Source organism: Gopherus evgoodei, unplaced genomic scaffold (genome assembly GCF_007399415.2).
Source record: "Gopherus evgoodei ecotype Sinaloan lineage unplaced genomic scaffold, rGopEvg1_v1.p scaffold_38_arrow_ctg1, whole genome shotgun sequence".
NCBI classification, from domain to species: domain Eukaryota; kingdom Metazoa; phylum Chordata; order Testudines; family Testudinidae; genus Gopherus; species Gopherus evgoodei.
This window is the reverse complement of record NW_022060059.1, coordinates 2649540-2783235: the sequence shown is the minus strand read 5'-3', so window position 1 is coordinate 2783235 and position 133696 is coordinate 2649540. Positions and strand designations below refer to the sequence as shown.

General features: G+C 45.6%; 3 protein-coding genes across 12 annotated transcripts; all 3 read left to right on the top strand.

The window, feature by feature from the left end:
* Positions 1-12191: 12191 nt before the first annotated feature.
* On the top strand, positions 12192-41036 carry ATP6V0C (ATPase H+ transporting V0 subunit c). 2 transcript variants are annotated; one of them, XM_030545576.1, is made up of 4 exons: positions 12429-12495; positions 20866-20992; positions 37260-37443; positions 40220-41036. In XM_030545576.1, exons 2-4 carry the CDS (start codon positions 20959-20961, stop codon positions 40422-40424), a joined length of 423 nt encoding a protein of 140 aa, XP_030401436.1. In that variant the 5' UTR covers positions 12429-12495; positions 20866-20958; the 3' UTR covers positions 40425-41036. The 2 variants fall into 2 exon arrangements, with proteins under 2 accessions (XP_030401435.1, XP_030401436.1); XM_030545575.1 differs by lacking the exon at positions 20866-20992 and having other exon boundaries at positions 12192-12495.
* Positions 41037-54050: 13014 nt separating this feature from the next.
* AMDHD2 (amidohydrolase domain containing 2) lies at positions 54051-79959 on the top strand. Of its 6 annotated transcripts, XM_030545581.1 has the most exons (13): positions 54053-54186; positions 55017-55135; positions 56786-56890; positions 57586-57722; positions 62179-62318; positions 62992-63046; positions 64096-64308; positions 69225-69313; positions 69811-69955; positions 71067-71174; positions 71914-71982; positions 75467-75568; positions 75986-77111. In XM_030545581.1, the coding sequence occupies exons 3-13, from the start codon at positions 56805-56807 to the stop codon at positions 76072-76074; spliced, it is 1233 nt and encodes a 410-aa protein (XP_030401441.1). In that variant the 5' UTR covers positions 54053-54186; positions 55017-55135; positions 56786-56804; the 3' UTR covers positions 76075-77111. The 6 variants fall into 6 exon arrangements, with proteins under 6 accessions (XP_030401444.1, XP_030401446.1, XP_030401442.1 ...); XM_030545584.1 differs by lacking the exons at positions 75467-75568; positions 75986-77111 and adding an exon at positions 79825-79959 and having other exon boundaries at positions 54051-54186; XM_030545586.1 differs by lacking the exon at positions 64096-64308 and having other exon boundaries at positions 54052-54186.
* A 16453-nt stretch (positions 79960-96412) lies between these two features.
* LOC115642166 (UPF0488 protein C8orf33-like) lies at positions 96413-111113 on the top strand. 4 transcript variants are annotated; one of them, XM_030545613.1, is made up of 8 exons: positions 96413-96535; positions 98700-98767; positions 100171-100261; positions 102270-102407; positions 103057-103745; positions 105474-105564; positions 105686-105832; positions 110095-111113. In XM_030545613.1, exons 2-8 carry the CDS (start codon positions 98759-98761, stop codon positions 110220-110222), a joined length of 1293 nt encoding a protein of 430 aa, XP_030401473.1. In that variant the 5' UTR covers positions 96413-96535; positions 98700-98758; the 3' UTR covers positions 110223-111113. The 4 variants fall into 4 exon arrangements, with proteins under 4 accessions (XP_030401473.1, XP_030401472.1, XP_030401471.1 ...); XM_030545612.1 differs by lacking the exon at positions 110095-111113 and adding an exon at positions 106000-108069 and having other exon boundaries at positions 96414-96535; positions 102273-102407; XM_030545611.1 differs by lacking the exon at positions 110095-111113 and adding an exon at positions 106000-108069 and having other exon boundaries at positions 96414-96535; positions 105477-105564.
* The last annotated feature ends 22583 nt before the right edge of the window (positions 111114-133696 follow it).

The window sequence follows — 133696 nt, the reverse complement described above, 5'->3', positions numbered from 1 at the left end:
ACATAGCCTATGTCCTCCTGCCATGCACCATGCCCACTGTAGCCTGGGAAGAAGCCATAAATGAGTAGCACTTCAATGGTGGGGAGGGATAGCTCAGTGGTTTGAGTATTGGCCTGCTAAACCCAGGGTTATGAGTTCAATCCTTGAGGGGGCCACTTAGGGAACTGGGGTAAAAAACTGTCTGGGGATTGGTCTTGCTTTGAGCAGGGCATTGGACAAGATAACCTCCTTAGGTCCCTTCTAACCCTGATAGTCTATGATACTTTCCCATTGGCCCCTGGAGCAGGAGTGCTTACCATATGCACTGCAGCCTGCACACCATGTTGTGTGTGAATGATACGGTACAGTTAGCATTACTCTCCTGCACTGCATGTTTGTATGTCTCTTCTCTTACCCCATGACAATCATGGCCCATTTGGTACAAGAGGAATAGAGGTATATGATATCCTGCATGGGTAACAGTTGAACTAGTCTTCAGATTGAGAACTGCCATGGTAGAGGAAAACCTAGCTGTGGATACTGGTGAGTGGAGAGTCCATACCACTAGAGCAAAATGGCCCATGGTATCACCATCCTCCTCCCTGGTCTCCATTCTGAAGAAAACTCACTTCTGGATTCTTACTATTTATTAGTATTACAACAGCACCTAGAGCCCTTCCCCACCCCCAACTGATATCAGGGCCCCCTTGTGCTAAGCATGATAGAAGCGTAGAGTGAGAAGCAGCCCTTGCCCCAAAGAGATTACAATCTAAATAGACAAAACAGACAAAAGGTGGGATGGGAAAGAGACTTGGCCCAAGGTCACACAGAAGATCAGTGGCAGAGCAAAGAGAACTGAGTCCTAATCCAATCTGCTTTCTATTAGACCAGACTGTCTCCAGGTGCTGTCTATCCTGCACACATCTGGTGCTGGGTTTTTCCCATGTGTATGAACATAGTCAAAGCCCAGAACGACATAGCCAGATCTGTAATATAAGAAATATTCTGTGCTTTTCATTTCACACACATGCCCCAGAGCTTCCTTCCTCATTCTTTCCAGTCTCATTCCCTCTTCCCCTTGGGTTGCTTACAGAATCTTTGCAAAGGCCATTATCTCCAGCAGGATGAAAGATCAGCCAGGGAATGTAATTACACACTCACTACAAGTTCCAAGAGTGGCCTGTGTTACTAGGAATATTAAATGCAGGATAGTGACAGCAGCTGAAAATAAAGAGAATTTCTCAGGCTCAATGCAGGTCTTATAACAGAGTGTCTTATTATTGTGCTAGCAACCATGACTGCTGTAGCTAAGGTTGCATAAGCATTTTCATTCTAGTCCCCTCTTTTATTGGACTAAATTTTCAGAAACTTTTGCCTCTAAGGCTGAAGTTAGCCAGACTTGGTCTCTGCTTGAGGATGAAGCTTTTGGAAAGTAGTTAAACTATTATTTGTATTTATTTATTTATTCATTCCAGTATTGCCTAGAGGCACCTCAGGGTCCCATTGGACTGGGCACTGTTCATACACATAGCGAAGGACAGAGTACACGATCTGAATGGACAAGACAGATAAAGGGTGAAAGAAGAAAATATTACTATTACAGCTGAGCAGGAAATGGTTTTCCTGTCACATGAAAATTTTCAAGATTTCAATGGATTTTCTGTCCCAAATTGGGACAAAAATTACAAATCTCAAAATTTTACTGAACCAAAAATCCTAAAACATTTGATTTAGGGCAATCAAAACATTTATTTTATTTTTACTATAAATAGCTTAAATGTCCAAATGAAAAGTCATTTCAAATGGAAAAACAGAATGTTTTCATTCTGAAAATGTCAAAATGTTTCATTTTGCGATTTTGGGGCAGAAAAAATAAAAAATTGTTCATAAAAAAATGTGTCTGAACCAACCTTTTCCCACACAACATTTCTCTTTCAACAAATCTGCATTTTTCTGATGAAGAAAACATTTAGTCTGTACATTCCTGACTGGCTCTAACTATTATCCCCATTTTACAGCAGGGGAAATGAAACCCAGAGATATGAAGTGACTAGGACAAAGTCACAGAGAGAGTGTATGGTAGAGCCAGGAACTCAGCCCAACTCTCCGAAGTCCCTGTGAAAAAAACAGAGTAGTTTTCCCATTATAAAAGTGTAAATTGTGACCTGTAAAAACAGCTCATGCACCAGATCAGCTGTGGCGGAAAGCTAAAATTTGGTAGGAAAATAGCCTCAGTGAGAAGTGCCTTGAGTGCTGGTTTGGATTTGATATTGACTGTGGAGGCTTTGAAAATCACACTGTAGCATTGGTACAATATATGAACACTTTGTAGTTAAATTTGTTCTGGCTAACTAAGGCCTCAAGGCAACAAGGCACTTTAACTTTAAGCACGTCCCACTGGACTTAAGCACATATTGGCATGCTTTGCTGAATTCGGGCCTGAGCTGAAAAATGTTGTAAATATGTAGGGCACAGGGCAGTAACTGTGCAGTAGAGAACCTGTTCCAGCATCAATCCACACCCATGCCACGCCGCAATGGTAACAGGGGCCTTCATTAATGGTGTGGCTGGAATTTGTTCTTGCCTCATAATCCAAGAATTGAAATGGCAGAATCACCGCTTACATTACTGCCTCCCAAGTGGCCTCTTCCCCTTCAGGTTAATCCCTAGAAAAATGAGTTCAGAATGGACACCTCCCATTTGCTTTTATTACAGTTTGACTACAGTTAGGAAGTGGTTTTCAGGAGTTTAAAAAAGGGCACATCCTGCCCATGCTGAGCCCCTAACCTCTCCACCTGCAAGCTCTGTTTTGGGATGACTCTAAATGAGCCCCCAGGGCCCATTCCCTTCTACTCCCCCATCTGCCTCCCTGCAGGTTTCTCTCATGACCACTGCAGTTCTGAGGAGACCCTACCTCCCATGTACTCCATGAAGCTTGCTCTGTGTTACCTCTTTCTGGCGCAGCAAGAGCTTGTCAATGCCTTGATGGGACAGAACCATGCTGATGTCCATGCTGTGAGAATTTGCAGTAATAATTTCTCAGCTTTTCTAGAAAGCAGTGGAGGAGCAGCCAGTGGATTAGCCACCACTCATATCCAGAGGGCTAAGACACCAGGCAGGAACCCCAATCCCTTATCATTTCTCTGACCTCCTAAGTGCTGGCCGTGGGCCAAACACGGCCTTTTGGGGCCCAAACAGCCAAACTTTCTGTTTCCTTCTCCTCACAGCACGAACACACTCTGGCCTCTCTATCCTCACTAAACCCACCCTTGATCCCATCTACCTGTCCAAGTACCACCCTATCTTCCTCTTCCCCTTCACCTCGGAACGCGCTACATGCACCCACTGCCTTCCTCACTCCATTAAAATTGCTCTTTCCAAGGTCTCTGGAGACTTGCTCATCGCCAAATCTCAGCCTCTATGCCATACTCCTAGACTCCTCAGGTGCTTTTGACATGATCCACATACTCTCCTCGAAATCTTGCCTTCACTCGGCTTTTGTGATGCTTCCGTTTTGGTTCTCCTTCTACCTCTGTGGCTGTTCCCTCTGCATCTTTGTGGGACCACTCCTCTCCCATGCTCTGCGTAGACCACAGGGCTTCATCCCTGGCAGACTGCTCTTTTTGCTTTACATCCTCTCTTTGGAGATCTCATCCGCTCACACAGATTTATATGCTGTTTTTATGCTGATGACTTGGAAATTCACCTTTCCACTCCTGACCTATCTTCTGCCATCCAACTCCATATCTTAGCCTGTTTCTCTGACACCTCCTGGATGCCTCATCAACAATTTAAACTTATCATGGCCAGAGCTGAACTCTTTATCTGTTCTCCTGAAGCCCCCTCTCCCTGCATATTTTCTTCACCTTTGACAACACTTCCTGGTCACTCAGGCTCTTAACCTACGGAGTCATGTCTGATGAGGCTTCCCTCTCTCTTGGCCCACACTTCCCATCCATGTCCAAAGCTTTCTGCAGCTTCCTACACAAATTTTAAAAATATAGCCTCTTCTTTCTGTCCACAGCACAAAAACTCTAGTTCATATCCTCAGTGTCTCCCATCTTGACTATTGCAACCTCATCCTCCCTTACACACACATTGTCCCATCTGCCATCCATTCAAAATGTAACTGCTAAGGTCATCTTCACAGTCTTTTGCTCCAGTGTGACCCCATCTGTCAGGGTTCCCTCCACACTCTGAACTCTGAGGTACAGATGTGGGGACCCGCATGAAAGATCCCGTAAGCGTATATCCCACCAGCTTAAGTTAAAAACTTCCCCAAGGCACATATTCTTCCTTGCCCTTGGACGGTATCGCTGCCACCACCAAGTGAGTTAGACAAAGATTCAGGAAAAGGACCACTTGGAGTTCCTGTTTCCCCAAAATATCCCTCCAAACCCCTTTAACCCCTTTCCTAGGGAGGTTGGAGAATAATATACCAACCAAATAGGTAACCAAAGTGAGCACAGACCAGACCCTTGGGTTTTTAGGACACTAAAAACCCAATCAGATTATTCAAAACAGAACTTTATTATAAAGAAAAAAGCAAAAGAAACACCTCTGTAAAATCAGGATGGAAGGTAATTTTACAAGGTAATAAGATTTACAACACAGAGGATTCCCCTCTAGGCAAAACTTTTAAGTTACGAAAAAAAACCCCAGGAATAAACCTCCCTCTTACCATAGGGAAAATTCACAAGCTAAAATAAAAGATAATCTAACGCATTTCCATCCTATTACTTACAATTTGTAATCTTAGCTGCTTAGTTCAGGTATGGCTTTAGGACATGTATTTTCCCTGCCCTGGTTCCTTGCTGACCTGGAGAGAACAACAAAGAGAGACAAAACAAAAACCTTCCCCCACAGATTTAGAAGAGTCTTCTCCCTTCATTGGTCCTTTTGGTCAGGTGCCAACCAGGTTATTTGAGCTTCTTAACCCTTTACAGGTAAAGGAGGGATTTTATGCTACCCTTAGCTGTATGTTTATGACACCATCTTTGATACTTTCCATTGGTTTCCCATCTGCATCAAACTGAAGACCCTTCACAATTCTGTTGTTCCCTACTCAAGAAGCATGGCAGTTCAAATCACTCAAAGGTACTACCTCTCCTATACACCCCTACAATGTAATTAACACACACACATACTCTCAGCCAGGTTGCGGAGTAATTTACGCATGATTTAACAACAATCCTGAATCCTTTCAAAATTATACAGCAATACAGCACAGCCTGAAATATAATTTTATTTCATTGAATCAAAATGTGTGAATAAAGTTTTAAAATTACTCTAATTCTGGTCAGCTTATAGCTGTTTATCATCATTCATTTCATTTATTAACATTGCACAGTCCATCATATCTCCAATCCAACCCTTAAATAACAGTAAGCCAGCTTTGTACATACATTTGCCTGCTTATCCCTCAACTGCCTTTGTGCTTTCTTCCAAAATGCTCATTATATATGAAACACACTTCCTGAATTAATTTGTAAGGCCTCTCTCCTCCCGCCCTTCACATTGCTCCTACAGAAGTACCCTCTCCATGATGCCTACATGAGATCAGCTGTTAGGATATAGATATTCAGGTCTGTCTGCAAAGGCCTATACTTTAAGAATTTAGGTATATTCTTATCACTTAGCTAGTTACAGAGGTATAAAAGAAAGAATCAAAATCACTGTCTGTGTAATGGCCTTCTCTTACTGTGACAGGCTAAGGCCTTCAGCTAAGATGTAGTTAGGCAGCCATAAGCTGGGAAGTGTATGGTCACATCCTCACATTCCAAACTAGTCACATTGAAATAAGGTGCTATTGGGCTGTTAGGAATACAATCCTGTCCTGATATTCCTATCACCTCCAGAGAAAGGGATGAGCCTAGAAGATGTAAAAGGAAACTTAGTTTGATCGCATCCTGTCTGGCAAGAACTCACTTATCAATAGACACAGCTGGAGAACCCTTATGTCTGTATAGATGTAGTTGTGAAATCCTCACTTCTGTATTGTTTTGTATGTTTATTTGCATGGTCTCTGTCTGGTTCTGTAATTGTTTCTGTCTACTGCATAATTAATTTTGTTGGGTGTAAACCAATTAAAGTGATGGGGTATAATTGGTTAAATAACCATGTTACAATATGTTAGGATTGGTTAGTTAAATTTCAGTAAAATGATTGGTTAAGGAATAGCTAAGCAAAACTCAGGTTTTGCTATATAGTCTGAAGTCAACCAGGAAGTGGGGGGGGAATAGGAACAGGGACTGGGACTGGGACTGGGGGAATTGGGATCATGTTTTGCTAAAGGGGGAAATGGGAACAGGGGATGGGAACAGGAACGGGGACACAGGCAAGGCTCTGTGGTGTCAGAGCTGGGAAGGGGGACACTAAGAAAGGAAACTGGAATTGTGCTTGCTGGAAGTTCACCCCAATAAACATCGAATTGTTTGCGCCTTTGGACTTCGGGTATTGTTGCTCTCTGTTCATGCGAGAAGGACCAGGGAAGTAGGAGGGTGAAGGAATAAGCCCCCTAACATCAGCCAATGAAGGATGTTCAAGTAATGCAGCAGTCTGGGAGAGACAATTTTATTGATATCTTTTCAACTTTCAGATGATTGGGAAATATGGAGTTGTGCACATAGCCAACCTTTGTGATTGCATTTTCCTATCTTCACCACCCGCAACCTGCCCTTCTTTTGCTTGCCACACTCACTTATTGTGCCTCATTTCTAATTAGACTATAAGATTCATAGATTTTAAGTCCAGGGGGACTGCTTTGATCATCTAGCCTGACCTCCTGCAAACACAGGCCAGAGAACCTCACCCAGCAATTCCTGCATCAAGACCACAAACTCTGTTTGAGTTGGGGCATATGTTTTAGAAAGACACCGAGTCTTGATTTTAAAGACTCCAAGTGATGGAAAATCTACCACTTCCCTAGATAAATTATTCTACAGGTTAATTATCCTTAAGCTCTGCTTGTCTACGTAAGAGTTTGCTGCCTAGCACAATGGAGTCCTGATCGCAATTGAGACCTTTGGGAACAATAATAACAAACTACAGGTCCCAGCATACAATGCTACACCTAGATCTGAGAGAAAGGATGATTGAATTAAGATGCAGGACTGCATGCTGGAACCCATAGTCTCTGTGGCTGCATGTGCATAATTGAAGCTGGCTGCAACATCTTCCATATCATACATGTTAAGTGTGGTTCTCTGGCAGAGCACCATGTAGCCCTTGGTTATGTGTCCTTATATAGTCTCTTTCCCCTTACTGTATATTTTTCAACTATTTTGTTGCATGGTTGTTAGTTGAGAGAGAGAATATGATGGGGCCTGATCCAATGTCCACTGTTTTGATTGATCTAAATAGATTTTAGATGAGGCCCAGAAGGAACTGGCTAGCATGAGTGCATATCACAGCCCTCTACTGAACAGAATCAGAGCTACTCAGCTGTGTGCTATCAGCCCCACACTGTTAATAGATATGAGCGATTCCTCATGAAGCCTGGATTTTTGGAGCAGGAGGATCTGAGTTCTGTCTCCCTTCACTGTGAGGTTCAAAAAGGTGTGCAGCAGAGGCACGACAACTGGTAGATGACCATGGATTTCTTATAGTACTATTATTTAAGAGTTGGAGTGGAGATATGATGGACTGTGAAATGTTAATAAATGAAATGAATGATGATAAACAGCTACAAGCTGACCAGAATTAGAGTAATTTTAAAACTTTATTCACGCATTTTGATTCAATGAAATAAAATTATATTTCAGGCTGTGCTGTATTGCTGTATAATTTTGAAAGGATTCAGGATTGTTGTTAAATCATGCGTAAATTACTCTGCAATCTGGCTGAGAGTATGTGTGTGTTAATTACACTGTAGGGGTGTATGGGAGAGGTAATACCTTTGAGTGATTTGAACTGCTGCACTCCTTGAGAGGTTCTTTTCCTCTGTGGTCCTCTCTGTACACCCAGCTTTCACCTGTGGCTCCAAGTACCTGTAAGTATGCAACAATGTCACACCCTGTTAAACTGACTTAGCAGGAGGGCTAAACCAGGTGAGGGTAACCGGAAGTGTGGAAACTGACGGTGATTTAGGGATTGTCCTCCCAAACATATGAAGACTGTTCTGGTAGCCAAGGCAAAATATATTGGTCCAACGGCCTGAAAAGCTGTGCAGCAACATAAAGGCAAAAGGCATGATGAGGCACTACAGAAGGCTATCCACTGCAGCTAAAGAAGCCTCCAGCTGTAACAGCCTTTGTGTTACTGGGCCAAGCTTCAGCAGCCAAGAAAATGGGATTGTCCCAGTGCAACGACTCTCCCATTTTAATCAACTTCACGCACATGTCATTCATGCACATCTCTCTTCAAAAGTCCTGTGGCAATGAGGGAGTGGTAAAGCGACAGGTGAAGATGATTCCTGGCAGTCATAGCCCCAAGCCTGAACAAAGGTGGCCTGGGTCATTGGTCACCCATCCCTGACCCAAGGGCAGCAAGGAAGCTCAGCAACACCCCAGGTGACAGAGCAGCCCTTTTTAGGATTGCACTGCTCTCCCTTTGTAAGGAAAGGGGATAGAAAAGGTGCCTCAAACACTGCCTGCCCAAATTAAATCTGGCTAGCTTACTGCAGCTGGTGGATCTTCCTCAGTGTGGTCAAAAACCAAAGAAAACTGAAAAAGCACTAAAGATTGCTGCTTGGAACATCAGGAGTATGACAAAGACGATACCTCTCGATTTGAAAGAAGAGCAGCTCTCCTTTCAAAAGAGCTAACCTGATATGGGTCCTACCACATTTCAGTGATGTGATAATAAAATGTTTAAAACCCAACAGACTCCATCTTGGCTAAAATCTGAATGGAAAACACTGAGAGACAAATATGTAGGACACTGGAAGATAGGTGTCAGGGCAGAGGTAAAGGGAATCAAAGATGGCTGCTTTGTAGTAGTGCTAACATAGCAGTGGAGAATACAGGCTGAAAACAGTGGTAGCATTGGGAAGATCATGGCACAGATTCAGAAAAAGGAATATACCCACCAAGAGACAGTTGAGAGCACCTCAGAAGTTCTGTGGGGGTAAGGGTATCTTTTGTGCAGAAATGCCAGATGACTATTATTATCCCTATTTCATGGATATGGAAACTGAAGCTAAGGCTATGTTTACACTAGAGACCTTACAGCTGTACTGCCGCAGCTGCATTGCTGTAAGGTCTCCTGTGTAGCTGCTCTATGCCGAAGGGGCGGGAGGGAAGCTCTCCTGCTGGCATAATTAAACCACTCTCAACAAACAACAGTAGCTATGTTGGCAGGAGACACTCTCCCACTGACAGCGCTGTCCACACATGCACTTTTGTCAATGAAACTTTTCTTGGTCAGGGTTTTTTTTTTACACCCTTAATTGACAAAAGTTTTGCCAGCAAAAGTGCTAGTGTAGACATAGCTTAAGTGACATAGCCAAAGTTGCACACAAAGTTAGTGGCAGAGCTAAGACTACAACCCAGAATGCGTGATTCCCAGTCAGGAGTGAAGAGAAGTGTTTCTTGGGGAGAAGAAACTCCCATTTCCTTCCCACATCAATGGTGGCCCCATCAGCCTGATTTCCTCCCTACTCCACTAGCAGGATGGGAATAGGGGACAACGTTATAGCTATGAGGGAAGTATAAGATCCTGAATAGAATAGAACAAAGCCCTCCAACCAATTCCTTCCTTGGACCACTCTTGCTTGGAGTCCCACAACAGAGTCAGTCCCTGGTTCTGAGGGATGTATGAACAGTTTTATTTGCCCATCCAGATCCCTGTTCGGATGGACTTTCCCTTGTGGCCACTTTCTGTCAACTGGACCTTAGTTCGTTGGGGGTTGGAGAGCGTGGCAAGATACCATCCAGCCTCAGTAGTAAAGGTGGAGGAAATGGGGGTGGTGTGTTATCTAGTCTCACTAGTAGGGGTGAAAAGAGCAGAGGCTCCTGGAGAGGGAGTATCGGGGTGTCCCAGTTTAAGCAAAAGAAATAAAGTCAGCAAAGCCTTGTATTGCACACCCACCCTCATCCATCCTTTGTCTGCATGCTCCTTATGGGTACTGTAATATCATCAGGCTTCCCACTGGACCCACTGGGTGGCTGGGCAACAAAATGGCAGATGAAATTCAGTGTTGATAAATGCAAAGTAATACATATTGTAAAACATAATCTCAACTATACATATAAAATGATGGGGTCTAAAACAGGTGTTACCACTCTAGGAAGAGAGCTGGGAGTCCTTGTGGATAGTTCTTTGAAAACATCCACTCAATGTGGAGCAGCAGTCAAGAAAGTGAATAGAATGTTGGGAATCATTAGGAAAGGGATAGATAATTATACAGAAAATATCATATTGCCTCTATATAAATCCATGGTATGCACATCTGAAAGAAGATATATTGGAATTGGAAAAGGTACAGAAAAGGGCAATAAAAATGGTTATGGGTATGAAACAGCTTCCATATGAGGACAGATTAATAAAACTGGTATGGGTGGCATGCAAACTGCCCCTACCCCTACCCCTTCTGCCCGAGGCCATGCTCCTTCCACCCCCCGCTGGATCCCCGAGCCCCTCCCTTCTGTCCCCCCTTCTCCCCTACCGCAGCCACTGGCCTAGTCCCACTAGCCCCCTAGCCCCAAAGGAGCACCAGGAGGATAGGCAGCACACAGCCCCAGCCTCGAGCATGGGAGGGTGGGCAGCACATGGCCTTAGCCTCCCCAGCGCCGGGAAGGTGGGCAGCCCAGACTCCACAGCTCCGGAGTGCAGGAGGGAGGGTGGCGCATGGCCCCAGCTTTCCCAGCCCTGGAGCGTGGGTGGTGCTTGGCTCCAGCCACCAGAGCACCAGGAAGGTGGACGAGGCAAGGCCCCGACCTCCCCAACCCCATCTGGAGCACTGGGGGCTGGAGTTGGAGGACCAGAGCCACACACACGGAGTGGTCACAGCAGGGGATGGGGCCACGCCTGGCTGTTTGGGGAAGAAGAGCCTCCCCCAGCCTATGCAACCCACCGACCATGAAGACTGGGATTATTCAACTTGGAAAAGAGACAACTAAGGGGGGTTATGATAGAGGTCTATAAAATCATGACTGATGTGGAGACAGTAAATAAGGAAGTTATTTACTCCTTCTCATAACACAAAAACTAGTGGTCGCCAAATGAAATTAATAGGCAGAAGGTTTAAAACAAACAAAAGGAAGTATTTCTTCACACAATGCACAGTCAACCTGTGGAACTCTTTGCCAGAGGATGTTGTAAAGCCCAAGACTATAACAGGATTCAAAGAAGAACTAGATAAATTCATGCAGAATAGATCCATCAATTTAGCCAGCATGGGCAGGGATGTAATGCCATGCTCTGAGTGTCCCCAGCCTGTTTGCCAGAAGCTGGGACTGGGTGACAAGGGATGGATCACTTGATAATTATCTGTTCTGGTCATTCCCTCTGGGGCACCTGGCATTGGCCACGATCAGCAGATAGCATACTGAGCTAGATGGACCATTGGTCTGACCCAGTGTGGCCGGTCTTATGACTATAAGGTGCCCAGCAGGCTGTCACCTATACATGTAATAATGAAAGCGTTTCCTCCACTTTTCTACATGCTCAGCAGCCCAGCATCTCTAACCCCCTCCCCACACAGGCCTCTGCAGCATTCTGCTGGCCAGGAAAGAGCTGGGGATCCTGGCCACTGGCCTAGGCAATTGCCCCCTGCGCTGCACTTGCTCTGACGTAGATCATTACCCTTCCCCTACTTCCTGAACCCCAAGAAAAACGCCCCCACCCCCCAGTCCTTATTTCTTCGCAGCTCGAAGAGGGGAGGGGCCTACTGTGATAGACACGCCCCATATGCTAATGTGAGCTGAATCACGCTCAGCTGTAGCCGACGCGGCGGACCCATCGCCGGGAGGAAGTGAAGTAAGAGTGGACTAAACCATCTGCGCAAGGGAGAAGGGGGAAGATGATATTAAGATCCCCTCTCACGCCGCTTGGAGACCGATGGATGGGACCATGTTTGGTTTGTAAAGCGGGATAATGTGCTTGATGGTGTTGTAGGCTGGGGAATGGCGTCTGCATGTCCATGAGTGAGGCGTGAAACCCACCTGGCTGTTTGTGGTCTGATCCCCGAGGGGCGGGGGAAGAAGAGAACGCCAGCGGGCGGGTCACGTGACCGGTAGGCGGCCGCCATTTTGTCCTGCGGTGGTTGGGTATTTAGAGCGCAGCGTCGGCAAGCAGCGCACGTCAGTAGGCACCCAGCCGAGCGCCAGGGCTGCCATCGCTCCCCGCGTCCGACCCCTCCAGCTCGGCTTGTGCCCCGTCCCCGCGCGGCCTCCGCGGTTTCCTCGCTGAGCATTGTCTGAGGAGGAGCCGGAGCCGCGAGGCAGAGGGAGATCGTCCGCAGCGCGCAAGCAGCGACCCCGGCCCAGCACCGCCCAGCCATGTCCGAAAGCAGCGCTCCCGAGTACGCCTCCTTCTTCGCCGTGATGGGCGCCTCTGCCGCCATGGTCTTCAGCGGTGAGACCCCCGTTCCTTCCCCTCCCGAGCTCGGCGGTCCGGGGGCGGTAGCTGCTTTCCCTCGCCGCGGGGGGGTGCGTGGTGCCGGCGGAGCCTGCGCCCTTATGGAGGAGTGGGAGGCGATGACTGCATTAGCCCCGCGATGGGGTGTAGGGGAGGCTCGCGGTTCAGGGACCTGGGGAGTGACAGCTGCCGGGCGGGGGGTGGGTGGCAGAGGGCTTGCTGTTCGGCAGTGCTGCAGGGGTGGAGGTCGGGCTCGCCCCCGGCTGCCCCTTTTGCCGCACTCTGCGGGCGCCTCGGGGCAGCGCCGCCCGCCGGGGTGCTGACACTTCGGGCTGTCTGGGAGGCAGGAGCGACTCCCCCGGAAGGCAGCTGGGACGCCACTGTCCGCTCCATGGGCATGGTATGGGCGGGGGTGGCCCATACTCTAGGCTTTCGGATTGTTACGACGGGGGCGGACCCCTCCGAGCCTGCAGTTCCCGTCGCTTGCTGCGGCTCCCCTCTGCCGAAGCTCTTCGGCTCTCTCCGCCTTCTGCCGCCAACCCTTCCCAGCTGCTCCATCCGGGCTACCGGGGGCGCTCGAAAGCTTCCGGAGGGAGGGGGCTCCAGGGTGAGATGCAGAGGGTCTGAGGCTGACGTCACTGGGGAGTCTCAACCGGTGGAGAAGCCCCCGGCTGGTCATCTTACTGCAGGGAGGGTGTAGGGGCTGGTAGGCTCTTTGCCACGCACAATTCTTTCCTAATGCGGATGGCCTGAACTAGCTAGAAGCATCTTGCTAGGACACTTGGTGCAGGTGCCCTCTTGAGAAGGCTTTTCCTCGCAAATATATTGTAAGGACAATGCTGCTGTAATGGCAGGGGGGAGGCTGTCTCCATATGACTGAATAGATGTCCACATTTCTGACCAATGGAAGCCTTGCAAAGAGGGGCATGTAAGTGTTTGATATATAATAGCTGGTATCCTCAATTCAGGAGACCAGGGCAAAAATTTACCACTTACTGTAAATCTGAGTAATGAGTGAGTTTCTAACTTAGTGAGTGACCCCAGAGCTGTTGGTGGATACAGGGGTCATATGACTACTAGTAAGTGTTCTCAGGCTTATGAAGCAATAGTCACCTTTAAAACTAGTAACTAAATTCCATCCAACCTAAATTATTTAAATTTAGATCACTTAAAGATATGGATTAACTTTGGCTGTTAGTACTTGACAGACTAGACTTCAACAAATTGTAAATGTCAGTATAAATGTAAACCTTGGTTAACCAGCTAGCTCTTCTGAGGTATGTGTTCTTCAGTCCAATGAGTTAATGCGTTAATCAAAGCATTGAGCAAATCTGTCACTGTGACCTTCTAGGAACTTCCTTCTTTTTGTAGAATAAAAAGCCATGGGGAACAGTCTTTCACTTCATATATGGGAAAATCTAAAGGAAACCACTCCCATCACCTTCAGCCAGTAAACTCAAAGCAGTGAATTCTTCACTGGCTTTGCACAATCACCCAGTCCTTCATTCTACTGTATAGACAGAGGACTACATTGGTGTGATACTAACTTGTTTGAAAAGTCTAGATTTAGTTCTGTTAAGTAAAACTGTAAATATGGCAAAGGCCACTGACCAAATAGTATGTAAACCATTGCATTATACTACAACTTTTCCAAGCTATGAATAGCCATTTTTACTCCAGTGTCTGACTCTTACAAGTCATCCTTGCTTAGTTCAAAATATGTGCAGATATTCCTTAAGTAGGCAGGTGAATTAACAACATCTTTTAAAATGATCATTACACAAGCAGAAACTAGCAAGCCTCTTCATACTTCCATTTGTAGATTGCCTCCAAAAATCTTCAGATAAAAATGTTGGAAGGATTACATTTTTATTTTTTAGATGTCAAACATCAGTTTCACTGCGTACACAAATGGGCAAAATTCCACTGAAACTTAGGCAAAGTGGGAGATGCTTCTTGAAAATGTCTCTCCAATTTAAAGAGTGACTGTATAATTTGACATTTGTTAATAGTTATAAAGCTTTAACTTTGGCATTTCACATGCTGCCATTTAATTCTGAGCCCCAACTTTGTACAACTGAATTTTAAATCAGTCAATAAAAAAATGCTTAAGTATCTGTTACTGCTCTTCTGCAATGTACATTGCAGATGGGGCAACTCATTCGGTCACCAACACAACATGATCTGGATGCTAAACACCTAGGTCTCTGCTGTACCATAGGCTTGTGGAAGATCTGCCTTGCTGGATGGGAGATAATTTTTGGTATAAAGTAGTCCAAAATGTCATACCTGCATTTGCAAGCAGTAGACAGAAAAATCCTTAGTCATTGGTGGGGTCCTTCGAGTGCTCATGGGTATAATTACCTCCCTTGAATTAAGACAAAGCCTTCCTTTAGTTTCCTCTTTTGGCTACTTTCTTTGGATTCTGCATGTAGATGCTATTCTTTGCAGTAGTGTTGTGATGTAGATCAGGGGTCACCAACTGGTCAGTCAAGATCTCCAGCAGCACAGTGGGGCTGCTGCTAAGACAGGCTCCCTGTCTGCCCTGGACCCACACTGTTCCTGAAAGTGGCCAGTGTGGCCCTGGTGGGAGGAGGTAGAGATCTCCCTTTGCGTGCTGTCCCTGCCTGCAAGCACTGACCCCTATCTCATAGAGCTGGAAGGTACCCAAAAGGTCATTGAGTCCAGCCTCCTGCCCTCACTAGCAGGATCAAGTACTGATTTTGCCCCAGATCCCTAAGTGGTCTGCTCAAGGGTTGAACTCTCAACCCTGGGTTTAGCAGGCCCATGCTCAAACCACTGAGCTATCCTTCTCCTGCTCCTATGGCCCAGGAACAGGGAGTTGTGCCCAATGGGAGCTTTGGGGTTGGTGCTTGCAGAGGGGAGGTACATGGAGTCAGTGCTGGCCTGCCTGCCCCCAGGGCTGCAGTGGCTCCCTTCTGGGGGCAGCATGGGCCTGGATAGGCAGGAAGCCTGCCTTGGCAACAGCCACACTGCACCACTGACCAGGAGCCCCAGGAGAGAAGTGCTGCCCAGCAGGAAGCCACATCCCAGAACCTCTGCCTGCACGCCAGCCCTAAGTCCCCTCTCAGAGCCAGCACCCTAAAACAGTCCCAAGCCCTCTCCTGCATTCAAACTAGAGCCCTCCCAGAGCTTGCATCACTCACCCCTTCCTGCCCCATACTCAGTCCAGAGCCATTCCCACACTGAACCTCTCAGCTCCAGTCCAGAGCTCATACCCCCTCCTGAATCTCACCCCCTGCCCCAGTCCAGTGGAAGTGAGTGGGGTGAGGCCTTGGGGAAGGGATGGGGTAGATCCTGGGTTGCCCTTAAATTCAAAAAGCAATCTTGGGTGTAAAAAGGTTGGAGACCACTGATGCAGATGGTTAGTATTGCTCTTCAGTCATTGCTGAGAAAGTGCTGGAGCACAGACTTAAGTTGCCTGCAGGACAGGGAGGGATAGCTTAGTGATTTGAGCATTGGCCCACTAATCCCAGGGTTATGAGTTCAGTCCTTGAGGGGGCCATTTAGGGATATGGGGCAAAAATCTTTCTGGGGATTGGTCCTGCTTTGACCAGCAGGTTGGACTAGATGACCTCCTGAGGTCCCTTCCAACTGTCGCATTCTATGATCTCCAAGTCTTGAACACTGTTGGGATCAGCCATGGTAGTCATGTCAAGGCACTGTACTGCAGTCTTGGGTGTATAGAAGCAACTCTGCCCACAGTCAGACTCCTGCATAATGTAGCTCTAGATGGCTGTCCAAGCCTCATCTGCCAGAGGATGGCTTATAAGGCTGGAGAAAGAAAATGGTGGGCATGTGGTCTTTCCTTGAGAGAGAAGCTGAATTGGGGTGAGGAGGATTTCACAGAAGTTGAATAAACAGAAGGTGGTGGTCTTAACAGCTTGGATAGTCACACCCTGCCAAGTGTTCTGAGTAATTTGAAAACCCAATGACACCTTTAAACCATTGCCACCCATTTTGGAAGAGTAGGTTCTGTTGAGTTGGAAGGAATTGAGCCCCTAAAACTACTCAACCTGTGCTTGTTGTGGTTCAGCAGCATAATGATGGAAGGCTTTGTTCTCTCTATAGCAAATCCACTCCCTCAAGTGGTGGTACAGTAGAACCTGTTACAAACTGACCTGTCAACCCCACACCTCATTTGGAACCTGATGTATGCCAATGAGGCAGCAGCAGAGGCCAGAAAAAGCAAATATAGTACAGTAAGGTGTTTAACATAAACAATTTAAATTTTTTTTGACAAGGTAAGGAAACTTTGTTTCACTTAAATTGACAGTGTTGTGCAGAAGAAAAATGCCATTTAAAAGTTTCAAAGCTCTAAGTCCATGTTCATTTGTAAACGCTTGAAAGAACCATAAGGTGGTGGTCAGAGTTACGAATAACCTCCATTCCCAAGAGGTTTGTAACTCTGAGGTTCTAGTGTCGTTAGATAGAAATCTTACTTTGACCTGGGTATGGGCTTGGGTGGTGAGAAACTTTTGAGCTTACGCAGAGCTTTTTCAGGTCATTCTGTGTAAGCTCAAACTTCTCTATTGGACCAACTTCTGTTGGCAAGAAAGATATTACCTCACCCACCCTGTTTCTCTAAGGGGTGGGCAAACTTTTTGGCCTGAGCGCCACATCTGGAAATAGAAATTGTATGGCAGGCCACAAATGCTCCCAAAATTGGGGTTGGGGTGCAGGAGGGGGTGAGGGCTCCAGGGTGGGGTTGGGGATAAGGGGTTTGGAGTTCTTCCCTCCAAACCCCTTGATCCCAGTCAGGAGGAGTATCAAGGTTGGGGCATGGAGGGGGAGGCTTGGGTGCAGGCTCCCTGTATGCTGCCCCTTGAAGTAAGTGCTGCTGAGTCACATCAGCAGGCACTGCCCCTGCAGTGCTCATTGGCTGGGAACTGCAGCCAATGGGAGCTGCAGGGGCATTGCTTGGGGCAGAGGCCCCTGGCTGCCCATTCATGTAGGAGCCAACTGTGGTGTTCTTATAGAAAGCATGCAGGATGGTTTTCAGGGAAAAGGGCAATACGCTGCATTTATTGAGAATACAGCAGCTTTTCAGTCTCTTGCTCATGCACACAGTCCTGCCAGTTGATTTTTATAGTTACCAGGCCAGTGTCTGGCTCAATCTAGTGGCCAGCCAGATTGGTCACAGAGGGGAGCTGGGCTCTGTTGGTCGCAGTCCAGTGCTCCTGGAGTTGTGGCAAGACAAAGCCAAAGTTCCATGGCAAAGTACCCTGTTCTTGCAGTCATTTTTCTCTGAAGTCAATGGATTTTGCTCTGTCATTTATGACCAGTTACTTCTTAATTGGTGTTATCATTTGATAACAAGTCAAAGCACCTCCCAGAGGGTCATCCTGTCCTGATTTTGATTTAATCAATTACCTTGTCTTTAGGTGTGCCAGCCTCCTCCACAGGGTTGTCAATCTGCCCTTCCTCAATTATGGATGTGCATTGATGGTTCTCTTCAGTCCTTTCTTGACCATCTGACTTTAACAATGGCCTTCACACCTTCTTTTCTTGATGCATATGCTCCTCATTCACAGTCTCTTACAGAGACCTTCAACAGTATACAAACAGTGTTTTATGTTGAGCAAAAACACTGTAAATTAAAGGTTACTAAATCTTGTGACCAGAACCATTCACATGGGGGCCCAGGCTTTCAACATGTGTCTGTTAATGAGATTAGAGGCAAGACAAGATCCTGTCTTACTAACTAAACATTAAAACAAAGAAATGTATATTTAACTAAAGGGCCTAATACAACTTATCCTAAAACAGGGTGACCATAAGGATTGTTCTGGTCTGTCCGTGCCTTAACATCTGAGCAGACACTGGCAGTCTGTCAGATGCATTTCTACCAATGTCCTGGAGGGTCATTCCTTTCCTTTCTGCCATTCAAAAAGGGTGTCTTTAAGGCTATGGCTACACTTGAAATTTCAAGATGCTGCTGCGGGAGTGCTGCTGCGGCAGCTCTTTGAAGTGAGTGTGGTCGGAGCACCAGCACTGGGAGAGAGCTCTTCCAGCGCTGCACGTAAACCACATCCCTTACGGGTGCAGCTTGCAGCGCTGGGAGCTCTCCCAGCGCTGCAGCACTGATTACACTGAGGCTTTACAGCGCTGTATCTTGCAGCGCTCAGGGGTGTGTGTTTTCACACCCCTGAGCGCGAAAGTTGCAGCGCTGTAAAGTGCCAGTGTAGCCATGGCCTCTAACTTGTTAATGCCTAATGTTAGTATCGTGAATGCTGGATACCTACTGCAGGAAGAGGATTTAGAAGCATTGAGCGCTTCACTTTTACATAATGACTGGGTCTTGCAACCTCCTCTTGATGTGTGAGCATATACAACTGAAGCAAAGGAGAGTACTTGGTACTATCTGGCTGTGAACTAGTCCTTTCAACAGATTAAAGGGATTAGTCTTCACAACAAGTAATATTTTATTACATCTGATGAATATGAATAAGTCCTAAAACTAACAAATTCATGCTACTGTTAGGAGTTTACCAATCTCTTAAAGAAGGGAACTATCCTAAACTAGGCTCTGGAAAGCTGCAATCATTTATACAGACTTAGACTAGGTATAGATATTTTTCTAGTTCCATGTTTGCTTCTGAACTTGCTGACATTCCTATCATTCAGGGTACACAGATGCTCCCCAACTTATGTAAACCCAACATATGCAAATCCAAGTTAGAAATAGGGGGCTTTTTAGCATAATGGTCAGATACATTTCAGACTTGTGCAAAATTTGAGTTACGCAAAGTGTTCTAGAATGAACGCTTGTGTAAGTCAAGGAGCATCTGTACTAAACGAGGCAATATCTTGATCATATGTGATCTGTTACTGAACATGCAGACTTAGAAGTGCTACATGACTATCAATTTTAATGCTACTTTAACTGGGATGTCACACTACAGTATGTTCCAGTGCTTCTTGCCTAAGCATTAATTGTTTCAAAATAAACTGATTTTTAGAGGTGAGAAGCTACCAGGTCTCTCTGGGGAGGGAGGCAGTGGCTTTAACTCTGCATGAATGCCTGAGCTCAGTGTCAATGTAGTAGGCTCTTGCACAACTCTTTAAGTCATACATTTCTAACTTGAAAAGGTCTTGAGGCTTGTATTACAGAGGCTTCTGTCTTTTTTTTTTTTTTAATAAACATGTTCAAGGCTTGTTCTGTCCTGGCAGGCTTGATGTGGAAACAGTATTGCATATAGTCTTGTTTTGGGTTTGAACACTGATTTCTGATTATAGTAAATAGCTAGCAGAACTTGTTTTGGTCAGCTAGTACTGTGGTGGCCACTAGCAGCATCTGACAGGCTACTGTGACCTTGATGTATTTGGATATCTTTAGATCTGATCATCTAATAAGCAGTGTGATTTTCTTGTGATTTAAGTAGCCTTTTTCCCCCATTTCCAGTCTGTAAAATGTGTGGGTGGCTAAATGTCAGATGCTGTTGAGTGGTCAAATTATATAATCTTTCCATGCTCTGACTCCTACAGCACATCCTTACCCATCAGAAGAGGAAATAGAGGCATGGTATCAGACCAAATGGTGTGCTTCTGCATTGAAGGGTTGCTGTTAAGTAATTGGGAGTCTCAAACACTTTCAACCCTGATCATAATCCTACATGCAGTTTCACTTAATCTCCTGAATTTGTCCTAGAAACAGGATCATGCTTTTGCTAGACTGCAAGCAGATTGACTATTTCTGATGGAGAAAATACTGCTTTGCTAGATCTCAGAAATAGCAGATGGCTAGCTTTTGTGCACGTTAGTTCCTTTTTATCATTGCTGCAAGACTTGTATCAAACAAGGGCCCATTTACAGAATTTCTCTACCTGCTGGGTTCTTTCACTACCATAAATTCATAGCATCTATGGACTGCTTGGAATTATTTTATATCACTAGATAGGCAGATTCATTGAAATTTAGCTGGCAAAGGGGGTGTGGTTCTTCTCTCCCCCCATTAGAACTTACCTTAGTATTGCCACCAACACAGAATCATAGAAATGTAGGGCTGGAAGAGACCTCAAGAGGGTCATTCAGTTCTGTCCCCTGCACTAAAGTAGGACCAAGTAAACCTAGACCATACCCAACATTTTGCTTAACTTTTTAAAAACCTCCAGTGATAGGGATTCCACAACTAAGGTGTTTTGTTTTTTTTCCTGACATTTAACCTAAAGCTCCCTTGCTGTGTACTAAGCTAATCACTGCTTCTGCCTTCAGTGAATATGGGAAACAATTGATCACTATCATCTTTGATCATTCTCTTCTCTACTCCCCAACCCCATATTTCTTGGGACTAACCATACCTTTCCTCATGGGTTAGGTTTTCTAAATCTTCTCTCATTTTTGTAGTTCTTTTCTAGGATGTCTCCAGTTTGTTGCACTTCAAGGAAGATCTGGACACCATATTCTGCTCAGCACCAGAAAGGCCTCAGCTAGAACAGGATGGTTACTTTCCATGTCTTAATATGCCACTCAGGTTAATAAATCCTAGAATAATATAGCCTCTTACACAAGTGCATCACATTACTGATCACAAGTTGCATGAGTCCACCATAACCCCCAGATTTGAGTTCAGCAGTATTTCGTGCGACTCCCAGTTATCCCCCATGTTGTATTTGTCCAGTCTTCCTCTTATCATTTTGACTGCTGCTCCATTTAGACAACCAGAGTCCCTTGTTTTAACTCGCCCTCAGTCTCTCTATGCTGAACCTTCCTCTGAGTTGCTGCAGCAGCAATTCATGGTGCTGCAGCTCCAGGGCTCTGATGCCCCACTGACCCAGCTGGGGCTCAATCTGTCCCACAGCAATATGACCCATTTATACAGCCTCCCCTCTTACTTTTCTCCCTCCATTTCATGTTTTCTACTACTGTCCATTGTCCTCATCAGTCAAGTGAAACTGATCATGGGTTTTCACTCTGATCATTTTGAAGAGTGATACTCATATGGACCCATCACTGTAGTATCTGAGCAACTGAAAGTATCAGTCTCTTCCTCCCTTGTCTGTACAGATGAACTTGATTAGTTTGTGGAAGTACTGCAAGTGGGTGTCACTTGTAGAATATTGTTTCTATGTGGTGGAGCCTCTAGAGCAGACAAACCTGGGGAAAGCTGAATCAACTCAAAGTTAAGATGACTTTGCACTGAACATAGACATTGGTTCATACCAGTTAGAAGTGAATTTACAGTACAGAAATGTATAGCTACTGTAGGAAAGCTAAGATTGAAGGAATGGGTCTGTCTAGTTCTGAAGAAGCTATGGCTGGCAAGGTTCATAGTCCCCACCGGGGTGGGCAAACTTCAGCCCACCAATTTTTAAGTTGGCCCTCAAGCTCCTGCTGGGGAGCAGGGCCTAGGGCTTGCTGCACTCCAGCCAGAAGCAGCAACATGGCCCCCCTCCAGCTCTTATGCACACCAGTGGCCCCTTCTGGCACCCCAATGGGAGCTGTAGATAGGGCAGCCTGCAGAGCTGCCTGGCTGCTCCCCCGCATGGGAGCTGGAGAATGGACATGCCACTACTTCCAGGAGCCACTTGAGGTAAGCGCTGCCTGGAGCCTGCACCCCTGAGCCTCTCCTCCAGCCCTGATACCCTTCCCATCCTCTGAATTCCTTGATCCCAGCCCAGAGCACACTCCTGCACCCCACACCCTGATCTCCTTATTTCTGGCCCATTCCCAGAGTCTGCACCCCAACCAGAGGCCTCACTCCAACCCCAATTTTGTGAGCATTCACTGCCCACCATACAATTTCTAATCTCAGATGTGGCCATCAGTCCAAAAAGTTTGCCTACCTCTGGTCTCCAAGTCTAGATGAAAGAGCTCCTACACTTGGCTCTTCCCTGAGGGGGAGCAGAATGCTAGACAAATGGCTTCATGATGGCCTGTGGTACTTAGTAGATGGGCTGTTGTCCTGTACCAGGTACAAGCTGTGAGTCTGCAGGATTGTCAAGGGAAATTTCCAAAGAAGGAAACGGCAATAGGATCCAGCACCTGACTTAACACATTTCATGGTAGCATATGAAAGTTTAAACTTTGCGGGGGCCAGTCTAATTGGGGCAGCCCCTTTCTGAGACTTGGCTTTAGTTTCTCCTTACCTAACCTGTTATGTTCAAGCTTGCTTCTATGGTGTAACCCTTAAAGCTCTTACCATACTCTGTCTCAGCACTTTCAAGCAGGGCCTTGGAGCAGAGCCTGGAAGAGTGGAGCTGCAGGTTTTTGCCTGGAGCCAGAGCAGAGCCAGGTCACACTCCAAAGCCCTGCTTTCAAGCTTATGGTAAATCACATGATCCACCTAGTGGGGCTGGCATTTTACAGCTTACTTGAGTTTGCTTTCTTACTGGTTGTCCTATCCAACATGCACACCATACAGCAGCTATTCCTAAAATGGGAGAGAACCTTTTTTTAAAACACTAACTGGAGCAAGCCATGGTTGCTAGTGTAACATCTCTAGGTTGTAAGATGTGTTAATTTGTTACTAATGGCATTTATTTAAAGTGTGCACTGAATCTGAATGATCTGTTATGATTTTGAATAACTTAATTTAGATCCCAGAACAGGGACTGAGGATCTAAACTAACCAATTTTGGAAACTGAGTTTCATATGGAGATTCTTCCTTGAACCTAGTAAGACTATATTTAAGATACCATATCTGCAGGATTCTCACTCTGGTCTCTTCTCCTGGGCAGAAATCCAAAGTTCTAAGCAGTACCTCTTCAGACACAACACTCTGGCCTTCAGAGGTGAGGGGTCCTTGGGATTGCTACTCAGAGGCAGACTAAGGCCCTCTCCTGGTCCATCCAACTCAGGCTTTTTTTAGATGTTTGTGTCCTTGGCAAACTTACTAGAGAACCCTGTTGAGAACCCTGTTTAGAACTCTGAGCAGCCTAGGACTTAAGTCAGTCTGTCTTTTCCTTTTTTAACTAAAGGATGTTTGGTTTTTTCACACTTGCCTCTCCAGCTTAACTTCCTTTGAGACAAGTTACTTGTTCTCCATGAGTGAGTATCGTGTATAAATGGCTTTCAACTGAGTAGGGAGGGGAACATAATGTCTTGTCTTTCTGAAAAGACACAAGTTCTTGCCCCGTGTCAGTATCTGGAACTGTCTTGTTTGGATGCCTTCAGGATTAAGCTAAAGCAAAAAGATTGGCTTTAATTTTACAATATTCACTTTCTGGCCAGAATTGGAGCCCTCTTGCACAACTTGCTCAGGTCGACAAGGCCTGAGTCTTGTATTCAACAGATGGCAGGTAACTTCCCTCCTCCTAAGAGGCTGGTTTGTTCTTACTGCCATTAAGGATTCAGTACACCTCCTGGTGGCATTGGATAGGCTCTGTCACAATTGGTACTCAAGCTGTCTGCTCATATAACTGTCTGGCATTTGCTGCTAAGCATAAAAGTTTCTCCCTGATCTAAAACTTGTAAAGGGAATTCACCACTGCAGTATGGAAGTAAATCTTAACTCGGGCTGAGGCGTTTTCTACTCCTAACGGATCATGTTTGTGAACCTGTCAGCTTAACCTCTTTGGCCCTAAGTCAGCAAGGGTACATCTACACTACGGGATAATTCCAATTTTACATAAACCGGTTTTATAAAACAGATTGTATAAAGTTGAGTGCACACGGCCACACTAAGCACATTAATTTGGCGGTGTATCCATGGTCCGAGGCTAGCGTTGATTTCCGGAGCGTTGCACTGTGGGTAGCTATTCTGTAGCTATCCCATAGTTCCTGCAGTCTCACCCGCCCCTTAGAATTCTGGGTTGAGAGCCCAGTGGCTGATGGGGCAAAAATCATTGTCGCGGGTGGTTCTGGGTAAATGTCGTCACTCATTCCTTCCTCTGGGAAAGCAACAGCAGACAATCATTTTGCGCCATTTTTCCCTGGATTGCCCTGGCAGACGCCATAGCACGGCAACCATGGAGCCCGTTCAGCTTTTTTTTATGGTCACCGTATGTGTACTGGATGCTGCTAACAGAGGAGATACTTCAGCGCTACACAGCAGTATTCATTTGCTTTTGCATGATAGCAGAGATGGTTACCGGTCATTCTGTACCGTCTGCTGCCAGTGTAATGTGGCAATGAGATGATGGTTCTGTCCTTCTGTGCTGTCTGCTGCTATCATGGGTGCCCCAGCTGAGATCAGCTGAGGGGGAGTCATTCCCAGTTTTGACTTTGCACCAAGTCAATCCCTCCTTTATGGCTTCTAAAAATAGTCAGTCCTGCCTAGATTATGGGGCAAATGTACTAGAGAACCAGTGTATCAGAGAGCACAACTGCTCCATGTCAGATCCCACAGTAATGATGAGCTACATGCCATTCATGGGGGGTGCCCCTGCAACAACCCCACTCGTTGCTTCCCTCCTCCCCCAACCTTCCTAGGCTACCGTGGCAGTGTCCCCCTCATTTGTGTCATGAAGTTATAAAGAATGCAGGAATAAGGAACAGTGACCTTGTGAGATAAAATGAGAGGGAGGCAGCCTCCCTGTGTTATGACAGTCCAGGCAGGACATTAAGCGGTGCGGGGGAGAGGAGCCCAGCATGCCGCTGCTATGATAGTCCAGGCAGGACAGAATCTTTTCTTTACACAGGAAAGGAGGGGGCTGATGGAGCTCAGCCCCCAGCGTCTATGATGAAGACGGTTACCAGCCGTTCTGTCCCATCTATTGGGAATGACCAGGAATCATTCCTATTTTCACCCAGGCGCCCCTGAGGCCAGCCAGGGGTATTCAGCAGTTATCAAGTATGTTGTACTGTCTGCCACCAAGGAGGGAAGAGGAGCGAATGCTGCTCTTTACATCGTGTCTACCAGCAGCATTCAGTAGACATAGGGTGACGTTAAAAAAAAGTCAAACAGGTTTTTTCCCTTTTCTTTCACGTGGGTGGGAGGGGGTACATTGACGAGAGATTCCCTGAATCACACCAGACAATGTATTTGAACCTACAGGCACTGGGAGCTCAGCCAAGAATGCAAATACTTTTTGGGGACTGTGGGATAGCTGGAATCCTCAGTACCCCCTCCCTCCCTTCATGAGCATCCATTTGAGTTTCTGGCTTCCTGTTACGCTTGTCACGCAGCACTGTGTAGCCTGGAGATTTTTTTTCAAACGCTTTGGCATTTCATCTTCTGTAACGGAGTTCTGATAGAACAGATTTGTTTCCCCATACAGCGATCAGATCCAGTATCTCCCGTACGGTCCATGCTGGAGCTCTTTTTGGATTGGGGACTGCATTGCCACCTGTGCTGATCAGAGCTCCACGCTGGGCAAACAGGAAATGAAAATCAAAATTTCGCAGGGCTTTTCCTGTTTACCTGGCCACTGCATCAGAGTTCAGATCGCTGTCCAGAGCGGTCACAGTGGTGCACTGTGGGATACCGCCCAGAGGCCAATACTGTCTATTTGCAGCCACACTAACCCTAATCCGATACGCTAATACCAATTTTAGCGCTACTCCTCTTGTCGGGAAGGAGTACAGAAGCAGATTTAAAGAGCCCTTTATATCAATATAAAGGGCCTCATAGTGTGGACGGGTACAGCATTTACTCGGTTTAACGCTGCTAAAATCGGTTTAAACACATAGCGTAAACCAGGCCTAAGTCTTTTAAACAAAAAGCAAGGTCCAAAAGTCCAGTAGAAAAGTGGCTTAACACCTCAGCTAACAAGGTAAATATCCTTACTGTAGAATAGGGCCTCCTTTATACTTGGCATATCTAAGAATGGTGCAGTTTGCTATGAGAGCAGAGAACTATTGGGTGCCTGCCTGGTATTTCCTGAAATATTTCTGCAAAGAAGCTTGTAAAATCTTCCAGGAGCGCATCCTTTACATTGGCAGAACTGTCAAGGATATCTATAAAGATAACTCAACTATACATACTCAGTTGCTGGAAAGAGTCCCATGTGCATAGCATAGTTCAAGCCCTTATTAAACATTACTTAAGCACTCTAAATGCAGACCCAAGATGACTTGTCTGCCTTTTGTCCACTTCAGTGCCAGGGAATGTAACTAGAATGTGTAATCACAAATATTAAACTTGATCCCTGGCAATCAGCCATATTCCTGATCTCCTGCAAGATCACAAGTTGTCTTGCTTTAACACTTACTGAAACCAGTCAGCTAGAGAACAACTTGGCATTGTGGCTCACCACACCAGCATATATTCTGGCTTTGGAACAGAACTGCTGCTATCTTCTTGCTTCTCCACTAAATGGAGTGGATAATGGTGACAGCCAGAGCAATGCAAGGATATACCCAAGCACTTCTCTGTAGGACTGTCTGGCACATGCTTGATTAAACTACAGATGGGGAAAAGCATCTACAGAGGATGTGAAAAGCTAATGTACTCAAGAATTAGGTGGCTGGAACACATGACTTATAAGGAGAGGCTGAGGGAAATGGGATTATTTTAGTCTGCAGAAGAGAAGAATGAGAGGGGGATTTGATAGCTGCTTTCAACTGCCTGAAAGGGAGTTCCAATGAGGATGGGTCTAGATTGTACTCTGGTTTTTAAGGTCAGGCTTGACAAAGCCCTGGCTGGGATGATTTAGTTGAGGATTGGTCCAGCTTTGAGCAGGGGGTTGGACTAGATCTCCTGAGGTCTCTTCCAACCCGGATGGTCTGATTCTGTTCTTTAAAAGCCACATAGTAAAGACCCCAGTAACTCTATCCTAAGAACAAACATCTTAGAAATAGCAGATGAAATACTAGATAGAGGGGTGTCTGAGAGTGGAGGCTTGCTTGTTTGCTTAGTGTGTGGTGAGTGAGGGCCTCTCCCATACTATTGCTCACACATCATACTTCATCTGGTAAGTCTGAAACTAAGTGGTCACTGACTTGAGTTTAGAAGTAAGCCTGCAAGTTTGTCACAGATGCCATGACTTCTGCACCATCCACTGCTGGGACAGTCTTGGGGGCAGGGGGGCCCACACATGCCACCACCCTCTCTCCCACCCAGCAGCAGAGTGTGGGGGTGTGAGGGGGTAGGGGATTGGAGCACAGGACAGGATGAGGCAGGCTATGGGTTGTGCTTACCTGGGGGACTCCCCAGAAGCAGCTGTTAGACTCCAATGGCCCCCTTTTTTAGGAGGCAAATTAGCATGGTATGTTGACACTGTTGCAGGAATTGCAAAGTATTTTGGGAAGGTTTAAAGGTGTGAGTGTGGAGTGAAATTTTTTTGCAGGTTGCAAGAGGCTGAAGCAGGAGGAAGAGAGCAGAAAACAGGTTAACTTAATGCTTTAGCTAGCTTAGTTTAATAAGACATGGCCCCAGTTTAAGGTTACAGTGCTCCCCAGAAGCAGCAGCAGTGACCTCCCCTCATTGTTAGCTGGAGGCATGGCCAGGCAACTCTGCATGCTGCCTTTGTCCAGGACACTGCCCCTGCAGCTCCCATTGGCCAGGAGCTACAGCCAATGGGAGTAGGGTGGTGCCTGTAGGCAGGCTAGTGTGCAGAGCTGCCTGTCAACACCTCTGCCTAGGAGTTGAGTGAGGGGGGATGTTGCTGCTACAGGGGAGCCCCCAGGTAAGCACTGACCAGAGACCACCTTGCCTCCCACCCAATCTCTGCTGCTGCAAGAAGGGAAGAAACAGGGCCAGGTAGGGAGCCTGCCAGCCAGTGGGGGTCCTAGGCCATGCACTGACACCTGCATGCCCCAGCACAAGTGGGGGTCCCAGTCCCCCTCCCCAGCACCTGCAGGGCCCCCAGGCAGCCCCCAAGTTTTAATCACAGGTTTTTTAGTAAAAGACTAGTTGGGCCATGAAATTGTTTACTGCCCATTACCTGTCTGACTTTCCTAAAAATACCCATGACTAAAGTGTAGCCTTAATTACAAGCAACTGGCTTCCACCCCGCTTCAGTACTTCAGCGGGGAACTAGTATGTTGCACTCATACTACATTTGAGAAACTTTTTTTAACCAAAAAGTAAATGCAGCAATCTGATTTCATGTAACCCTTGAGAGCAAAGGTTGTGATAAATGAGACATCAGGTTTCCAGCATCTTGTGGAAACAAGTCTTCACTTTACTTGTAGACTAACTTGCCTACTTCCAGGCAGACTACATACTGTCCTAAGCATCCAGGTCTTGGCAGCCAAATCCTTTCCTAGACCCACTTATGATATAAAACAACCCAAATGTGAAGTAGGATCCCTTCCCTCTAAGTCTCAATATGTAAACTGTAATCCTGGTTTGCCTCAGTTGAGTTGCATATGTAGCTTTCATTCCAGAGTTGTGATGAAAATCCTTCATCAAAGAACATAAGTGTGCTCTTGCCCTCCAACAAGCTATTTTGGGGAAAATCTTACAAACACTCAAGATTGCTTTAGAATGTGTAAAGAAATGCGGCTTCTTCTAGTCTGATTAAATGAGGAACTTGAGATTTGACTAGTGGTGAGCAGAAGTAAACTGCATAGTATTGTAATGGGTATTAATGTAGCCAAGTCTGATCACATTTTTATAGATTAGCAACTCAGCTTGCATCCATATTCCCTCCAAGAGGAGTCTGTAAGCCTGATGAGAGAAACTTCAGCTCTGAGAATTATGGTATTGCTACTGTAGCTCTGTACAGTTTGTAGCCTATTTAACCATTAGCCTGGACTTCAACTCTTAAGATAATTTTAAAATAACTTTTCAATGGCTGCGTGGGATTGAATTGGTCTTCAATTCACCTCAGACTTAGAGCATTTTGGGGTCTGAGTCCTGAAATCTTGAGTTAAGTATCTTTTGATCTCTGTACCTAAACTCTCAAAATGGTTGCTTGATTCTACAAGTGAGTGAATGTGTTTGGGATGACTGGTTTGGCTATGTAATTGGAATTTGTGGTGACTGGCTCCTGATCTTCACACCTTGAAGTTCAGCAAGGATGTTCAGACTTTGAAGTCTTTTATGCTTCCAGGTGGCCTGTACTGACCACCTCAACTCTGCAGAATTGAACCTCTTCAACAGATCGATAGAAGCTACCTGTATAAATTCACTGAAGTCTTCAGCAGATGAGGTGAAAAGACTAAGTCTCAGGCTAGATTCAAACTTCATGTAGCATTAACACAGGATGCAATTAACATTATGGTGATTTAACGTGCAAAGTTGAAGAGTCAATGTCTTCTGACCACTTCCCAGAACTGCAAAGTTCTGCAATTCAGACTTAAACTAGTTAAGGTTGTTTATCTCTACATTAAGGTTGTACAATCATTCCACTTCATACTACTTATGCTTTCAGTATGGTCTTGCTGTGAATACTTAAACAAGTCACACAATGGCCATCTGCAGTCTGATCCTCAGCCAACTACCTAGTTGAATATATCGTCCACCCAAGAGTATACAGCACTTGTAATAGCCACAATGAGGTCCCTTAATCAGTTGAAATAGCTTCACAGTCAAGATGTAATCCAATGTTTAAGACTAAGTCAGGACTTTCCTGGCCATAAATATGGATTCAGACTTGAGATTTCTTTGCAAGTCACTTTAAGCCCTTCCTATATAACAAGGGCTGATGGGTCTTCTTTTTTTTTAAATCACTTTACTAAGTGCAACTTTCCCTGGTGTTGAAGATGCAGAGGGATTTGTGTGATCTCCAGTGGCAATGGATCAGAAGTTTTGAAAAGCTTCCTTTTCTTAACTAGTCACTGAAGTTCTAAAGTTGAACTAAAAATACTGTCTTCCCCACCCCTCCCCCCAATTGCTGAAGTCATTCCAAGTTCAGTTCATCTTCCCATATAGCCAGGATCTGAATTTCTAATCTGAAACTCTCAATACCCGTCTTGCATATGCATCAAAAAGCAAATGGCACAGACCACTCCCCTGGCCATGAATCATAAAAGGTGATATGCAGATTAAGGTAATCTGGCCCTAGGCCTGCTACAGCATGCAGGGAGATGAGGTAAGGCTCTCTCATGGGATAGCATGCCCATTTGGAGTGGCAGAGGCTCCTTCCAAAGATGCAAGGACAGCAGTATTTCATCAGGAGCAGCATGGATGGCAACAGGGAGTGCCTCCACCAAAAGTAGGGATAGCAGCAGGGGTGTCCCAGATAACCACTCTAAAGCTAAGGTGCTGAGGTAGGCCGAACCTTCTGCACTTCAACTGCTACATAGTCCTGCCAGGATGGCATTGACAGGGTCAGAGGTTCCAGTCCATCTCAATGGAAGGGAAGTATTGGTCTCCCCCACTCCCTCAGTGCTATCTCCATCAATCTGCAAATCTTGGCAAACACTGCTGCATCAATTAGGTCTCACTGCAAAGACTGGAAGACATTAGAAATTAGCTAAAACTGAAATTTGAGTGACTTCAGGGCCATGCCTAGGGCCCCAGATCTTGAAGTACCTCTAACCTTTACCCTAACATCTTTTTGTACCTCAGCATTCCTCTGACCAGTGTCCACACTGTGGATAACGCAGTGTGGTTTCTTACCTTATTCTGCTTTAGAACTCTGACTTTGCCCAACCCATCCCTGAAGTCTTAAACAGCCCTGTAAAAAGGTCTGTAGCAACAGAAGTTAGCTATGAGAACTGAACAAAGCAGTTGACAAAGTTGTATTGCAAAACTGGCTTCCAGGAGAAACAATGCCAATCTGTTCAAATAAGGAAATGTTCTAAATAGATCCTCAGACATGAAGGAACAGAAAAGCATATTTGGCTGTCCACTGTGAATTCTTCCTCATTCCCAGAAGCTACAGTACTGCTTTCCTGCAGAAGATGCAAAGTCTTTTCAGGCCAGACTGACTTTTTCTAAAATGGTACCTTCTACTTAATGCTGTCATAAAGACAGAAAAATCTTTCAAGCTTTTATATAGTTCTTGCTTTCCCCTATGTGTGGACTTATACAGCAATAGGAGGAACTCTTTTTCAGTTTTTTAGGAAGAGTTCCTACTTCAATCTGCCTGGAAAGACTGGAGGAGGAAGGTGTAGAAAAAAACTAAACTGACAGCTCCTCTAAACTTAATCCTAGTCATGTGCCTGTTGGACTTGGTACAGTTTACAGTAATTACTTTCACTTCTAGATTCAATACTCTGGGGTTGCAAACAGCTATCTGATTATTTCAAAATGCAGACTCTGTCATGGCTCACACCAAGCTGTGAAATATCTAGTGTAGACAGAACTTATTCCATCTCAAATGTAGGAGGGGAAAAACTTGAATATTGAATCTCACAGTAGGTGCAGACTCCATAGGTGATCTGGGGCTGGAGCACCCACAGGGGGAAAAAATGATGGGTGCTGAGCACCCGCTGTCAGGCCCTGCAGATCAGCATTTACCCCTTCAGCCCCATACCACCTGCCTGTCACGATCAGCTGTTTTGTGGCATGCAGGAGGCTTTGAGGGTGAGGGGGGCAGAGCAGGATGTGGAAGGGTGGGGCCTTGGGGGGGGGGGGGAATAGTTGAAGTTGGGGCAGGGCCTGGGGTAGAGCCAGGGGTCACACACCCCCAGCACACTAGAAAGTCAGCACCTGTGCAGCTCACTTCTAAAATCTTTGCTACCAGTTGACTCTCAGTAGGTCTAAGGCCCAAAATTCCATTTATCTGTCCCAGTGAAGGCCTGGTGGTCAGTCTGCTTGCAAAAAGCACTTTAAGCAGATGTAAGTCAATTATCTAATCAACCTGAAACAACTGCTGTAAACTGAGTGATATTTAGGCAACTTGTGTCCTGCATTAAAGCACAGGCTTGCAAGTGACTGGTACAGTTTTACCACCAGTGGTAATACATTACAGAAGTTTCTTGTGCGGGGTCTGGTTTACATACTAAATCTGGTCACTTGTGTTCCCTATTCTGGATTAGCTTTGATGCACTCCAGAATCTTTGAGTAACTTGAATGGTTAGACAAACCTTGGCCCCAGCTTGCAGTCCAAGCATTTGTTGGGGGGGCCCCCCAAGAAAATTAATTGGCCTAACTGTTGCTGAATCAGTTGAACCAATGCTGAGTGACATGCATTCAGATTCTTTCAGTAGACAGAAAGATGGACCAGTCTTTTACAATTTGAGTATCATTCCAAAGTAAACTTGGCTGATTTGTCATCAGTTCCCTGACTTCTCCAGAATAAGCTGTAATTTTGCCTTCCTGCTGGAATTGTGCACTGCATTGCAGAAAACATAATTGGACTTCTGCAAGATCAGCACATTCTTAAGCCACACAATGGCTGAGAAGCTCAGTGGGAAGTCTTGACTGGCAAGCTAGTGAGTGGATCTGTATAACTAGTACTCCTTTTTCTGCCATCCCATATAAAGCGGTGTTAGGACCGGGTGGAATTCACCCAAGAGTTCTGAAGGAACTCAAATATTCTGCAGTTTCATAACTCTGGTATGTAACCTGTCACTTAAACCAGCTTCTGTACTAGATGACTGGAGGATAGCAATTTCTGTTTCTAAAAAAAGGCTCCAGAGGCAAGCCTGGCAATTAGACTGGTAAGTCTAACTTCAGTACCAGGGAGATGGTTGAAACTATAGTAAGAAACAAAATAATCAGACATAGATCAACACATGTTGGTGAGTCCATGTGGCTTTGTAAAAGGAAATCATGCCTCAGTCTACTAGAATTCTTTGAGGATCTCAGCAAGCTTTGATCCAGTTGATATAGTACTTGGATTTTGAGAAATCCTTTGGCAAGGTCCCGCATCAAAGGCTCTTAAGCAAAGTAAGCTGTCATGGAATAAGAAGGAAGGGTTCATAGCTCACTAATAGCTAACTGGTTGAGGCAGGAAACAAAGAGTAGGAATAAATGGTCCACTCACAATAGAGAGCAAAATAGGGTCCCCCAAGGAGCTGTAACAAGACCTGTACTTCAACATATTCCTAGAGCTGGACAAAGAGTAAACAGTGATCTTAGGGGTACACAAAGCTTGCAGGTGATGTGTCTGCTCAGTGTGTTAGCTTTGACTGCTACTACAATCCTAGGAAAGGGATAGATAAGACAATCATCATGCTAGTATATAAATCCACAGTACACCCACACTATATGAATAGAGCATGCCATTCTGGGTGCCATATCTCAAAATATATTAGAATTGCAAAAGATGCGGAGAAGAGCAACAAATGATTAGGGGTATTGAAGCCATTTTGTACAAAGATTAAAAAGACTGGACTGCTCCCCTTAAAACATTGACTAAGGGGGGGAATATGATGTCTGTCAGTGGGGGGGAACAAATCAGGAAACATTTACCCTTTCACACAATACAAAAATCAGCTCACTCAATGAGTTTAATAAACAGCAGACTTAAAACAAATGTAAGTTTTTCCTTACACCAGTGCACAGTCAACTTGTGGAACTCATTGCCAGGGCATGTTGTGAGGATCAAAAACATAGCTAGGTTTTTTATAAACCCAAGTCTATGAAGAATATGTCCATCAGTGGCTATTAGCCAAGATGCTCAGGGACACAACCCTATGATCTGTCTCAACCTCTGATGTCCAGAAGCTAAGACTAGGGGATGGGTCACTGGATAACTACCTTGTTCTGTTCACTCCCTCGGAAGCACGTGGCACTGGCCACTGTCGGATACTGGGGCTAGCTGGACCATTGGTCTGGCCCAGTATAGCTGTTCTTATGTTCTCAGTCTCAGCAGAAAGTTGTACCATTTCCTAAGGTGTGCCAAAATCAGAATCCAGTTTTGAATACACTAAACTAAATACTCTAGCTTACTACATCCTACCAATGTAGAATTTTTCATCAGCTGAGGGCTAATTAAATCTAAACCCCTTATCCACCTATAACTACAGTAGCAAGAATCTGACTAGTTCCTGTCCATATAACTAAAACATGCTTTTCAAAAGCACAACTTCAAACCATAGTATGCTTCAGTACTCACATGAGAGGATTCTTTAGTGCTTCTGTCATTATAAGACTATGGCATGTGGGAAACTGATCTTGTTAGCAGGTTGAAACTACAGAAACCTTTGACTCACTGTCAGTGCTTCTCTTCTCCATGCTCCTGCAAAATAGCTACAAAGTATTTTCATGGGGGGGGGAGAGAAATGTATCCAAAATCATAACACAGCATGGTTCTAGAAATGCCTTAATTTTGAGGCTCTCAGAGTGCATCCTAAGGCAACTAAAACCTAGTAGTGTAACTCAGATTTGAAGTCTGAAGCAAAAATCTATTACAACTGTGCCTGGGTAGGGGATAGTCAGTAATTACAATATTGCTGACTTCCTATGTAAAATGCAAATATTAAGTGGTGGTATAGCTGTCTGGGTCTATCAGGAACCAACTGTCATAGATTCAAAGGTCAGACTTTAGGATCAAATGGTCCCAAGCTCTATAATGCAGGCCATAGAATGTCCCCAAAATTACTAGAGCATAGATTTTTTAGGACAGTATCTAAATCTTGGACTCAGTGCCCAGCAAGACTCAAGGCTCATCTTAGAGCCTGCCTAGAATACTTCTAGGAGTACTGATGCTTGCTAAACCAAGAATGTCAAATGCAGTGATGAGGAATTTGGAAGCAAAGGCTGAAAAGTTCATAATGTCTAGTTGCCTGGTGTTTTCCTAATCAGACTTCAGCTTGGTATCCAGCCCTTATGGACTATAGCAGGGGTCAGCAACCTTTCAGAAGTGGTATGCCAAGTCTTCATTTATTCACTCAAGTTTCGTGTGCCAGTAATACATTAACATTTTTAGAAGGTCTTTCTACAAGCCTATAATATAACTAAACTGTTTAAAGTAAATAAGGTTTCTAAATGTTTAAGACACATCATTTTAAAATTTAAATTAAAATGCAGTGCCCCCTGGACTGGTGGCCAGGACCTAGGCAGTGCAAGTGCCACTGAAAATCAGCTTGCATGCCACTTATGCATGCCATAGGTTGCCTACCCCTGGAATACAGTATCTTTCTGAGTTTGCTGGTAGAAGGCACAAACTTAGTCAGTTGAGACTGGGAGCCAATTCCTTTTGGATATTACATAATTAATTAAACTTAGCATTGTTTTGAAGTTGTAGGTTATGCCTTACAGACTAAAAGATAGTATGAACTAAATTACTGTAGACTACATAGACTCTTCAAAACTAGATCTTTAACAAGACCACTCCTCTGTCAATTTATAACTGAAGCCTTGGGCTGAATTTGACATTTCTGTAACTTGTAAGAAATTTTATTACAAAGAATAAAGAACTTTCGTCTAATGACAAATGTGAAAGATGTCCTGTAACAACTTGCTGGCCTTCTTGAAGTATTGAACCACTCTACAGCATAGCTGTGGCCTAAACCTGCCTCTATACTGAAGCATGAAGAATTTCACTGAAGTACCAGCCCTCTGAAAGTAGAAAAGTGCTTTAAATAAAGTCCTTTATTCAGACACTCTGTAGTACTGAGATCATGTCCTGAGAAGCTCCTAGGTTGAGTCAACAAAAGAAACTGGAGTGTGGGGAGGCCTAACCCAGAATCATGGACTTACCAAGGCACTAAGTGAATACCAGGATGATGTCCCACATTTGCATCTTATTACCCCATGGGTTTTTTTGCATCACTAGTTGCACTTTACAGAACAGCAGTAAAAAGACCCAACAGCTGTCAGCACCTGACAGGGGAGATATAAGGCAACCTGAATCAGGGAATTTAAATAGTGAATAGTTACTTAGACAGCAACTGTTTCTTGTCTGTAAACAGCATGGGATTCCTACAAACCTCTGTACAAATAGCCTGCTGTTGCAGACACTTGCTCTATAGCAGTTTCTCACTTCAAGAGGAAACCATAAAAATCCTTGCACTTCTAAGCGCAATAGTGCTTCAGTTGCATCATCCTGAGTAAAATCTTCTAGTGCAGTTTCACTTCTCTAAACAGGTGTCTGGGGCAATGCAGATAACACCCTGACTTGCAGTAAGCTTCCCCTTGGCAGAGATCCAGATCATCATATTTGGGCAACCTTTAAAATTGAGTGTAATAGTCTAATGTGAATTAGCTAAGTTAACTTTCCTGCAGCTTGATTTCCTGCTGTGTGGGTTAGACTCTTCAATTGTATGCACAGTTGAAACAGCTGAAGACTACCCCTCTGTAAAGGGGAAATATGTTATGGCAGTAGGAAAATCCTGAAGAAGGGTGTCTACAAAGTTTTCAAGCTGCAAATGATACTTTTTTAATATACCTCTAAGTGCCTTCCTAGACACACTTAAGTAATTATAGATGTGTTGCACCCTGTAACTGCTTCCTAATGCCCTTCTACTGAAACCTCATCCAAACCTGTTTAACCAACAGGTTGCAATGACCATACAGTGAGGTCTGACCATTTACTGCTGCTTGTTAACACAAGCTCAATTGTAGTTGCTGGGAGACTTAATTCACTGTCATTGCTTGGGGTGAAGGCTGGTAGCCTGACTAAATGCAGTGTGGAGGAGACACTGATTCAAACCTTACGCATGGTGATGTCCTAATTCTAGAGGTGCTAAGTTAAACAGTAAATCAAAAGGAACAGAACACTGTTTGAGCCCATGCCCTGTAACTAGACTATCTTAAATGTAGGAAATAGCAGTTTCCAGATAACACAGCATATGCTTGGGACATCAGGCTAACCTAGCCTCATAGCCTAGCTACAGTGTGATGGGTGGAACAGGCTAAATTTGGAAGAAGTCTAATCTTGTTACCTTGGGCAAGTCATTCCTACTTCAGCATTACCCACCAAATTGGAGATCAGGGAAATATTTGAAGCTGGTGCCAGTTTACCTACCTACTAGCAAAGCCCTGTGCAACTTAGGGTACAATAGCATGGAAAACCATGGTCTCATATATGCATATGATCTATGGATACCACTAACATGTTTTCCTCTCTTCCAGCCTTGGGAGCTGCTTATGGAACAGCAAAGAGTGGCACAGGTATTGCAGCCATGTCTGTCATGAGGCCTGAACTGATTATGAAGTCAATCATCCCTGTTGTCATGGCGGGTATTATAGCTATCTATGGCCTGGTAGTGGCAGTCCTTATTGCCAACTCCCTTGCACCTGGCATCACACTATTCAAGTAAGTTTTGCTACATCTGTCAATAGCAGTGTTTGGGAGTGTTAACCTGAAACTCTTGACCCTTGTCAAATGACTAGGTACCACTTAAGTGCAGGGAAGCCACTTGTTATGGAGTACTTGGAATCTGTGGTGATAAGGGCAATGAAGTACCTAGAGCATTTTATAGCTATAGAATATCTTGTAATCATGTAACAATCAGTAGAAAGTAGATCTGAACTTTGGACCTGTCCTATTAGGAACTCAGTGTATGATGCACAATGGAGAGCTTCAATACCTGGTGTGACAGATTGGATCACAAAACCCCCCTGGGAGCTTCCACCTGGTGTGCCAAGACTACTTCTGCTCCTGCTTTCCCTGCCAGCTCAGGACTCCAGCACCCTGTCTTGCTGAGCCAGACTCTCCCATCTGCTCCAACAAACACCCAGGGTCTGAATTACTTGCCCTATAACTGCTGGTTTACCTGAAAGCAGCTCACAGAAGTGTGCTTGTCTTTAAAACTCAAATACCCAACTCCCAATGGGGTCTAAACTCAAATCCATTATATCCTGTATAAAGCTTATGCAGGGTAAACTCAAAGTTGTTCACCCTCTAACACTCAGTCACAGCTGTTTGCTTCCCCAGGTATTCAGACATACTGACTGAAAGTGATTTTATTAAATACAGAAAGTAGGATTTAAGTGGTTCCAAGTAGTAACAGACAGAACAAAGTAAGTCACCAAGCAAAATTAAATCATGCAACTTTCTCTAATCAAACTGAATACAGATATCACCCTTAGATGCTTCAGTAAGTTTTTTTCCTCAGACTGGACACCTTCTAGGCCTGGGCATAATTTTTTTTCCCCTGGTACAGCTCTTGTTCCATCTCAGGTGGTAGCTAGGGGATTCTTCATGATGGCTCCTCTCTTCCCTTTGTTCTGTTCCTTCCCTTTATATATCTTTTGCATAAGGCAGGAATCCTTGTTTTCCCTCTCTGGGTTCCCACCCCCTCCTTCTCCATAGAAAGATGCCAGTTTAAAAATGAATTCCAGTTCAGGTGACATGATCACATGTCACTGCAAGATTTCAAGCCTTCATTTCTCCCAGCCTGACTCACAGGAAAGCCTGCCTGCAAATAGTCATCCAGTGAATTGCCCTGGTTAATGGGAGTCATCAAGATTCCAAACCACCACTAATGGCCCACACTTCGCATAATTACAGTAGGCCCTCAGTTACATGAAATATATCTGAAACTAGATATATGAAATAGAAGTGTTGCACTCATACAAATAGGATGATCACAGTAGATTTGTAAGCTATCATTACAAAGCTTAGAGACCTTTTGCATGACATTCCCGTTACATTATATTCACTCATTAGCATTTTTATAAAATCATAGGCTGTAGTGTCACATGATCATACAACCTTGCGATTCTGTTTCTCTTCGTATATTACTGGCATTTAAAGCTGTCTCACTATGGCCCATAAGGAGTTCAAGAAAGGGATCCTCAGCCAGTGAGACAAACTTAGTCTCTATGGTACAGCTCCTGATTAAACAAAGGACTGTTTAAAATCCATACCCTTTACAAGCTGTGCTAACTTAATTAGGCTGGTCAAATAAGCAAAATTTGAGCTTTGGTATGCATCAGTTACCCAGGAGATATTTGTAAATAATGAAAGTTGCTGCTCCTTTCAGAGCATGCCAGCATGTTGGTAAATTAATCCTTTAGCTATGCTAACCTGTCAACAGTTGCCTGTTTGCACCTGGAAGAGTGAATTTTAGACTGCTCCAAGCTTCCCAAGAAGGGCTGGAACTAGCCTGACACAGCAGCCTGTAACAATAACTGACAGTCCAACAGACTGGCTTAATATGGCAGTAAAACCTGTAATGCTGTAACTTCCTAAAATGTCTGTCCACTAAAATGTCTTAATCCTAACTCGGTAACAAGCATACTGAAATGAAGGCAGGTCCCCTGTGAAGTGGCGACTCTCCTGCCCTAACAAATTAGGAATCTGTTTAAGCACTCTTAGTTTGGGAAACCATCTCTATGCAAGTTAATGAGGGACTGGCAGTCCTCAACTGTCCAGTGTGATAGTGTTAAACCCCTTGATTCTAGAAATGACTGCATCACAATGCAGGAGTTACTGTGCTATGCTGTCCATCAGCAGTAGAAAGTGAAATTATGCTCTACCTTTATTCTTGGGAGTTGGCCATGCCAGGTGTCCTGACTAACAGGATTAGAACAACTCAGTTGTAGCTGTGCAGCATCGTATGGCAAATATTTATATTGGAATAGAACTTAATACCAAAATGACTCCTTACTGTACACTAACTACCTAAAAAACACATGCACAGCCATAGTTGCCAGAGCCTCAAACGTGTAATGGACAGTTTGATTCTTGCATAGCTTCATGTGCTGCCAGTATTTGGAACTGCCTCTGACTAAATTACTAATGTACTTTCAGAAGCATGCTTCCAGATAGTATATGGGCTTGATGTCCTGTTAGGTTCTGCATTTGCAGACCCTGAGAACAGGAGATTCCCAACTATGTTCAACATCAGTCTTCCAAGACTATACCTGCATGTGTAGTGGGAGATAAAGCTAGGTGTGCAGTTGGGAACTTCCCAACGGAGGTTGTGATGGAATATCTATCCCTTTAGGAGGGTGTGGTTCCCTCTTCAGAAGTGGTGATGGAAGTCTTGTTTCTGCAGAGAAATGGCAGTTATCTTTTTTTGACCCAGCCCTTGAACTTGAGATCTGTCATTCACCACTAAACTTGTCTCATTCTTTATCTGCAGGAGTTTCCTTCAGCTGGGTGCAGGGTTGAGTGTGGGCCTCAGTGGTCTGGCTGCTGGCTTTGCCATTGGCATTGTGGGTGATGCAGGCGTACGGGGGACAGCACAACAGCCCAGGTTATTCGTGGGAATGATCCTGATCTTGATCTTCGCTGAAGTCTTGGGTCTCTATGGCCTCATTGTTGCCCTGATCCTTTCCACAAAGTAAATACCACAGAGAATTAAACAAACAAACCCACATTTAAAACAAGCTCCAGAATGAAAATGGTCTCAACAATGTGTACAGTTGTCTTAATTTGGTAGTGGATCTCTTGTAAATGCGCAATGAATGTTAGTGACTTGTCTGTCCTGTGTATACTTCAATATTAAACTGGATGGGCTGCCCAAAACCTGCTTCAGGGCTTGGTGTGGCCTATGTGCAACTTTCCACCCATTTGCCATTTAGAGTACTTTATGTATAAATAGGAACTAGAAATGTAATTTTTTCTCTTCACTGGATGTTTATTTATAAAAGACTTGACATGTTCATACATTATGGAGCAAGAATTTTCAATTTCCCATGCTATATATATTAATCATATGTAGACTGTTGCACTGTGGGGTTAATTGTAAGTGCAGAGAATTCCTTGGATGTAACTCGATTCTAAAGATTGCTGTAGTGTCCTGGTATTGGAGTGTGAGAATTGTCTCTTACTTAGACAGCAAATGTCCAACACTCCCATCTTTCCAGTAGTAAAATTTATGCTCCAGCATCAATTGTGCACCCAGTGTTGGGGTTTGCAGTTATACAATGTTTCCAAATAAAACTTCCTCCACTACACTACTGTAGCAGATCTTGTGGTTTATTTTAAATTGTGTGAAACAGGCCTGCATTCCACCTCCTAATCATCTCTCATCCCCTCCAACACACTGTCTGAATCATGGGTGCAGGCAGGATTCCAATACAGTTGAGCCTATAGTAATGGAAGAGTTAATGCTGCAGTGCATCAAATAACATTGTACATGAAAGGAGCAATATCCTCTTACCAAGGATAACAAGCTCTTACCTAACGGCTGGGCATTCTGAAAGCATTGGGCTAGAGCAATGCTGCATGCACTCAGTTCTTCCAACCTGCTGCATATTAGTCAGAGCTAACAGGATGTTGAGTGTGCTGAAGGCCCAGTTATCAGTCCCATTGTTAGGTCATGGCTGTGGCTTACTTGGTCCAGGTGCAATGGGAAGGGTGCAGGACTAGCCCTACTTAGCAATTGATGCATCATCCCTCTACTTTCCCAGTGTGCAAGTTACTTAAATGTAGTTTTTCTGCTGTAAACCTGAGCCTAAAAATGGATAATAAAACACAATACATGCCAAGAGAAGAATTGTCTGTGCTTGAGGTCTCTCAAAACAGAGGGCAGCAATAGCCCTTAAACAGACTATCCATGGTTCACTCCTTGCTATGTAGAAATATCACCAGGTAGCTTACTGATTATTCTGCATGCTTCTGTAGGGATGGCAGGAATGGCTTCCCCATTCATACTGGGAATGGGCAGGATGGATCCCTTGATTGCTTGTTCTGTTCATTCCCTGGGGGGTGCTGGCTGTCTGCAGACAGGATACTGGGCTAGATGGACCTTTTCTGACCCAGTATGGCTGCACTTATGTTCTTATGCTGTGGAGCATACACCTGAGACTTCTTCAAACTGAGCCAAAGTCTTCAGCTACTTCCTTACTGTGTCTTGCCCTAAGACAAGCTCTTGTAATTGCTTCTACTGGTGAAGAATGTAGATCAGTGATCCTCAAACAGGCTCATGAGCTGCAAGTGGCTCTTTAATGTTTTTGCAGCACCTAGTAAAACACTTAACTATCATAACCAGCTGTAACTGATAAAGATACTTATCAGTTATAGTCTCACAGCAAAATATATAAAAAGCTAAATATGTCCCTGTCCTTTTCTGAATAAGGCTACAGCACTACACTAAATGAACCAATGAAGTCTCACAACTGTGGCTTTTTAGGACAATGTTAATAATGTGACACCTGAACCACTGAGGTCTGAGTATCACTAGTAACTCCTATCCTGAGTTACATCACTTGAGGCACCTTCCTCATGTAAAGGTGCAGGCAGCCCTGGGCACCCCCATGTGGCCCAGTGTGGTGCTGCAGGTACCCCACCACCTAGAGCAGGGATCCACAACCTTCAGCATGCAGCCCATCAAGGTAAGCCCCCTGGCAGGCCAGCCCAGGCTAGTTTGTTTACTTGCCACAGCTGCAGGTTCAGCTGATCACAGCTCCCACTGGCTGTGGTTTGCTGTTCCAGGCCAATGGGGACTGCGAGAAGCCGTGGCCAGCACCACTTCCTGCAGCCCTGGAATGGTGAACCGTAGCCAGTGGGAGCTATGACTGGCCAAACATGCAGATGCAGCAGGTAAACAAAAGGGCCTGCCCTACTGGGGGCTTACCCTGGTGGGCCATATGCCAAAGGTTGCTGATCCCTGACCTAGAGTAATCTCTTCACTTTACTTGCCCTGTGGTAGAAAGTGTGCTGGCTTCCCAAGGGGGAAAAAAAAAACATCCCTTTTGAATGGGGTTTGGTACAGGTCAGAAGTCACTACCAAACTGTTCAGTAGGAGCCTGGTTCAGGGCACCCATATGTGCAACCCACACCAAATTGCTGATTATCTACATGCTGCACGTTCCAGCCTGCTCCTCCAAGGAGTAGGATATTTTCCCATGTACTCTTTTACACCTGGACCACTTTAATGTTTTAACCAAGGTATCCTAAAATAAGTGTCTGCAGTGATGGCTCTGAAGTAAACCTTGCAGGAATTTTGGCAAACCCAAGCCTTTTCTATCCTGTCAATTTAGAAAAGGCTGTCACTTGCATGTGTTTCTTATGAAACTTCTACAAGCTTTCTAAAATCAAACTTGCAGAAAGTTCATCTGGAAAACATCTCACCCTCCAACAAAGATGACAACCCAGATTAGCAAACCTAGAGCTGAAATCACTGCAGGAGGGGGCTATATTTCAAGTGTTAGCCTTAAATTATTCCAAATTCACCAATTTTCAAAAGGTAGAACTTGAGCTAATTTTTGGTCAAAACTTCAACCAAATCTGTCCCTAAACTTCATTTAGACCCAACCTGGGAGTAGAAGCAGTTACACTGACTACTAGTGACTCACTAGTATGATCCACTTTTAAAAACCAGAACAGTGGTATCGCCTCCATTTTTACCTTGGCTATCAACTGAATCTCTTAGCTAGCCTGGCAGAACCTCTGCCACTTGAGGGCTTGTCTGTAGTGGGTGTTGTGCACCTATGGTAGCTGTGCTGCATTAGTACAAACCAGATTATGTTGCACTGGTTCAAACCCTGCTTTTATATGCATGCAGCTAGTGTGTCAAACGTTTCCCAGGGTTGACAATCCCTGAGGGTCTGTACATTCTGAATCCAATATACAGAATACCTCTCTAAGGATGGCTTCAGCTTCTCAACTGGCTTGCTCAGGAAGCAGCAGCTATCTGAGGTATTTATCTGGACCCATCTGTATAGTATCTGAACACCGCACAGTCAGTGTATTTATCCTTACAACACACTTGTGAGATAAGGCAAGGCAGTGCTGCTATCCACATTGTGGAGAAAGAGAATTGAGGCAGAGAGGCAAAGTAATTTGCACACAGTCACACGGAAATCTGTGGCACAGCAGGGAATTGAACCCCCGTTTCCCAAGTCCCAGGTTAGAATCCTAACCACTGGCCCTGCCTTCAGCCAAGACGCAGAAACACTTACTGCATTTAAAATTTGTAATTCCTTGTACTGAAGGTGACTGGATTACAAGAAGTAATAGAATTGCCATCCTAACTAGAGGTCTTAAAACCAAGCTCTGCTTCATCTAAAGAGTGACACAGCCTCATCACAAAGGCATGTTTGAGATTGTTACCAACTGCTCCTGAGTTGAAATCAAGTGTGTGTAGATTGTTACCAGTTAGTTAAATCAGTTCTTTGCTAAAAGCTGACTTGTGTCTGGATTCATTGAACTGACCACATACCCTATAACCACAGATTAGCAGTGACTGCCTTCCAGTTGCTTACATTTCAATGTCTTTGTTGATTTTAAGACATGGAATGGACAAGTTTTCCATTACCAGCACAAGCTTTGTGTGCCTTTCTTGGGGGTGAAGCGTGTGCTTTGGCTACATCTACACTGCACCCAGAAGAGTAATGTGCAATGTGTGTAGGTATACCTGCACTAGCTGTAAGAGAGTGAGCTTGCTAAAAATGGCAAGGAGGACACAGTGCAGGTGAGTAATGAGGGTTATGAATTCAGGGGATCAGGTGCAGTCCTTGCTGCCATATCCTGTTACTTTCAGAAAGGTAGCGAGATAGTATCTGGCATAGGTGCAACTACACAAGCTGCAAATTACACCTCCGGTTGCAGCGTACATTTAGGCCAAGTCTATATTAGGATGGCTTTGCAAGCAAAGCACCCCTAGCATGGAGGCAGCACTGTTGCTAACATAGTTTATTCCAGCCCCATGCTCCAGAGCAAAATAAGCTATACTGGCACAACTGCAGTTTGGCTGATATGTCTACGCTAGGGGCTTTTGCTGACACAGCTGTGTTGGTCAGAGATCAAATCTCACACCCTGGCTGTTAGGATATAGATATTCAAGCCTGTCTATAAAGGCCTATACTTTAAGAATTTAGGTATATGTTTATTATTTAGCTAGTTATAGAGATATAAAACAAAGAATCTGTGTAAGGGCCTTCTCTCACTGTGACAGTCTGAGGCCCTGTTTAGTCATACTGAAATAAGGCAATCGGGCTGTTAGGAAGGTGATCCGATCTATCACCTCCAGAGAAAGGGAAGAGCCTAGAAGATGTAAAAGAAAATTTAGTTTGATAGTTTTCTGTCTGGTAAGAACTCACCAATAGACACAGCTGGGAAACCCTTACGTCTTTATAGATATAGTTGTGAACCCCTCGCTTCTGTATTGTTTTCTATGTTTATTTGCATGGTCTGTGTCTGGTTTTGTGATTGCTTCTGTCTGCTGTATTATTAATTTTTCTTGGTGTAAACTAATTAAGGTGGTGGGATATAATTGGTTAGCTAATCATGTTACAATATGTTAGAATTGGTTATGTAAATTTCAGTAGAATGATTGGTTAAGATATAGCTGTGAATATTATTGTATAAATTAGGGGCAAACAGGAAGTAAGTTAGGATTCAAAAATAAGGAAAAAGGAACTTGGATTTAAGCTTGTTGGAAGTTCACCCCAATAAACATCGAATTGTTTGCACCTTCGGACTTTGGGTATTGCTGCTCTCTATTCATGCGAGAAGGACCAGGGAAGTGGGAGAGTGAAGGAATAAGCTCTCTAACATTGACCAACATAGTTGTGCTGGCAAAATTCTCTAGTGTGGGGCGGGGGGGAAGAGGGTGTGGGTGTGTGGAGTAGGGGCAAAGCGAAATGTGGAAGATGCCACAATTCTACCAGAAGCACCAAATTACATGAGGAAAATTATTTCTCTGACATTTCTGAAGCCTTCTGAACAGACCAAGTGAGAACAGCAAGACAGAGTCCTAATCTCCAAACTGCTGCTGGACAGTGGTTTTAAAATTGCACAGGACCTATATTACACATTTCCAGCAGCAAAACTGCATCACTTATCACCCTTCTGCACAGAACATCAGAGCTGTGACCAAGCTGAATTTTTTTTCAACATTTTCTCATCTCAAGCCATTTAAGTTTTGTCTTCCAAATATTAAAATCCTGCAGCCATCAGAGAGAGATTTATACAGGTCGTATGGCAGAATTAGAGGAGGGCCTAAAAGTAGTTGGGGATATGCATGCAAAATCCACCACATGTACACTCTTCAGGGAATACTCACAGTCAGGTTGCTATCTAGGCAATTGGAAAGCATATTAGCAAATTGCATAGAAAATAGCAACAGAAAATGCTGAGAGTAACTTTAATCTGTAATGGTTGCATATGAAATAACCCCACAGCAAACTGAAGGCTCTGGTCTAGAGAAGTCCTAAAACTTAACCACCCCGACTCAGTTGCACCTTCTTATAAGAGCTTATAAAGGTTACAAGGACGACGTATAATAAGTCTCTAATATCAGAAGGGTAGCGGTGTTAATCTGGATCTGTAAAAGCAGCAAAGAGTCCTGTGGCACCTTATAGACTAACAGACGTTTTGGAGCATGAGCTTTTGTGGGTGAATACCCACTTCGTCAGATGCATGTAGTGGAAATCTCCAGGGGCAGGTATATATATGCAGGCAAGCTAAAGATAATGAGGTAGTTCAATCAGGGAGGATGAGGCCCTGTTCTAGCAGTTGAGGTGTGAAAACCAAGGGAGGAGAAACTGGTTCTGTAATTGGCAAGCCATTCACAGTCTTTGTTTAATCCTGAGCTCATGGTGTCAAATTTGCAGATGAACTCAAGCTCAGCAGTTTCTCTTTGAAGTCTGGTCCTGAAGTTTTTTTGCTGCAGGATGGCCACCTTAAGGTCTGCTATAGTGTGGCCAGGGAGGTTGAAGTGTTCTCCTACAGGTTTTTGTATATTGCCATTCCTAATATCTGCTACATTGATGACATCTTCATCATCTGGACCCATGGGAAGGAGTCTCTGGAAAAATTCCACCACGATTTCAACAGCTTCCACCCCATCATCAACCTCAGCCTGGACCAATCTACACGGGAGGTCTACTTCCTAGACACTACGGTGCAAATAAGTCATGGTTACATTACCACCACCCTATACCGAAAACCTACTGACCGCTATGCCTACCTTCATGCCTCCAGCTTCCACCCTGGGCACATCACACGATCCATTGTCTACAGCCAAGCACTGAGGTACAACCGCATCTGCTCTAACCCCACAGACAGAGACCAACACCTACAAAATCTCCACCAAGCATTCTCAAAACTACAATTCCCGCATGAGGAAATAAGGAAACAGATCAACAGAGCCAGACATGTACCCAGAAGCCTCCTACTGCAAGACAAACCCAAGAGAGAAACCAACAGGACTCCACTGGCCATCACATACAGTCCCCAGCTGAAACCCCTCCAACGCATCACCAGGGACCTACAACCCATCGTGGACAATGATCCCACACTTTCACAGGTCTTGGGTGGCGGGTCAGTCCTCGCCCACAGGCAACCTGCCAACCTGAAACACATTCTCACCAGTAACTGCACACAGCACCACAGGAACTCTAGCTCAGGAACCAATCCATGCAACAAACCTCGATGCCAACTCTGCCCACATATCTACACCAGTGACACCATCACAGGACCTAACCAGATCAGCCACACCATCACCGGTTCATTCACCTGCACGTCCACCAATGTAATATATCCCGTCATATACCAGCAATGCCCCTCAGCTATGTACATCGGCCAAACTGGACAGTCGCTATGGAAAAGGATAAACGGACACAAATCAGATATTAGGAATGGCAATATACAAAAACCTGTAGGAGAACACTTCAACCTCTCTGGCCACACTATAGCAGACCTTAAGGTGGCCATCCTGCAGCAAAAAAACTTCAGGACCAGACTTCAAAGAGAAACTGCTGAGCTTGAGTTCATCTGCAAATTATTTTGCTCTGGAGCATGGGGCTGGAATAAACTATGTTAGCAACAGTGCTGCCTGCATGCTAGGGGTGCTTTGCTTGCAAAGCCATCCTAATATAGACTTGGCCTAAATGTACGCTGCAACCGGAGGTGTAATTTGCAGCTTGTGTAGCTGCACCTATGCCAGATACTATCTCGCTACCTTTCTGAAAGTAACAGGATATAGCAGCAAGGACTGCTCCTGATCCCCTGAATTCATAACCCTCATTACTCACCTGCACTGTGTCCTCCTTGCCATTTTTAGCAAGCTCGCTCTCTTACAGCTAGTGCAGGTATACCTACACACATTGCACATTACTCTTCTGGGTGCAGTGTAGATGTAGCCAAAGCACACACTGCACCCCCAAGAAAGGCACACAAAGTTTGTGCTGGTAGTGGAAAACTTGTCCATTCCATGTCTTAAAATCAACAAAGACATTGAAATGTAAGCAACTGGAAGGCAGTCACCGCTAATCTGTGGTTATAGGGTATGTGCTCAGTTCAATGAATCCAGACACAAGTCAGCTTTTAGCAAAGAACTGATTTAACTAACTGGTAACAATCTACACACACTTGATTTCAACTCAGGAGCAGTTGGTAACAATCTCAAACATGCCTTTGTGATGAGGCTGTGTTACTCTTTAGATGAAGTACAGCTTGGTTTTAAGACCTCTAGTTAGGATGGCAATTCTATTACTTCTTGTAATCCAGTTACAAATTTTAAATGCAGTAAGTGTTTCTGCGTCTTGGCTGAAGGCAGGGCCAGTGGTTAGGATTCTAACCTGGGACTTGGGAAACGGGGGTTCAATTCCCTGCTGTGCCACAGATTTCCGTGTGACTGTGTGCAAATTACTTTGCCTCTCTGCCTCAATTCTCTTTCTCCACAATGTGGATAGCAGCACTGCCTTGCCTTACCTCACAAGTGTGTTGTAAGGATAAATACACTGACTGTGCGGTGTTCAGATACTATACAGATGGGTCCAGATAAATACCTCAGATAGCTGCTGCTTCCTGAGCAAGCCAGTTGAGAAGCTGAAGCCATCCTTAGAGAGGTATTCTGTATATTGGATTCAGAATGTACAGACCCTCAGGGATTGTCAACCCTGGGAAATGTTTGACACACTGTTAGTCTATAAGGTGCCACAGGACTCTTTGCTGCTTTTAAGTCTCTAATATGACTCCTGCATAACCAAACATAGCTGTGATCCTAGGACTAACATTTTGGTCTAATGGGTTAGAAAGCCAGGCATCTCCTATGGTAGGTAATTGATATTTAACTATGCATGCATGAATAGGACTGGAAAGCAGAGGACACCAGGTGAGGGTAATTTATTTTGAGTATCTACAAATTGTTAAACAGCAGTAAGAAAAACAAGTTCAGAGGAGTGCCTCTGAATTTATATTTTGGCCAGTGCAGTTCCCCTGACTGCCCAGCTGTGGTGCTTCTCACTGACCATTCCCAAGCAGGAATAAGCTTATTCAAGTCCTTCATGTGTTGCACCAGCAGATGTCTCTAGTGATTCAGACCACTGAGAACTACGGGGACCATTCAGTCCCTGTTCTTCCTTTACCCCCAACAGGCTCCAGCAATGTACTCCATCAGCATGCCGACCTACCTGCCAGGCATGGGCCTTGTAGACTCAGGGTTTGGATGAGGTGTTGAGGAGTCGGAGTATAGTTAGATTCATAGATTCCCAGGCCAGAAGGGACCATTGTGATCATCTAGGCTGACCTCCTGCATAACACAGGCCAGAGACTGCCCCAAAATAATTCCTAGAGCAGAGGTTTTAGCAAAACATCAATCTTGATTTAACAATTGTCTGACAGAGACTCGCCCCCCGCCCCAACCCTTGGTAAAGAATCTACAGGCAGCATCTGACACCCACTATCTACCCACTATCTCTCAACTTGGCCTAGCACTCAATGCTGCCTACATACACAATAGTCTTGTTTAGCTGACTATCCCTCCTCTCTCTCACCTCTTTCAGGATGTCTGATGGGTCCCTCCCAGAGTGCTGCCTGAAACTGGGGTACCACTGAGCCCCCTGACCCACCAGCCTGGGCTCCCTCTCACACTGTATTGCTGTGATAAGTTGCTAAGCTCTCCAATCTTGCTCTTTCAATCAGTATACACATATACAGCCCACTGTTGTAAGTGCACACAGGCTTTCTGACCAGCCCCAACATGGGAAGGCTATACAGCTAGAGCACTTACCAGCTTCTTAGGCACACACCCCCTCTGGAGGGTAAACCCAAATCATTCCATCTTGTGCTGCACGGAGAACTGTACAGGGTAAGCTCATGAAATTCACTCCCTCCCTCAGTGTGCAGAGAGATATGCAACAGCTTCTGCCCCAAGTTATAATAGCCACACTGGTTTTAGAAAAAACAAAAACAAGTTTATTAAATACAAAAGATAGATTTTAAGTGACTATAAGGGATAGCAAACAGATCAAAGCAGATTACCTAGCAAATAAACAAAACGAAAGAACTAAATAAATTAATTTAATAAACTAAAGCAATTGGATATGAGTAGCAAATTCCTACCCTAAAGGATGATTTAAGCAGTTTGCAGTGATTCTTGGGGCCAACTGCCCTTGTGTGCAGCTTAAAACCCCAAGTATTCCTTTCACGGGCTAAAATTTTATTTTTTTGGTGCAGAATTTTTAATTCTTTGGTGCAGAATGCCCTCAGGAGTAAAAAGCCTGGTTTGAAAGACTAAGAAGTGCATAGGACTAACTAACTAATTTACCTAATATAAATAATTGTGCATTGCAGAATCCCAGAATTTTCTTTGATACATTTATCCCAAGTTTAAAAAATTTTCAGATAAGAAATCATTAAGATGAAAGTCAGGTAATTTACTTAAGGAAAAAATCATTAGAACATTTTAATTTGTACAAATCAGTGTCTGCACACAATATTTTAAAATTCTGCCAATTTTACTTGTCAAATAAATGTGGAGGCTCCAGCAAGGCACTGGTGAGCACAGGCCACTGGCTGCACAGAGGTAGGAGATCACTGTGCAGCCCCCCGGGACACAGACTCAGCAGTGAGACTGCACACAACTGACACGCAGTGAAAGGACCAGGCCTGCCCCAGAAACACCCCAGGGACCTGCCCCTGCTTGCCAGGTGCACCAGGTGTGAACAGGCAGGCTCAGCAAGTTAAGATCCAAGTGTGGAGGGGCTTAGTGTGGGGGGAGCCAGTTGTGGGTTGAGAGAGTTCTGTGTAGGGCAATCTGGGTACAGGCGGCTCAGTGGAGGATCCAGGTGTGGAGGGGATCTGAATACACAGGGCCTTGTTGGGGGGTTCTGCAACATTAATGGGATTCTGCAGGTTAAGGTGGTCCAGGTGAAGGTGGCTGGAGCTCAGGGGACGAGGTCTGGACGTGGAAGGGGACAGAGCTTGGCAGGGGGGTCTGGGTGTGGGGATCCAGGTAGAGCTGGTTAGGGATCAGTGAGGTGGGGATCCAGGTGTGGGTGGCTCTTCAGGGTGGTCCAGGCATAGGGGAAGTGAGGCTCATCGTAGGGGGTTCTGAGTGCAGGGGGGTGAGGCTCGGTGGCAAGGTCTGGGGATGAAGGTGTCTGGGTGCATGGGGGTTGGGTGGATGGGAGAGCAGCTTCCTGTGCAGGGATCCCTCCTCCTGAAGCTGAGGAGTGATGGGTGCAGGAAACGGGGGACGGGAGCGAAGGGGGGAATTTGTTGAGCTTCCTGCAGCTGGGGGAGAAACCTGGGGGTGGGTCTGACCCAGCCCTGGAAGCTATGCAGGGGAAGAGGAAATCCCGTCCTCCCCTGCCTGGCTGGGACTAGCAGCTGAACCTGGCACAGGGTAGGAGCCACCAGCTAGGTCTTCCCCAGTCCCGCCCTCTACCCTACAGTGATTTACCTCTCTGCCAGCTGCCCTGGGCACCCAAGACATACTGCTGGGGAGGGTTGCATGACTATTCTTGTGGCTTCCTTTTGCTTCCCTATCAGAAAGTCATTTTTCTGCAGGGAAGCAAAGAAATCTGTGGAGGACATAAATTCTGCACAGCCACAGTGGCACAGAATTCCCCCAGGAGTAGAGCCTCTTTGGCTAAAGATGTTGAGTCCTTAAAATTTTTGAATGAGTCTGGTTTCTAGGTCAAGCTGGTTTTGGTATTGATGTTCCAAATCCAAGACTGTCCGCTCTCTGGAGCAGGGACTGGCTTTGCTGTGTTTTCACAGCACCTATCACAACAGGCAGCAGCAGGAGCTCCAGGCCCTTTAAATCCCAGCCCCAGCCTGGCAAAGCTCAGAGTTCCCCGTGGCAGCCGGAGCCCCGGGCCCTTTAATTTGCCCCAGAGCCCTGGGCGTCTCCCAGTCACCTCTTCAGCTGGGAGCCCCTGGTTGATTTAAAGGCCCTGGGGCTCCCAGCCACAGCCAGTGCCCCAGGGTCTTTAAATCTTGAGCCTTTAAATCCTCTTTGGCTTGAGGCCACGCCTCTTCTGGATGAGGCCACGCCCCCCTCAGGACTCTGGCCGTACCGGTAAGTCCTGTAAGTTACTTTCACCCTTGGATGTAAAGGAGGCTTCATTCCTTCCTCCATCTGAGTGTGCTGCCTCCCCCCAAGCCTACTCCATAGTAGGGGAGGCAAAGAGAAAGAGAGATGGCACCAACCATCTGCCCGTCCCTTCCAATCCACAGGGAAAGAAAGGTATAAAAGAGACACACACCCCTGGCACATAGGAGGTGGAGAGTGGGGGACCCTGTATGTGGAGAGGAAGGACTGGGGAACACACCAACCCCCTGGCATGGTAAAGAGCAGGGGAGTCAAAGACAATGGTATGGGGAAAGGAAATGGAGGTGGTTCCCTGAAATAGAGGGGAATGAGAGGGCGCCAGAAGGGGCTGGTGGGGTGGGATGGAGGCACAGCCTACAGAAGTAATGAAGTGTGCAACGCCCTCGTAATCCTCTATCAAAAAAGCTTTTAAAAATAAATTTCTCCAAACAGTCCATGCAGCCTCAGGCGAAATCCCCTCCTGATAGCCACCCTACATAGCCCCGGCTCTCTGGCAATACAAAATTACTAAACAAATTCAAGGCTCCCCACATCCGTGGCCTGATCTCCACAGAAGCTGAGCAGCCATAGATGGGTCGGTAGAGGAGAGTTTTCATGGAACTGACTGCAGCCATTCCAAATAGGGTGACCAGATGTCCCGATTTTATAGGGACAGTCCTGATTTTTGCAGCTTTTTCTTACATAGGTACCTATTACCCCCACCCCCACCCCGATTTTTACACTTGCTATCTGGTCAACCTAATTCCAAATAATTTATTTACATTTGTGAACTGACAGGCGAAGTGGCACTGATTTCTGAGGAGGTATAAAATTAATGCCTACTGACTTGTCATGTGACTTTTGGCCAATCATTATATTGATGGAACAAAAATACCTACCTCACCAGAGACTGCTTGCAAAGGGCATTGAGATGAGGGCAGGGGACCATTCCAGATCCTGGTAACATGACTGCATTTGTAAAGGCAAAGGTAGCTTGCCCCTATTCTAGTCTACTGAGCTGAGAAAAGTGAATCAAGATGCTTTTAAAAGCAGAGCATTGCATTACAACATGCTGGCAGCTTGATTTCAGTTATGTGATTCTGATGCCTGTCATCACATTGCATTATTGTGACCGGTGACCCAGCCTCCTCTCATGGCAGCAGAGCTCACCCCAGCTCACAAACTCAGAAAAGGGTCAAATGCACCCAACTTCCCTCCCCCACATCCCCTGTAACCTCTGAGCCCAGCCCCCTGAGGAGCTCTGGCTCTGCCTGGTGTCAGCCCATCGCCCCCAGCGATACGCCCACAGCTCACCCGCTAAGGTGCCCTCAAACCTGCCTCCAGCTACCCATCCTGCAAGCTACCCGCCCCCAGTGACCCACCTGCCTCCAGCAACCCACCCTCCCGACTCGCCCCCCAAACATACCCCGGCAACCCCGCCGTCAAACCTGCTCTCAGGGCCGAGCAACCCGTTACGACCCACCCTACCGGCTCCCTTCGGCTTTAGGCGCGAGCGACCTCCCTAAGATGGCGGCAGCAGCTGACTATCCTGCTGTTCTTCGCCCTTCCCATCATGGCAGCCCCTCGCTGCCGATCACGTGCTCAGGGGAACCGCGCCTTCCTACCCCTACCCAATCAGCTGAGCAGACTCACGTGACCGTGCGCTGCGGCAGCAGGAGCGGGCAAAGCCGTAGGGGTAAGGTGGGGACCTTGCCCCCGCGTCGGGGGCAGTGTGGCTGGGCGCGGACTGAGCTGCCTCACACCCCGTGCACCCGCCCGCCGCCCAGTTAGAGCCCGGAGAACCGGGCCCGGGCTGAGCTGCCCGCGCCCCCGGCCCGGTAAGAACCCACGGAAGCGGGGCCCGGGCTAAGCTGTTTTAAGAACCTCCATTCTTCTCCTCCTCCAGCTTCCTGCCCCCTCTGGCGGGGCCTTAGGGAGCCGGGAGATAGATATGAGCTCAGCTGAGCTGTACCTCCCAGCCACACCAGTTTTCTGCCAGTGCTGCTCCTGGCTACGCTACCAGAGCGATGGGGTGCCAGCGAGGAAGCATGGACTGAGCTCCTTCCACAGTACCCTCTCTGTGCCTGTCCCCAGCTCTGTCTGCTGCTGGCTTCTCACTATGCTGGCTCTTTGCAGAGACACTGTCTACCTCTCAGTGCCTGGTTACAGAGGGGGTGGTATCCCCCCATAGGACAACAGTAATGAGACTTGCGCTAGACTGCATAATCTCTCTCATCTGCCTAGCTGCATATCTCTGAAAAGAAGAGCTGCTGCAATGCCACTGAAAGTACCTGGGGGACCCAAAAATATGGAGAGTGGCAAAAGAGAATAAAGGGGCAAGGATTATCTTTTCATTCTTTGTTGTCAGTGCTAGCCCAATGTGGCCCTGATGTCTTCTAGGGCCTCTAGACTGTACTGTAATACAATAGTAAGTAATAATGGCATTAGCCTGAAAGTATCAAATTCTATTAATAAGTAGTCTCTGACAGGTGTAAAGTTTGTGGTAGGCTAGCTGATTTCTTTGATTCTTTCCCCAGTGCAGTGTAGTGCTATCATGTATTCAGTTACTACAATAGGAGTGTGGTCTAACCCACTGCCAAGGAGTGGGATATGCAGAGACTCTCTGCTTTCATTTCCACTGTGTTATACTTAACAATTTCTTCCACAGGTACCAGCAGCCTGTCAGTGCAGTCCTTCTCCAAAGTAAGTATGGGATGCTGAGTGAAAGGTGCAGTTTCACAAGCTGAAAAGGTTGAAGAGCTCAGATTGATCTTCCCAGGAACTGAGGTTAGTTGAAAAGAAATCCAGTGATTTCTATTCATTGTCCTCACTCTCTGTGCTTGACTTTCCTATGGTATCATGTTGTGTTTCAAAATCATAGCATTTGGGGCAGTTGGGTTGCATTGTCAGCTTCTACGTCCAATCCTAAATTGGAGCATCTTACTTCATTATTTCTAGCAGCCCTTAGGGGTATTAATATGTTAGTAAAAGGTCTGTTGTGGTCTTATCTGAAGCTCATTGAAGCCTGTGAAAAGTCCCCCATTGATTTCAGTGGACTTGCATCAGGCCCGTAGCACTTCCATTTAGTATGACCAGATAGCAAGTGTAAAAAATCAGGACAGAAGGTGGAGGGTAATAGGCACCCATGTAAGAAAAAGCCCCAAATATCAGGACTGTCTCTATAAAATTGGGACATCTGGGAACATCTACTTCCATTAGACTCAATTTCAAGGACATCTAGACTGGCCATTTTAAATCTTGCCTGGTTGAAATTACTCATGATTTGCCCACAAAAGTGTGTATTTAACCAAAGAAACCACTCTAATTTGGTGTAACTATTGAAGGGTGTTTTAAGACATGCCTGGATCAATTGTTTGTCAGCAGAGCTTTAGGATTTGGGTGCTTCTAAACAGAGACTCATTTGAAACAAAACGTGTGTTAGTGACTTAAAGATTCCTCTTCTTATTGCCTCCCCTTTCCCCATCTCCATCCTCCTATGCTGCTGGACAAGTGGAGTCAAGCTGCAACTGTGAAGGTCCTGGTGGAGTTGCAGACACCTGAAACCTTTCAGTGGGGAAATGCTCTAAATAAATAAGGAGCCCTGAAGCAATTAGACCCCCCACCTATCAGGGCATTTTGTGTGCAGTTTGACAGAGATCAGGTTATTTTCTGTCTTTCTCCAAATATTTATCTCTAGAATCCAGCATGGTGAGCAACTGCAGCCTAAGGGCTCTGAGTAACTGTCCCATCCGCTGTTCCATATGGATGAGCCACTGCTTGGAGCCTCATTCTTCTTAGCATATGCACAGTGTGCCTCAGATGGCATATAACCAGGATTTATCAGTGAATTTGGGCCACTGGTTGAATCTTTAGCTTCCCTGGCCTGGGCTTGGTACTGATGGGGAGCATGACATGAATACTGATCCATGCCCTCCAGAGCCTCATTAACTTCATAAGAGCTCCATGCAGGTTTACGAATCTGTGGAGCAGCTTGGAAAATCATGGTCCTGGAAGTACAGTAAAACGAAAGAGCACAAATATTCACTAAATTAAGTTGTCTCTCCTTGCTTTTCCCACCCCCCTTTTTTTCCTACTTCCATCTCCATCACATTATCTCCACTTTTGCCCCACAGTTATTTATTTGTCATAGTAACTCTCACAGGCCCCAATCAAGATTAGAATCCCATTGCGCTAGGCATTATCCGAACTCTCTGATGATTGTTGCCCCATCTGGCTGACCTCTGTCTACTGTATTCTCACTGGTTTTTTTGTGTTTTTGCAAAGCAGCACCTCCTTGCTCTCATTCTGCACCAACCCGCCCCTGAGTCTCAGCCCTGCGTGCTAACCACCTTTCATTTCTCATTCTTCTGTCTATGCCTCTGTGAGGGTTACTGGAAGTATCCCATCCTCTGCATTCATTCCCCTTCCCTGTTTCAGGTGTTTTCTCAAAGTCCCGATGATGCCGTCTAATAAGTCTGTCTCAGATGCTCCAATCTTCCAGTTCACTAACTGCAGGATTCTGAGGAGTCACCAGCTGCAAAGGTGAGCAGATGCATTTGTTTGCCCTGGGATGGCTGCCTGCATACCAAAATGTGCTCCTCCGATGCCGTGGAATGCTAGGTATAGAAAATATTGGACCTCTGAGTGCTCTTCTTTGAAAAAACCAGGCCTGGGAGTTGAACCTATGCAGATCTCTTGCATGGCAGCAAAGAGCACCAACCACAGGGCTGCTGGTTCTAACAATACCCCAACTTCCCTCTGTTTTGTAAAGCTGCAGTTGTTCCCTGTAGCAGACACCAAGAGGCCTCAACTATGTGTTAGGCTGCCACCTAGGTAACAATCAGAACCGGTGTAAACTCTTACCAGGCTCATTTGATCCATACTATCCTCTTCCCACATCTGTTCTCTGCAGGGAGAGAGGAAGGACCCAGAGGATGCCAGCCCTCCCAAGGAGACTGTATAGGCATTGTTCATGTTGGGGTGGCATATGGGAAACATCCTAGAGGTGACACATGCAGTTCCCTGGGGCGGGAGTGCCTGGTGCTGATTTGGTTCTTGCCCGTGCTTGCCATAACAGCACATGGTGGGTTAGCTGCCAGTCCCCGTGTTGGGGTGGTCTATGTGCTGGGTTTCCTAATAGGTAAAGGGGGACTGAATAGTGTGGAAAGCAGTCCGGGCCCCTCCCCTGCTGCTGGGAGGAATGGTTGATCTTTTATTCTGCGTGGTTCTTCTGTCAGGGAGGATTTGTGGGTGCGAGAGGGGAAGATCCTCAACCCAGAGAAGCTGTTCTTTGATGAGAAGGGATCTGCTGATATTCAGCTGGATTGTAAGGACAGCATCATCGCCCCTGGATTCATTGATGTGCAGATTAATGGTAAGGCATTCCAGCTGATCTAGGGCAGATCTGAGTGAGAACCAGGCTCCATGTGTGCCACTTAGAAACAGACTGATGAGTTCCAGCACAAACATGTCCCCCCACCCCCCGCCCTTTGAACTCTGACTCTGAAAACGGACTTTGTTGAGAGATCAGCTGCATCAGCAGATAAGATTTCCATATCTTCTAGTTTAGCAGTCTGTGGCTGGCTCTCTGTTTTAAGGCCTTGTCTACACTGTACAGTTTTGTTGGCAAAAGGCAGCTTTTGCCAACAAAACAATGGAGGTGTACACACTGCAAAGCTACTTTTGGTGCAAAACTCTGCTGTTTTGCCAATAAAATATAACCATCTCAACAAGAGGCATAAAGCTTTTTGTAGCAAAGTTAAAGTGGCAAAGACCCAGTGTAGATGATGCCGTTCATTATGTCGACATAATTGACCACCTCCTGTATCCCACAATGCCCATCATGACCACTCTGCTCACTGTTTTGAACTTGGCTGCCCTACAGGCATGTCTCTCCCCTTTCAAAGCTCCGGGAGGCTTTGATATTCCTCAGCCTGGAGAGCTCACAGAGCTGCTGTAGGAGAATGTGGAAGGGATCCCAGAACCATAGGCATGCAGACAGAGCGGCTGCTGCTGTGGGGAGGGGGGAGAGAGACAGCTGTGCTGTGCAGAGCCAGGAGGGAGGGGATGCCCCCTCCCAGAGCAGGGGGCTGTTATGGGGTGTGTGTCTCCTCTTCTGGGATTGGTTGCTCAGGTTGCTATCTAAACTTAAAGGGACAGCATGCAGACACACTCTCTACCAACACACACACACTTCCCTAACACACATGCTGTCTCTCCTGCCCCCCCACCACACACTCTGTCTCTCACACTCTCCCTCCTCTCCCATATATACACTGTCAGTCACTTTTCAACTGAAATCTAGTAGGATGCCCATGGAACATAGGATTGAGAAACCTGCATCATGTGACGCTGTACTTGTCCCATGAGGCATTGCAAACCTTTCCCAAAGCACCCTGTGGCCAGTTACACAGTGGGATAGCTACCCTCAATGCACTACTCTCTGTGTTGATGCAAGAGCTGCTAGTGTGGATGTGCTCTGCGGACACAGGGAGCATAGTCTGGGCAGGCAGCAGCAGTTTAATTAAAGCAGCATAACTTTTGTTCACAGTCCGTGTCTATACTAGAGTTTTAAGTTAGGAGGTAGCAAAGCCATGTGGGTTGCCATTGGGAGAATTGTGGAGATGAACTGGGTTTTGAGGAGGATCTGAAGGACAAAGTGTGGCATAAAGGATCAGAGAGGAAGGATGGTCCAGTGGTTAGGGCACTAGCCAAGGACCTGGGAGACTTGAGTTAAGTCCCTGCTCCACCACAGATTTCTTGCATTGTCTTGGGCCTCTGTGTGCCTCCGTTCAGTGGGATCAGAGCCTTAACCTGCTTCACAGGTGTGTATAAGATTAAATGAATAACAGCTCATGAGGTGCTCATATAATGTGGGAGTGGGGGCCAGGTAAGTACCTAAGAAAGAGTATGGGGCAGTGTGGGGGAATGAAATAGAGGGGTCAGGCTCCTTCTGATGAGTTTGCCTGTTTGCCCTTGGGGATTAGTTCCCAGGACTGCTAGTGCAATCAGGTACACCACATCTCATAGACTCATAGACTCATAGGTCAGAAGGGACCAATCTGATCATCTAGTCTGACCTCCTGCACAAGGCAGGCCACAGAACCCCACCCATCCAATTTTATAACAACCCCTATCCCAGGATCGAGTTATTGAAATCTTCAAAATTGGTTTGAAGACCTCAAGCTGCAGAGAAACCACCAGCAAGCGACCCGTGCCCCACGCTGCAGGGGAAGGCGAAAAACCTCCAGGGCCCCTGCCAATCCGCCCTGGAGGAAAATTCCTTCCCGACCCCAAATATAGCGATCAGCTAAACCCTGAGCATGTGGGCAAGAGTCACCAGCCAGCACCCAAGAAGGAATTCTCTGCAGTAACTCAGTTCCCATGCCATCCAACATCTCCCCGCAGATCATTGAGCAGACCTATCTGGTGGTAATCCAAGATCAATTGCCCAAATTAACAATCCTATCATAACATCCCCTCCATATACTTATCAAGCTTTGTCTTAAAGCCAGGAAAGTCTTTTGCCCCCACTACTTCCCTCGGAAGGCTGTTCCAGAACTTCACTCCCCTAATGGTTAGAAACCTTCGTCTAATTTCAAGTCTAAACTTCCTAATATCCAGTTTATACCCATTCGTCCTCGTGCCTACATTAGTACTAAACTTAAATAATTCCTCTCCCTCCCTAACGTTAACCCCCCTGATATATTTATATAGAGCAAGCATATCCCCCCGCAGCCTTCTTTTGGCCAGGCTAAACAAGCCAAGCTCTTTGAGTCTCCTTTCATAAGGCAGTTTTTCCATTCCTCGGATCATCCTTGTAGCCCGTCTCTGAACCTGTTCCAGTTTGAATTCATCCTTCTTGAACATGGGACACCAGAACTGCACACAGTATTCCAGATGGGGTCTCACCAACGCCTTGTATAACGGTACTAACACCTCCTTATCCTTGCAGGAAATACCCCGCCTGATGCATCCCAAAATCGCATTTGCTTTTTTAACAGCCGTATCACATTGGCGACTCATAGTCATCCTGCTATCAACCAGCACCCCAAGGTCCTTCTCCTCCTCCGTCGCTTCCAACTGATGCGCCCCCAACGTATATCCAAAATTCTTATTATTAATTCCTAAATGCATAACCTTGCACTTTTCACTATTGTATTTCATCCTATTTCTATTACTCCAGTTTACAAGGTGGTTCAGATCTTCCTGAATAGTATCCCTGTCCTTCTCTGTGTTAGCAATACCCCCCAGCTTCGTGTCATCCGCAAACTTTATTAGCACATTCCCGCTCTTTGTGCCAAGGTCAGTAATAAAAAGGTTAAATAAGATCGGTCCCAAAACAGATCCTTGAGGGACTCCACTAGTGACCTCCTTCCAGCCTGACAATTCACCTTTCAATACGACCCTCTGGAGTCTCCCCTTTAACCAGTTCCTTATCCAATTTACAACTTTCATATTCATTCCCATCTTTTCCAATTTGACTAACAGTTCCCCGTGCGGAACCGTGTCGAACGCCTTACTGAAATCTAGGTAAATTATATCTACCGCATTTCCTTTATCTAAGTAATCCGTCACCTTCTCAAAGAAGGAGATCAGATTGGTTTGGCACGATCTACTTTTACTAAATCCGTGTTGCAATTCGTCCCAATTACCATTGACCTCTATGTCCTTGACTACTTTCTCCCTTAAAATTTTTTCCAAGACCTTGCATACTACAGATGTCAAGCTAACAGGCCTATAATTACCCGGATCACTTTTATTCCCTTTCTTAAAAATAGGAACTACATTAGCAATCCTCCAATCATACGGCACAGCCCCCGAGTTTACCGATTGCTTCAAAATTTTCGCTAACGGGCTCGCAATTTCACGCGCCAGTTCCTTTAATATCCTCGGATGGAGATTGTCCGGGCCCTCCGACTTCGTCCCATCGAGCTGTTCAAGTACGGCCTCTACCTCAGTTGCGGTAATATCCACTTACATATCCACATTCTCGTTTATCATCCCTCCATCATCCCACGGTTCACCAGTCTTATTAAAAACTGAAGCAAAGTACTTGTTTAGATGTTGGGCCATGCCTAGGTTATCCTTAATCTCCATTCCATCCTCAGTGTATAGCGGCCCCACTTCTTCTTTCTTTGTTTTCTTCTTATTTATGTGGCTGTAGAACCTTTTACTATTGGTTTTGATTCCCTTTGCAAGGTCCAGTTCAATGCGGCTTTTAGCCTTCCTCACTTTATGCCTACATGTTCTGACCTCACCAAGGTAGCTTTCCTTACTGATCCTGCCTTTCTTCCACTCCCTGTAAGCTGTCTGCTTTTGTCTAATCCCCTCTCTGAGTTGTTTGGCCTATGACTCCTGCCCATGGTTTTTTTCCCCTTTCTCGGGATGCAGGCTTCCGACAGTCTCCGCAGCTGCGACTTAAAGTAATTCCAGGCCTCCTCCGCATTCAAATCCACTAATTCCTCCGTCCAATCCACTTCCCTAACTAATTTCCTTAACTCTTTAAAATTAGCCCTCGAGAAGTCAAAAACCCTAATCCCAGATCTACATTTGTTTATCCTTCCATCTAGTTTGAACTGAATCAGCTCATGATCACTCGAACCAAGGTTGTCCCCTACCACCATTTCTTCTACGAGGTCCTCACTGTGCAACCCAAAATCCTCCCTCACCCCACTTGCTTGTAGCGCTCCCCTTATTCTCAAAGCTAATCTTCAGTTGCACATTATATTAGGTATCATTTACAGTCCTGCCTCCAGAGCTGGCCTCCCTGGTTTCTAGACCCAATTGCCGTGTCACCACTTGCTGTCCTTTTTTCCTTTATGGTGCAGGGGGCTTTGGGGTGGATTTCTCCTTAGCCGTGGATGACGTCCAATCAGGGATCTCTCTGGTGAGTCAGAAGATTCTCTCCCATGGCGTGACCTCCTTCTGCCCTACCCTGGTGACCTCCCCGCCATCCGTCTATCACAAGGTAAGGGGAGCCCCACAGGGCACCAAAACACTCACGGCAATGGAGATGGCACCTTTGGATCAGGTGGCTAAGACTTGGGGGCTGCACTACAGAAGTGAAGTGTATGGGCTCTGTGATGGCAGCGGCCTGTTGGGAAGGGGAGGGAGTGTGAGGAGCTGGGTTCTAAACCCAGATGGCTTCTCTGCACATTTAGGCAGCTGATGCTGCAGTATTCCCAGGGTCCCATGAGACAACTAATATAGGGCTTGGGACCTGCTTTTTCTCAGAGCGCAGTGTATTGCAAGTCATGCACAGTGTATCGCAAGTCATACACAGTGATCTGTTTTGGGTTCTTTTGAGAACCGGGAGCTGGGGTACATGGGACCACAAGAGAGTGGGTTCTGAAGTAGTGTCCCCCTCCAACAGAGATTAACCCTTTCTGCTAAAAACCAACACATCAGTCTGCCCTGCCACTACGAGAGCTGCACAGGCCATGCCCAGCAGGAAAGCACATCTAACCCTGGGGCCAGTTTTTAACATTCCAGTAGGGATAGTTACCTCTCTCTCGCTGCCCTGGGGTCAAGCGGGTGAAATAGTTCCCTTTGGCACTCATAGGCATTATGCTAGGGGCCCTAATAAGAGGCAGGCTGGGTACCGTGTCTGTGAGGCTTCTAACACGTCCCCATCCTTCTAGGTTCTTCCTCAGATCAGCATAAGAAATGGAGGGCCTCATGGAGCTGGTATCCTGGGTAAGTGAACAGCAAGGTCCTGTCCTCTTGTCCCCTCTCCTCTCTGCTGTGAGGGGACTCGCTCCTCTGTGGAGGATGGAGAAGCAGCTGCTGTGGAAAGCATTCACTGTGGCTGGGAGTGTTGTCCCATAGGGAAGTGGGGGTGGGGTTGAGATTTGTACTTTGTGCAAGGCCAGGTACAACCTGGCCATGACTCCCAGAGATCTCTGTATGCTGGCTGCCATGTTCCTTCTGCAGCTCCACCCCATGGCACTTGCTACTGCACTCCTCTCTGCTGGGCTCTGCATCCAACATGTCAGCCCTGCTGGAATTGGGCAGTGTGTGACAGTGGGTCACTGAGTGGGCAGACTGCCCATGCTGGCAATGATGCCATCTCTCATGCCATGCTGAGGAGAGCAGCCCAAGGGCCTCCATCATTCTGAGGAGTAGGGAGATCTCTGCCTGAAAATTGGGGGTGAGGCACTTCGGGGTAGGCCGCACCTTAGGAACCTTGCTTTGGTCTTTAAAACTGAGCTGCTGGCATTTGGGGCAAGCTCGTTGAGGTGAGGAGAGTGGGAAACAGGCAGTAGGAAGGGGCTGTGGGGAGGTGTGGGCTAGGGCAATAAAGATTATAGGTGCCAGCAGCTGGTGAGGTTAAGTAAAGCCAGGCAAGAGTGGGATGGTGAGGGGAAGGGTCTGGGGCAGGGGATAGAGCAGGATAACAGTTACAGGGCAATAGGGTGACCAGATGTCCCGATTTAATGGGACAGTCCCGATTTTGGGATCTTTTTCTTATATAGGCTCCTATTACCCTCCCAGCCCCATCCCAATTTTTCACACTTGCTGTCTAGTCAACCTACAAGGAGATACGAAGAAACCTTGACTTTCTCTGCAGCCACCTGTTTTTTCATTCTTGGAGCCAGCTTGACAGGGAGGGGGATTGGCAAATTGCAGGGTGGGGCTGGCCAGGAGAGGGGATTGGCTGGGCTGAGGTGGGGTGGCCGGTGTCCTCACCATTGGGGTAAGAAAGGGAAACAGTTGTGGGTATTTTTTCTCTCCCTGGTGGGCAGGGGCCCATCTGGAGGGGCCTTTCATAAGCAAGGAGAAGAAGGGGGCGCACCCAGAGCACTACCTCAGCACCTTTGAATCAGGAGCTTTCCAGGACCTGCTTGCCACCTACAGGCACCTGGACTGTGTCCGGATTGTCACCCTGGCCCCTGAGATGAAGAGGAGCAGTGAGGTGATCCAGGAACTCACCAGACAGGGCATCTGTGTCTCGCTGGGTAAGGGTGTCTGCTGGCTAGGGCCTGGTAGGCTATGTGGGTGGGTCTGGGTAATCCCTTAAAGGCCCAATCTGTTTGCTCACATTGCTCACCCTGGGCCTAATGGTCTGTTCTGTCACACTGGTCTCGTGCCAGTGCTGGTGCATTGAGGTTAATGGAGTTACTCTAGCAAATCAGGCCACTGTCTGTAGTGCATATTGCATGCAGTGTGTTCAAGCCAACATGGCTATGAGAACCCTAACAGCTGATTGTCCTTCATGTGGGAACGAATGATACGGCTAGATTCTCGCTGGAACGTATCAAGGGAGACTATGCCAAACTGGGGAAGATACTTAAGGAAATCGAGGCTTAGATGATCTTCAGTGGGATTCTGCCTGTTCCTAGAGAAGGACAACAAAGGTGTGACAAGATTATGGCGATCAACAGATGTCTCATGCAGTGGTGCTATAAGGAGGGCTTTGGGATGTATGGCCATTGGGAAGCATTCATGAACAGAGGACTGTTCTCTCGGGATGGACTTCACCTGAGGAAGGAGGGAAATAGATTTCTAGGATGGAGGCTGGCATAACTGATTTAGAGAGCTTTAAACTAGGAATCTGGGGGACATGGTTGGGAGATGTCCAGGTAATCTGCATGCCAGAATGTAACATTGAGAGGGAAGAAAACAAAGTAAGAAAGGATACAGCCATGGGTAGAAGAATGGACATTAGGAGGAAGGGTAGTGTAGATACCAGTCTAATAGGTGATTGTGGTGGTAGAATGTCTGTTCCTAATCAGGTAAAGAATGTCAATGAAGCCAAACGGCAAAAATTAAGATGTTTGTACACTAATGCGAGGAGCCTACGTAACAAAATGGAGGAACTAGAGCTACTGGTGCAGGAAGTGAAACTGGATATTATAAGGATAACAGAAACATGGTGGAATAGTCGTCATGACTGGAGTACAGGTATTGAAGGGTATGTGCTGTTTAGGAAAGACAGAAATAAAGGCAAAGGTGGTGGAGTAGCATTGTATATCAATGATGAGGTTAACTGTAAAGAAATAAGAAGGGATGGCACGGATAAGCCAGAGTCTGTCTGGGCAAAAATCACATTGGGAAAGAAAGCTACTAGAGCCTCCCCTGAGATAGTGCTTGGGGTGTGCTACAGATCGCTGGGATCCGATTTGGATATGGACCTCTTTAATGTTTTTAATGAAGTAATCACTAATGGGAATTGTGTGATCATGGGAGACTTTAACTTCCCAGATGTAGACTGGAGGACAAGTGCTAGTAAGAATAATAGGTTCAGATTTTTCTGGATGCGATAGCTGATGGATTCTTTCACCAAGTAGTTGAAGAACCAACAAGAGGGGATGCCATTTTAGATTTGGTTTTGGTGAGTAGTGAGGACCTCCATAGAAGAAATGGTTGCAGGGGACAACCTTGGTTCAAGTGATCATGAGCTAATTCAGTTCAAACTAGATGGAAGGATAAACAAAGATAGATCTGGGACTAGGGTTTTTGATTTCAAAAGGGCTAACTTTAAAGAATTAAGGAAATTAGTTAGGGAAGTGGATTGGACTGAAGAACTTGGGAATCTAAAGGTGGAGGAAGCCTGGAATTACTTCAAGTCAAAGTTGCAGAAACTTTGCATCCCAAGAAAGGGGAAAAAATTCATAGGCAGGAGTTGTAGACAAAGCTGGATGAGCAAGAATCTCAGAGGGGTGATTAAGAAAAAGCAGAAAGCCTACAAGGAGTGAAAGATGGGAGGAATTAGTAAGGAAAGCTACCTTAGTGAGATCAGAACATGCAGGGATAAAGTGAGAAAGGCCAAAAGCCATGCAGAGTTGGACCTTGTAAAGGGAATTAAAACCAATAGTAAAAGGTTCTATAGTCATATAAATAAGAAAACAAAGAGAAAAAATGGGACTGCTAAACACTGAGGATGGAGTGGAGGTTAAGGATAATCTAGGCGTGGTCCAATATCTAAACATACTTTCCCTCAGCCTTTAATGAGGAGCTTAGGGATAATGGTAGGTTGACAAATGGGAATGAGGCTATGGAAGGCAGATATTAACACATCCGAGGTGGAAGCCAAACTCAAACAGCTTAATGGGACGAAATCAGGGGGCCCAGATATTCGTCATCCAAGAATATTAAAGGAACTGGCACATGAAATTGCAAGCCCATTAGCAAGAATTTTTAATGAATCAGTAAACTCGGGGGTTATACCATATGACAGGAGAATTGCTAACATAGTTCCTATTTGTAACGGGAAGGAGGGGGAGGGAGGAAGGAGAAAGTGATCCAAATAACTATAGGCCTGTTAGTTTGACATCTGTAGTATGCAATGTCTTAGAAAAAAATTTGAAGAAGAAAGTAGTTAAGGACATTGAGGTCAATGGTAATTGGAACAGAATACAACGTGGTTTACAAAAGGTAGATCGTGCCAATCCAACCTGATCTCCTTCTTTGAGACGGTAACAGATTTTTTTAGACAAAGGAAATGCAGTGGATCTAATTTACCTCGATTTCAGTAAGACATTTGATGCGATTCCACATGGAGAATTATTAATTAAATTGGAAAAGATGGGGATCAATATGAAAATTGAAAGGTGGATAAAGAACTGGTTAAAGGGGAGACTACAACAGGTCGTACTGAAAGGAGAACTGTCAGGCTGGAGCTAGGTTGCTAGTGGAGTTCCTCAGGGATCGATTTTGGGACCGATCTTATTTAATCTTTTTATTACTGACCTTGGCACAAAAAGTGGGAATGTGCTAATAAAGTTTGTGGATGACACAAAGCTGGGAGGTATTGCTAACAGAGAAGGACCGGGATATCATACAGGAAGATCTGGATGACCTTGTAAACTGGAGTAATAGTAATAGGATGAAATTTAATAGTGAAAAGTGCAAGGTGATGCATTTAGGGATTAATAAGAACAACTATTGTTATAAGCTGGGGAGGCATCAGTTGGAAATAACAAAGGAGGAGAAGGACCTTGGAGTATTGGTTGATCACAGGATGACTATGAGCCGCCAATGTGATATGGCTGTGAAAAAAGGTAATGTGGTCTTGGGATGCATCAGGCGAGGTATTTCCAGTAGAGATAAGGAGGTGTTAGTACTGTTATACAAGGCGCTGATGAGACCTCATCTGGAATACTGTGTGCAGTTGTGGTCTCTCATGTTTAAGAAGGATGAATTCAAACTGGAACAGGTTCAGAGAAGGGCTACTAGGATGATCCAAGGAATGGAAAACCTGTCTTATGAAAGGAGACTCAGAGTTTGGCTTGTTTAGCCTAACCAAAAGAAGGCTGAGGGGAGATAGGATTGCTCTTTATAAATATATCAGAAGGATAAATATCAGGGAGGAAGAGGAATTATTTAAGCTTAGTACCAATGTGGACACGAGCAAATGGATATAAACTGGACACTAGGAAGTTTAGACTTGAAATTAGACGAAGGTTTCTAAACATTAGAGGAGTAAAGTTCTGGAACAGCCTTCCAAGGGCAGTAGTGGGGGCAAAAGACATATCTGGCTTCAAGACTAAGCTTGATAAGTTTATGGAAGGGATGGTATTATGAGATGGCCTAATTTTGGCAATTAATTGATCTTTGATTATTAACAGGTAAATATGCCCGATGGGATGTTAAATGGGGTGGGATCTGAGTTACTACAGAGAATTCTTTCCTGAGTGTCTGGCTGGTGAGTCTTGCCCACATGCTCAGGGTTTAGCTGATCGCCATATTTGGGGTTGGGAAGGAATTTTCCTCCAGGGCAGATTGGCAGAGGCCCTGGAGGTTTTTAGCCTTCCTCTGCAGCATGGGGCACGGGTCACTTGCTAGAGGATTCTCTGCACCTTGAGGTCTTTACACCACGGTTTGAGGACTTTAATAACTCATACATGGGTTAGGGGTTTGTTATAGGAGTGGGTGGGTGAGATTCTGTGGGTGAGATTCTGTGGCCTGCATTGTGCAGGAGGTTAGACTAGATGATCATAATGGTTCCTTCTGACCTTAAGTTTGAATTCTCCTTGCACAGAAAGGCTTAAGTATCTAGCTGTAGCCACCTTAAATGGGACTGCTTTCTAGAAAGTGCGGAATACCTGCCTTCTGAAAACTAAGGCCTCTTACTGTGTTTCAAGTTACACACCCAAAAATGGAGGCATCTCTGGAAAGTTTAGCACAGTTAATTTTTTTTTAAATGGAAGTCATGTGTGCAGAGAACTCCCTCCCCTCCCCCCCCCGATAATTTAGCAGTGGCTGTATTTTTCTCATGTTCTCCTCACAAGCTCCCCTTTAGTGCTGAGATCAAGGATAGAAAAACGTAACACCTCCCCTGAGTTGTTTCTCTTTGGGCTGAAATTGATGAACCATGCAAAAGAAGGGTTTATGCAGAAAATCTGTATATAATTAGCCATAGCATTTGCTGCCTTACAGGCCGTATAAAAGAAAAATCCAGAAGGGCAAATTTCGGCCTCCAGTGGGATTCAGGGCCCCTGGAAAGGGCTACGGTTCTTATCTTCATTGAGCAAAACAAAAGCTCATTCCATCACTTTAACAAAGCCCCGAAGTCTCGTCAGCACCTGAAGAAGAGCTCCATGTAAGTTCGAAAGCATGTCTCTCACCAACAGAAGTTGGTCCAGTAAAAGACCCACCTTGTCTCTCTTCTGAAGTCCTTGGAAGCCATGGTACACTGCAGTAGGGATCCAAATTCATCTCGACCACTGGCGCTGGAACTTCCATGCTCCAGCTGGGTTCTGAATGGGGCTGTCAGAACTGGAGTGTAGCATGATTGAATAATAGGTGGATTTTCAGCAAACTTCTAGTGATTTGTGGACTGAGCACACTTGCCCCTGAGCGTTACTGGAATAAATGGAGAGAGTAAAGGGGGAAATAGCAAGAGAAGTCACCTAGTGCTCTTTATTCGCAGGACATTCTGTGGCTAATCTGTCTCAGGCAGAGGAAGCTGTCCGGCATGGTGCTACTTTTATCACCCATCTCTTCAATGCCATGTTACCTGTAAGTAGCCGAGGGAGCCCACTGCCTGCCTGCTCACTCTGGCTTGTCTTCTCTACAGACATTTATTCTCTGCCACGCATCTGGGTGGGTTGTCAGCAAGGGGAAGTGACTCTGGGTCTAAATGCACAAGCCCCTATTGCCAGAAATGAAGACACAGCTCTGTTAGCGCATCAAACTTTTTACATGGGCCAGCCACCACTAGTGGGAGATAAAGTGCCACCTCGAGTGGGTCTGGGTTATAGCACCATGCATGCCTCTTCATTGTCACTACGTTCAGCTGCTGCATTCATGGCAGCACCCCCTAGCCAGGGCACTATGGTGACCAGACAGCAAGTGTGAAAAATCAGTTCGGGGGTGGGGGGCAATAGGCACCTATATAAGACAAAGCCCCAAATATTGGGACTGTCCCTATAAAATTGGGGCATCTACAGGGCACTGGCGGCCTGTGGGTTTCTTCATGGCAGGCATCACACCTGTTTTCTCATCTCTTTGCACAGTTCCACCATCGCGACCCTGGGATCGTGGGGCTGCTGACAAGTGACCAGATTCCTGCCAGGCGGAGGGTGTTCTATGGCATGATATCAGATGGGATCCACACCAACCCTGCGGCTCTGAGAATTGCACATCGAGCACACCCCAAAGGTGAACCACTGGGGATCCCCTTGGTCTGGACAGCAGAGCACCTCTGAACCCAAGTGTTGTGCCTATCTGGATTGCTTTTCTCCTAGCTGACGTGCAGCATCCTCCTCAAATGGTACCAGATAAGATTACTCCCACTTAAGAATGGTGTATGTCAGGGGCCTGGCTGGCTCTGGATAGTGGGAGCTTTCACCTCTAGGTTACTGATTTCAGACCAGTATGGCTTGTGCACCATTTGCTGATCACATGGTGCTGGTTTCCCCTCCTTGTTCCTGCTAAAAGAAGCTGAAAACCCATGATTCATTGCTATTGTTTCCATGTGAGCAGTTGCTGTAGCTGCCCAAAGGCTGTTCTGTGGTCAGGAGTGTGAGGAGGAGCAGGCTCCCAGACTCTCTCTGAGGTATGGCCTATGCTGTCAGGGCTCCCTCCAGCTCCCAAAGAATGGGTATCTGCATAGCACACGGTCATGGACAGTGGGGGTGCACCCTTGTTGACCATCTCAGGAGAGATCCCTGGAGAATGTCCCAAGTTCTTGCCCTGGGGATGAGGCCTCCCAGCTTGGGGGAGGCCCATTGGTAGCCCTGTGGGAGGCAAAGTGTGGCTCTGTCACTGCTCATGCACTACCTGTTCTGCGGATAACCAGAGAACTTCAGGCACCAGGGCACCCCTGCACCCTTCTCCAGTGCTGTGTGAAAGGAATCCTGTGTGTCGATGGCCCCTCATGAGTAAAGTCCAGTGTCATTCCCCACCCCTTGCTGCACTTACACGTTCCCTGTGGCTCCAAATTACCCAGCTAATAGCATGGTCCTTCAGCTCAAATCTCTGTGTCACCTGCCCAAAGCTTTGTGCTTGTCTTTTGAAACAGTCTGGCTTCTCCCCGCTTCTCCATCTTCTTTTCCTCCCCACTTTCCTAAGCTACAGTCAGCCCTGCATCCAGAAGGCGCAGTGCTCTCAGGAGAGTCCTCCTTGCTCGGTCACAGACATCCTGACTGCTGCCATTACCACTTCCAGCAGAGCAAAATGCCTGGGACTTTCACCGAAGAACTGCAGAGAAACCCCTTGCAAAGCTGGGCTGAAGGCTAGAGCTAACGTGGCCCCTCCTTGTCTCTCTTAGGCCTGGTGCTGGTGACAGATGCCATTGCGGGAATGGGGCTGGCCCCAGGGAAGCACACCCTGGGCCAGCAGGTGATCGAGGTGGACGGACTGAACACGTACATTGCAGGTGAGCACTCCATACACAGCCCGGTCACCTTCAGCCTCCACCTAAGTCCATGTGTGTTTTAAGGCAGATCCCTGGGCCTTCCAGATGGCTCCACTGGCTGCAGAGCAGGTGTGAGCCCTGTGTGTCCTGATCTAGCAAAGGCTGGCAGTGCCATGAGGCAACCCTCTGTCCCTTGGCCCAGAAGGGAGTGCCCTTTGGCTGTGTCTCACCTGCTGCTGGCTGATTGAAATCCTGGCTCCTGGTAGTGTGGTACCTTGTAACGGGAAAAGCTGGGGAGGACATATGAGCAAATGGTGCCACATCTGAAGTTGCACTGGGCACTGCTATGAGACACGCGCTCTGCCATTATGGGAAATCTCCTCACACTGTGTGGGACAATAGCATCTACTTCATCTCCCATTAAAGCCCAACCCTCTCACAGGGTTGTGGTGCCCATGAAAGTGAGGTGCCAGGAGCACAGGGCACAGTCAGGCATGGGGTGAGCAGGAGCTAGCCATGCACCTCTAACAGCCTGTAATTTCCAGTTCAGAACCTCCCTCCAACCATACTACTCAATCCTGCCCTGTCACACCCCCTGCAACCTCAGCCTGTTGCCGAAATCTGCCATGGCTTCTCTGGAGCCGAGGCTGAGAGGCCTCAGACTCATTCCACTTGTGGAATGGGATTGTAACCCCACGAGGACCGTTGTTGTTAGATGGCTGGTGGCTCTGCTCAGTTTCCTGTCTTTTCTCCCGCTCAGGGACGAAGACCCTGAGTGGCAGCGTAGCAACCATGGACTCCTGTGTTCGGCACTTCCTGGAAGCCACAGGTGAGCCCAACTCACCTACTGCTCTGCCTGCGGGCTCTGGGATGGAGCACAGTGCCCCTTGCTGTTATCACTTCTCCTAGGGCCAAAAGTCTCTACACATATCCAGAGAGCGTAGGAGGGAGATCCTCTCCCCAGACAAGGCTGGCTGTGGCATTCTTTCCAAGCCCTCTTGAAGTCCCAAGTCAGCTAGCAGGCAGAGCCGCAATGGGTGCCAGCCAGGGAGAGATTAGGCTTTACTCTTACCACAGTGAGAACAAGTGAGCTTCTCCGTAGTCACAGGTGCAAAGGGGCCAAAGGTGAATAATCTTGTCCACAACTTCTGATTCCTCCCTTCCTCCCTCCAGCCACGCTGCAACTGCTCATCCCTCTCCTGCAACCCCTCTGGGCCTTTCCCCACAAGCACCATCAAAGAGTAACTATTAACAAGCTATGTCTGAGTTGCTCACACGTGTGTCCTTTCTGTCCCCAGTGGTTCAGGAAAGTGTCCATCTCTCTGTATGAATGTTCACTCTGCTCCCTGAAAAGGGGGGTGGGGTGGAGACGGGGATTACCAGGCTGGGTTGGGATCTGTCATATTAACTTCAAGGGTCAGAAGAGATAAAATGTTAAACTCTTCCACTGTCCAACATAAAATGAGTGATGCAAAGAGGTCCAGGATCTCATATCCGGGGCCTTGGTGTATTCAATTTCTTGGTAAACACGCAAAAGCACTCATTCTAAAGCTGAATGTTTATTGATCAGGAACAAGAAATAAAAACAAGCATTTATACTGAAACTGAAATTGAGTGATTATGCAAAACAAGCTTAATCAAACCCTTTAAAGTCGCACTCTTTTTGGAGAAAAATAGTAGTCTCATTTTCAGAACAACCTTTCTTTGAGAAAAGAAAAGGGTTAAATTTACATTCAGTCCTAGTGTGAAAATGGTATTAATTTCTCCTGTGTCTGACAGACCTACACAAGGTGGAGGGGAGATAAGACAGAAAAGGTGGGGAATGTATGGCTAGGATGGGTTTGATCAGAGACTCCCTTGGGACTGTCACCTAATGTGCTGAGACTACCTCTGAGCCCCTTTTCTCTGCCACTTTGGGCCTCCAGAACACGATCTTGTTGAGACAGACACCCCAGTCTACTCCAACACAGACCCAGGGTCAGAATCACGCACCCTAAAGCTGCAGACTTAACTGAAAATGGCTTAAGAAATGCTCCTGTCTCTAGCAGCCAGACACCCAGCTCCCAGTGGGATCCAAGCCCCAAATCTGTTTTACTCTGTATAAAGCTCATACAGGATAAACTCATAAATTGTCTGCCCTCTATAACGCTGATAGAGATCATAGCTATTTGCTCCCCCTGGTATTAATTGCTTACTCTGGGTTAATTAATAAGCAAACGTGATTTTATTAAGCATAAAAAGTAGGATTGAAGTGGTTCCAAGTAATAACAGACAGAACAAAGTAAGTTACCAAGCAAAATAAAACAAAACATGCAAGTCTAAGCCTAATACATTAAGAAACTGATTACAGATAAAATCTCATCTCAGATGTTCCAGTGAGCTTCTTTCACAGACTGGACTCTTTCCTAGTCTGGGCCCAATCTTTCCCCTGGTACAGTCCTTGTTCCAGCTCAGGTGGTAGCTGGGGGATTTCTCATGACCGCAGCCCCCTTTGTCCTGTTTCACCCCCTTTTATAGCTTTGGCCCAAGGCAGGAATCCTTTGTCTCTCTGGGTTCCCAATCCCACCCCTCCTTCTAAATGGAAAAGCACCAGGTTTAAGATGGATTCCAGTATCACGTGACATGGTCACATGTCACTGGAAGACCTCATTCTTCATTACCCACAGGCTGACCCCCATGTCCACAAGAAGGCTTGCAGGTAAATAAACCATCTACAGACAATTGTCATAGTCAATGGGCGCCATCAAGATTCCAAACCACCATTAATGGCCCACACTTTGCATAATTACAATAGGACCTCAGAGTTAAGTTCATATTTCTAGTTTTAGATACAAGAACAATATGATACATACATACAAGCAGGATGAACACGCGCAGTAGATTATAAGCTTTATAATGATACCTTACAGGAGACCTTTTGCATAAAGCATATTCCAGTTACATTATATTTACACCCATCAGCTTATTTCCATAAAATCATATGGAGTGCAACATCACAGTGTCTTGTGTTGATGTCTTTGGAATCCTGGATGGCTGGTCAGTCTCAAATGGATGCTTTTGGCTGGCAGGTTGACCACAGCCCCTGTTGCTTGGACCCTGGTTCACTTTCCAGTCAGGGATGTCATCTGCTTGGATCTTTTCTTCTTAGATGGGGCAAGACTGTGGTCAGCTCATCTCACTGTGCTGATGCAGTGCAGCTGATTTCAGGATGATAGAAAGCCAAAAGAATAAGAAATAGGACAGGAGGAGGGATGATGTGGTGAACAACATGAAAGGAAGGGAGACAAAACAGGATCTTGTGCATCTCTGTGATGCTGGCTATCAGGTATCTCCACTGAGGACTGGGTGTCATAATGCTGTGATTATTTTCACCTGAGTTCTGAAAATGAAGTTCTTTAATTGAGAGCAAGGCCAGCTGGCATTCTGCCTGGAAGAAAGTATTTGTCTGATCTGCTCCTTCTATCTTGGGGGGGCAGGAGAGGAGCTGAGATGAGGGGGGGAGGGATAGCTCAGTGGTTTGAGCATTGGCCCCCTAAATCCAGGGTTGTGAATTCAATCCTTGAGGGTGCCATTTAGGGTCTGGGGCAAAAATTGGGGATTGGTCCTGCTTTGAGTAGGGGGTTGGACTAGAGGAGGTCCCTTCCAACCCTGATATTCTATGACAAGGTGGGGTAGGGGAGAGAGTCTATTTTCCTTTAAAGGATATCCCAAAAGGAGAAATGTTGGTGGCATAGTTCATCCCCTCACATTATTTTCTCTACCAATTAGACCCAATATCCCTCAAACCAATTTTGGTCCGTTAACTTCTGGTTCCACATCTTCTGTTTTTACCAAGGATGATTTCAGCACAGTCTTTGAATCATACCATCAGGTCTCCTAATGTTTGGACTAACCTAGCTTCTTTGTCTGATTCTTTTGCACTTGTTTATAATCATTTATTGGCAACTTAACCTATTGTTCGTGGTTAATTTCCAAGTAGGGAAAAATTGTTAGTTAGCATGTTGTCTTATATAAGAGCTTTCACATGCTTTGTACATTTCATCTTCCCGCGGGGGTAAATGTTATGGGCCCAGTAGTCACAAGACTCAGCATGTCTGATTTCAGCATGTGGCTGGTTAGCAGCCAGCAGCCCCTTGCTGTTCCACTTCCCACAGAGATGGCTGTCAGTATCTTGGCAGGACCCTGACTCATCTGGCACCTTGCTCCAGCAGCCCTGCCTTGTCTGAAGGGCTGCCTGGTGTGGGAAGCAGCAGACAGGTCCTGAAAGAGGATGTCTGTTAACTGCCCTAACACGGTGCTGTTCTTCCCCAAAGGATGCACTGTGGAGACAGCCTTGGAGGCAGCATCCCTCCATCCTGCCCAGCTCCTGGGAATTGAGCACCGAAAGGGGACCCTGAACTATGACAACGATGCAGGTATCAGCATGATGGCAGGTTGATGCACCACTTCACCATTCTCCACAGTGTCGTCTGGTGGCTGAGGCTAGGGCTGGAGTAGCAGTGAGCTCCCCAGCCCACGATCACCATTCCCCATGGGGGTGACTCCTAGAAGAAGCTGAGGCTGACATACCTATGAGCTCCCTCACCACTGGGGCTGCTACACCATTCCCTACAGCACCTCCTACTGATACAGCCTGGGTAGGGGCAGTTCTACCACCATTTGGGGTATGTGTCTTATTGCAAATCCTCTGCAGTCTCCATGGGTATTGGAATGTCTCCTCCATCAGCAGGAAATGTAACTCTTACAGTCCTTTTCCCCTGGCAATCCCAACAGATCAAGCACCCCTCCTGCTGCCTCTGATTCCTGCTTCCTCTCTCTTCTGTCTACTGCAGATTTCCTGCTGCTGGACGACAGCTTACGGGTGCGAGCCACGTACATCGCAGGTGAACGGGTCTGGAGTCAGGACACCTTCACTATATGAAACCAGAGACTCACTTGGGACTGGCAGTACTCCCACAACCCTGGTGCCAACTACCAGCTCCCCCAAGCCCCATGCTCAGTGGTCACTGGCAGCTGCATTGTCCTCTCTTTCTCTCTCAAAGAATGCTTTTTTAAGACCTTGGTGTTTCTTCCTCCTGTGTCACCCTTGAAAGTACCAAAGAACTAAGTGTTCCAGAGCAGCTCTTGCTTTCAGTTGCCAGACCTGCTTGCAATGAGTTTTTCAGCTCTCTGCTAGACAAGAGGTAAAAGAGTAGGTGGAGTTCTGCTGCTGGGATCACTCTACAATGGAGCCACCTGCAGGACGAGGTGCCTGTCTGTCTCTGTCCTCTCTCTCTTGAGCACTGGATTTGAGCCCTGCTGTAGAGGGAAGGGAAGCTGCTCCATATGCTGTTCTGTGTCAGTGTGCCCACATAGGCCTATGTGCATATCACAAAACACACACACACTAACTACACTTCCCCGAATAGGCCTCTGGTTGTGCCCTTTGTCTCTCACCATGGGGCCTCCTAATGCCAGAGTGTCGACTTCTCAATGTTCGTCTGTCATTTTCTAGAGAAATCCCAGTGGGCTTGAAGCAGCTCTGCTGACAGCCTGCAATCTGGCTGGGAGCCTGGGGTGGGGGCGATGACTCTACCTGGCACTGTCAGTTACGGGCCGTGAGTTCATGTCGCACCCTTGATGGTCCTGTACCCTGAAGCAGAGTACTCACCACCTTGCTCAGGCCGTGGGCAGCCTAGTGCCTTGTATTGCTCCCTGGGATGAGACTCTCACCACCAACTTTCCTCCTGGGCTGAATCCTCAGGGCTGTGTACAAACCCATGAAAAGCAGGAGCTGCTGGCTCCTCATGCTATCTTGCTGTGTGGGCAGTGATTTTGTCTGCTGGGTGCATGGACTTCGTTCTGCAACAGAAAGCAATGTTGTTCTTGAACTATATACACATGCAAAGTGAGTCTTACAGGCTCTAGTATATATTCCCATCTGTATTAAACTAATATGGTTGGAGAGCTTCCCGAGGACTCTGCACAGCTTGCTGGTCTGTTGGTTTCTATGTGTCAGTGATGAGGTGAGATGCTTTTGCTGTAGAGAATGTATCCAAAATGGCAGTGATGTAACTGGACACCATTCCATGTTGAGGTGCGGGGTTCCCTCCGGGTTTATATCCTCAACAGAAGCTCTACATGGGATTAGATGATTGCTTATCTACTCATTCTCATAATTATCTTCACTTGATGTGTCAGTTAGCTTTCTGACTCTATAGAAGACTGAGAGAGTTTCCATTCCAATCCTGATCTTGATTCTGAACTTACCACCAAGAAAATGTGTCTGAAATGCCCGCTCATAGGTAGAGGAGACCATGTCTGAGATACTTCAGGTCAATTAGACAATGATAGGACTTAAACTGTGGTGAATCTCAGCAAGTTTGGCATTCATAAAAAAACCTTAAATCTGGTAGGTTTCAGTTAGGTTTGTTCTTCCTTACAATATCTTTTTATAAGTTCACTGGAAACAACATCTGATTGAGCCCTTATTGTAGCTGTAACCCCTGCTGGCATCACTTGTCTCCTCAGAATTTCTAACATCTGCTGCCTAGATGAGCAGATACTCTGCCCTCCCAGACTGCAACATTTGAAGATGTCAAATGTTGTGCTAGTGTGTTCAGCACTCTGGGGTTCCACATCTCACCAGTGGCACTTCTGAAGGCCATGGAGCCTCTGAATAAAAATGGAGGAAACTTCAGGACAAAAGAAAGTTTGATAAGACCTTAATTTTGAGAATGTTTTACTTATTTTTTTTTATTGAATAAATGTTATAGATTTAAGTGCTCAAAAGATGGTATAAATATAGTCTGACTTTAGGAATGAAGTGGATCAGTTATCCATTGCAGAGGATTAACAATAGTATATGCACATATGATTGAAACTCCCCCATGCCCACCCTTTCATGTACATACACAGTATGGTGTAGACTGAAGTGTGTTAACAGCCTGGAGTTCAGACTGGTAGTTGCTGTCTGGTGGTCACTGTGGCAGTTCCTTTCCCCCCCCCCCGTGGTGCAACCTGGAACTGGGGTACCGCTGAGCCCTTTATTTTACCAATCTGGGTTCCCTCTCCCAGTACCATTGTGACAAGCTGCAAAACCCTGACATCCACAGGCAGGGGCCACATCCAGCTGTGTTCATGAATGTTCTGGCCAGCCACTACATGAACCACCAATAGTAATGTTGGCTCCAGCTAAAATACCCCCAACCCAGGACCCTGGAGCTGTACCGTCCTGCACTGGTCCAAAAAGCCTGACTAGTAGAGATTACAATTATCCAGTCTCTCTCTCCCTTAGTGGAGAGGAATATGCACAAATCTTTAACCTATAACATTACTATAACAACGATTGTTGTTATGATAGTATTATAGCAATGCTGAGATTTTTCCCCCCAGACACTTCACTCACACTGTCTTTAGGTAAAATATAAAATAGATTTATTAACTACAGAAAGATAGACTTTAAGTGATAGAAAACAGATTAAAGAAGATAGCTTAAACAAAATGCAATCTAAATCTTATATACTACATGGTATTTGAATCAAACAGTGTCTCACCCTGTTAGAATCATAGAAGATTAGAGTTGGAAGAGACCTCAGGAGGTCATCTAGTCCAACCCCTTGCTCAAAGCAGGACCAACACCAACTAAATCATCTCAGCCAGGGCTTTGTCAAAACCTCTGAGGATGGAGATTCCACCTTACAGTACAAGCAGTTTGTAGATGTTTTATACACAGGCAGGAATCCTCTCTTCCAGCCTGGGACCAGCACTTCCCCCAGTTCAATCTCTGTTTCAAAGGTGTTTCCAGGTGTTCTCTTGGGTGGAGAGTGAGGCCTCTTGGTGATGTCACTTCCCCCTTTTGTAGTTTCTTCCATAGGGCAGGAACCCCTTTGTTCCAAGCCAAGTTCCCAGCCCAGTTTGTGGAAAAATACAAGTACTAAAATGGAGTTCAGTATCCCGTGATCTCATCACATGCCCTTGCGTGCTTCACTGAGTCATAGCAGGGGTCATTACCCATATTCCAGATAGAACTTCCTGAGGAAGGTCCATCAGATGTAGATATGCTTCTTCCATGGTCCATTGTGAGTTGTGTTCTTTGATGGGCCATTCAACTTGAATAGTTCCTTCACAATGCTGGCCAGACTAGAAGTAAAGCTTTGTGGGTGTTACCCAGAGCAAGCACATTTGAAATACAGATGCATAGTCAATATTCATTACTCCAGATACAAATATAATACATGCATACAAATAGGATAATCATATTTAACAAATTATAACTTTTCCATTGACACCTTGTGTGATACTTTGTGCAAAGTATATCATAATTATGTCAATCATAACTCAATGGTGAATATGGGGTGCAGAGTGTCCAGTCGTTGGTGTGTGTCGATATGGGATGGTTGAATTGAAAATGAGTATGTTCAGAGGAGTTAGTGTGCTCTGGTGACTGAATATTTGGAGAGCAGTTTTGGTGAAGGGAGTGCCTTTTTTAACCTAGTTCCTTTGATTTTTAGGAATTGTGTTTTCTGACAGGAAATCCACTGGAGAAACCTGAATTCTCAGTTAACACAGGGTTGTGGTTTTGTGTGGGGTTTTTATTTGGGTGGGGGTGGGGAATAAATAGTAAAGGGATAGACTAGTCTCTGCTTTTGGAAGTAACCCTGAAGCTGTGTATATGTGACATTTCCCTCAGGTGGTATCCGGACTGGTGATCTGCTAGGTCACTCTAGTCTTTGACTCTGGAAGCCAGCTTTACCCTGCTCTACTGTGAGAACCCCCACTCCCGGGCTGCTCACACACAGCCTCTGGCATGTAAGCTGCTCCTTGGATTGTGCAACCAAATGGCACTAGCCAATATCTCCGGTCCCAGACACAATCCTAGGAACCTCCATCTTGCAGTGTCCAGTTATGCCTGCTGGACACTGCAAGCTTATATGAGTTTGTCAGTTTAACAAAGAAATTGATATGCACCAGGCTTGTTATCCCAAGGGGAGTCTCTGACACACTTCAAACCAAATGCTCTGCTTCAGGTAAAATAAACAGATTTATATCTACAAAGATAGATATTAAGTGATTATAAGTCAAAGCATAACAAGTCAGATTTGGTCAAATGAAATAAAAACAAAACGCATTCTAAGCTGATCTTAACACTTTCAGTGCCCTTACAACCTTAGATGCTTCTCACCACAAGCTGGCTGGTTGCCCTTCAACCAGGCTCTCCCCTTTGATCAGTGCTTCATTTGCTTAGTGGTAATGTCTGTAGATGGAGGTGGAAGAGAGAGGAGGAGCATGGCAAACCTCTCTCCCCTTTATCAAGTCCTTTCTTCCCTCTTGGCTTTTCTTCCCCCACATCCCCTTCAGAGTCAGGTGAGCCTTGCCTCATTGCACTCCCAGACTGACCAAAGGAAGGGGGTGACTCACTCAAGAGTCCAACAGGTCCTTTGTTGTTTCGTAGACCAGTGTCCTGTGTTCCTGTGAGGCCGGGCTGGGTTTGTCCCATGCATGCCCTGATGAGGTGTGAACTGTCCCGCTGCTTCTCCCTGGGCTTGCTTTAAGCCATGAGGACATATTTTCAGCCTCATAATTATATACATGAAATTACAACCTATAACATTACTATAACAACGATTGCTATAATACTATCATAACAACAATGCTCAGTGCATCATGAGCCTTCTGAATTGACATGACAAACTTTGCATTAGATACCACACAATCATAAGGATGAACATGAGTGTGCCGGGTGTTCCCCTGAGGTACAGAACATGACGGTATACACTACCATGGTAAGTTGACCTAAGTTGCGCTACTCCAGTTATGTGATACGTGCAAAGAGGGGTGACAAAGGAGTGTACCTCAGTCAGTAGGACCCAGCTGCTGGAGTACATGCAGGTGGGTGGGGGGCAAGCCCACACCCTGCACAAAACGCTGCTTTTGCTTGACACACCCCTTTACCCTGGCACCCACAATGGACACTCTACCTGGCTGGCCTCCAGCACAGGCCCTGACTCGGCCCCATCCACACCCCGCGTCTCACCTGCAACGTATGCCTGGTAAGTAACCCCCTAGGAGCCCAATGTTCCCCAGCGTGCCCCAGCTTGCGCCAGGTGTAGTGAAGGATGTTGTTCTGTGTAGGAATGTGCTACTGATAGCACTTACTGATACATATAGATTGTAGTAAACTGCTACCTGATGTAGCAAATGCCTACAGGTAGCAGTTTCTTGCACTATAATATATGTGAAATTGCTATGTGTAGAAACATGCTATCTGTAGCAGTTAGTGATACGTACAGATTGTAAGAAACAGCTTTTGTAAAAAGATTCTACTTTATTTGTACATGCTTGAAAACTTATATTTCAATCTTCCCTCATAGATCATGTTTTCTAGACCTTAAATTTTCACGACCTTTATAAGTGTACTCTCTCTGCCATTATCTCAGTCATTAAGATTTTGAATAGAAACATATCCACAACTGATCCCTGGAGACCCCCACTCATTCCCATATTCTTTATCATTATGTCCATCTAGGTTTCGTTTTCATAGTTTGTTTATGAGAAGGTCATGGGAGACAGTATCAAAAGCCAGGACTAAAGGCTAAAGATATACCACATCTACCGTTTGTAGGCTTGTTACACTGTTAAAGAAAGCTATCAGGCTGGTTTTACATGTGAGACTGCTTGAAATACCACTTTTAGAAAAGTTGGACCTGTCGCTGCTGCATCATTGGTGTGTGAGACTGCTATCTGTAGGAATCAGCTATATCAGCGATTTTTTTTTTTTTTTTTTTAAGCAAAGTTGGACCTCTTGCTGCTGCAGGTAGCATGTTCCTACAGGTAGCATTTTCACACACACATGCATGAAACTGCAAACTATAGGGATGTGCTACCTGTAACACTGCAATCTGATGAAGCTAATTCCCACAGACAGCAGTTTCTCACACAGTCGGTATGTGAGACTGCAATCTGTAGGAAACAGCTACATCAGATGGCCCTTTTTTAGCAAAGTTGGACCTCTTGCTGCTGTGGGTAGTGAATTCTTACCATTAGCAGTTCCGGAGAGCTGCAAAGGGCTGTGCCTCTTAGCCTTGTGGTGTTCTGAACAACAAGTATTAGCTATTATGCTAACAGAAAGTGAGATGGATTGTCATATCTTTAGCTCACACCCAGTCTTAACTCCTCAGCTGACAAAACATGAAAATAACCTTTTCCTGATGTTTCTGGATGGTACACAGCTGTGGCTGTGCTCAGTTAGGGCCCAGCTGGCCCTGATAAGAGGGCTGTGAGCCAGAAGCTGGAGAAGTCTCACTCTAGCCCTGGAGTGAGTGGGAAGGGGAGTAAGGTACCTGAAGCAGAGCAGTGCTGGGGAAGGGCGAGGGGAGCTGGGGAGCACCAGCCTTTTAAACCCTGAGGCTGCAGGCCTTGGTGAAGTCCTATGAAAAGGTACTGGGGCTGCAGAGGGGCAGCCCAGGGATAGACAAAGGCAGCAGGTTCTAACCCCTTGCTAATTATGAGTGTCCATTACACTGCAGTCTGCCCCAGTGAACGGGGGCTAGATGATTGGCAGTAGCCACTGAGGCAAGGTGGGTTTAAGGGGTTACTGCGGGGGCAGCACCTCAAGGTAAAGGGCACCGGGGTCCAGAAGAGATACAGGTGCCAGCGGCAGGCGAGACACTAGCCAGTAGGAGGTGCTCTGTACACTGGCCAGTAGGAGGCGCTCTGTACACTGGAGAGCTAATTCCCTAGACGACCAGCAGGAGGCACTGCGCTGGTGAGTCTCGACCTCGCTACAGTGCCATTAGATTAGAGGAGATTTTGTGGCAAGAACCACCAGTAGAGCAATGTATGTGTAATATAACTACATTTAAAAACTCCCACCTTTCCCAACTCATGAGGATAAAAGAACTAACATGCTGGATACCAGTATATTCTAAACTTTAACTTTTCTTTGCGGGTCAATTGGACAAGTCTGTACAAACTAATGAAGAAAAATAACCAAATTATCCAACTGACTGAAATCACACAGGCCCAGGTTCAGACATACAGTTTGGCTCTTTTACATCAGAGATCTGAAATATAAAGAGTATCTGCACAAGCAGAACAAATTATAAGGAACCATTGGATCTAACTCTTGAGTTGTGAAAAATATGTGTTAAGGCTGTAACAACCAACAGGAATGCACTTTTATTTAGAAAACCATGATTACATCGAGTCTTCATGACTAGTGATTTAAATTGTTTGTTATTTAAATCATATTGATTTAAATCAAATCCACCATGGTTTATGGCCAGTATCACAGCCTTATTTACACATTTATTACTCAAGAAATCTTAATTGACACTTTCATTATATGACAAGATGCTTAGTCACCATTCTCAAAATACCCATTAGACAAACCCCAAAAACGTGTGTGGTATTGAAAGAACCAAGCCAACATTCCTATATTTTCAGGACTGTTTAAAAAACCTTTTGCAAGTGGAATTTCATGGCTATTGTATTAAACACCCTTAATGAAAACCCTTTTAATATTTAAAAAATATTTTAGTCCCTTTCCACTGCATAGTAGGTCATAGTCTGTTAATAAAAAAAAAAATTGAATGCACACAAAACATTGAGAGTAGTGAAAACATTATACATAGTATGTGAAATACTTAATTCCTTTGGAAAGCAAGATCATAGGCAGAAAATCTACCATTGTGCTTTATACAGACTTCCACTTCTGTTACTGTTACACACACATAAGGAGCAAAGAGGTATCACCACCAAAATTACACTCAGAACTGTGGTATTCAGATGTCACCTCAAAACTCTCTCATTTAAGTTTTGAGACTTTTTTAGCCTTTGTCTTCACTGTTAAAACTTAACTTGTCTTGTTTTCATTAGTTTTATTAGCAGTGAGAAAAAGGCCTACATCTGCATAATGGAGATACAAGATATATTGTATACACGTGGATTATTCTTCAGTGGTTGATAATATCAGATCCTTCTCATTCTCAGTATGCTGAGGTGAGCTGAAGTGTCTGTCTTCCCATCATCCAGATTGCTGGGTCAATCATTTCTCACTGTTCAGTCCTTGTACCTCAGGTGTTTCTGGTTGTTCTTGTAGGTTATCATTGTCCACAGACAGCTGCAGCAGCACAGGAGCCAGCAAACAGAGCTGTAAACGGGAGTTTCAGTGGGAGGTTGCAGGGGGAGGTTGCAGGGGAGACTAAGACAGAGGGACCAACAAGCAAGTCAAGGGATAGGGTGGTGGTCTGGTGCCTGCTGGGGGCTTGTGTTGTGTTGACTACCAGGCGTCAGGTGGGAAGGCCATGACTGATACAAAGGCGGCAGTGAAAGACACAATGAGGATGACTGGATGTGGAAGCTGCGGCATGTACATGATCCTGGAGGGGGTGCCTGAAAACAGCTTTGTCTGCATGAAGTGCCGCCTGATAGAGCTGATGGAAGAGAAGATCCGAGGACTGGAGATGCAGGTGCAAACTCTGGTTGAGTTCAAAAGGGGGGTTGAGCAGACGATGGAGCACAGACACGAGGGGGCTGAAGGGATAAGCTCAGATGTGCAGATGGAAGCAGGATCAAAGAATTCAGAGGAGAGACTGCTGGGAGAGGAAAGTGGACGGTGGAAGCATGTGACTAAGAGAACCAGGCAGAGGAAAAGACGGGCCAATGAAGGAGAAATAGAACTCAGGAACAGGTTTGCAGAGTTGGAAAATGAAGAAGGGGCACAGCAGGTGGCCGCTGAAGGAGATAGGGCAAGGAAAAAGAGAAGAGCTGATAGTCCTGCAAGAGGAGGGGAGGAGTCAATGGAGGCAACACCAAATATGAGCCCCAGGAGGACTGCAAGGGGGAATAGGAATCGAGAGGACTTGCAGCCAGTGGGTGCGGAAGATAGACTGGAGAAGTGCACTGTCACCAGGAAAAGGCAGGTCTACGTGATTGGAGACTCCTTACTGAGAAGAATAGACAGGCCTGTGACTAGAGCTGATTGGGAGAACAGAAGGGTGTGCTGTATGCCAGGTGCTAAGATACGGGATGTGGACCTGAGGCTGAAAAGGATACTAGCGGGAGTGGGGAAGAATCCGCTGATTGTCTTTCATGTGGGAACGAATGATACGGCTAGATACTCTCTGGTGTATCAAGGGAGACTATGCCAGACTGGGGAAGACGCTTAAGGAAATCAAGGCTCAGGTGATCTTCAGTGGGATTCTGCCGGTTCCTAGAGAAGGGCGACAAAGGTGTGACAAGATTATGGTGATCAACAGATGGCTCAGGCAGTGGTGCTATAAGGAGGGCTTTGGGATATACGGCCATTGGGAAGCTTTTACGGACAGAAGACTGTTCTCTCGGGATGGACTTCACCTGAGCAAGGAGGGAAATAGACTTCTAGGATGGAGGCTCGCCAACCTGATTAAGAGAGCGTTAAACTAGAAATTTGGGGGAGATGGTTGGGAGATGTTCAGGAGATCTCCATGCCGGAATTTAACCTTGAGAGGGAAGTAAACAAAGTGAGAGGGGATACAACCATGGACAGAAGAATTGGCATAAGGAGGAAGGGTAGTGTAGATAACAGACTAACAGGTGATGGTGGTGGTAGAATGTCTGTGCCTAACAGGGTACAGAATGTGAGTGAAGCCAAATGGCAAAAATTAAAATGTCTGTACACTAATGCGAGGAGCCTAGGGAACAAAATGGAGGAACTAGAGCTACTGGTGCAGGAAGTGAAACTAGATATTATAGGGATAACAGAAATGTGGTGGAATAGTCGTCATGACTGGAGTACAGGTATTGAAGGGTATGTGCTGTTTAGGAAAGGTAGAAATAAAGGCAAAGGTGGTGGAGTAGCATTGTACATCAATGAGGAGGTTAACTGTAAAGAAATAAGAAATGATGGAATGGACAAGACAGAGTCTGTCTGGGCAAAAATCACACTGGGAAAGAAAGCTACTAGAGCCTCCCCTGAGATAGTGCTTGGGGTGTGCTACAGACCGCCGGGATCTGATTTGGATATGGATAGAGACCTCTTTAATGTTTTTAAGGAAGTAAACACTAATGGGAAATGTGTGATCACGGGAGACTTTAACTTCCCAGATATAGACTGGAGTACAAGTGCTAGCAAGAATAGTAGGAATCAGATTTTTCTGGATGTGATAGCTGATGGATTCCTTCACCAAGTAGTTGAAGAACCGACAAGAGGGAATGCCATTTTAGATTTGGTTTTGGTGAGCAGTGAGGACCTCATAGAAGAAATGGTTGTAGGGAACAACCTTGGTTCGAGTGATCATGAGCTAATTCAGTTCAAACTAGATGGAAGGATAAACAAAAATAGATCTGGGACTAGGGTTTTTGATTTCAAAAGGGCTAACCTTAAAGAATTAAGGAAATTAGTTAGGGAAGTGGATTGGACTGAAGAACTTGTGGATCTAAATGCGGAAGAGGCCTGGAATTACTTTAAGTTGCAGCTGCAAAAACTATCGGAAGCCTGCATCCCAAGAAAGGGGAAAAAAACCATAGGCAGGAGTTGTAGACCAAGCTGGATGAGCAAGCATCTCAGAGAGGTGATTAAGAAAAAGCAGAAAGCCTACAAGGAGTGGAAGAAGGGTGGGATTAGCAAGGAAAGCTATCTTAGTGAGGTCAGAACATGTAGGGAAAAAATGAGAGAGGCTAAAAGCCAAGTAGAGTTGAACCTTGCAAAGGGAATTAAAACCAATAGTAAAAGGTTCTATAGCCATATAAATAAGAAGAAAACAAAGAAAGAAGAAGTGGGACCGCTACACACTGAGGATGGAAAGGAGGTTAAGGATAACCTAGGCATGGCCCAATATCTAAATAAGTACTTTGCCTCAGTCTTTAATAAGGCTAATGGGGAGCTTAGGGGTAATGGAAGGATGACAAACGGGAATGAGGATATGGAGGTGGATATTACCAAATCTGAGGTAGAAGCCATACTTGAACAGCTTAATGGGACAAAATCGGAGGGTCCGGACAATCTTCATCTGAGAATATTAAAGGAACTGGCGCATGAAATTGCAAGCCCGTTAGCGAGAATTTTTAATGAATCAGTAAACTCAGGGGTTGTACCATACGACTGGAGAATTGCTAACATAGTTCCTATCTTTAGGAAAGGGAGAAAGAGTGATCCCAGTAACTATAGGCCTGTTAGTTTGACATCTGTAGTATGTAAGGTCTTGGAAAAAAATTTGAAGAAGAAAGTAGTTAAGGACATTGAGGTCAATGGTAATTGGGGCAAAGTACAACATGATTTTACTAAAGGCAGATCGTGCCAAACCAACCTGATCTCCTTCTTTGAGAAGGTGACAGACTATTTAGACAAAGGAAATGCGGTAGACCTAATTTACCTAGATTTCAGTAAGGCATTTGACACGGTTCCACATGCGGAATTATTAGTCAAATTGGAAAAGATGGGAATCAATAGGAGAATTGAAAGGTGGATAAGGAACTGGTTAAAGGGGAGACTAGAACGGGTCATACTGAAGGGTGAACTGTCAGGCTGGAAGGAGGTTACTAGTGGAGTCCCTCAAGGATCGGTTCTGGGACCAATCTTATTTAACCTTTTTATTACCGACCTTGGCACAAAAAGCGGGAATGTGCTAATAAAGTTCGCGGATGACACAAAGCTGGGGGGTATTGCTAACACGGAGAAGGACCAGGATATCATACAGGAAGATCTGGATGACCTTGTAAACTGGAGTAATAGTAATAGGATGAAATTTAATAGTGAAAAGTGCAAGGTCATGCACTTAGGGATTAATAATAAGAACTTTAGATATAGATTGGGGACGCATCAGTTGGAAGCAACAGAGGAGGAGAAGGACCTTGGGGTATTGGTAGATCACAGGATGACTATGAGCCGCCAATGTGATATGGCCGTTGAAAAAGCTAATGCGGTTTTAGGATGCATTAGGCGAGGTATTTCCAGCAAAGATAAGGTGTTAGTACCGTTATATAAGGCGCTGGTGAGACCCCACCTGGAATACTGTGTGCAGTTCTGGTCTCCAGTGTTTAAGAAGGATGAATTCAAACTGGAACAGGTTCAGAGACGGGCTACTAGGATGATCCGAGGAATGGAAAACCTGTCATATGAAAGGAGACTCAAAGAGCTTGGCTTGTTTAGTCTAGCCAAAAGAAGGCTGAGGGGGGATATGCTTGCTCTTTATAAATATATCAGAGGGATTAATATTAGGGAGGGAGAGGAATTGTTTAAGCTTAGTACCAATGTAGATACAAGAACGAATGGGTGTAAACTGGACACTAGGAAGTTTAGACTTGAAATTAGACGAAGGTTTCTAACCATCAGAGGAGTGAAGTTCTGGAACAGCCTTCCTAGGGGAGTAGTGGGGGCAAAAGACATATCTGGCTTTAAGATTAAGCTTAATAAGTTTATGGAAGGGATGGTATGATGGGAGAGCCTAATTTTGGCAATTGATCTTTGTTTATCGCCAGATAAGTATGCCCAGTGGTTGGTGATGGGATGTTGGATGGGATGGGATCTGAGTTACTGCAGAGAATTCTTTCCTGAGTGCTGGCTGCTGAGTCTTGCCCGCATGCTCAGGGTTTAGCTGATCGCCATATTTGGGGTCAGGAAGGAATTTTCCTCCAGGGCAGATTGGCAGAGGCCCTGGAGGTTTTTCGCCTTCCCCTGCAGCGTGGGGCATGGGTCACTTGCTGGTGGATTCTCTGCAGCTTGAGGTCTTCAGACCACTATTTGAAGACTTCAATAACTCAGGCATAGGTTAGGGGTTTGTTATTTAAGTGGATGGGTAGGGTTCTGTGGCCTGCTTTGTGCAGGGGGTCGGACTAGATAATCACATTGGTCCCTTCTGACCCTAGAATCAATGAATCTATGAATCCACGTTTTCTTTCTTCCCCCCAGTTTCTGGAAGGCTCTTTTGCTGTGACCTGGGTCAAACGGCGCCCACTGCATAGAGGCATCTGATCTTGGTCAAGTAGTCTCCATTGTATAGCACTATCGTTCAGAGGCACAGTTCCTGGGATAATCTTTATGTGTTTGTGCATTCCTTCAATAAGCCCACTAACATTGTCTGGCTTTATCCAACAGAGCACATTTTAAATACAGAGACATGGTCAATATTTCTAGCCTCAGATACAAATGTTACATGCATACAGGTTGGATAAACACAGTCAATAGGTCTTAAGTTTTTCAATGATACCCCACATCAGCCATCTTGCATAAAGTATATATTAGCTATGTCATATCCATATCATAAGCATATTTTCATAAAGAATATAGAGTATAATGTCAGACCCCACATGTATGTTTGCTGATCTGCAAATACTAAAGGAGCATGCACCTTTGGGTGCAAATGCTCATGACAATAGTGCAGAGCCATGCAAGCTCCATGATTCTGTGTGAGATGGCAGAGAGTGAGGAGGGCCAGGCAAGTTAGTGGGTTTAGAAAAAAAGGTGTAAACATTATGTATACATTTATGTATGGGATACATATAAAATTAGTGGATGGTTAACAATGCATTATAAGAAGTTTGATCCCATGGCCACAACCACCCGTGTGACCTGTTTGGTACCCAGTATACACTACCAAACAAAAGCTTCCCAAAATACAGTGGGTAGACAGTGGGATATCTATTCATGGTGCACCTCACTCTGGATCTATACAAGTGCTGCTGAGCCAAGAAGCGCAGGAGTAACTTTAGTGACTCTATGGTGACATTACTTGAGTTAACCCACACTTAAACTGTAGATATGGCCTTAGGTATATTAAATGTTTGGGAATATGAGGGTAGACTAAGATTCATTCAGGTGTTTAGGCTCAAGGCATTGGAACTGGCCTTACTGCACCCAACAGGCTCAGGAACAAAGAGGCACATAAAAAAAATTTATTAAAATTTCTTGACTCGAGGGTGTATAACTCATGATTTTAGAATTCTTGTGGTTATAAAGGTATCTTGGGGTTGTAGATGTGTGTTCATTATATTTTGAAAGGAAAAACTATGAGTTGAACAAAGAATTAGATCAGTCCCTCAGGATAAGTAGATTGGCTATTAGCCAAGATAATCAAGGATGCAGGCCCATGCTCTGCATGTCCCTAAAATGGTCTTTGACTGCCAGATGCTGGGAGTGGACAATGGGATGGTTCAATGAGTCATTGACTGGTTTGATCATTCCCTTAGAAGCACCTGGCATTGGCCACTGTCACAAGACAGGCTACTAGAGTAGGTGGACTATTGATCTGACCACCAATATTTACACCATTGGTGGATTGACTCAAACCAAAGTTTTGACAATAGGCCAGAAATTCAGTCACAGGCCTGGTCCACACTACGCTGTTAAACCGATTTTAACAGCGTTAAATCAATTTAACACTGTACCCATCCACACTATAATGCACTCTAAATCGATTTAAAGGGCTCTTAAAGTCAATTTCTGTACTCCTCCCCAACGAGAGGAGTAACGCTAAAATCGATATTAACATATCGATTTAGGGTTAGTGTGGCCGCAAATCGAAGTTATTGGCCGGATAATTATAGTGATAGCTACCCACAGTGCAACGCTCCGGAAATCGATGTTAGCCTTGGACCATGGACGCACACCACCGAATTAATGTGCCTAGTGTGGACGCGTGCAATCGACTTTATAATATCTGTTTAATAAAACCGGTTTAAGTTAATTCGAAATTATCCTGTAGTGTAGACGTACCCAGAGTGGAAGTCAGATGATCCAAGAATAAATATCTGCTCTAAAAATTAGAAGAAAAAATTATAATTAAAAATTCAAGGAATACAGGGAATCCCAGCAGCAGATAAGACAACTTGGGAAACTGCTCAGAGACTCTGTGCATTCAGATACAGTGATAAGGGATTCTTTGTTTCTGAAGGGATATATGTAAAATGTTTCACTAAATTAAGTCTCAGCGATTATCTGCACTGGCAAATTGAAGTGCTCTAACTTGTTGGCTCAGGGGTGTGAAAAATCACACACACAGAGCCCCCAAGTGCAGCAAGTTTGAGCACTTTAAAACGCTAGTGTGGACAGGCTCGGTTCCCAGTGCTCAGAGCTAATCCCCTCATCGAGGTGGATTACCAGCAGCACTGGCACCCACAACAGCGCTTAAAAATTTGTAGTGTAGACATAGGGTATGTCTACACTACAGGATTATTCCGATTTTACAGAAACCGGTTTTATAAAACAGATTGTATAAAGTCGTGTGCACGCGGCCACACTAAGCCCATTAATTCGGCAATGTGCGTCCATGTACCGAGGCTAATGTCGATTTCCGGAGCATTGTACTGTGGGTAGCTATCCCATAGCTCCCGCAGTCTCCCCCACACCTTGAAATTCTGGGTTGAGATCCCAGTGCCTGATGGGGCAAAAAACATTGTCACGGGTGGTTCTGGGTACCGCCTCAGCCCTCCCTCTGTGAAAGCAGCAGACAACCGTTTCACACTTTTTTTCCTAGGTGAACTGTGCAAACGCCATAGCACAGCAAGCATGGACCCTGCTCAGCTCAAGACCGCAATCATGGACGTTGTAAACACCTCGCACATTCTTGTGCAGTCTATGCTGAACCAGGACCTGCAAAAACACGCGAGGAGGAGGCGGCTACAGCAGTGCGGCGATGAGAGTGATGAGGACATGGACACAGAATTCTCTCAAACCACGGGCCCCTGCGCTTTGGAGATCCTGCTGGTAAAGGGATAGGTTCTAGCCACTGAACGCCAATTTTGGGCCTGGGAAACAAGCACAGACTGGTGGGACCGCATAGTTTTGCAGGTTTGGCTGCGAAACTTTTGCATGCGTAAGGGCACTTTCATGGAACTTTGTGACTTGTTTTCCCCTGCCCTGAAACGCCTGAATACCAAGATGAGAGCAGCCCTCACAGTTGAGAAGCAAGTGGCAATAGTCCTCTGGAAGCTTGCAACAACAGACAGCTACCGGTCAGTCAGGAATCAATTTGGAGTGGGCAAATCTACTGTGGGGGCTGCTGTGATGCAAGTAGCCAAAGCAATCATTAAGCTGCTGCTACGAAAGGTAGTGACACTGGGAAATGTGCAGGTCATAGTGGATGGCTTTGCTGCAATGGGATTTCCTAGCTGTGGGGCGATAGATGGAACCTATATCCTTATCTTGGCACCAGAGCACCAGGGCACCCAGTACGTAAACCACAAGGGGTACTTTTCCATGATGCTGCAAGCACTGGTGGATCACAAGGTATGTTTCACCAACATGAGCGTGGGGTGGCCAGAAAGGATTCATGATGCTCCTGTCTTCAGGAACACTAATCTGTTTAAACGGCTCCAGCAAGGGAATTACTTCCCAGACCAGAAAATAACTGTTGGGGATGTTGAAATGCCTGTAGTTATCCTGGGGGACCCAGCCTACCCCTTGCTATCATGGCTCGTGAAGCCACACACAGGCAGCCTGGACAGTAGTTAGGAATTGTTCAACTACAAGCTGAGCAAGTGCAGGATGGTGGTAGAATGTGCATTTGGCCGTTTAAAGGCGCACTGGCACACATTACTGACTCGCTCAGACCTCAGCCAAATCAATGTCCCCATTGTTATTGCTGCTTGCTGTGTGCTCCACAATCTCTGTGAGAGTAAGGGGGAAGACCTTTATGGTGGGGTAGGAGGCTGAGGCAAATCACCTGGCCGCTGATTATATGCAGCCAGGCACAAGGGCTATTAGAAGAGCACACCAGGAAGAGGTGCCTATCAGAGAAGCTTTGAAAATGAGTTTCATCACAGGCCAGGGTACAGTCTGACTGCTGTGTTTGTTTCCCCTTGATGAATCCCCCCCCTTGATTGACCCATTCCCTGTAAGCAACCCACCTTCCCGCTTTGATTCCAGCTTGCTTTCTAAGGAAGTAAAGTCACTATCGTTTAAAAATCATGTGTTCTTTATTAATTCATTATAAAAAGAGGGAGAGAACTGACAAGGTAGACTGGGTGTGGTTTGGGAGGAGGATAGGAAAAGGCCACTAAAAAAATTTCAAAGTAATGACAGCCTTTTGGATGGGCTGTCCACGGGGGTGGAGTGGGCAGGTGCACGAAGCCTTCCCCCATGCGTTCTTACACGTCTGGGTGAGGAGGATATGGAACATGGTGAGGGGTGAGGGTGGTTACACAGGGGCTGCAGCAGCATGCTCTGATCCTGCTGCCGTTCCTGAAGCTCCACTAGACGTCGGAGGATGTCAGTTTGATCACACAGCAGCCCCAGCCTTGCATCATGCCTCCTCAGATCTTCCTGCCGCCACCTCTCATCTCGAGCATCCCTCCTGTCCTCACGTTCACTGGCATCTTTCCTGTAATTTGATACCACATCCTTCTACTCATTCAGGTGAGCTCTTTCATTGCGGGTCACTTCCATGATTTCCGAGAACATTTCATCTCGCATCTTTTTTTTCCACTGTCTTAGCTGAGATAGCCTTTGGGATGGAGTAGGGAGGCTTGAAAAATTTGCAGCTGCATGAGGGAGGGAAAAAAGGGAGAGAAGTATTTAAAAAGATACATTTTACAGAACAATGCTTATACTCTTTCACTGTGAACAACACTATTCACCTTACATAGCACATGTGATTTCACTACAAGGTCGCATTTTGCATCTTAATATTGAGTGCCTGCGGCTCTGGTGTTAGAGATCTCACAGACGCAGGTCCGGGCAGCAGAATTCAGCTTGCATGCGTCCATGGTAAGCCACTGTCTTTTGGCTTCTGCAGCCTTCATATACACAGTGCCCTCCTTTCCCAAATACCAAGCAAATCCTGTTCAGTGCTGCTTCTTTCCTATTAACATGCAGCAGCAGAAACCACTCCCCCATCCAATTCTCTGGGAAGATTGCTTTACCCCTCCCCCCACCGCGTGGCTGGTATCATGGAAGATCACTGCTAGCCAAACGTGAAAAGGCTCAGCACCAATCCCTCCCGCCCACCCCCCGCTTGGCTACCTGCAAGGAAGGATATCTTTTAAGCAACAGGCAAACAGCCCAGTAGGAATGGCCATGTCTGTCCCCTTAATTAAATTCCTGAATTTCAACTAGGTTACCATGAACAATATCACTCTCCTGCGGATAACACAGCGAGATAAAGAACGGATGTTGCTTGAATGCCAGCAAACACAGGGACCATACGCAGCTAGGCTTTGTCATGCAATGATACCAGATTACTTGCTACATGCACGGCGTGGTCAAGTGTCCTACCATGGAGGACGGAATAAGGCTGCCCTGCCCAGAATCCTTCTGCAAAGGCTTTTGGAGTACCTCCAGGAGAGCTTCATGGAGATGTCCCTGGAGGATTTCCGCTCCATCCCCAGACATGTTAACAGACTTTTCCAATAACTGTACTGGCTGCGAATGCATCCAAAGTCCTCAGGGCAAATTAATCATTAAAAAACGCTTGCTTTTAAACCATGTTTTATATTTACAAAGGTGCACTCACCTGAGGTCCCTTCCATGGCTTCATTGTCTGGGCTAGTGGCTTGGGAGGGCTGGGAGGGTAATTCCATCAGGGTGAGAAAAAGCTCCTGGCTGTTGGGGAGAACGGAGTGCTGTGTGCTCTCTGCAAGCTCTTCCTCCTCTTCCTCCTCCTCATCTTCCCTGTCCGCAGAATCCTTAGCCATGGCTGAGATTACCACCCCCACCTCGGAATCCACGGGCAGGGGTGGGGTAGTGGTGGCGGACCCCCCCTAGAATTGCATGCAACTCAGCGTAGAAGCAGCATGTTTTCAGCCCTGCCCTGGACCTTCCGTTTGCTTCTTTGGTTTTCTAGTAGGCTTATCTGAGCTCCTTAACTTTCACTCGGCACTGTACTGAGTCCCTGGTGTGGCCTCTCTGCATCATGGCCTTGGAAATTTTTTCAAATGTTTTTTCATTTTGTCTTTTGGAACGGAGTTCTGTTAGCATGGAATCCTCTTTGGCTTTCCGTTATGCTTGTCACACAGCAGTGTGCTGTGGACTCTGTTCATAGCCTGGAGATTTTTTTCAAATGCTTTGACATTTTGTCTTCTGTAACGGACCTCTGATAGAACAGATTTGTCTCTCCATACAGCAATCAGATCCAGTATCTCCCGTATGGTCCATGCTGGAGCTCTTTTTGGATTTGGAACTGCATCGCCACTCGTGCTGATCAGAGCTCCACGCTGGCCAAACAGGAAATGAAATTCAAAAGTTTGCAGGGCTTTTCCTGTCTACCTGGCCAGTGCATCCGAGTTCAGATGGCTTTCCAGAGCGGTCACAATGGTGCACTGTGGGATATCACCCAGAGGCCAATACCATCGATTTGCGGCCACACTAACCCTGATCAGACATGGCAATACCGATTTCAGCGCTACTCCTCTCGTTGGGAAGGAGTACAGAAACCGGTTTAAAGAGCCCTTTATATCGATATAAAGGGCCTCATTGTGTGGATGGGTGCAGGGTTAAATTGGTTTAACACTGCTAAATTCGGTTTAAACGCGTAGCGTAGACCAGGCCGTAGCCTCAGTAGGTTAGATCAGACAAAGAGGAGTTGCATTGACTAGGCATTGCCTGTGCCTTTAAGAGCCCAGCTTGGGAAGCTGATGCTGAGAGGTGCTGTCTGTGAGAGGGGAAATAAGCCCCTCTGCCCCACCATTTTTGCAAACACTGGTGTCTCAGTCACACTGGGATAACTGTTACCCCTATGCCTTACCCCTATGCCCCTGACTGTGCTGAGTTTTGCCCTCTGCCAGCTCCTCCCTCCAGCCCTGATTTTGCCCTTTAGCCCCTTCCCAAATCCTGCCTCCAGCTGCTTGACCCCCCCCTCCCCGACCAGTCAATTTCAGACCCTGCTCGATTCAGCCCTGCTCAGTACCCCCCTGCTTGATTCGCTCCCTTTGCCCCTTTTTAACCCCTGTAAATAGCAGTCAGCAGATTTTTATGGCTAATAAGGGCAGTGGCTTCAGCATGCTCAGTTAGTGTGACCATACCAAAAAACACTTTGCTCAAATGAAAAAACCTCTCGCCCCCCTCCCAACAAACTATTTTGCAAAGCAGTGGTGGCTCACTGCCACTGGGGTAACTGCTACCCCCTGTGCCCCTGCCTGTGCGGGGTTTTACCCTCTGCCAGTACCTCACTCCTGGGTTTAACTCCGCCTCCTCACCCCCATTTTCCCTTTAGCCCCTTTCCCACTGCGGCCTCCAGCTGCTTGACCCCCCCGCTCCGATTCGGCCGCTTTGCTCTTGTCAAAGGCAGCCAGCAGGATCCTACGGGTCTAAGGGCAGCGCGAAGGGCGGTGGCCTCAGAAGATGTACTGAGCATGCTCAGTTCATCTGAGCATGCTCAATACACCTTAAGCAGCACATTTCTAGCAGAGCGGAGAGCGGAGCCCAGGGACAGGAGTGTCGTGGGGGCAGAAGGTTGGGCCGGATTCCCCCTCCCCCACGCTATCGACAGGTGAGGCGGCCTCAGGGGATCTGGCTGCAGAGCTGGGGGGAGGGGCTGTTCCGGTGCTGAGCCCCCGCCCGTGTCTGCTTGCAGAACTGGGGGGCTGCCCTGGTGCTGCGCCCTCCCCCACGCGGGTGTCTGTCTGCGGAGCGGGGGGAGCTGTCCTGGTGCCCCCCCCCGTCCCCCAGGGGTGTCTGTCTGCAGAGCTGGGGAGAGGGGCTGTCCTCGTGCTCATGGGGGCTGAGGCTGGCAGGGAGTAGGTTATAGCTTTGACAGCAATCACCAGTCTGACAGTGTTACTGGTTCATCTCTTGTGTCACTAAACAGACCGAGGGGTCTCAGTACCCAGCTCTGCGAACTGGGCGGTGGGCTGTTGACCCTTTACTGTGTAGCACTTTGCACACTTGATGAGCACTCAGTTGTAGCCCCATTGCAGTGGGGGGATGTGTACGTTCAGTAAGGATTCCTTGGCTGTGAACTCTGCTCCCCAGAGCCCTGATTTGTTGATCAGAGCAAAGCTTATCTACTTCTGGGACTCACCCTGAGTAGGTTGATTGAATGGGGCATGAATGTTTGGGGGGGAGAAGTGGGGTACTGAATTTGTGGAGGGCTGGGTGGTCGTTTTCTGGATATGGCTGTGAAGAAGTAGGGAGTGGGGTGAATGACCTGGGAATGTTGCGTGGGAGCTTTACTGGGACTGTCTGCACTGGTGATGGGAATAGCGGGGTGTGACTTCACTTGAGGGAGGATACCTGTGCCCAGGAGGGGGGTTGGGGCCAGGTGACACCTTTGCCTGGGAAACTGGACAAAGGCTGGAGGAGGAGCTGGTGCGGAAGGCTGGGTGAGACGGCTGGAGTGGATTTCGGTTGGGAGTTGACTGAGGAAATGGAGGAAGCCCCTGGGCTGGGGTCTAAGCTCCCTGTCCCCCAGATGGACCTGACTGAGGGGGTTCTGTGATCTGTACCTACAAGCTCTGATTTGGACTGTGTTCCTGTTGTCTAATGCACCTTCTGTTTTATTGGCTGGCTGAGAGTCACGGTGAATTGCAAGATGTGAGGAACTGGGACTGTTCTTAATGTGGTCTTTGAATGCTGAGTGGGGAGTGTTGGCCTGGGAAGACAATCTGCATTGGGGGATGGGAGACTGGCCTTGAGGAAAGCTACCTGAGCATGTAACATGAGAACTCAGGAAGGTGTTAGAGGCCAGGTGACACCTTTGCCTGGGAAGCTGAACAAAGGGTGGTAGAGGAGATGCTGGGGGGAGAGAGGGAGTTTTTCAGGAGGTGGCTGGGAAATGGAGGAAAGTGCAGATGGGGCTCTTATTCCCCAGTGGGGCTGTGGTGCCCCTGGGACCCCAAGATTGACCTAATTGGGGAGGATCCTGTTGTCTGTGCCTGCAAGACCTGTCTTGGACTGTGTTCCTGTCATCTAAATAAACCCTCTGCTTTACTGGCTGGCTGAGAGTCATGGTGAATCGCAGGAAGCTGGGGGTGTAGGGCCTTGTGACACAAGAAGTGGGGGGTGCAGGACCCTGACTCCCTCACACTCCGTGACCGTGGCTCCAGTGGGATCTGTTAATAAAGAAATGTGCAAGATTTTAGAGTTTGGTAGGACACATTATTGCACTAGACATAATTAAATCGTGATGGTGGATTGGGTCAATGGTCACTGGCAGCATCCTTTATTCTGTTGGGCCTTGACCCTTAGCTGTGAGCATGCGGTTGCCAAGTGTCTGGTTTTTGACCAGAACATCCGGTAAAATAAAAGAGACACTGGCAGCTCTGGCTGCTAAATGTCTGGTTGGCCATGTTAGGTGCGCAGCCAATCATTAAAAGACAGAAACAATCACTTTGCATTCTGCAGCCTCCCCTAATGACATCAGTGATTGGTTGCTGAAGAAGTTGGCGTCTATCAGAGATGGAGCACCAATTGAAAGTAGCCATCTTAGTTTTGATTCCATTCTTGCCTCCCACCCTTAGAAATCCTCCACAATAGGGAGCTGTCTGAAATGAGCAGCTAGATAGAATGGTTTTACTTCTTTCCCACTCCTGAAATGTTACTTTGAAGTACTCTGAGGGGTGCTTCCATCACTGCTTCCTGCTGCCACTGGATTTCTTCATTCCTTCCTATGATATAAAGGAAGCAAAAGCTCACTTACTGTCTTGTGATTCTAGGTAACAGGAGAGATGTAGAAGGATTCCAGAGCTGCTCATCAGCAAGGCCAGCTTTCCTAATGGAAGAGGTAAAAACTCAGTGTGCTCTTCTCTGCCTTCTGCACTCAGGTTGATTGATACAATTAAAACTGCCACTTCTCCTGATCTGTCAAGGCATCTTCTTGCTGCCCTGTGCAGAGGTTGCCATGCATTGTTTCCCCTCCTTAAAGCTCACTGCAATTCTCCACATATCCACAAGCTAACCATATGTCCATCTGTTAATATTTGTAATGGCTTTTTTTAAGCTTTCATATTTTTGTAGTGATAAATGCAACGGAACATATTGTTCAGAGTACAGCACTTTGCTAATAGTATTACATTCAGGTAAAAAATCCTCAAGTATATGTGATTGCAAAATGAAACCCTAATTTTAATTTTTCAAAAAATTAGAAATTATATTGGTCCCTTTTAAACTCCTCTTTAAACTTGTCATCTTTAAACCTACACAAACTATTTTCATTTTAACTTTTTCCTATGGTATATTCTTGAGGAGTAAAAAAGTCTTGGAAATCATCTACAGTCAATCAATCCTAAGGTCTACCACTTTTGTAGTAATAATGAAAAAGAATCCAGGTCAAAGTTTTTAAAACTGACTAGTGATTTAGGGAGCCCAACTTGAGACGCCTTAAAGAAGTCTGATTTTCTGAAAATGATAAGCACCTGCCATCTTGAATTCACACCTCGTTGACGTATTGCAAGTTGGGCCCCCAAAAATTATTAGTCAGTTTTGAAAATCTTAGCCCTAATCTTTTGGGTTTAGTGAGTCTTCTGTTTGTTCAATGTAACTCAATTATGTACGTTCATATATATTTAATTATCTGTTTGATTTTGTTTCACACACTTTGCTCTTTCCATTGTAACATAGATACAAGTTATTTAATGCAACCAAGCGAGAGTGGTTGGGGATGGGGTATAAGTTATACAAGGGAGATAATTTCCTGACCGAGACATCTGTTAGACTGGAGACTGTTTTGCAAAGAGGATTGGTGGGAACTCATCGCATAGGACCTTTTAAATTAGACACTGCATCAAACTAGAAAAATCCTATAGGGGAAAATCCTGACCGCATAGAAATGGACAGGATGACAGACAGTGGACACATCTTTTCTGTCACTAATTTCTATGATACAGGGGCTTCATTCAATAGGCTTTTAACAATTTAGCCATAAAACCACCACCACTCTCGCTCTGAGCCTGGATTAATACAGGGCCCATAGTACTTTTATTCTTCATTGCTTGGCAGCTGATGTGCAACATTCATAGAATTTAAGGCCAAAAGCGACCATTGCGATCATCTTATCATAGCTCAGGCCAGAGAATTTTAGAACAACCTTATTCTTGTGTTAGCTGCATGGGTGTGGGGTTGGTATATGTACACATCCACACTTTAAAAATAAACATTGTCCTATCTGTGCACTTCCCAATATCCCAGACTCTCCAAGGAACATTCCAAGATGAGCTGGAGTGGTGTATTTTGCAGCTGGAAACAGGCCTCCTTCGTCTCAACCCAACCCCAAAACAAGGTATGTTGCCTCCCCCAAGATTTCCAGTTAAAATCTAAACTCAGTGCTGGTTCAGTTCACTCAGAAGCCTTTCTAATTTCTCTGTCTATTGAATTATAATTGGAATTCATTCTAAATGTTAAATAAGTACAAAATGTTTCATTACATCTGTTCTACTTTGAACTCCATCTACCTATCCGCTCTTAATCCTGTGACCTGGACCGTCTCCTTCCTTATGCATTGTTTCTTCTCTCCTCATTTACCTTTTAGCCCATATGCCTCATTCCTCTCTTCCTCTTAGTTGTGCCCTTCCACTTACATATTGTTCAGCTACTTCAGGCTTCCTACAGTGCTTTGCAGCTCAGAAGGTGGTTTCACCCCCCTCAGTGCTTTGATTACTCACATTCTGTATCTGATACTTTATCTGTGGTATAATCCCACAATCTCAAGTGGCTGCTGCTGCATAGTATCAATAGAGGTGACTCTTAAATGCTTGTAGCTTTATTTTTTTAAGCATGTTCCTCATTGTCCCTGGAAAAAGATGAAATAACTTATAAGAGAAACTTTACTGCCCATTAAAATACTGGCTTTAAGTATATTCAGGAACGTTTTAAGAGCTCATACCTGTTGATCCACCAGGCCCAGTATCCTGCCTCCAGCAGTGACCACTACTTAGTGGTCCAAAGGAAAGTGAAACTTCCCTTGTAAGGCATCTGGCTGACTATGTCATGGTGCACATAAGGATACAAAATTCCTTCCTGAACATTGCAGCCATTGGTTTATGCAGAAGCATGAGATTTGATCGTTTATATATTAGAGCATTGTTTCATATGCTATTGGTCATACAAGTATCCTGCAGTCCAGCAGTTCTCAAACTGTGGGTTGGGACCCCAAAATGGGTCCCAACCTCCTTTGAATGAAGTCACTAGGGCTGGCTTAGATTTGCTGGAGTCTGGGGCTGAAGCCCGAGCCCCACTACCCAGGGCTGAAGCCGAAGTCCCAGGGCTTCAGCCCTGGGCAGCAGGACTCAGGTTACGGGCAGCAGGACTCAGGTTACAGGCACCCTGCCTGGGGCTGCAGCCCTTGAGCTTCAGCTTTGGCCCCTCTGCCTGGAGCGGTGGGGCTTGAGTGGACTCAGGCTTTGGTCCCCCTCCTGAGGTTGTAAAGTAATTTTTGTTGTCAGAAGGGGGACATGATGCAGTGAAGTTTGAGAACCCCTGCAGTATTCAATGCCCACCTACTATGGGGACAGATACTATAGAAGGATGTATGCAATAATAAGCAGCTGTGGAGGAAAACAAAGTCCTCACTCTGAGTTTAAAGCAGGAAGCCAGAGGCAGCTTTATTATGAGCAATTGCAATATGCACAGGAGAGTACCCAAGGTCAGGGATACCCCCTCCCGAGGCAGGTCTCGGTTAGATAAATAATTAGGGCAAGCATTTATACCTTTTTGTTAACAGACAATAATGATCAACAACCACATCTTGTTTATACATATTCCTTCATAATATCTTTCTTTTCTCAGCAATTTTCTGCTACAGTCTACTTTCCATTCTTATCTAATACAAGGTCAAAATAACTTCTCGCAGTTTTTTCCACTTGCCCAGGCCCTCTATTAAAGTCTCGTGTTATTAAATAGAAGAATTAGCCTGACTCTTGCTCTTTCTGGAAGACTAAGATGTCTGCGCTTTTCCCAACTTCCACAAAGTACAAAAGAGTGCTCCCCCGAAAAGCATTACATGGTATTGCATCCATTTGTAGAAATCCCTATCTCTGAACCACTGATAAGGGACTAATTCTGTATGTGATGTAAATATCGAGTGTCCCAACCAGTAGCCATTCCAGTCCTCATGCATCAAAGAATAGCGATTGGGACATATCTGTAGTACTGCCGCTTTGAGACTTTTCTCTGATCCGAGTTCCTGGCAAAGGGAAGATGCACCATTGTTTTCCCTCCCTGATTATGGTTCATAGGACTCCCCGTGATCCCATTTCTTGTCTTTGTGTCGGTTGCTTTCTCAAATGCAGCAGAGGAGACACAGCACATCCTCAAAGTCCTGCGCTCCCGCAAGGCTGCCTTTCTGAAGAAGCGGCAGGTGATGAACCGCGTGTTTGGGGATTACCGACTGAAGATGGCTGAGGAGCAGAAGAGGACAGAAAAAGCAGGTGAGGCTGGGGCCATCCCTGGAGTCTACAGAACCATTTGTTTTCCTCTGATGTGGTGTCCAGATATTAGCAAATGGCCTTTCTTGAGGCTTCTTGCTCAGTCATTCCCATGAGAAATAAACCTTCTTTCCCAGCCAGAAGCAATTAAAATCGAAGGGCTTTTAAGCATATCTAATCCCAGGGCTGAAGGGGGTTTTAAGGGTGAAGTAAAGGCTGTATCTGTCTGAACTTCATGGCATCGCTGTGGGGTGGGGTCCAGTGTTAATGAGAAGTTCATAGTTATGGAAGCTCTACTAGTGACAGCTAGAGTAAGGCCTAACATGGCACTAAGCAGGATGAAATAGCAGAAGACGGAACTCCTCCAAGAATCCATTCTGGATCTGTGTGTGTGAGATTGGTGTGATGGGGTGCACAAAGCCTAAATAAATAGAAGCGAGTCCTCCATTCCCTCTGCGTGTCAGGCAGTCCCATATGGAAATACTGCACTGGGTATTTTGCCCACAATCCCTTGCTGGTACCAAAATACAATAGCATTTTACATACACATGGGTTGGGTGTCCCTTATAGAAGTGAATTGTTCTAAATGTGGCGCCAACGTGGTAACAAATCAGAGAATTAATAGAAACACAAATCTTCCTCTTTTCTCTAGCCATGAAACCTGAGAAAGCACAAATACAGCAAGGGAATGTGCAGGCTTCAGGGAGCGTGGTATATAGGAAGCGATCTGGACAGACCTCCGAGTCAACAACAAATTGGTTCACACCATCTGATAATAGCTTCCGATTCAACTTTGCACTTCCTGAGATGGATCCACAAGCAACAAATGGAACTACGGAAGAGGCCCAGGGGGTAGGTGGCTCTGAACAGAGGTCCTCAGAACTAGAAGATTTGAGTGGAGTGTTGAACTTTTCCCCTCCTGGACAACAGCCCAAGTTTGCTTTCAATTTTGTCATCCCAGATAAAGATGGCCCCCTGATGCCATCTGTTGTTACAGGCCGAAGAGCGGAGAGTGTAGCAGAAAATGTGACATCAGATGGCTTGTCATCTGCAGGACCAATGACGCATTCAACCCTGTTGGAGGCTAACTTGCCTGAGGTTGTGGGCTGTGTGGGTGGAGGATTAGGGAGAGCGGCTCTAATTTTAGAGATCCAAAAACCAGAGATTGCCGCTGAAGATGAGGGTAAAACAGAGAAGACAGCAGCAGTTGGAGCACCCAAGAAGAAGAAGAAGAAGAAAAAGAAATCATCAAATAGTAAGAAAGAGATGGCGGAAGCTGAGGTCAGCAAGAAGGTGAAGGTGGGAGCCAGTGAGTGTGAAGACACAGAAAAGACCACGCAGGTATGTGAATTAATTTCTGGCTAATAAACATAACCTCACTGTTAAGGCTCCATAGTTTCCTTGGAAGGGAAAGTTAATGTATGTGTGAGGTTTCTAAATCTGTGCGGTAGCACAGGCTGGAAATGGATAGCCATTTATTGCTGCTTATCCCATTAGGGTTTACTGTGACCAGAAACCAAATAAGTGGGAGTGGACTAGGTGGCTCAAGTTGATGTTACTTTGTCCTTCCCTAGAACTGTGTCTGAGAGTCTGCAAGCACTTTGCAGGCATGTAATGATTTAGACCGTGCAGCATCCCTGGCTGGTAGATATTATCCCCATTGTGTAAATGGTGAAATTGAGATGCAGAGAGGTTAACTGACTTGGCCAAGATCAAGACTGTTGCAGAGCCAGGAACAGAGCTCAGAAGACCTCCTGTGTCCCAGTCTCTGTCTCTAGGTTTATTATGGCACAGAAAGGGGTTGAAGGCACCAACTACTCTGAGTCATGTATTAAGGGATCATTAAAGTACACCTTACCATCTGCTAATGCTGCGCTGAAGTTTATAGTCTCTGTTATGTTTTTCTTTAAAATGTCAGTGAATTTAAGTCTCCTGAATGGTCCCAGACCAGCAACGCTGGAATGTGAAGGCTGCAACACAGGAAGCAGCCATAAGAGCTTCCTTCGCCGCCCAGCTGCTGTGCCTCAACCCTGACCTTGAGAGCTCCCCCTCCAAGACTCTATGTGTGTGTGTGTGTGTAGGGGGAGTGGGGTTCAATCTCTGGCCATTCTGTTATTGGCCTCTCTGAGACAGACAACTGCAGTGGTTTGTGCGGTGTGGACAACTGTCCATTAGGAACTGGACTGAGACCCACAAACTCACCTCAGAAGATGAATCTCAGCAACTACTACCCTAGACCAGACCGGCCTGAGGTGAAAAGCCCCACAGCCCTTTACCTATCTCCTGAGGCATCCATACCTCAGGGGGGGCACTGTATATAAGGCACTGGGGGTAGCTTTCCTAGGTAACCATGACATAAGAGGCTTGGAAGGAGACTGAAAGCCTGTTGGAAAGAAGTTGTGGTTAAGTAGCTGGAACATAGAGGTGATAAGAGCTTGGGGCTTCTCATGAATGTGTAACAGTCACAACATTGTTAGATCTAGAAAATGATGCTACTTCAATTCTAGGAGGCAACCCTGCTACTCCCTCTGCCAGTCTCCAGTCCGTTGGCTATGCTGGATTACACTTAGTGCTTAGATAGCTCCTTACATTTTCACAGACATTAACTAGCTAACTTGCACATCCTTGGGAAGGCAGAGGAATGGAAGACAGGACACCAGATTCTCTTCTGGATTTTGTCACTCACTCACTGTCCAACCTGTGAAGGTCACTTCACCTCTCTCTTCCTTAGTTTTCCCTGCTGGAAAATGACTTATTTTATGTTTGTATAACTGCTGTCAGGCCAAAGGCTCCCATAGTGTTGGACAAACATAGGCAAGCAAACCTTCCACATACAGATGTTGGGATGCTTCAGTACTGTTTGTGCAAAGGCTTGAGATCATCAGGTGGAAGGTGCTGAACATAAAGTGGCATCAAGAATATGAAGTGAAGCCAGCTCTGAGGGAGTGAAAACATGAACATGCAACTCCTAACTCTGTAGATCCTTGATTTTCCTTGCTGACTAACAGATGCTGTTTTAGTTTTTGGACAATTTAGTTTCCTCCCCTTGCTGTGTTCTGTTTTATGTAGCAGTCAGATAAACAGCTGTGGAGGGAAGTGGACTGGTGTGTGGAACAGCTGGAACTTGGCCTGAAGACACACAAATCCACTCCAAAACAGGGTGAGTAAGCCAGAGAGTGTCTTGTTAGAAGGGAGGGGAGGCAGAAGCAGTGGTGCAGGGAAAGAGCAAAAGGAAAGATTTATATTCTGTGTTTTCATGTCTCTCCTTTCCAATGATTCAGCTGAAGAAGCTCTTCGTGCCATCAAGACACTACGCAGTGACAAGGCCGTGCTAGCAAAGAAGCGTCAGGTCATGCGAGCCATGTTTGGCAATTACAAGAAGAAGATGGAAGAGGAGAGACAGAAACAGCTGAAGCTCATGCAGGCAGGTATGAGAGGCAGACTTACATGAGGGATCAGGATGGGAAACCATGCCTGAAAAAAGGGAGCAGGAATACTAATCCCTCCATTATCCATGTAGCCCTAGAGAATGGAATTCTGGTGCATAAGAAGCCTTAATGGTTTTTCTTTCTGTCTTTGTCTTCCCCTCTGTAAGCTGCAAAGTCTGCTCAGGTCATGGAAGTGAGGGAGATTGCCCGCAGAAAGAGCAGCCAGGTCTTCCGGAAGTGTTCAGAGGCGTCCAGGAAAAGCCCAAGTTCAGCAAGATCCCCTTCTCATCTTCCCAGCCATCCAGAGTCACCCCAGGCCTCTGGCACAAATTCATTCATGTACCCAGCTTCCCAAGAGGAGTTCCGCTTTAACTTTTTTTAGGAAAGTCCCTTGGACATTTATTATTTTTTGTTTAATGGCTGAAAATGTTGCCAAAACCTGTTTAATCTTAGGGGGTAGAAGGATGCTGAGCAGGATAAAAGGATCATGTTGTGGGAAACATGCATAGGTTCATAGTGGAAAGACACTACGTGCCACAGATCAAGTGTATGTAACAGCTCTATCTGTAATGCATACTCCCCAGAATCAGTCTGTGGGCTGTACTCCTTTCCTCATACACACCTTTGCTTGGAAACAAATCTGATAAGGAGAAGAGATATGGTCAGAGAAGTCATAAGTAAAGGTGAAGAGAAGCTTAGCACTTTGAAGGCAATTCTTCTGTTTGTATGTGAAGTGCAGCTCTCATGCTGGCTGTATGGAACAGAGTAAAGAAGTAGGATTGAAACTCCTTGTGAGTATCAAAGGTTTTTGTATTAAACATGAAAAAGCGGCATCACTCCCAAAGTTCTAGCATTTTGATGCAGTTTACAAAGACACTGCTGTAATTTTTCCCATTGCTGTATAATTATGGCAGTCTTTTATGCTCACTAGTTTTGTGATCTCCATTAGGCAAATGTTGACTCCTTTTTTTCTTGCTTCCAAAGAGCCTGGAATTAATATAGCAGGATTTTATAGCAAACTGCTATCTCCAAAGGTGGCAGGAGATATGAAAACTTCTTCCAAAACTTGGGAGAGCCATTTAGTAGGCATTCATGGGTCTGTGCCTCAGACCTCTGTAAAGCTGTTCTATAAAGCCATGTTCCTTTCCCTGTGCGTCAGCATGAGAGAATCCAGAATGCAGCTGTTCAGTAAAGGGGTACATTACAGTTCCAAGCACCTACTTTACCTTTGTAAGTGGGAAAGTGGACTGATCACAAGAATGGGCTCTTACACAGATGCACATGTGACCCTGAGCGAGTCATTCCAGCTGTAAAATGAGGATACTGCTTGCCTACTTCAAAGACTTGTTGAACACTGGTTAATAAATAACTGCTGTATAAGAAGCGAGCTTACAGCAGTTTTTAACTCCACCCTTGTTGCTTTCTCATGCTTGAAGCATCTCTGGACCATTATCAGTTGTTAATGTATCTCTTGACTGGTTTTGGTTGAAACAGCACAAACCAGATGCTGTGGGTTCCACAAAAATGTTGTTTCATAGCAAAGACACAGTGGCTTTTAATTTAAAAAAAAATTATCTATTTGGCATTTGGGGGGCTTTCCTTGTCACCGTTTTTAATAATATGGGACCTACCCTATGTGACTATCCCAGTAAATTATGAGCATCTCTTGGATACCTTCCACCCTTTGCTTTGATTCTTTGTAGCCTTGCATTGCTGGGCCTTTTGTGGCTTATGCAGTTGGCATGGCATGATAGAACATCTCACAAAGGAGTTGCTTTTGTACTTGGCTGAGTGTTAATGGAAGTCTTGTAGCACAAGCTGACTAGATAGTCTGGTTTTGTAGTGCTGGCTGAGTTACGCCGACAGTAGGAGTTTGTTCTAGTTTTCTTATAATGATCTAACCAGCCTTCTGCTGTAACACCCCACTCATTTCCTTACTGGGGAACTTTCAGCTCATACTGCCTGTGTTGCTTCCTGATGTGTAGGCTGCCTCTACAAGTGAATTGTGCAAAATTGAGGTGCTCCAACTCCTAAAGCAGGGATCTCAAACTCAAATCACCACAAGGGCCACATGAGGACTAGTACATTGGCCCAAGGGCCACATGACTGAAACCTTTTCATACAACGATACGAAAGTCTAGTAAAAATGAAGAGTAATATAGTATGCTATTAAGTCAATGTACTAACTTTTTAAAACTGTAATGTGAAGGGAGGGTTTAATAAAATATTAAACCTGTAACTATTCCTTATGTGGTCAGTAACACTGATGATGATCTACACTAACAGTCTATCAACATAGCTGTAATGGCAGGAACTTTTTAAAGTGACTGTTCATACAAAACACGTTCCCACTTTTAACAAACATTCTTCCCAACTACTCGCAGCATGCCTTGCTCTGTCTCTAAGGTGGCAGCTTGGTGCAAGGTGGAGTAGAGCATGCTGGGAGTTGTAGGCCTCTATTGAGCAAATTTACTCAGCGGTCAGCACCAGTGTTGAACTGTCCATGTCCCCTAGGAGGATCAGGGATTTCTTTCCCACCCAGGCATTGTTGAGGGTGAGAGATGTGGGGAACAGGCTTGGATTTTGTAAACTGGAAAATCCAAGATCCCTGTTCTCCCCCCGCCTTCCCCGTCCCTTGTGATACTTCTCTATGATTCACCTTCCCTTTCCCTCCCTCCCAGTGTTAAAGGAAAAGTTGTGACTGGCTGCTGCTGCTTTCCCAGCTCCCGTTTTCCCCCAGCGTTTCACACTGCATGTGATCAATAGGGATGGATTTCAATGGCAGGTGTGTTTGGCCCTCCCTTGAGGGAGGGGAGATTTGAAGAGTGGCGAAGGGGCTGGCCGAGGGTTGGTGTGAGTCGAGGTATAGCTGGACGGGGGGATTGGGGATGCAGGAAGAGCAGACTCAATGGCTTGGTCGGGAGTGAGGAGCTGCAAAGCTGTTTGTCAAGCTTGGGCAGCTTGACTCGGGTAAACTTCAGAGAACTGTGTAAACAGCTCATTGAAATGCATACAACAGACATCCCCACCCCCAAAGCGAGAGTGACTGTAAACACTGCCTTAAACAGCAGTTCCGAGAGCCTGCTTGCCCTTCTCTCCAGATCATGTGTGTGGGAGCTGGCAGCAGCAGGGCCAGAGGTGGGTTATGTTTTGCTGATCCAACTAACAACATCTGCCCTGCCCTGCCTCTTCCCTCTCCTTCCCCACCCTCATTCCAACTGCTTCCCCAAAGCCCCCACTGCAGCTTCTGACCACTGTGGGTGGGGGAAGGGTACCCCAAAGTTCCCAGCTGCTACAGGTGACTTGGGGAACCACTGCAGCTCCCCAGCCACCATGGTAGCAGAGGGATTCCCACAGCTCCCTGCCAGCTGCAATGAGGCAGGGGGATTGGCAGGGCAGGGGGACCCATGGAGCTCCCCGGCCCCCATCTTGAGGGGGCAGGAGAATCCCTGCAGCTTTCTGCCACTTCAGGGACAGGGAAACCCTGGAGCTCTGAGCCCCCACAGGCGGTGGGGGCCCATGAGCTCCTAGCCACCCCACAGCTGCACAGCCCCTTCCCATTTTATCATGGATACTTTTAGTAAAAGTCAGGAACAGGTCATTGGCTTCTGTGAATTTTTCTTTATTGCCCGTGACCTGTCTGTGAATTTTACTAAAAATATCAATGACAAAATCTTAGCCTTACTCATAACATTGCCAAATTTCCAGCTATTTGGGCAGAAATTTTCCATGCCAGCTGATTGCCTCAGGCTGTAACTTTTTTTTTTCTTTTTTTTAAGTTTTAGTTAAAAGTGAGTGGCCATTTCCAAGAATGATGTTAGGGTAACATACACTATTTGCTTGTGCTGGAAAAAGGAAAATCTTAGAACCATTTCATTGAGAAGTTCTAGTGCACCCGTGTTGTGGAGCGGGGACTTGAAATTTCATTGGGAATGGGGAAGGAGCGTGTATCAGGAATGTGTGTTTTGCCATCCCTGTGAATATCTGACACAATTTGGCCAAGTTATAAACCTTTGATAAATCTCTCTTTGCTCAGACTCAGTGGACACTTGTTGGAGTTTGATAGCTAAATCTGACGGGAGTTTTTGAGTGCTTGCTCATGTCCATTCCAATATAGGGTGCGTGCACCATCCCCAGAAGTTTTTCCCCCCTACTAGTATGTTGGGTCAACTCTGGTGGCCCCTGGAGTGGCACCTTCATGGCGCAGTATATAGGCACCTGCCAACCTGCTGCCTCCTCAGTTCCTTCTTTCTGTCTGACAGTTGCTGGAATGCTCTTGTTCTCTTGGTCTGCCAGCGGATCCTCATGCCCATCACCAACAGTGCTGAACAAAGGACAAAGAAGTTGGACCGGGGACGATCCTCTTTCAGAAAAGCTGCAGACAGAGTGAGACCTGTGCCGGGCTGCTACTCACACTGGTGGCAACCAACCTGCACCATTGACTCTGGCTCTGGGAAGGGACCCATTGAGTCCAGTGATCATGGACTCCCCAACTAGGGTGAGCCATAGAGATGACTCAGCCCTGGCCATGCCAACTACGCCAGAGGCATATGAGGCAGCAAAAGGCTTTCAGTCCCTTCCAGCACCTTCTCTGAGCCAAGGCCCATCGGAGGTAGGTCTGGTTCCACAAGAATTGTCTCATGGATGCAAGTGCCTGTCTTGGGCAAGCCTTCAATGATGGTGAGACACTTCCTAGTATCTCACTCATTTTCTAGAGGCTCCACTCCTCACTGGTCACAGTCCTGGCACCTCTCGCAATCCCAGCACTAATTGGAATCCCAACACCGGTAACAACCCCGGCACCATCCCACATTGAGGCACCAGTCACATTCCTGGAACAAATCATCATCAGGGCACCGCTCCTCTCGGGATACCACAGCACAGCAAGCTCACCCAGAAGTGGGTCCTCGAGCTCCAAGTCGATGGCAAGGTCCTATACCTTGCAATGGAGCAGACATTGAGTCAGACCATATGCATCCTGTGCCAGTGACCTAGGGATTGAGCCAGACAACGTAGCCACCTGTCCAGTGGCAGAGGCCACTACAGTGGCCAATGTGGACTCCATGGGCAGCATAATCCTACCGAGCCTCCCACATGTGTCAGTCCTACTCAGCACCCTTGGAGGCAAGAGTACCTCCACCTTCCCCTTCAGAGAGGGGTTCAGTTCCGGGTGCAGAAGTGGATGAGACCCAGGATACCTCTGCAGGGGACTGACCAGTGTGAAAGTAGAATGAATTATTGTAAAAATAAGAATGGATTAAAGAAATGTATGTACCTTTAAGCAGAAATAAGAAATGTTGAAATACAGGTGCCAGGAAAAGAAATATTAGGCATAAACAATGGTGCTAATGGCAAAACATTAACAGAAGATCGGTAATAGTTAGTAAGGAAATAAGATATGCATGCCTAGCCCTGGTAAACTTATCAGATTCTGCTTCCTTTGTTATCTTGTTAAGTTCTCACCCTTTTATCTGTATAAATAAGATAATGTGAGCACCATGCAAGACACAAACTATCTGGATCTTATTAACAGAGCGCTGTGCTAATAAAACAGAGTGGTCTGACATAGACTCATAGACTCGAGGACTGGAAGAGACCTCGAGAGGTCATCGAGTCCAGTCCCCTGCCCTCATGGCAGGACCAAATACTGTCTAGACCATCCCTAATAGACATTTATCTAACCTACTCTTAAATATCTCCAGAGATGGAGATTCCACAACTTCCCTAGGCAATCTATTCCAGTGTTTAACTACCCTGACAGTTAGGAATTTTTTCCTAATGTCCAACCTAAATCTCCCTTGCTGCAGTTTAAGCCCATTGCTTCTTGTTCTATCATTGGAGGCTAAGGTGAACAAGTTTTCTCCCTCCTCCTGATGACACCCTTTTAGATACCTGAAAACTGCTATCATGTCCCCTCTCAGTCTTCTCTTTTCCAAACTAAACAAACCCAGTTCCTTCAGCCTTCCTTCATAGGTCATGTTCTCAAGACCTTTAATCATTCTCGTTGCTCTTCTCTGGACCCTCTCCAGTTTCTCCACATCTTTCTTGAAATGCGGTGCCCAGAACTGGACACAGTACTCCAGTTGAGGCCTAACCAGCGCAGAGTAAAGCAGAAGAATGACTTCTCGTGTCTTGTTTACAACACATCTGTTAATGCACCCCAGAATCACATTTGCTTTTTTTGCAACAGTATCACACTGTTGACTCATATTAAGCTTGTGGTCCACTATGACCCCTAGATCTCTTTCTGCCATACTCCTTCCTAGACAGTCTCCTCCCATTCTGTATGTGTGAAACTGATTGTTCCTTCCTAAGTGAAGCACTTTGCATTTATCTTTATTGAACTTCATCCTGTTTACCTCAGACCATTTCTCCAATTTGTCCAGATCATTTTGAATTTTGACCCTGTCCTCCAAAGCAGTTGCAATCCCTCCCAGTTTGGTATCGTCCGCAAACTTAATAAGCGTACTTTCTATGCCAACATCTAAATCGTTGATGAAGATATTGAACAGAGCCGGTCCCAAAACAGACCCCTGCGGAACCCCACTTGTTATACCTTTCCAGCAGGATTGGGAGCCATTAATAACTACTCTCTGAGTACGGTTATCCAGCCAGTTATGCACCCACCTTATAGTAGCCCCATCTAAATTGTACTTTCCTAGTTTGTGTATAAGAATATCATGCGAGACCCGTATCAAATGCCTTACTAAAGTCTAGGTATATCACATCCACCGCTTCTCCCTTATCCACAAGGCTCGTTATCCTATCAAAGAATGCTATCAGATTAGTTTGACACGATTTGTTCTTTACAAATCCATGCTGGCTATTCCCTATCACCTTACCACCTTCCAAGTGTTTGCAGATGATTTCTTTAATTACCTGCTTCATTATCTTCCCTGGCACAGAAGTTAAACTAACTGGTCTGTAGTTTCCTGGGTTGTTTTTATTTCCCTTTTTATAGATGGGCACTATATTTGCCCCCTTCCAGTCTTCTGGAATCTCCCCCATCTCCCATGATTTCCCAAAGATAATAGCTAGAGGCTCAGATACCTCCTCTATTAACTCCTTGAGTATTCTAGGATGCATTTCATCAGGCCCTGGTGACTTGCAGGCATCTAACTTTTCTAAGTGATTTTTTAATTTTATCTTCTAAACCTACCCTCTTCCCGTAAGCATTCCCTATATTAGACATTTCTTCAGACTTCTCAGTGAAGACTGAAACGAAGAAGTCATTAAGCATCTCTGCCATTTCCAAGTCTCCCGTTACTGTTTCCCCCTCCTCACTGAGCAGTGGGCCTACCCTGTCCTTGGTCTTCCTCTTGCTTCTAATGCGTTGATAAAAAGTCTTCTTGTTTCCCTTTATTCCCATAGCTAGTTTGAGCTCATTTTGTGCCTTTGCCTTTCTAATCTTGCCTCTGCATTCCTGTGTTATTTGCCTATATTCGTCCTTTGTAATCTGACCTAGTTTCCATTTTTTATATGATGCCTTTTTATTTTGTAGGTCACGCAAGATCTCGTGGTTAAGCCAAGGTGGTCTCTTGCCACATTTTCTATCTTTCCTAACCATCGGAATAGCTTGCTTTTGGGCCCTTAATAGCGTCCCTTTGAAAAACTGCCAACTCTCCTCAGTTGTTTTTCCCCTCAGTCTTGATTCCCATGGGGCCTTACCTATCAGCTCTCTGAGCTTACCAAAATCCGCCTTCCTGAAATCCATTGTCTCTATTTTGCTATACTCCCTTCTACCCTTCCTTAGAATTGTAAACTCTATTATTTCATGATCACTTTCACCCAAGCTTCCTTCTACTTTCAAATTCTCAACGAGTTCCTCCCTATTTGTTAAAATCAAGTCTAGAACAGCTTCCCCCCTAGTAGCTTTTTCAACTTTCTGAAATAAAAAGTTGTCTGCAATGCAGTCCAGGAACTTGTTATGAGTCCTGAGTCTAACTTTGACAATTTGGAGGTCCCACTGAGATGGCAACCATCTTCACTGGCGCTGTGTGATTCCTGACCATTTTTGTAGGACGACCGTGGCAGCTGGCACCTGGACATTTGGTCTGAGCGGTCCTCCACAAGAACGGAAAGGCGCACAACCACAGTGAAGTCTACGCCATCGAACCTGTTGATTCCCACTCTGTTCTGTAGGGATCCCGTGATCTGACATCAGAATCTGGTCAGGTAATTATTTCTGTATTTTGTCCGGACTGAGGACTGTCCTGTCTCTGTGTCTATCCGTCCTCCTGTGGAGTGTTTGAGTCTGGGTGCCGTCTCCGTCCAGGGATTGGCCGACCAAGGAGTTTCTGTCCCTGCGGTCTGAGTCTGTGGAATCTGCACAATCGCAGCTGCACCGCACTTCGGGTAAAACCCTTGGTGTGAAAGCAAGGGCGATTAAGGTAGTAGCCTGTGGGCTCTTCTTGTGTGTTGCACCGGGCATCGCTCTGACGAACCAAAATTTCCTTCTTGTGCGATTGGTGTGTGAAGTCCTCCTGTATGGGTAACCAGACGTCTAAGTCGGGACAGTTCCCTAAATGAACGCCTGCTCATTTTATGTATTTAGGATGGGTCCTGACTCCCGTAAGAAGGGTCTGGACTCCTATAAATTTCTGAAAAAAATTGTATAGGCTAACTCAGGGGGATCTCAAAACTCAGTGGCCACTGTTAAAATCTTGGAACAAAGACCAAGTGGACGTCTTAAAGAACAAACTCGGCCAACCTAAAACTAAATTGGCTAAAGGAGAGGTTAATTGTTTCATGCAGTGGTGGGAAGAGACAAATCAAAACTTGCCTCCCTCAACTATTAAAATAATAAAATTAAAAGCTTTATTAAAAGTCTCCTCTCTCACCACGAGACTGAGCGCTCCCCTTTACCCTGTTCTCAAATAAACCCCACCCCGGATCGATTCAACCCCCTTAATACTTCCATCTCATTGTAAAAAGGACAAAAAGCCCCTTCTTCTGTTCCCCTTTGTTGTCTGCCTCAAAAACTGATTCTTTAGTGTTCCACTACCAATTCAGCAAGGAGGGTGGACTCCTCAACTAGCCACCACCCTTCCTGATCCCTTTTCCTTAAACATTTCTTTCAAAATTGTAAAATGACTACAATATCAGTCACAAATGGTTCATTGGAAAAAGCAGGATCAGGCCCAGACAAGCAGGCAAGCAACAAATAAACTGAAAAACAGGCTGAAAGCCCTAAGGGCATAGTGTTAGGAGTAAGAAAAGCGGTAAGTGCAGGCATGAACCCGTGGAACAATACTTAAAATGGTGAAATCTGAGTTGATAAAGGTGTCATTTTGTGAGATAAACAAGTGATTTAAGAAAAGAGAATGAAAAGTTAACTCTACAGAGGCTGGAGAGAATTAAGCTGTTAAACTTTGTGAAAATGTAAAAAGGACCATGTTAGAGAGAATTCTTGGTTTCTTTGCAGCCATTCTGAAGGGAAAATGGGCCCTTTTCCAAAAGAATGCCTCTGAGGAAGTGATCTGTAGCTCACGAAAGCTCATGCTGAAATACATTTGTTAGTCTCTAAGGTGCCACAAGCACTCCTGTTCTTTTTGTAAATAATCCAAATATACGTACAGCTATGTAAAAACAAAGCAGTGTAAAGGAATGTTAAGGAAAAGAAAATGAGTATGTATCTATTTGTCTGTGAAAATATGTGAAGTTCTAAGAATCTAAACCAGCACATCTGGTTTGTAAAACTCCTGTTTTGTAGGTGTGAGATAAATTGGTTTCGTTTTTATTTTTAATGCTACTAAAAATTCATTTGACTCTTTAATTCAAAGTTGCAAAACTGATAAACCCTTTTGCAAAACACAGGTAATTAGTGTTTGGCTTTGGGATTTAGTATTTAACCCTTAAGAGGTAACTTGATTCTTTATCAAATTTAAAATCTTTTTAAATAAAGACCAAATCACGGCTGCAATAGGGCAGTCAAAATCAGAAGAATAGGGAACGATTCTGGAGTCTTTTTGTTTGGCTAGTTTTTTTTGTAACAATAGCAGATAATTTTTTATTCTTTCACTACAGCTCTTAACAGTGCCCCTCTGAAGCAACAGCAGAGGTGAGGTGCACAAAACAAATGAAGCAATGTTAAAAACACTGAGCCTTAAAACGATTCTGTGTAATCAGACTGTCACTTTGATAAGGGTACATAAAAACTCTGTAAGAACAAAAACAGTTAGCCATATCAATTTTTACATAAGGTGTAATTTTTTTTAAAGTTATAGTATAGAAGGAATGTGCATTTTCCCTAGGACATGTGCAGTGTATATTGTAGAAAGGGGTAAAAGAAATGCAAATGAAACGTTGCTGAATTAAAATTCTATTAGGGCTCCAAAAAGAGCCACACTAGGCTGTTTTCTTTTTCAGATTTCTGTCTGGCCTTGGCTACACTGGCACTTTACAGTGCTGCAACTTTTGCGCTCAGGGGTGTGAAAAAACACCCCCCTGAGCGCTGCAAGATACAGCACTGTAAAGTATCAGTGTAAGCAGTGCCCCATCGCTGGAAGCGTGGCTCCCAGTGCTGCAAGCTACACCTGTAGAGGATGTGGTTTACGTGCAGCGCTGGGAGAGCTCTCTCCCAGTTCTGGTGTTCCGACCACACTCACACTTCAAAAAGCGCTGCCATGGCAGCGCTCCTGCAGCAGCGCTTTGAAACTTCAAATGTAGCCATATACCCTAAGACAGTCTGAGCTCTGCTGATGGCTTTGAATCCAAAAAGCCAAGCCTGTGTTGATGCAAATTACCTAACTGATAAAGAAAGGTGAGAACTGCCAGCACAAAAGAAGCTGCAAATAAGAAACATACCTGATGCTTCTCAGCTATTACCTGTGCATAAACTTAAAGCTTAACACAGCAGGAAAAACATTACAAACTTGGTCTGCTATATAAGAGGAGAAACTAAGGTACACCACCTAATGGATTTAATGACTAAACAGTGGGATAATTTCCCCATAACCCTTAAAAAGTAGAAGCCATTAAAACCTGGCCTGCCTATAGAACAAAAAACATAGGAAAATATGGGGGTAATTCCTTTGTTTTGCCTGCAATCAGCAAGGGTATTTGTAAAAGAACAGAATCTTTAAGCAATAATCAATGCCACCCCAAAAGGGGTAGAAAAATGTTATTTTTGTCTTTTAGAAAAAGCTAATACCAGCTGCAGAACAACTGCTTACAAAAACAAATGAAAGTTTGAAAAAAAAAAAAAAAAGAGAGAGAGCGAGCTATGGAATGTACTGAAATGCAGATATTTAGAACATAAGATGTTTTGGGTAATATCAGAGAATATTAAGGTTTTGATACATCTGTTAAAGCAAAGAAAAAGATAATTGTTTAATATCTATCAATATAAATGGATGCAGTATGTCTCCAGTACGGTGAGACAAAATTTGTTAAGTGAAGAAATTGTTGTTAAAATTGCACACCAACAAGCTCTGGAAGCAAAGATATGGAAAGTTAGCCCACTCCCCAGATTGCACCTGGGATCCTTCTGGCTACCCTAGACCTCAAACCAGTGGGCTGAGGAGGAAGGGAAACTATTGGACACTAGATGTTGTACCAAGTGGGTATGCTTATCCATGCCTGTTGCTCCAAAGCCCTGTAGTAAAGACATCTCACTAGGATTCTGTATGTAAGATAAAATTAATAATTAGACCAAAGTATTGTATAATGGGCAATGTGTATGTTAATTCTTGGAAAGAAGTGTTTTAAAAGGATAAAAGTGTTAGCAATCCACCAATAGACAAATGTACATGTAATGTAAGTACTGTATTTACCAATAATCACATTTACCATTTGCCACAACCAAAAAGTCTCAGCTTACTGTGAGCACTGATTTAGCTGAGTTCTCTATCAATCTTGGCATTGAATGGCAAAGAGTTACGAATCATCTGTTTTAAAAAAGTTAAAAGGTAACATAGTTCCTAAAAACAAACAAACAAAACATGTGGGAAACAGAACCATTATACACGCAAATGGAGACATGTTAAGAATTGCCACTGCAGAAAGACATAACAGCTTACCACTGGTATAACGTATTTTCTGGATGGTCTCACAACTACTGTCATACTAATGTAACTACCTCTAATTGTTTTTGGTTTTAAATTGTATGTGTTTAATTGAAATATCTGGAATGTGCTGTTGGATAAAACAACTGTAAGCAAAGCTAAAGCCACAGGCCTAAATCACCTCCCAGTATTTTCTATTACGCGGACTAAAGAAGTGAGACTGACGATTAATAATCTTAGTGTCAAAAGGGGGATATGTAGGAGCTGGATTTTATAATGTACTATGAGAATTAATGTCTGATTTGATTTCATCCTGTCAGTCCCCCTTTTTGAATAGCAGAAAGGAATGACAGACCAGAACAATCCTTATGAGTGATTATGGCCACCCTTTTGTTTTAGGATGTGTTATAATGTCTACTATGGTTTCCTATATGTATTACAAATTAGGCACTCTAGTTAAATATACATTTTGTTTTAAGATTTAGTTAGTAAGAAACAGGATTCTCTACTGTGTCTATGTTAATTAAATGAAAGAAACATTGAAGGCCTGGGTCTCAATGTAAATTGTCTTGGTTATTAATTGTAAAACTTAGCAAGGTTTAATTTGCAATGCCTTTTTGCTTGATAGAAAATATTACTGTTTTTGTATTCTCAATCTGTTTGTGTGAATGAAAAATGTGTGTATCAGGAAAAGATAAGGTGTGAAGGCCATTGTTATAGCCAGAGTCAATGAAAGAAGCAAAGAGACTTTAAAAAAAAAAAAAAAAAAAACCATCAAAGAATCATCAGGTACTGCTTACTAGTCAGACCGCTGTTAAACTGTCTGGCATTGCAGCAGAGTGGATACATGCTTCGCAGTGTAAGAATGCACCACCCCCAGCAAACCAATCATCACCTCAGGACCATGCAGAGTGAATTTTGACTCCAGAAGAAGATGTAGAGGAACAACCTGCAATTCCTTACAATCTACGCTCTCGTAAGGGTTGCCAGAATTATATTGTAAAAATAAGAATGGATTAAAGAAATGTATGTACCTTTAAGCAGAAATAAGAAATGTTGAAATACAAGTGCCAGGAAAAGAAATATTAGGCATAAACAATGGTGCTAATGGCAAAACATTAACAGGAGATCGGTAATAGTTAGTTAGTAAGGAAATAAGATATGCATGCCTAGCCCAGGTAAAAACTTATCAGATTCTGCTTCCTTTGTTATCTTGTTAAGTTCTCACCCTTTTATCTGTATAAATAAGATAGTTTGTGTCTTGCATGGTGCTCACATTATCTGGGTCTTATTAGCAGAGCGCTGTGCTAATAAAACAGAGTGGTCTGACAAACTGTGAGTCCTGAATCTAACTTTGACACCAGCAACGGAAGATGTGAAAGCCCCGATGACAGTACAATCCTCCTCATTGTCTTCCCCTGCTGAGGAAGTGGCGGGCATGTCCATAGAACCCACACAAGATTATTACAAGGCCCATCAGGAGCTCTTGCGTCGAGTGGTTCAAAGTCTGAATGTACAAGCAGAAGAGAGAGAGGAGTCAGCCCTGATAGACATACTGACATACTCAGGTCCAGCTAGGGTGGCCCTGCCTTTAAATGGGGCCATTCTACAGCTCATCGAGGCTTTGCAGGTGGAATGGAATTCCTTTTTCCCCCAAAGGGGTACGAGTACCTTTATACCCATCCCCCACCGGCTTCCCTAGTTGTGGCTGTTGCCAGTTAGTGGGGGAGAGAGGGACAACAAGGACCCTCTCCTAAGGCAAAGAAGGCCAGGAAACTAGACCTGTTGGGGAGAAAAGTCTGCTCTACGCAGAGCCCCCAACTGAGGATCTCAAACCATCGGGCCCATCTAAGTTATTATTTTAATTCATAGTCTGCCATGTTAAAGTTCAAGGAACTCTCGTCAACAGAGTCCAGATCAGAGTTTGTGGCGGAATGGAGGAAGGTAAGGCTGTATCCAAGGCATCCCTCCAGGCCGCAGCCATAGAGATGAGATGGAGCTTGTGAATCCAGTCCTCTGGACTCCCCTCATGAGGTCCAGGAAACAATTCAGGACCTGCTGTTTGAGAAAACTTCCCTCTTTTCAGACCAGACAGATGCCTGCCTACATAGTCTGAAGGATTCCAGGGCCATTCTAAAGTCATTAGGACTTCACGTACCAGCCCCTTTTTATAAACATTATAAGCACCAACCTATGGGCCGATTCCACCAACCTCAACAGCAGAGGCAGGATTTCAGTAAGTGGACAAACAAAGGCTTTAGGAGGAGACATACACCTCACGTCCCTTCAACATCTGTATCTGCACCCACAAAACAACCTGTGGGGTCTAGGCAGTCCTTATGAGGGAACACCCTAAGATGGCACACCAGAACAAGGCTGGATCTTAACTCTACATTTGTGGACCATTTGTCCCATTTTTACCGTGTGTGGATCAACATCACTTCGGATTACTGGGTACTCTGTATGGTGGAAGTGGGATATACCCTGCAGTTCATTTCCTCCCCTCCTTCCTATTCTCACTTCCATTCCCTCTTCAGGGACCCTTCTCATGAGAGGCTTCTAGCCCAGGAGGTACAGTGGCTCCTGAGGGTGGGAGTTGTGGAGGAGGCTCCTTTGGTGTTAAGAGGCAAAGGGTTCTATTCACTCTGCGTCCTGATCCCCAAGGCCAACAGGAATCTCAGACCCATCCTAGACCTGTGGAACCTCAACAAGTTCATGAAGAGGCTGAAGTTCCATATGGTCTCCCTGGCCTTGATTATCCCTTCCTTAGATCTAGGGGACTGGGTTGTCCCCCTCAATTTGAAGGATGTGTACTCTTCTGTGCCTTGGGAAGATGGCTACGTAAAATACCTTTGGTTTGTGGTAGACCACAAACACTGTCAGTTCACGGTGCTACCTTTCAGCCCGTCTCCTGCCCCGTGAATATTCATGAAGTGCATGGCAGTGGTGATGGCCTTTCTCAGCAGGCAAGGAGTCCAGGTCCACCCTTACCTGGACAACTGGCTGATCAAAGGTTGGTCCAGAGACATGGCAGAAGGGCATGTGAACCTCCTACTGTTCTTTAAAAAGATAAATTTTATTAAAAAGAAAATACATCTGGAATTTAGGCTTTTGCTAGATATAAAAAACCCACTTACAAAATTTAAACATCAAGAATAACTGTCTTGAGGTCCAGCTTAAAGGTTACAAGCAAAACAAAAAGCATTTGGGGTTAGCACAGATGCGTCCATAAGCCAATAAGAAATAAACAGAAATAAACCTAATTACGTCTTTCTAGACATTCCCTAATTTACTTGTATATCTGGGGGTCTCAAATAAGCCATCTCTAGGTATGATCTGATGGTTTTCATATCCGGCTTAAGCTTCTCACAGCATACCTGCTCCCAGTTCCCCTCTTTCCCAGAGAACCACAACACACAGACAAAGGGAAGTTCTTATTCCTCCAATTTTAAAAAGTTTTTGCCCTCTCATTGGCTCTTTTGGTCAGGTGCCCACTCACTTCCTTTTACCCGTGGGCTTGTTAACCTGGAAGGCTGACTGGCATGTCTATCAAGAGGGCCAGCAAGGTTGTGAAACAATGCTGGTGCAGCCATGCTGGTGCTATAAGGATTATGTGCGCCTTGTCCCTTCTTACCTTGAGCAAGACCCTGTGGATGAGGGTGGAGGGAGAGAAAATGTGTAGAGAAACCTCCCTCTCCAGGGAAGGAGAAAGGTATCTGAGCGTGAGCTCGGGTTGTTTCCTAGGTACAAGCAAAACTGGGGACATTTCCTATTGAACCTTGTCACAAACAGGTCCACCTAGGGAAACCCCCATTCTGGAAAACTGCATTCAAGATGTCTGGTTGGATGGAGCACTCATGATGATTGGTGATGGATCTGCTCAGGTGGTCCACCACCCTGTTCTGAGTATCTGGTAGATAGGAGGCTTCCAGGTGAATGGAGTGAACTATGCAGTACCCCCATAGAATCAGCACTTCCTGGCACAGGGGAGAGGAGCAAGCCCTCCTTTGTTTGTTTATATAAAACATCATGGTCATGTTGTCTGAGGACTGACATGCATTTGCCATGTAGGTTGTGACAGAACACCTAACAGGCTAGGCTCACCAGTCTTAGCCCTACAAATCAATGTCTGGGAGCTAATTCCTCTGGCATCCTGAGGGGCCCTAAGTGAACTCCCCATCCCATGTCCGAGGCATCAGTTACCAGCGTCACTGAAGGGGCGGGCCTGGTCCACCCACCACTGAAGAGTGAGCGTTACTGCTGAGGGAAGAGTGACCACCTTGTCCAACAGGTTACAGCCTGGTATACATACCAATGCCAGCCATGCTTGGAGAGGCCACACTCTGAGCCGCGCATTTTGCACCTCGTAGGTATAGGAGGCCATATATCCCAGGAACCTCAAGCATCTTTGTGCCATGGTGACAGGAAAGCACCTCGGGCCATTTATGATCTCTTTGAAGGCCCAGAAGTGATTCTCTGGCAAGGAGGCTCTGGACTGGTTCAAGTCGAGAACAGTTTCTATGAACTCCTTTGTATAGAAGAGAAAGTCGACTTATGCTTGTTGTTGTTGTTTGTTTAGAACAGGATTGGCTTTTTGGTGTCCTAAGAGTGTTGTGCACATGTTGTTTAATTAGCTGGTGGCAACAACTGATTTCCTTTGTTTTTCTTCCTCAGCTCTTCCCCGGAGGGGGGTGAAAGGGACTGAAGGTACCCCAGAGGAAGAAATTCCCAAGTGCGCCTTTCTAGTTTCAAAGGTTTTTTTTGCATTTGGGTGGTGGCAGCATCTGCCCATCCAAGGTCAAAGAGAAACTGTAACCTTGGGAGTTTAATACAAGCCTGGAGTGGCCAGTAATGATTTTTAGAATCCTTACGGGTCCCCAGAGTGGGGAATCAGCCTTGACAGACCTTCTTTGTGACCAGGTTCAATAGGAAATGTCCCAAGCTCAGACTCGGATGCCTTTCTCCTTCCCTGGGGAGGGGAGGTTTCTCTACACCTCCCCCCTCCCCCACTGCTCATCCACAGGGTCTTGCTCAAGGCACACATAATCCTTATAGCACTGGCATGGCTGCGCCAGCATTGTTTCACAATCTTGCTGGCCCTCTTGATAGACTCACCAGTCAGCCTACCGGTGCTGCCAGACTTGATCTCCCAGGAGCATGGACATATGCTCCACCCCAGCCTCGAGTCCCTACACTTGATGGCCCAGAAGCTCCATGGCTGAATGAGGCAGAATAGAGTTTCTCAGCATTGGTGTGTGCCGTTCCTATGGATAACAGAAAGCAATCAATTAGAATGGCCTATTTAGCTAAGTGGAAGAGGTTTACACTGTGGTCACGGCAGAGAAAGATCCTACCTTTGGAGACCCCACTGCCCATTGTCCTGGACTACCTTCTCTACTTGAAAAAGGAAGGTCCTGTGGTATCATCCATCAGGGTTCACTTTGCTGCAATCTCGGCATTCCACATCGTGGTGAATGATCGGTTGGTATTTTCAAACCCAATCTGCGCCCGATTCTTGAAGAGATTAGAGTGTTTGTATCTACAGATGCACCAATGTTTGCCTCCTTGGGACCTCAACCGGGTAGTGTCAAGACTGAGGGGCCCACTGTTCGAGCCAGTGGCAACATGCCCCTTGCTGTACTTATCCTGCTGTACTATCTACTGCACCATGAAGAGATCTTGAAGAGATTAGAGTGTTTGGCAGGTGCCTATCTACTGCACCATGAAGGTGCCACTCCAGGGGGCACCAGAGTTGATCTGACATATACCACGAGGGGAAAAACTTCCGGCAATGGTGCATGTGGCGTGCACACACCTATATTGGAATGGACATGACCAATACATCTCAAAGAACAACAGTTATGGAAAGGTTAGTAACCATCTTTTTCTGTTTGCACTGAGCATGCTCCATCCCCTCACAGCTTCTGTGCACCATCCCTACAGACCTATTGAGCATGTTCCATTCTAGGGCTGCAGGGGCTGAGCAGCACTTTCCTTGCAATTGCTCCTCTTGGTTGTCAAGAGGCTACTGAAGTGCCGGGCACCAGAACTGAGCAGGGAGATTGTCTGTCTCTCCTGGGTTCTCAGGATCCACACTTGCAGGCACCCTGACAGCAAGGAGGCGGAGGAGGAGGATGCTTTATTGGAATACAGAGGGGTGAGGAATAGCAGTGGGGGATGAGGAGGTTGTGGGTAGGTGGGGGAAACCGGGGAGGGGGGGCGGGATGGGAAACAGAGACTGGCCAGGAACACAGAAGCAGAAGAGTCTATAACCATTAGAGTACACTCTCTTCCAGAACCTGGAGCTGAATCCAGAAGTCCTCAGTCTCTACATTGTCAGCAAATGACTGTGAAATCCATTGGCAAAGTGTGTGTCTAGTGACTGGTCTACATAGAGATAACAGCCTACTACTGCTACCATTCACTCTATTAATTCAAGTGGTAGAGATCTGTGCTGAAGATATAAAGGATCAACCCAGGTGTGTGGGCGGGGGGTGAATCAAATCAATATAGTTCAATGTGATGGCATTTGTTTTTTCAACAATTATTTTAAGAGGATATTAAGGTTGGAGTCAAAAGGTCAGGAATGGCAGAACTGAGGTTGCTGATGCACTGGGGTGAGCCTCTGTCATCATGCAGAGTCAGTAATGGATGGGAGAAGGCCAAAATGGTCTTCCAGTTCAGAGAGATTTCGCAGAGAAGCAGAGAGTGGGTTGGAAACAAAGAAATTGGAGTTGTTTTTGCTGATCATTGAGCTGAGGAGTGTTATATAGCAGAGGCAGCCAACACAGTCTCTGTCCCTTTTAGGCTTGGCACCCTCATCTGTAATAATATCCCACAGCAAGGGCTCTGAAAAGTAATCCCATTCCAGTCAGGCCCTGGAAAGAGTGGCATCACCAGCCAAGATTGGCCCAGTACCATCAGCTCCTTTTCCCAGTTTCCATTTTGGCCGTGATACCTAATGCTAAGAGCTGATTGGCCAGCTTCCTCCTCCTCCTTCCCCCTGGAATTGATTGAAGGAGTGAACTGATTGGTCCCTGGGCTGCCCATGTGGTGCATGAAGTAATCAGGTGGGACAGCAGAGCATTCGAGTGCCTAGACATTGAAGAACAGCCAACGGAGGATCTTGGGCTCCCTGCAAAGGTGCAGCTGGAGTTACCTCTGGAGTCCCAGCAACCACTTCCATCATCTGCTTTGACTGCCTCTCCCGAAGGCCAGCAGAGAGAGAAGCCACCTGAAGTCACTCCAACTGAATCTTTAAAGTAACAGTTTGTTTATCATTCATCTGGGCCATTTAATCTTTTTTTTAAATAATGTTAAAGGGGGGGGGAACTGCATTTAACAATCATTGGGGGATAAAATATTTTATATCTTCAATTAAAAATGAATCCTGAATTACAATTTTTTTAAAAAAATCAAACAAAAGAAAACCTTGATATTTAATTAAAACAGTAGCCAAGGAAATAATCAATACGCGATTTAAACATAATAAAAGAAAATACTTAATATTCAGACACTAAGGAGGAATTGGACTTGGAGCTACCTAATTTCACATAGAAACTCTAGCTGTGAAGTTCCTGACCTAGGATTCTTTGGGACACTCTTCCCCTGAAGATATTCCCACCCCTAAGAGACTGTATCTAAAAGTTTGAAGCCAGTAAAAAAAGAAATATTAATGTTTTGGGACTATAAAGAGCTTGCAGGCATAAGATTGTAACTTTCTACTGAAGCTGTTTCATTCAAGAGGTAGAAGAAATCATTTTTATTTTCCTCTCTTAAAGAAAATATCTGTTTTATTGGCTGTTTACTGCTTATGATATTTTCTTACTTGGTATTTTCATCCAAAGAAAGCTTTTTAAGCTAAGTTGCTTTAATTTTTTTTTTGTTTTTGAACATTTTTCTTGGTAAATTAGAGGGTGGTTTAATTACTGGTACTCTTCATAGTAATAGACCTTCCCCATCCCCACCCCCCGACAGTGAAAACAGTGAGGCTTGTGAAATGAATCCTTGTGTTGGTTGGCAGATCTCTCTCTCTCTCTCTAAGGCACCTATCTTCCTAGTGTCTAAGTGTCAAGATGGAAGAAGTGTGGGTTGTCTACTTGTGCCTGTTCTTGCTTGTCTTGGTGCTCATTTTAATGAAGCGTGACCCAGATTTGGAGGCTGCAAAGAAAGTTAAGGAAACACCAGACACCCCAGCACCAACCACCTATTATTCCAGTGATGCTGGCAAACATCTGGAATGCACTGAAGAAGAGATGGAGAAATCCCTGGAGAGGCTAACCAGAATCTTGTATGGGGTAGATGCTAGAAAAAGGGAAACCCACCATGAGCAGAAAACAGCAAAGGCAGAAGCCTATCACCATTACAAAGCACCTGACGCAGAGTCTGAAACTAAAGAGCTAATGGGAACGGGGCCAGGACATTCTCGGCATCTATCTAGCCAGCACAGGGTTCAGGTAATGGAGCAAGGCCACCCAAGAATTTCAGAATCAGCACTACATTGAGCTCTTGGTTAATATATTAAAGTCCTGTTGAAATATATATGGTGGGTGGGGATGTGTGTGTCTGTATGTAATACACACGCAAACCAAGAGGCTTATGCTGTATTTCAACATGATCCAACGGTTCAACCTTAAGCTCCATGTAGTGTTTATTGGATATAAATATTTCCCACTTGTGTGTGTATATGAACCTGGTAAATCCATCTTATTTTTGACTGTACTTAGCATATAAGTAACTAGGATTTTATTTATTTTAAGAAATAATGGGCCAGATCCTCAGCTGGTATAAATCTGCAAAACTCCTTAGACTTAAATGGACACAGACGCATTAAAACCAGCTGAGGATCTGGTCCAGTACATATAGATGCTCTGCTGACGCCCATCCTTGCCTGTTGCAGGTATAATGCTGAATGGTGGACAGTGTTTATGTATATATTTGGCCTTGTGTGGGGTGATAATGCATATTATTCTGGTGGTGTTCCTAACTCCTAAGAATATGAAAGATGCTGTTGTAGACTTGCCTTGGGCAAGTAATTTTTTTAAGGGGTTGGGGACAAGTTAAATAAATACTTTTTATATTTTTTTAATCATTGCTCTCACCACAAGAAGTCAGATTTTTGTGCTTGAGCTGACAAAGTTTCATGCCAGTTTTGCAAAGCTCTATTACTTTCTGCTTGCAGCTGTTTGAGGCACATACGTCTTCCATTGCCAGTACCCTACTTGTGAGATAACATATTCTTTGCTCAAGGGAAGATATTTCTAAATGCTGGGTCCCTGATGCCCAGAGGGGCAGACAGGGACTTGCTGCTTTGACAAGAAATGGGATATTGATATCAAGGTGCTCCCAACTTTCCCTAGTATGAGTTACCACTGCATACTGCCTTTTCAGTTAGCTAGACTCTGAGCAGCTGACTAAGAAATCCTATTTTAAATTCACAGTCATCAGCAGCTGACAGAGTGGCTATTTATAGATTAAAATAATCTAACTAAAGGGAGATAAAGGTGGAGGATATCCAAAATGTGAGATTTTCATGCAGCCTATATTGAGAGACCCAATAACTCAGTTAATGACAAACTCCCTGGCATGTGTTTGGTTTGTTTGTTTTGTTTGTTGTGTTATTTTTTTTTTAAGTGTAGGTGCTGTTTGTTTTATTATTTCTTCTTTAGGCTGAAAATGGCAAAGATCTGTATTTGAAGTACTATGGCTCATCCAGTGGAATTACTTTTTGTTTATAGACACGTTAGTAGGAATTGAGATAGTAAAGAAATACTGTCATCTTATTGTTGTAGTTTGGAAACAGTGTTCTTAGGATATCCATCTTCCATTCATTTGCCCAAAAACTAGATTTTTTTTCACCATCTTGATGCCATATATGAGCACTTATGGGGCTCTCTTGGGGCATTTGACAGAACTATTATGTGTGCCTCTGAACATCACCTTTATACACCCTTTTATTTTGTGAAATGAATTGTGATCATGGAGAATTAAAGTAGCAGGGGTTGGTGGAGAAGTTACAGCCTGAATCAGTATTTGTCAATACAGGGCCTGCAACTGCTCCTATTGAAGTACCTGGCAAACTACTATCAACTTCATGAGGAATGAGCACAGGGCCAAAACCAGCAGGCTTTTTCTCTATTGGTTAGCTGAAAACCTTCAATATAATTATAAGTGTTTAATGTAGGGCATAGCATTGTCAGCTGTCTTTTGAAGTTGGCTGAGGGTATGTGGTGCATGAAGATGCTTTAAATCATTATAGAGCTGTGATTAATGGGCCGTTTGGATGCACCAGAAAGTGCAGCTGCAGATGAAGGCTTTTGGATCTCGATCCAGGAGGCTCTGAGATACTTGGATCCTTCAACTGTACTAGCAGTCTGATGGTGTTTTCACCTTTTAATGACTTATAATAATTCAAAGTGAATTTAGTGTTGGTGGAAGGAGGTGGTTTGGGACCTCTCAGGATTGAAGACCTCCATTTATTTATTGAACAGAGACAGTTTGGAAGACAGCATGCAAGCTTCCCCCATTATGTGCTTCAACCTTCCGCTGATCTGACCACCTCTAGGGCTCAGTCTCCATGGTCCACTCTGCCCTGAAAATGCCAGCGGCAGCGCCGGTTGTGCTGGTGATTTTTGAGATGTGGATCATTGTCCATTAGGAACTGGACCACAACCAATTCATTTCCCATGGGTTGCCCAACAGCCATTCTATAGTAATGTTAAGGCACCACTGATTTTAACCAGCACCTTTTGAGTGAAAAGTGCTGTATTACATTGCCAGGTACCTATGCCATCTAGTTAGAGGGGAAGTCCACTAGGGCAGGAGTTACCAACTTGTGGCGCCGGAGCCACATGCAGCTCTTCAGAAGTTAATATGCAGCTCCTTGTATAGGCACCGACTTTCCAATGGACCGGGGAGGGGGTTGCTCCCTGCTCAACCCCTGGCTCTGCCCCTACTCCACCCCTTCCCGTTCCCTTCCCTGAGCTGGCCGTGCTCCCCCTCCTCCCCCTCCCTCACAGAACCTCCTGCATGCCATGAAACAGCTGATCGGGAGTTGTGGGGAGGGGTGCTGGACGTGGGGGGGGGGCTGCTGACATACACATTGATAAATTCTGATGTACATTGATAAATTCTGGCTCCTTCTCAGGCTCAGGTTGGCCACCCCTGCACTAGGGGCTTTGCTGTTGCTGTTGATTTTATATGGAAGACTCTCAGTTGCTATAGTGATGGCAGCAGTATAAAACCCATAAATATTCACCTAAAGTGAAACTTTACATCCATGTTTACTCAGTTTGAAACATACTTAGCTCTACTACTGAGCTAGAAACAGCTGTGAGTCTTGAGCTGCCATTTCATCAGAGACAAGGAGCCTCAAGTTGAACTGGAATGCATCTCTTCCCAGCTAGATTTCCATGGTTCCAATGTGGCTGATCATAGAAGTTCCACTGGGAAATCTTGGACCCTCCAGTGGAAGTATTCAGCTAATATATCTGCAGCTGTCCCTTCTCCCATATCGTGTGATGCTGGGTGCCAAGAAATCTAGTAGTTTTCCAGACAGCTTCTGACGATTTCTAGTATCTGATAATGGATGATTTTTAAATATTATCAGTTGCCACAATCATAAAATTGAAGTCTTGTAAAAGTATATGATTGTGTTAGTGCAACATCCAGTTAAGCTAATTTAACAAATCTAACAGAATTAAGGGGAGCATTTCATTACTAAAGTCTGAGTTTTTTTGTAAGAGTTTTGAAGTGACCGACCATCCCATTTGTAAAATATTACTGTGGATGCTCTGAAGCCATTTTTGATTAGTTGGATACAAAATCTCATTTCTGACTATGGATTACCTTTCCTTGGTATTTATGAAACTTGATTGTTAGGGTTTCTTATTTCTGCTATTGTACTATGGGTCAACTGACATTTGGTAACCCAAGTATGTATGTATTTTCCAAATACACTCGTGTTGCTGTATAAAGCTAGACTGATACATTCATAGATTTTCAAAGCCTGATGGGGACATTAGACCGAGTCTGACCTCTTGTATAACACAAGCCATAGAATTTCATCCAGTTACCCCTGTATGAAGCCCAGTAACTTATGTTTGACTAAAGTATATCTTCTACTACTGATCTGAAAAAAGGGATAATAGTGAGATGGCAAAAGTTGCAGATGACACAAAGCTTCTCAAGGTATTTAAGTCCAAAGCAGACTGCAAAGAGTTACAAAGGGATTTTACAAAATTGGGTGATTGGGCAACAGGCAGATGAAATTCAGTATTGATTAATGCACATTGGAAAACATAATTCTAACTATACATATAAAACAATAGGGTCTAAATTAGCTGTTACTACTCTAGGAAGAGAGCTGGGAGTCATTGCGGAGAGTTCTCTGAAAACAGCCACTCAATGTGCAGCGGCAGTCAAAAAGGCTAACAGAATGTTGGGAATCATTACGAAAGGATAGATAGGAAGACACAGAATGTCATATTGCCTCTATATAAATCCATGGTACGCCCACATCTTGAATATTACATGCAGACTTAGTTGCTCCATCTCAAAAATGATATATCGGAATTTGAAAAGGTACAGAAAAGGGCAACAAAAATTATTGGGGTATGGAACAGCTTCTGTATGAGGAGAGATTAATAAAACTGGGACTTTTTAGCTTGGAAAAAAGAGAACTAATAGGGGGGAATACAACAGAGGCCTATAAAATCATGATGGGTCTGGTGAAAGTAGATAAGTATTATTTACTCCTCCTCATAATACAAGAACTAGGGGTCACCAAATTAAATTAATAGGCAGCAGGTTTAAAACAAACAAAAGGAAGTATTCAGTGATGAGCTGCCAAAATATTAACAACTGGTTCCCTCCTCCTCACCCCACGAGGGGGTTGTGCCCGCCCCCCGGGACTCCTGCCCCCATCCAACCCCCCACATTCCTTGACACTCCACCCCCAGGACCCCTGCCCCATCCACCCCCCTTCCCTGTCCCCTAACTGCCCCCACCACCCCATCCAAGCCCTCCTCTTATTCCTGATGCCCCCTGGGACTCCTGCCCCATCCAATCACCCCTTCTCTCTGTCCCGACTGCCCCTGGAACCCTGCCCCTGACTGCCTCCCACTACCCCATCCAACCCCTGGTCCTTCCTGACTGCCCCTCCAGGACCCTTGCCCCCATTCAATTCCCCTGTTCCCTGCCTTCTGACTGCCCCGAGTCCCAACCCTAATCCACCCCCCGCCTTCTATCCAACACCCCCTCCCTGCTCTCTGCCCCCCTTACCGTGCTGCCTGGAGATGGGGGCCGCGCCACCCAGATTCAGAGCTGGGAGCCACGGGCACTGGGCTGGAGTTGGGGGCCAGGCCAGAGTCGCTGGCCAGCCCAAAATCGGGGGCCGGCCCTCAGCCAGGACCGGGGGCTAGCCCAGAGCCAGAGGCCAGAGCCGCTGGCTGGCCCGGAGTCGGGGGCTGGCCCAAAGTTGGGGCCAGGGGCTGGCACGGAGCCACTGGCCAGGCCGGAGTTGGGGGCTGGGCCGCAGTTGGGGACTGGGCGCTGACCTGGGGCTGTGCCACCCGGCCGACCGGAGTCAGGGCCAGGGCCTCCCCGGGACCGTGCCGCCCGGTTTCAGGGCCGGGAGTTGGCCTGGAGCCGCGCCACCTGGCTGGCCGGAGTCAGGGCCGGAGCCACCCAGGGGCAGGGGGCTGGCCTGGAGCTGTGCCGCCCAGCTGGCCGGAGTCAGGGCCGGGCCTGCCCTGGGGCCAGGGGCTGGCCTGGAGCCGCGCCACCTGGCTGGCCGGAGTTGGGGCCTGGCCCGGAGTCGGGGACCGGAGGCTGGCCTGGAGCTGCGCCGCCTAGCCGGCCAGAGTTACAGCTGTGCCAGAGTTGGGGACCAGCCCGAAGTTGGGGCCAGGGGCCGGACCGGAGCCACTGGCCAGGCAAGAGACCGGGGGCCGGTCCGCAACGCCTAGAGCTCTCCTCGTGTCCCCCACCCCAGCTCACCTGCAGGAAGCTGCTGCTTCCTTCTCAGCCCTCCCAGGCTTCCCGCGCTAACAGCTGATTCGCGGGAAGCCCGGAGGGGGAGCCTTCAGGGGAGGAGGCAGAGGCAGAGCTGGAGCCAGGTGAGCTGGGGCCAGGGGCAGGGCAGGCAGCTGCTGTAGCTTTTGTTAAATTTAAAAGCCCTTTATAACCGGTTCTAAAAGGGTTTCTAAATTTAACAACCGGTTCCCACGAACTGGTGGGAACCGGCTCCAGCTCACCACTGGAAGTATTTCTTCATACAATGCACAGTCAACTATGGAACTCTTTGCAAGAGGATGTTGTGAAGACTAAGACTATAACAGGGTTCAAAAAAGAACTAGATAAGTTCATGGAGGATAGGTCCATCAATGGCTGTTAGTTAGGATGTGCAGGAATGCAAAACCATGCTCTGACATGTCCCTAGCCTCTGTTTGCCTGAAGCTGGGAATGGGCAACAGGGGATGGATCATTTGATGATTACTTGTTCTAGTCATTCCTTCTGAAGCACCTGGCATTGGCCACTGTTGGAAGACAGGATACTGGGCTAGGTGGACCATTGGTCCAGAGTGGCCGTTCTTATGTTCCAGAAAGGCATTCTGGACTTGACTTAGACTAAGACTTGAAGAGATGGAGAATCCACCACTTCCACAAGTACTTGTTCCAGTGGTTAAAGCACAATAAAGTGGTATACTGGTATAGAACTTTCACTTAATTTTCTGCTCATAAAAGTAAGGGAATGAAAGTACCAAGTAAAGCTGGACATAATGGGCATAACCTAAAGTCTACTGAAGTCAGTGGAAAGACTCCCATTAACTTCAGTGGTCTTTGGATCAAGTCTAATATGGGCAGATGCCATGTGGACTCCTCCTTATAGGGCTGTGGACTTCATGGGATTTGGATCAGGCATATAATTTGGCCAGCATATCTCAGTTGTGACCTAAAGCACCTTATCTTACTCCATCTTCCACCAGGGCTAGTCATTCTGTTATACAGACAAACTCACAAAGAACTAGAGTTGTTTTTATAATTCATGGCAGTTACCCAGACCATTGAATAGGTGCCCCTTAAAAAAAATTAATAAATCCGTATTTCCTTGGGATCTCCAATTGTCTTTACACTGAACTTTACACTTGATTTTTAGATAATTTAATAATTTATTTTACAAACCATCTCTCTCCTCTCCATACTTGTGGAAGTTGAACAGTCTAGTATCATGAACCACTTGTTAAAATTCAAACACAAAAAACCAGGTGAAGGGATTAAATACTCAAATATAAGGGGCGAGAGGCTTATGTGGGTGTAGGTCATAAATGTGGGATCAACAGCAGTCATACATATTGTGAAAATGCAATGCAAATGGGGGGAATCCCACTCCACTGAAGTCTCTTGGAGCAGAGTCAGACTCTCAAGTTGTTTCTTTAAAGGTGGAGAGAAATGGACTGAGACAGATGGCACAGAAGATGTCCCTCCCTCCCCCTAGGAAAAGTGGGATCCCCTGCTAATCACCTCCTTGTTGTTTTTGCTAATCTTAAGGTACTCCAAAGAGAAGTGTCAGGGTGCACATACCCATTAGGGCACGGCAGAAATAGGAAGTCTTCAGTATAGCCCAGGGCTTTAAAAACCAAGCGTGCCAACTTAGTAATTTGGGGTGACAGGCTAGTGTAGTAACCCAGCTAATGACAACATGGGGGTGGTGTCCAAATCTGCTTGGCTGGAGATTGGGGTAAGGCTCCATAATAGGGGAAATTAAAATTTGGCATGAGCATGTCTTAGTCTGTCTCCTTAGAGTATTTACAACTAGAATCTATGCTGTCAATCATTGACTGTAAAATTAAATTAAGAT

What these genes read in the sequence shown, in the direction of transcription:
- LOC115642166 (XM_030545610.1), top strand. An exon ending in CAACCCAACCCCAAAACAAG is followed by an intron (nt 100,262 to 102,269) that starts GTATGTTGCCTC and finishes TCTCAAATGCAG; the next exon opens with CAGAGGAGACACAGCACATC. An exon ending in GCTGAAGCTCATGCAGGCAG is followed by an intron (nt 105,833 to 105,999) that starts GTATGAGAGGCA and finishes CCCCTCTGTAAG; the next exon opens with CTGCAAAGTCTGCTCAGGTC.
- AMDHD2 (XM_030545581.1), top strand. Translation starts at nt 56,805, where the DNA reads ATGATGCCGTCTAATAAGTCTGTCTCAGATGCTCCAATCTTCCAGTTC. An exon ending in ACATCGAGCACACCCCAAAG is followed by an intron (nt 69,956 to 71,066) that starts GTGAACCACTGG and finishes TGTCTCTCTTAG; the next exon opens with GCCTGGTGCTGGTGACAGAT. An exon ending in GAACTATGACAACGATGCAG is followed by an intron (nt 75,569 to 75,985) that starts GTATCAGCATGA and finishes TGTCTACTGCAG; the next exon opens with ATTTCCTGCTGCTGGACGAC.
- ATP6V0C (XM_030545575.1), top strand. Translation starts at nt 12,420, where the DNA reads ATGTCCGAAAGCAGCGCTCCCGAGTACGCCTCCTTCTTCGCCGTGATG. An exon ending in TGCCGCCATGGTCTTCAGCG is followed by an intron (nt 12,496 to 37,259) that starts GTGAGACCCCCG and finishes CCTCTCTTCCAG; the next exon opens with CCTTGGGAGCTGCTTATGGA. An exon ending in CCTGGCATCACACTATTCAA is followed by an intron (nt 37,444 to 40,219) that starts GTAAGTTTTGCT and finishes CTTTATCTGCAG; the next exon opens with GAGTTTCCTTCAGCTGGGTG.